Here is a 127,308-nt window from a genome sequence, read left to right as displayed (position 1 = left end):
GTATTCAAGTCCAGCCAAGCAGAATTTGATTTATTTATGTGCTCAATTTATTAACCATCCTAACAGCCAGATAACCAGACAATGGTAGGCCTCTAAGTGAGTCAATGCAGGGTAGTCCTCAACTTACGACCACAATTGAGCCCAAATTTGTTGCTGAGAAATTTGTTGAATGAGTTTTGCCCCTTTTTACAACTTTTCTTGCCACAGTTGTTAAGTGAATCACTGCAGTTGTTAAGTTAGTAACACGACTGTTAAGTGAACCTTGTCTTTGCTTGTCAGAAGGTCACAAATGGTGATCACGTGACTTCGGGACACTGCAACCGTCATAAATGTGAGTCAGTTGCCAAGCATCCAAGTGTAAACCACATGACCACGGGGATACTGCAACGGTCATAAGTGTGAAAAATGGTCATAAGTCAATTTTTTTCAATGCCGTTGTAACTTCAAACGGTCACTAAGTGAACTGTTGTAAGTCAAGAACTACCTGTATTCATTTAAAAAAACTGCCTATTAGTATACCGAATAACCTGGGCAACACAGCTGGGAAATAAGCTATATGCTGTGTAGAAAAAACAGATGCACACATGACACATATGGAATACTTTTTTTTTTTTTATTGAAAAGTTTTACAATACAATTTTCCATTAAAAACCCCCATCCCCCTCTACCCTCCCCTCCCTACCTCCCCCCTACCTCTTCCCTCCCCCCTTACCTCCCCCCTTCCCCCCTCCCTCTTCCCTCCCCTACCTCCCCCCCACCCCCCTCCCCCCCCGGACTTCCCAGAGCTAAATACAAGGTATATATATATAAAAGCAATCATAAGCAACCATATACTAACAACCATAAATTCTAAAATCCATCACTCTCTAACTTATATAAGAACAAACAAAACTTAACATTATTAAATATATATAAAAAAGAAAATAGGAAAAGAAAAGAAAAAACACGAAAGAAGACTTATTCGAATGCTAGATAAAACTTCTTAACCCTATACTTATTCTGGATAAACTCAATCCACTTTCTCCATTCCATAATATAACGTTCTTGCGAGTGATCTTTCAAATAAGCCGATATCTTCGCCATCTCTGCCAGGTCGGAAACCTTTGAAGTCCATTCTTCTATGGTCGGCAGCTCCTCTTTCTTCCAATATTGTCCTATCAAAAGTCTTGCTGCCGTAACTAAATTCAGCATCAACTTAGAGTCCACCACTGTAGCATCAACAATTATTCCCAACAAAAAAAATTGCGGACAAAACTTTATCCTCCTTTTAAAAATCTTCTGTATATTCCACCAGATTTTAATCCAAAAGGCCTTAACCTTTTTACATGTCCACCATATGTGAAAATATGTTGCATCTTCAACCCCGCACCTCCAACACTTAGGCTGATAATTCGGGTACATACTTGCAAGCTTTTTAGGATCTAAATGCCATCTATAAAACATCTTATAAAAATTCTCTCTTAAATTTTGAGCTTGAGTAAATTTCACATTCCTCACCCAAATCTTCTCCCACATGTCCATTGTAATAACTTCCTGGATATTTTGGGCCCATTTTATCATACAGTCCTTAACAAGCTCTGTTTCTGAATCAATCTCTATCAATGCAAGATATATCCGTTTAATGTGTGCAGGTCCCTGATTTCTAATTTGCTTTATCGAATTTTCATCAATCGTTGCAAATCCAATTTTCTGGTCTTCTTTCCACCTGGCCCGTAACTGAGTATATTGAAACCATGTTTGAACAACCTTCTCTTCTCGCAAGAAGCTATATGATTTCAAGCACCAAACATTCCTTTCCAAACTTAAAATTTCCTTGTAGGTAGTCTCATCGTGTTTGAAACCAGCATGTATATTTTCTATTGCGTGTTTTGGAATTGCCCACAATGGTATCTTACAACTTAGCTTATGTCTATACTTCTTCCAAACTCTCAGCAATGCCTGTCTTAAAATATGCGTCCTAAACACAGTACCTACCTTCTTATCATACAACAAATATGCATGCCAGCCAAACAACAAATCATGGCCCTCAAGATTTAATAACCTCGATTGCGTCAAATTGATCCAATCACTTATTCCTACTAATGCAGCAGCTTCATAATATAATTTAAAATTAGGCAATTTAAGGCCACCTCTCTCACGAATATCCTGCATAATCTTAAGTTTAACTCGTGGCTTTTTCCCTGCCCACACAAATTTATTGATACCACGCTGCCATTCCTCCAAATTAGAATCTTTCTTAAGAATCGGTATCATTTGAAATAAAAATAAAAATTTGGGCAGGACATTCATTTTCACTGCTGCAATCCGTCCCAACAAAGTCAATTGCAATTTTTGCCAACTCTCCAATTCTTTTTGAATTTTCCCCCACAATTTTTCATAATTATTTTTATATAGCTTTGTATTCGAGGGCGACAAAATTACCCCCAAATATTTAACCCTTTTAACAATCTCAAATCCAGTTAATCCTTCCAAGAAGGCCTTCTGTGAAACTGTCATGTTTCTAGCCAAAATTTTAGTTTTCTGTATGTTTACTTTAAATCCAGAAACCTTCCCATATTGTGTTATTATCTCTATCAGGTCCACAACAGAATTCTCTGGCTGGGTCACTGTAACAACCAGATCATCTGCAAATGCTCTCAATCTATAGTCCTGATCTCCAACTTGTATCCCCTTAATTTTTTCCGAATTCCGAATCTTGTTCAATAATATCTCTAAAGTTAATACAAATAACAAGGGCGATAACGGACATCCTTGCCTTGTACCCTTCTCAATATTACATACTGCCGTCAGACTATTGTTAACTATGATTCGGGCAGTTTGCTTTTGATATAATGCCCTAATCGGCTGTAAGAAATTTTCCCCAAAATCCATTTTATCTAACATTCTCAACAGAAATTGCCAATTCAATTGATCAAAAGCCTTTTCAGCATCTAAAAAGATTAGCGCTGCAGAGATCTGGTTGTGCCTTTCCAAAAACTCTAACACATCAACTATATGTCTAACATTATTTTTCATTTGCCTACCACTAATAAACCCCGTTTGATCCCCATGAATCACCTGTTGCAGAACCCTCATCAGTCTGTTAGCCAAAACCTTAGCAAATATCTTATAATCTGTATTTAAAAGCGAAATCGGTCTGTAATTTTTAACTTGAGTAGCATCCTGATCTTCCTTCGGAATCAATGAGATAAAAGCTGTTCTCCAAGACGGTGGCACCTTTCCCCCCCTCTGGATTGTCTGGAACAGTTCCTTTAACGGTTTTATCATCTCAAATTGTAAATTTTTATAAAAGGCCGCAGACAAGCCATCTGTACCGGGCGCCTTATCAACCTTCAAATCCTTAATTGCTGTAAGGATTTCTTCTTCTGTGATCAGTTGGTTAATCCCCTCTCTTTGTGCTTGCGTAAGGACCGGAATATTAGCATTCTCCAAATATTTATCAATGTCTTTTACCTCAATTTCCTCTTTGGTATATAATTTCGAATAAAAATCCACAAAAGCATCCTTAATAAGATTCTGTTGAAACACAACCCTTCCTTTATATTCAATCTTGTCTATATTAGAGGCCCTTTGTTTCTTCCTCAGTCTATAGGCTAACCATCTGCCTGGTTTATTAGCGTTGCAAAAAGTATTATGCCTAGCAAACCGCAGATTGGTTGCCACTTGGTCTGCCATTAATTTATCAAATTGTCCTCTTAACAGCCTAATAGCCTCTTTAATCTTCACGTCCCCTGGATTCAAAATCAAAGCCCTTTCTTTTTCCTTTATTTCATTCTCCAGTTCTTTCCTTCTAGTTTCCACTACACGTCTACGTCTATTATTCATATATATCAACACACCTCTCATATAGGCCTTGCTAGCATCCCAAACCATATCCATAGAGGTACCCTTATTCATATTAATCTCAAAAAAATCCTTCATCCGCTGTTTACATTCTTCCACATTTCTCTGATCTCTAAACAAGTTCTCATTTACGCGCCACGAGCGCCTGTCTCTTTTCTCCTTATCAATCTCCAACCAAACTGGACTGTGGTCTGAAATAGTTCTTGCACATATCTTCACTTTTTTAGTTCTCAAAAAGAAATCATTAGTCAACAAAATAAAATCAATCCTTGAGAAAGATTGGTGTCTGTCAGAGTAAAAAGTATAATCCTTCTCCTGCAGGTGCCTCTCACGCCAGATATCTCGCAATTCCAGATCATCCTTCAATTCAAAAAAAGTTTTAGGCAGTCCGGCGTGACTTGGAATACGCTTAAAAGCTCCAGCTTTATCCAAGTGTACATCCAGAACACCATTCCAATCTCCCATAAAAATAAAAGATTTATAATCCAACTGGGTAAGCTTTGTATGAAGTAAGCTAAAAAAATCAGCTTGTTGTTGGTTAGGTGCATATAGTCCAACTAGAAGCATCTTTTTACCTTCTAACAGCAGCTCAATCATAACATATCTTCCATGCTTATCTGCTTCAATTAAATCTGCTGTTAAGGCACTTTTAACATAAACAACTACTCCATTTTTCTTATTCTCTGCAGAGGCAACAAAATGCGTACCCAGTCTCGAGTTCAGTAAATACTTTTGATCCAAAACTCTAATATGCGTTTCTTGCAAACATATAACATCTATCTTAAATTGCTTTAAATATTGAAAAACTTTCTTCCTCTTCTGCGGTGAATTCAGTCCATTAACATTCCAAGTTAAAAATTTAGTTGCCATGCATATCCTCCAGAAGCTCTTGGACCACAGCTTTGATGGGACTAACTTCTTTAGGCCGTGCCCCTCCCACAGCTTGACTGTATGTACGTTGCGAAGAAACTGAAGACTTTTGCTGATCTTGTTCTATTATTTTCTTTGCTCGTTTTAAAGCAGCACGCGTCACTCTTTGCTCTCTAGGATCATCCAAAGAAGTTGTAACTTGATCTCCTCCCGCACCACTTTCCTCTGTTTCCTCCTCTTGTTGTTCTTCTTCTCCAGATCCTTTTCCAGCTTCCAGGAGCGTTAATGGGGTTGCTTTTAGGACATTATTGTAGAAATCACGCGCTTGCTTCACAGTAATCAACCGGTATCTTTTACCTTCATGCATCACCATCAGCCCCTGAGGAATCTCCCATCTGAACCTTATATCTCTTTGCTTGAGCTCATGCACGAGGAATGTATAATCCTTCCTTCCCCTTAAAATCCTTGGAGGAATTTCTTTTAAAACCAAAACTTCTTGTTCAGCAATCACCACTTTAACATCATAGGCAGCTTGTATAATTTGATCTCTGATCTCTCTTTTTGCAAAATAAACCACCACATCTCTAGGCAACTTCCTCTGTCTGGCAATCCATGAATTCACCCGAAACACTTTATCCATAGCTGCTCTTATTTCAGATGCTGGCAGGTTTAATACTTCTTCAAAAGCCTCAGAGATCAGCTGCTTCAAATCTTCTTTAGTATCCTCTTTTAAACCTCTGATTCTGACAGCAAACTGCATCTGGTAAAATTGGGCTAAGCTTAAGTCCTTCTCCAGTTTGTCTCTTACATTTTCATTCTCTCTTACTTTAACTTCTAATATAGCATTCCTTTGAGCCAAATCATCCATCTTTTCATCTAATTCTTCCACACATTCCGCCACTTTATGCACTGAAGACAAAATGTCTACCTTCATCACGCTGAGCTTCTGTTCCATCCTCTCTTCCATTCTCTCCTCCAGTTTCTCCAATTTCTCCTCCATCTGCGCAAATTTATCAGCCATTGATTGATTAATTGAGTCCAAAAGTTTATCCACAGCATCTCGAAACTCCTTCGCTGTCAGCGCTTCAGAAGGGTGCAACGCCTGTAAAGATGATTGTTGCACTGGCGAGGATCCACCACTCCGAAGAGTTTTAGGGGGAGGTTTCGCCGCCATCTTTTAATCCTCAAATATGACGCACTTTCACTTAGAGTTTAAAAAGTTCAAGTAGTTAGAGAGTATAATAAAATAAGCCTCTTCACCTTTATCTCTTGTATCGCTCTGCCTGCTCCTTTAAATCATAGTCCTGTCTTCAGGCAGGGATGGTTCGCAGACGCCTGGCTCTGCTCCAAAAAGTTCAGAGCAGACACGCCGGCCAGCTGGGAGCAACCCAGGCTTCGGGGGAGTTCAATCCTTCAGCCGCCCAAGCTCCAAGCTCAGGCGGCCTCGGAGAACTCTACCCCTACCTGGGGCCTCACCCCCTCCTCTTCTCCCGAGGAGGGGGCTTCAATTTCGCCCGAACAGCTGTTCGGCGCTGTTACGGGCGAAAAAACAAACAGCTGAGCCGCGGGCAGCCCGGGAAGGCTGTCTTCGGCGCCGCGACGCCACCGGAAGTCCCCTTTTTTTTTTATTTAAAAAGTTTTACAATACATTTTGACTTTAATCCCCCCCTCCCCCACCCCTATCTAGCCCTCCCTATCCCTCTCCCCCATTCCCTCCTCCCCCCCCCCGACTTCCCAGAGGGTATAAAATCGAAAAACAAACATAAGCACCCCTATGTTATCAACAATAAACTATTAATTCTATCTCCCTCTAGCTCATATAAAATGAATACAAACAATATTAATATTACAAATAAAGTAAAAAAGAAAAAGAGAAAACAGAAAAAGAGCTTTACTCAGAATAGATTTTCTTAATCCCAGTCCTTATTCATATTAATTTCAAAAAAAAAGAAAAAAAATTTTCACCTGCTATTTGCATTCTCCCACCTTTATCTAATTTCTAAACAAATTCTCAATTACGCGCCAAAAGCGCCTATCTCTGTTAACCTTAATCTCCAACCAAACTAAACTATGATCAAAAATAGTTCTTGCATGTATCACGCCAAATGTCTCGCAGTTCCAGATCATCCTTGAGTTCAAGTAAAAAGAATATAAAAAGGTTTAGGCAGTCTCTAAGACAACTTGTTGTTAATTAGGAGCTTGCGTACCCATTCTCAGTTCAACACATACTTTTAGTCCATAACCCTAATATACTTTTCTAGCAAGCAAATAACATCAATCTTAAATTGTGTTAAATATTAAAAAGAAAAAACTTTCTTTCTCCTCTATGATAAATTTAATCCATTGAGATTCTAATTTAAAAATTTAATCACCAATCTTGACACCCCAAAGCTTTTGGAGCACGTCTGTCATAACCCCCATAACTTCTTTGGACCGTGCCCCTCCCACAGCTTCACTGTAAGTACGCTTTGGAGATTCCATAACTTTCTGCTGGTCTTGCTCTTGCTCTCGTCTCTCTCTTCTTAGGGCGGCACACGTCATCCTCTGGCCTCCTGCAACAACCGATGAAACTGACTTGATCCCCTCCAACACCATTGTCCTCTGTCTGTCTATCTGCAACATCTTGAAGCTTTCCCACACCGTATCCTTTTGCAGCTTCCAAAAATGATAGGGGGGTTGCTTTTAACACATTGCTATAAAAATCACGTGCCTGGGCCACAGTAACCAGACGATGTCTTTTACCTTCGTGCGTCACCACCAGTCCAACTGGAATCTCCCATCTAAACTTAATATCACATTTAAGTTCCTGTACTAGAAATGCAAAATCTTTCCTTCTTAAAATCTTCGGAGGAATCTCTTTTAAAACCAAAACTTCTTGCTCAGCCACTACCAATTTAGTATCATAGGCAGCTTGAATGACTTCATCTCTAATTACTCTCTTTGTAAAATAGACCACCACATCTCTGGGTAACTTCCTCTGTCTTGCAATCCATGAATTTACACGAAAAATTTTGTCCATATTTCCCTCAATTTCAGATGCTGGCTGGCCCAGTACCGGTTCCAAAGCCTCAGAAATCAGCTGCTTTAAATCTTCTTTACAATTCTCCTTTAAACCCCTGATTCTAATAGCATACTGCATCTGATGATACTGAACAAGGCTCAATTCTCCGTCCATTTTATCCCTTATATTTTCATTTTCTAATACCTTTGCTTCTAATATAGAGTTCTTTTGACTGAGATCCTCCACTTTTACATCCAGCTGTTGCACACATTCAGCTACAGATTCAATCATAGACAACATGTCCACCCTCATTGTTCTAAACTTCTCTTCCATCTTCTTCTCCAATTTCTCCAATTTCTCCTCCATTTTCTCCTCCAGCTTTTTCAACTTTTCATCCATCATGTCAGACATCAATTGTGAATGCTTTCCAAGAGCATCTTGTAAATCCTTAAGCGTCAATGCCGGAGGAGGTGCAGGAGGAAGCAAAGCTTGCAATGAGGTCTGTTGCACCAGGGAAGACCCCGCACTCCGAAGAGCTTTAGAAGTTTTAGCCGCCATCTTCCCCCACTTTCACTTATTGCGCACTTTCACTTTAAAGCTATAAAATCCATTGAGCTAGAGAGTAAAGATAAGAGTCCACATCACCTTGACCTCCTGTACCGCTCTGCCTGCATCTTGATAATCAAAAGTATTTCCTTTTGGCAGGGGTGGTTGCTAACGCCTGGCTCTGCTCCAAAAATCCCGGAGCAGGGGCGCTGTGCAGCTCGGAGCAACCCAGGCTTCGGGGGGGCTCAATCCTTCAGCCGCCCAAACACTCAGCTCAGGCGGCCCCGGAGAGCTCAACCCCTACCTGGGGCCTCACCCCCTCCTCTTCTCCCGAGGAGGGGGCTTCAAATCTATCTAAACAGCTGATCGGCGCTGTTTACGATGGAAAAACACAGCTGCGGAGCGGGCAGCCCAAAAACGGCTGTCTTCAGCGTCGCGTCGCCACCGGAAGCCGACACATATGGAATACTTGAATTTTGTGTGTTGGTCATCCTATTTTGAAATGACTCAATCAATCATCTTCCAGTGCACATGAGACTAGTTCTGAATGCAATACTATAAATTGTGCCTTGAGCTGGATTGGCATCCCTTTAATCAGATAATCAGAAACCAATTTTTTTCAAAATTATAAATTAAGTAATCTTGAATTAAATTAAGACTCATGAAGTCAAGATATTTCAAGCACCCAGGTCTGCTATAATATGGTAATCCAACAAAATCTCAAATTTTAAGGCGACAGATTTTATACTGACATTTTAGCACAATTGCAGGAGTGCTTGCTATCCATATTTCCAGTAATAGTTGCTAAAGACACAGTATGCAAACTTATAGCCATTCTGATATTTTTGGATTATAGTGCCCTTTAACCAGCAACCACTGGGCATGCTGGCTATGGTGGAGGGGAAATGAATCACAGAAATTAAACACACACACACACACACACCTGTTCCCCCTCTCTATACAATTTAGGATTTGCGACTGCACTTTTAAAATAATAGAAATACAAGTGTAATTAGTGTTTTTCAGTCTATTGGGCATTATAAATTATAATCAAAGGATTGTCTTTTTTAATTATATTTTAATTTGAATATTTTTTTTAAAACATCCATACATTTTTAAATGCCCATAATGTTTGTTTAATACAAGCTGTTTCCAAAATTCTTATTTTTTGTATTAATAATGAAATTCCACCATTCCTTGTAAAATAATGATTCACTACTTTGGCTTGGCATACAATTGATTTTATCAGAGATTTTTTTTCAAGTAAAGTTCTTATTCTACCATCTATTCATTGAAATATCTATTTCCATTGTTCGGTAATAACCTAATTGGTGATATATATAATAACTGAGTTATTTTCTAATTTCTTATTCTGGCCATCAAATATGTGTAGCAAACCTAGCTTTGGCAAAAACTTAATCTATTGATTAATTGTGTAAGACATGTACAGTATAAGATAAAAAACACAAGGTGAAAGAATATTCCTTTTGACCAATAACCTTGCTAGCATCTCAATGAAAATTGAAAAAAATACATGTGAAATTGTTATTGAAATCAGATGCTAACAATGTGAAGTTTAAGAAGTATTTCCTATATAGATTCTGATAAAAATTGTTCATGCTGTCAGATTCCTAAATAATACCATCAAATTGTTCCTCTAAGTCCCAGTCTTCTTTTAGCCCTCACCATAATATATTTCAAAAAACTTAAGATTCAAGTTTTGTGGGGGGAAAAATACAATTTTTCAAAAAGAGATAGATACCTCAGATTTCCCTTTTTGTGTGTGTGTGTAATATTCAGTTGATCTGCCACTCAGGAAACTGGGAATTTTTGTTCCAATTGTTGATCATATTTTTTAATTTATAATATATAGTGGAAGTTTTTGTAGAAAACTTTATTTTGTAAAGACCTTTCCTTGTTCAAAATTTCAGTTGTATGTAGTCCTAGTTATATATAGTCCTTTGTTATAATTTGGGTATGTTATCAATAGAAGTGGAGGTGAGATGCCTAGAATAAAATCTGAAAACCTCATCTTGGAAATTCAGCAGATTACATAATTTTGTTAGCGATTTCCATTTTTTAAATTTTGGAAAGATGTTACTCAGATTCTGTAAACGTTAAATTTAGCTGCTATCTTGTATTGAGAAAGCAGTACTTCAAAAGTATACCACGTTAGATTTTGGGAGAGAGAGAGAGAGAGAGAGAAAGAGAGAGAGTTTGTCTAAAAATCTTACAAATTCAGTATTGATATTAACTATGTTAGCAGTTAGTTGACCTTTAGAGTCTTGGATTGAATCTCCCTTTCTAAATTCTAAATATTAACTTTCCATTGTTACCTTTCCAAAATCTTTGCACTTTAAAATTTAAATCAGATTTAAATAAACTTATTAGTGCCTAGAGTAAAATATTGTTTATTAAATGTTTTTTTATATTGTATAGCCTCTAACTTTCTTGTAACTTAACAAAAGATATTGCATAGCTAAATATTCTATTTTTTTATTGTATCCCCAAATCTTGTCTTTCCATGAAATAAATTTACAGGTATCAATTATAAAATAACATGTTGCTGCTTTGGATACTTTGTGCCTTAAAAAATAATCTGAATTTATTCTGCGTTTCTAAAAATAAAATATTTGTTGCTTGTGCCATTGACAGTCTCATCATGTCCATCCCCCTTCACACACATCTTCCATTTTAACAATCCCCAAGTTCTTAATACCCTTGTTCCCCTACATAAGAGCTCCTCCTCCCTTTCAATCTTAGACTAGGGATTGTAGGACCCCACTCGGCCCCTAAGTGGGGAAGAGTTTTGCTGTTTCCTCATCCTCTTCGTGGTTTCTGCAACTGTATCTGAAGATTAATTCCTGTTGCCAGTGTCAGAAGAAGCATTCTTCAGGATTTGTTCATGTCCTACCATAGTAGGACTTACCTCTTCTCGGGTTTCTACATTACAAGTTTGAACAGAAATCTCAATTTTTAACAAATCCCCATTAAACATATTAATACTTTCAGAGATGTGCCCTAAATCTTCTTTTACTGAAATAAAGGACTTTCCCATTTCAACGTCAGATCACGTTTACATCTTTTGATAGTTTGGTAGCGTTGGACTCTTCTTTGGGATGATATCAGTTACACAAGGAGGCCCTGTGTTACTGGTTTCACCCTTACTGGGGTGAATCTTCTATGGACGGTAACCAGATGTTATTAGCGGTAGGCCATACTTTAGTCTCGTGTCCCTCTTTTCCACTAGGAGAGGGTTGCCAATTGTCTATGCTTTGATCCCTTTAGTTTGTTGTAAAGCACCTTCCTAGATGGTTTATGTTTCTTAAATGCTTTAGAACGGAATTCAGTAGTTAATAATAGTTTCTGATGCTTCTGCTTCATAGGGCAAATTGAGGGAGGAGCAAGGCATTCACCCCTCTTCAGTTGAGGCGTTAAAGCAGACATGTCAAACACAAGGCCCGGGGGCCAGATCTGGCCCGCGAAGTGGTTTCATGTGGCCCGCGAAGCCATCCTGGAAACAGTGAGGGAACGGCCCCCACTGCCTTGGCCCTGGCCCAGAGACCCTCCTTTTGCCAGAGACCCTCAGATCTGTCCCACTCCTGCCCAGGCCCCCATAGGCACCCTTGATGCGAATGATGTAGAGCTGGCCAAGCCCACCCAGTAGGCCATACGCACTCTAGCCACACCTACCCAGTAGGCCACGCCCACCCAGGCCATACCCACCCGGCCCCCTGAGGGCAACTGCAATGCTGATGCGGCCCTCAATGAAATTGAGTTTGACACCCCTGCGTTAAAGGCTTTCTGTCTGATGTGACAAACCCTTTGTCGTATCCATTTCTTGATGTTCCCAGTGCTGATTGAGAGCTACCGAACTAGAAATGGCCAAAAGCAGTCGGTAACCGCCACTGTATTTTAGTAGAAAGTCAATCAATTTCCCACCACCCGATCCTCAGAGAAGTTCTAAAGTAAGCAGAAAAGTAAACAAATGACAGGTGGCATAAACAAAAGATAGAAGGGCAAACTGATGGCAGCGAACTCCTTTTCTATAATCAGACCAGCCATACTGATGTTTTATTTCAACTTTGATGTTTATTTTAAAACGGACGCCCAAGGTCTAATCTCCAAGACAAATTTTTGTTAAACTCAATTTCATTCGCTGCTGTCTATAGCCAAACTCATTCACCCTCGTAGAGTTAGTAAATGTTGGGAGGATCTAATACTTAACAGAAGTTAATAGACGTTTTAAGACAAAATACTTAACTGAAGTTACCAATCTCTGTACAAAGTAGGCTTAAACAACGAAACTAGAGACTATTAAAAAAAAAAATCCTCATCTGCAGTCAAGTAGCCACTTAGTTTACAGCTTTGATAGCTTAAACAGATTTAGGCCAATAGAAAGGCAAGAGGCTCCAGACGCATAGTGGATTTCTTTCAACATGCCGCACCACTCTTTCTTCTCATCGTCATACCTGCAGGAACAAAGAGTTATATAAGTGGGGCCCTTTAGCTTTTTTCCAAGCCTGTCTTCTAAAATCGGTGCCCAGTAACTCCCGAGTTTCTTTTTTAGCATCCTTTTCTTACAGTAACGCAGATATTGTAGGATAATTGCTAGTCTAAGAATGTAACAAGCTACCCAAGGAAACAGACATTCCAATATGCCGTCATCCTTCTGAATGCCCGTCTCGGAAAAGGAATATTAACCCTCCTCTGCTTTGGTTTCTGAATCTTGTGTCTATCTAAAATCCCCAAGTGCTTCAATTTGACTGAACTGTCCTCGTCTTGTCTGCCAGCTCTTCACTCATTTCTATCTTCCTGTCCTCAAAGTTTGCTCCCCAAGTTTCTGACTAACAACTACAGTTAGTTCATGTGTTTTCAAATGCTGTCTGTATCCAATGAACATTTTCTACTCTCATGCATCTGTCTGCATGTGCTCCTGATCTCCTTCCTTCCTTCCTCCCCTCCCCTCCCCTCCCCTCCCTTTCCCTTCCCTCTTTCTATCTCTGTCTCACATACACACAAGCTTTCAACCAGGATTTCCTGGACACTGTTATAGCTGTTGCAAGGAGCGCAGAGGCGCCGATGGGAATAGCTCTTGGCCCTGTAGCAATGGGACCTTAATGTGGGGTTAGGAGGGCAGCTGCCCTTAGCCTGCCCTGCCAAGCACACAGCTGTACTTTACACTGTGAAGCTGCGGTGGTGGTGCTTCCCGGGAGAGGAAGCCTCAGCTTAGGTCTCAGCTGGAATCATCTTGCTTCCTCATTCTCACAGATTGCTGGGAGTCAGCATATTCTATTTATTATTATTTTTAATCCCACCTTTGACTACTTTTTAAGTAACTCAAGGTGAGAAAAATGCATAGTACTTCTTCCTGCTCTTGTTTTCTCCATAACAACCCTGTGAGGTCAGTTGGCTGAGCGATTGGCTCATTATTATTATTACTACTGCATTCTTTACTATGTGCATCACGAGAGTTTTAAGAGTCTTTTGTATCCATACATGAAAAGGCTCAGGCATCTGCATTTGAGATCCCTGCTTTCAAAGTCTCCAGTAAGAGCAGGTACACCTTTTTAAGTTTGGTTGGCTCAGGATTGATTTTCAGGAAGGTAGCCTCCCTGTCACGGGCGCCCAAAAACGTTACCTCACAGTGCTGAGGCAGGCATTATTTTAAGGCCTGTTGTGAAAAAGTTGTGGTGGGCAAGTGGGAGTTTCCTGAAATCGGTGATAGGAATTAGAGATGAGCACAGATGTCCTTTTGAATCCAGACCATGCTGTGCCAAAACGAAAACTTGGTGCACTCAGGAAAAATATACAGTAGCTCTCTATGAAAAAAAAATGTTCTGCATGCAGTCCTACCATGTAATTTGATGTTTTTAATACCATACTTTTATGAGAGAATATTAAAATTATGTACTATGTAGAATATGTTCAAGCAAAACCAAAAATAGGCAACATAAAATCAAGTCTTCACTTAATACTTCTAAAGATTTTAGTGGAGTTTTACTCTTATGTTATCCTACATATAACTAATATGAATGACTGGAATCTTTTGAGCTAGCCAATTGAAAATAATATATCTATTTGAAACAAACTTACTTCCAGATGTCATTAATTTCATGAGGAGCAAATTCTTTGGATTCAAGCTGAATCATTGCAAAGCCTCCAATCGCATACAAGGATCCAGACAATTCAACTAAACTAATGGAACTTCTCTCCTGGGGGAATTCTGGCATGACTTCCCACCTGCAATTTAATGAATAAAACATTCAATTTTAGAATATGACATTTGAGTATAGTATGTTTTAAAAAAAAAGAAAAAGAAAAGAGGAGGGGGTTTCTGTAACATGCCCCTGAAGATCATCTGAAGATGTAGTTGGTGCAGAATGCAGTGGATAATTTGAGACATACCACAGTATGTCCTTGTTATATCACCGTTTTACAAATTGTGCTGGTTCCTATTAGATTTGCAAGTGCAACTCAAGGTGCTGTTTATCATTTACAAAGCCCCAAATAACACATACTCACTCAGGTAATTTGCAGACATACCTATTTCCAGTTACTTTTTCCTGTCTCCACTTACTGTTTCATATTGGGTACCCTCCAGGCCCCCCTCTTCAGACAATACCATTTGATGGCATGTGGGGGCACTTGCCTCTCCCTAACCCTCCTGCCAGAGATTTGGATGGCCCCAACCCTGTTAGCATTCAAGAAAACTTTAAAATATGTCTCTCCCCCCCCCCCCCGCGAGGTGTTTAGTCAGGATGGGAGATAGAGCATGTGGCTTTATGCTCTTGATATGCTGGCTTTTGGATTTGGGGTTTTGTTAACTGATATTCATTGCAATATTGTTTAGCCAAGTTATTTGATTATGCTGTACTATTTCCCCTCTTTTTAACAAAAGGAAAAGGTAACAGTTGCAGCATCTTGTAGGCAATGTGGACAAGTAAAAATACCTTTACGTACCTGAATGTATTATTCTACCAGGAGAGATATTTCTAAGCGCTTTAATTAACAGAATACATAACACTGCATTGCACTAAGAACTGTTTGTTTTTTTAAAATGAAATAATTTGTCAGAATGAAACAGTTTTAAGAAGTGGACTGGCTGAATAAAGTTAGATGTACATTAATAAAGAACAAACAGATTCAATTAAAGCATATAGTTCTGCTGAAAAGAGTATGACCATCTATGAAAAATGTTCAGAACCTATGTAACAACGTGCTTTACATGCACATACCCGCATGCATGCTCACGCACGCACGCACACCTTTCCTTAGATCAGATCATACAACATAGGACCGGCTACAATGTTTATAATGCTGTATCCTAGTAATTGATATTTCCAGACCAGTTCACAATACAGATAGTCCTCAGTTTATGACCTTCTCATTCAGCAATAATTCACAATTACAACACTGCTGAACAAGGGGAGTTTACCGCGGGTCTCCAAAAGTTGCTGCCATTGGAATGTCCCCATTGTCACTTGATCATGATTTGTGTGCCTGACAACTAGCTCATACTTACAACTGTCGCAGCATCCTGCAGTCATACAATCATAATGTGGGATCCTCCCTGCCGGCTTCCCACAATTAAACTGGAAGAAGGCTGTGAGTCACTCCCGGTCCTTTTTTGCTCACCTACCCATGATCTGTACTGCTAGATACTAGGACAATATTTCTACCATTTAAAGACGTTGATTGCATTTATAAATAAAGGGGCAAGGATTCTGATAGGCCCCAAAAAATGTACTAAGGGTGGCCCGGAACTGTGCTATTAAACAAGAATAGACAGATTGTAGACTAACTTGTTAGTGGTGAGATCAAGGGCTTCAACCGAAGCCGAGAGGCCTTCTTCAGTAACACCTCCGGCGATGACAATTTTCCCTTTATGGATGGCAACACCAAACATGGAACGGGCCACTTTCATGGGAGGCAGATCACGCCAGTCTCCCCGCTTGGAATTGTATATGAATACTCTGTTTGTGCATTTTCTGTATACAAGAAGAAAATCGAGAGTTTGAAAAACGGGGACAACAGCAAAGATCGAAACACATACTTAAGACAAACTGATTGGGTGCCAGCCAGTTCTGCAGTGATCTGCGAGAAAGTCCTTGAAAAAAATGGGGAAGAAATGCCGCTTGGGGAAACATCAAACAAGAGAGGGTTCAACCTGCAACTGCATAATGGGCAGAGACAGAATCTCAGGAGAGACTCTCCCTAACCTCTCAGGCTGTGAAACAGACATGTCAAACACAAGGCCCGGGGGACGGATCCGGCCTGCAAAGTGGTTTCATGTGGCCTGCGAAGCCATCCTAGAAACAGTGAGGGAACGGCCCCCACTGCCTTGCCACTTGCCCCAGTCCCATCTCCTTCTGCCAGAGACCCTCAGACCTGTCCCACTCCTGCCCAGGCCCCCATAGGCACCCTTGATGCGAACGATGTAGAGCTGGCCACGCCCACCCAGTAGGCCATACGCACTCTAGCCACGCCCACCCAGTAGGCCACGCCCACCCTGGCCATACCCACCCGGCCCCTTGAGGGCAACCGCAATGCTGATGCGGCCCTCAATGAAATTGAGTTTGACACCCCTGCTGTAAAAGGAGACGGGGCAGAAGATCGGGCTTGCAAGAGTCTGTTAAGGTAGCTTTACAATAAAGTAGAAGGAGCTCATCTGGTCATATTTCTTGTCTGATGTACATGGGTGATAGATAAGTCACTGACTCAGCTGGATGGGGACACAGACTACCCCTGCAGGCAGACCATCCCAAATGCCCGATTTTTAACAATGCACTAATGAAAACTGCTCTCAATTGCTTGCTGACCTGCCCGATGCTATTTTTTAAAAAAATCCTTTGATATGCGCTTTGTTCTATACATATGTAATATTCTCTGCTGTACTTTCTTTCGTTGACGGGTAGCCATTAACAAACAGTATATGCCCACTGGGCAATAGATAAACAACTAAAGTTGTTTTGTTTTTCAGGGTTTATAGAGTAATTGCAACACTTGTGATACTGAGTTTTCAGAGTACAGGATAAAAATATAAAAGCTGCTACTGGTCCTGTTAGTTTGGAGAGTATTTGTATCTCTGTAGTCACGGTGTACATTCTGTTGTGCCTTGTTGCTGTTGAACTTTTCAGAGCTCAAAAAGGATTGCTTCCTTTGTGTTCCTACGGGAAATTTGTAGCGTTCTCAATTTTAAAATAATCCCTTTAAAAAGTTTCCTGTAGTTAGGTGGCTGATATCAATGTGGATCACCACTCTGCCTAAATGTTATGGGTAAAAAATAAGGGAACAAAGAAGCTTGTTTAGAGTTCTTTCTTCAAATTTTGTTCTGTTACATGTGATGAATTTCATGTTTTCTATTTACACAAAATGAAACATTTTATGTAGAATTGTTTCATCCTGAGCTTAAAACAAAAAATACCTTCTATTTTATGTGCATGCTTATTAAAGATCAGACAATGCCCTTAGAATTCTAAAGTTAAAAACCAGTTATTTCTGTTGTTATAGCACTTTTTCTTCTTTTGGGTATTTTCCAGTCAAAAATTTTCTGATATAGCTTGATTGCAAATTTCTGGATGTTATTGTTTTATCGCCAAGGCTAGGTAATAAAGATTTCCTATACCATTGCTGTGATGATTTCAGAAAATTAGATGGTCAGGAATAATAAAATAAAATCCTTAAGGTTAGTGGAAACCAACTGTTGAACCTGAATGTGAATGTAAAAACAAACATGAACTGATTCCTGTTTTATATTATTTGTGAGTTATTTCGAATTTTTGTATCACTGGGTTTGTGCCTACGGAATGTCTTATTTTCATTCTTCAAAAATCAATATCGTTCTGCTAGCTTTCATGCCTTATAATGTTACTTGGAAGTACAATTTACCTTTGCCCTTAAACACTTGTTACACTATCCTCTGATTTACTGGATGATAAAACTGGAAATCTAAACACTTGTTAAAATCACTGAATAGTTCTACGCTACAGCAACATCTTCCATCAGAATGTTGCAGGAATGGGGCTTCACACTTCCAAAATCAGCGCTAAATAAAGAGTGGTCGAAACTTCACTCATCTTGGACTGTCACGTCTGGGCCAATACACATACAATATACAGATCAGCCAGCAGCTCTTCAAAGCCTTCTCCTTCCTTGCGATGAATATCTGCATTGATCTTGAAAGCAACTAAGGTTTACCCTGACCTCAGCTGCAAGCCTCAGCTGTTAATAGGATTTTAACCAGAGCAAATAGTTGTGTGGGATAATTTGGGGAGGGGAATACTGGCCACACTCTTGACGCTGTCCAGTACTCACTTATCATCTGTCTTTCCTCCAAGGCAATATATAGCTCCATTGTGTGAAGCAATAGCATGGCCGTACACTTTCAGGGGGAGCTTTTTGACTTCATTCCATTTGACTGACCTGGAAGGGAAAAGGGAAGTCAGTGAGGCTTTTCAATCTAACAGGCAGTCGATTAGAAACCTCGTCAAACAAATCAGCGTTAAGCAACTTACTCTGGATCGTAACATAAGACCGAATCCAGAGACTCCTCAGTTTGGAGATCTTTGCCCGCAATTACATAGATTTTGTTCTCGGATTCTCCCAGCCCAAACAAGCATCTGGCAGAAGGCAGGGGAGGCAGGCCAATCCATTCAGATGTAATGGTATCCAGCTGGATTAACATGTAGAATGAAGATGGTTAGCAAATGTGCCGTGCGTATTAAAAACAGCTCACAGCAGCATTGTATAAACGTTTTAGCACATCCCATCGCTTTTTACTTTCAGATCTGGAAACAAGCACGTTACGTCTTAACCCTGAGACATCTGGCTGCCACCATTTCCCCCATCTCTTTTCCATCCCCCTTCCGTGCATTTGTGGGTCCCAATGCATCCTTTGAAAATCACTCCGCTGAGTCCTTCAAGGCTTTAGGGCAGGGGTAGGCAGGCAACCTCAGCTCTTTTATGACTCATGGACGTCAACTCCCAGAATTCCTATGCTGACTCAGCTATGCTGACTCAGGAATTCTAGGAGTTGACGTCCATGAGTCATAAAAGAGCCGAGGTTCCCTACCCCTGCTTTAGGGCACGGGTGTCCAACCTCGATGACTTTTAAGGCCTGTGAACTGCAACTCCCAAATGGCCGGCTGGGGAATTCTGGGAGTCGAAGTCCACAGGTCTTAAAGTGGCCAAGGGTGGCCACTCCTGTAGATTTTTTTTTTAGGCAGAACCTATGTTGAGTTTTGCTTTTCTTAGGCTTTTCAATTTCCTTAGAATGCGAAGCATTTGCCTCCAAAGCTCAGCCAAAGCACCCCGAAGAGCAAACCGAGTTGAAAGATTTGCCCCTGCAAAAAAGAATGCGGTACTCTTTCGTGGATGGGAGCATATGTGCAAGGAATGACGTCCACTTCTTTAAAAGTGTCAGCAGTTGCTTTAAAGGCAGGCAGGCTTTGCTTTCTGAGTTTAAATCAACCCTTTTTCATTTCTATCAGATCTTATAAGTATAGATTATGAATTGTTACTTGATCCTAACTCATGTGAACGATAGGGCTTGTTAAGACATTGTTGATTATTAGTTAGAAAGAAAAGGGGCAGCGTGCCTAAATGTTCCCATTGACTTCTTCCTGGAAAGGTTTCTTGCCTTACTTACATTCTTTAGATTTTCTTAAAAAAAAAACTTTTTTTAAAAAAAGGGTTGAAGCTGACACGGTCCAAAGTAAAATGTGGTCTCTTACCACAGTGCTTCCCCTAATGTCTCTGGACTTACATTCCTCATTAATGTAAGAAAATAAAAATGGGTGGAGGCTGTTCATCGGCTCATCAAAGAGGCAAAGAAGAGGTGAGGTGGGTGAGGGCACCTTGAGGGCTGCAGAGAGTTGGTGTTTCGTTACACCAATCTGTAGATCCTTCACTACCCCAAAGTGCCCTTTTGCTTACACAACTGTCTGAAAACATATTCCTAAATGTACTGGCAAGCAAACATGGAGGGGTTTTTTTCCCCCCATCAGTTTTTGGGCAATGATGTGTAAGCTTTTGAAAAGGCTTAACACTCCAGTAAAAACAGAAACTCCATAGAACATCTGTCTCTCTTTCCCTGGGGGATATCATTAGATTTGTTTGTCCTGGATGGCCCCAGTCCTCTCTACCAATAAATAAAAGCAAAATTTGTCTATCTCTGCATTAAACTATGACTTAGTAACACTATAGTTCAGGGGTGTGAAACTCAATTTCATTGAGGGCCGCATCAGCATTGCGGTTGCCCTCAGGGGGCCGGGTGGGTATGGCCAGGGTGGGCGTGGCCTACTGGGTGGGCATGGCTAGAGTGTGTATGGCCTACTGGGTGGGCGTGGCCAGCTCTACATCATTCGCATCAAGGGTGCCAATGGGGGCCTGGGCAGGAGTGGAACAGATCTGAGGGTCTCTGGCAGAAGGAGGGTCTCTGGGCCAGGGCCAAGGCAGTGGGGGCCATTCCCTCACTGTTTCCAGGATGGCTTTGCGGGCCACATGAAACCACTTTGCGGGCCGGATCCGGCCCCCCGGGCCTTGTGTTTGACATGTCTGCTATAGTTTAATGCAGAGAGGGGCAAATGTTTGACAATAGTGTAATGGAGTTTATATAGAAGACTAGTGAGATGATTAAATGTAATTTTATGTTCCCAAATACATAAATCTATCTACATGTACTTAGGAGGAATTATTTTTTGTATATCTCTTTCTTATTTTGAAATGAGCAAAGAAATGTGTAAATGGAAGAGCTCCATGTGAGACAAGCAATGAGTAAAAATAAGGAGTCAAGAACATTTTTTCAAAACAACACACACCAAGGACTTCATTAAAGTCTACACAGTCTCATTCAGACATTCATTTGAACAAGGATACAAAAAGATTGTGTCCAGTTCTTATTCACAGTTGACAGAAAAATGAAAGAGCTTGTGTAATGACAACTAGTAGTAGTTTCTTTCAGGCCTTTTGCCAAAGGTACTAACGAGACAGGACTGGGCATGGCCACCAGCTGACTTGATTCAAGTGTTTAAATACCCATCTGATCAGTGATTGTAGAGCAGACATAACATCTCTTATGAAACCAACACAGGTTCATTATCACCCTGCACACAAAGATAATGTTTTAGCAGAAAAATGCACAGAGGAAACTGGATTAGAACACGCTACTGTTCTAAAGATTCTCCAGAAATCACGCTACAACTAATAGGATATAAATTATTGATACCCTTTTGCATGTATGTGAATACATCCCTGAACTGGAAAGAATAAAAAAGAGGCACTAAAGATCTACATAGATGTTAATATTTTTAACACATGGAACTATTGTCTATTTTCTTATCCTGAGTTAAAGAAATAAAGGTATACCTGAAAGAAGTATGACTGGAAAGGCTGTTCCTTGTTCTCTTCATTCACATACAATCCTCCAACCACATAGACCTGCTTTGGCTTTGTGACTATGCTGGAATGATTTCTGGGAATCTGTTCCGAAAGCGCTGCTAAATAACACTCGTTTTCCGTAGGGTCATAAGCTACAGTCGCAGTGTCATTGATCAAAAGAATGAGATCTTTAACAAACATCCCGTGCCTTGGAACATCATTTAGGAAGCCGGGGAGTAAATTTTCATCCCCTATGTCCCCGTTAACCTCTCCTTTGGCTGACTTTCCTGCGTCTTTTGTAGGTTCAGGCAATTTCCCGCCAAAGGCATCTTTAATAATTTTAATTTTTTTTGAAAGGTCTGGGCTGCTTTTAACGATGTCTTCCTTCTCAACGTGGTCCTTGAAGTACTTCTCCTCCATCAGGCGAAAACGGATACAGTCAAAGACTTCTCCGAGACTCTTCACCCGGTTCTCCTTATCTGACTTGACCCATCTCATGACGGCTTCGAAAACGACTTCCTCCTTTTCAACATTCAGACTGTCTGGTGAAATAACTGAAATGAGTTCATGGGGAGCAAGTTGCATGAAGTCCTCCTCTTTGCAAATTTTCACAAAGTGGTCAGACACAAAATCACGGGCAGACAAGGCAAGTCTCGGGCAGTCAAGGAGGAGACCTAACCTAAGTATGGCCAAGCAGTTGCCAACAGCGAGTCTCTTCTGAAGATAAGAAACGCAGACAGTAAAAATAGATGGAATTTGAAAGCGGCTAGCCAAAGCAAAAATCTCTTGCACATTAGACTCATTAAGGTCGATAGTTGCAGAATAAAGGTATTTCACAATCATATCAAGGATAGCCGGGTCAACATTATCCAGCACTACTTCTTTCTTTTTATCTTCACTTTGCTCAGATAAGAAGAACTCGCGGAAATAAGGACTACAAGCCGACAAGATCAGTCTGTGACATGGCAAACTTTTATCCCCTGCTTTTAGGGAGCAGTCAACAAACTTTTTCTCTTCGAAAAGCTCCCTAAGGCCATCTTGAAGAAGAGTGGATTGATAAAGTCGAAGTTCTTCAGTAAGTTCTCTCTGGGAATCCATTTTCTGGAAGGCTTGGCTACCACAGCACAAAAGAAACCCCTCTTGTCGGTACCTAGGTCTGCCTGAAAAAGGCAGATCAATGTAGATTGCCCTGCTTGAAGCTTCTGTAATATAATCTGGCCAACTAAATATAGTACAGAGTTTCACTAGCTGGAATTCAGAATGGATGGTGTTGGAAAATGGAGCGTGCAGCTGTCGTGGGTCGAAAGAAGCAACTGTTCCTTTAGTCACTAGGGAATCAATTTTACTTGTTACGCACGCTGAATGATGGAGGTTACTTGTAAAGTATACTTAGCATTGTGACTTAGCAGTGGTGCAGAATTAGGTTTGAATGAAGTGACTAAGAAATTGGTCTCTATAACATTCGTGTCACTTAATACTTCAGCTCAAGTATGAACCCAAAAAGATGGAAGTTAGCAGGTGATGGCCAATAGCCAGACATGACTGAAACCTCCTATAAAGATTATTATTTCACCGAATGTCTTTAATCTAAATGCCTATAAAAAACAAATTCCTCCAAAAGCTGTGCTAGGGGATAAATTTGGGAAATTATTTTAGCCTATTACTGGAATTATTCACCTCATTGTTTTGTAACATGTGCAGTGATTTAAGATAAAATTAGGGTTGAGTCTCAAATAGCAATCCAGGGAATAGCAGCAGTCTGGGCACGAATGCTCAACCAAACTAAGGATGTGTTTAGTATTATGTATGAATCTAAATAGGCTGAAAAGAGGAAAAGGGCTTAAGCTGAATCAATGAAATCGTAATAAAGCATTAAGTATTTGGGACCTTGAGTACTGTACTGTACTATGGGTAGTCCTTGACTTACGACCCATTTGTTCATGACTATTCAAAATTATAACAGCACCAAACTGGGGGAACTTATGACCGGGCTGAGAAGCTGCAGCCATTGCATCACCCTCACAATCATGTGATTAACACTTGCTACCTTCCCTGCCAGCTTCCCACAAATAGTCAATAGGGAAGCCGGCAAGGAAGCTAACAAGTTGCTTTATATAAGTTGCTCCCAATACTCTTGCTCCTGAATAGCCCCACTGTGGAGTATGATATCTCAGGGATTTCATACTCTGTAGTAGCCCCGCCTACCTGTGCTTTGTAGCACGTGTCTGCCCATAGCTCCTTCACCACCCGTGACCTCCACTGGCCCACCTGTGGTACCTCCCCACCCCTAGGGCTCCTGACTGATGACCTGCATTGTCCTGGGGTCACGATGGCAACTGGAGCTGCTAGCACTAAGCGATACGGTAATGTGACATTGCCATTTATGACCACACTGCTTAGCAGTGGCAATCCCAGTCCCATCTGCTGTTGTAACTTGAGGACTATCTGCATGGTCTTCAATTTTCATTGGATCAGGATGTTAGTCAAAGCTTTTTGTTTGAAACATTGTACTGAATTTCACATATATAATTTTTAGACTTCACTGGCTGTGTTAGTCTAGATCTGAAGATTAAATGTTGCTGACTTTTGCAAGATTTCAGTATTACTAATTAATTCTACCTATGTTGACATTTAGCTAGTCCTCTCAATAGACTATGTATTCAGACTAGCTTTGCAAACAGGTGGCATGTGAATCCACAGCCATTCTCTCTCTTGTTGGGGTTCAGACTAAATTTGTTTCTCCCTATCAGCTTTTGGGGACAGGTTCAGGCCCTCCACCACAACTTCTGCCGTGTTCAGGAAGGATGTCCATAACTGGATGTGGTGGGACCACTGGCTGAAGAGGAAGAGGTTTTGGTAGGAGGAGGAGGAGTTAAAATACATTCCATCTTAGACTCTGTGAGGGGGAGGAAGTGTTTAAAGTCAAGACATTAGCAGTATATATGTCATTTCCCAAAGGAAGGCAGGCAGGCAGATGGAGAGATTACTGTACACAGGTGTTCTTTACCAAAGAAATGTCTTCAATCATTTCTTGGAGATGTTCCGGTTGCTTGTGGCTAACACTCGGTATCAGCCACATATTGATGAAATACCAGATTACCTTGTGCCACCAATAGCTTCTCCCAGTGATCTCACAAAGATGTAGAACAGCAGGGAAAGATTCCCCACGACCTGTGGCACTCCAAACTGGAGCTCCCTAGGCTTTGACCTCTTCCCTTCCAATTCTATCAACTGGAACACACTCTTCAGGAAGGAGAACCACTGCTTAACAGTTAAAGAGTTCGGTTAATTCTTGTCACCCTCTCAGAAGAATACTATGGTGGTGGTATCAAAAGTCATCGAAAGATTAAGTAGCACTGGGAAAGTCACTCTCCCCTTAGTGGTTCTCTTAGTTCAGAAACTAGTCAGCCACTTGGCAGAGAAGATTCCCACCATGGCAGTTAATTCCACAAAGTAAATTACTCCAGAGTAAATCAGAGTTAGCCCCCAATCTATTCATTCCAAACTTTTCATTGTCAGGGAAGAGGCACAGCCTGAGACAAGAAGTAGCAATATATCTCCCCTACTTATGGATTCCAGTGGGAAAGACAAATTCAAAATCAACTTCCCTTGAGTCTAAAGGCCCAGCAAAATTATCTTCATACTCGGGGGGTGTATGAACTGTTTTGCTTCTTCATTTAGGACTGATTGTGAGCCACAGCTGAAAGATACAGAGCAGAACACCATAGCTACCAAAGCAACCACAACATTCAAACTTAGAACATCTTTTCTGAGTTTACACTATGAACTATCAGTTTTATTTACAGTGAGATTTAAATAATACATAATGGCTGTTAATGCAAGCAGTTAAAGTGCTGTATAAAGGTACAAAGCAGAGCTTAAATATCTTATATGTACAAGCAATTATGTTAAAACTATACAAGAACACTATTTTTTTCCTTGCAATCTAAGTAAAAGAGGTAGCTTATAGCTTAACTGATTAAAAAGACTGCAGCATGACTCTTAGAGACAAAGTGTATTTTGTTAATTATTAAATCTTTTTAAAATGAATATCAACCCATTACTTCCCAGAGTCCTTGCAGCGTGAATCCATCTTTTAGTTTTTCTATGGCGAGTCCTAGCTCTTCAGAAAAAACAGGCTCACGGTCTTGTTGCTATTTGAAGGACAACAAGAAAAAAACTGTAAGCAAATTGTGGTTAGTACTGTTAACAAGAAACTAATTCAGTTTTATTGTAACTTTATACCTTGTTTCCATCAGCAAAATAAGCCTATGATAAAAAAAATAAAAATAAGTTATTGTGGTATTCAGCATTATTTTTAACTGAAAGTCAGGCAGTAAAATTAATTCATTGAAAAACTTTCTGTTATACAATGGTATGCAATAAACGTCTATTATTTCAAAGACAGCAAAATCTCATCACCCATGTAATTCAATTAGTATTAAATAAGATAAATTCATTTTCAATTTTAAATCCTGTTTTCCAAGGCATTCCTATTAATATGTATATTATTATATACTAAATATAGAACTTACAGCAAATAAACAATTAGCTTTGAACTGCAACTAAACAACTACGTAATTTATTCCTGGTATTAAAAAAGAGCTGGGATTTCTTGTTTCGTGTACTGTTGCTTGAATAGGCGGCACACAATAGTTATAAATAAGTAAATGAATAAAGGACAACTAACTTTAACTGATAATTTCTTGGGTTACTTGATTAATAGCATAAAATGACAATTGTTAGTGTAATATTACACCCAACAGACACATCTTAGTTTATTAACATTCTGACATGGTCTGTGAGCTCATTACAGTTTACTGACCAGTTTAGTATACATAAGCGTACAGGGAGCTTATTAGTTTTAAGAGACGCTTACCACAAAGGCATCTGTCTGCTCATTTGCCTCAATTTCTACATCCTCCTCTATTTGTTCTACGGTCACATCTTCGAGCTGCTGAGGCTGAATATTGATAAAGAAAGAAAAAAATGAAACAGCAATTTAATATCTTTAATATGTTTAAACAAAAGCAGGATTGATTGAAATTTCAAAAAGTGTACCTTTTCTTCCATTTCATAATCTACTCCAAATATAGGACTGACTGAAAACACTCTATGCAATGAATTTATTTCTTTTGCAGTTTCCTCTAGTTTTTCAGCTGGGTCAATCTTAAATCCAAGCACATATCCTCCAGTCTGTAAAAGAGTAATATGTTAAACAAAACTTACATAATAATTATGCTTGAGCATTGTTATCCAAATTCAGTAAATCAATATATTTTATGGATTCTAAAATGGTTCATTATCATATGAGAAATCAATGGCACGGTATTACTTTACCATAAATCATATTTAAATGTGTAATACAGATAAACTGAACATTTAAGAAAAATAACTAGAAGATGCAATGAGAATTACTTCTTAACCAGAAGTGTAGATACTATCTACAGATAGATAGATAGATAGATAGATAGATAGATAGATAGATAGATAGATAGATAGATAATATAGACGTAGAAATATACAATATACACACAGTATATGTCTGTACATAAAGCTTGTGTATTAAAGTATGTGTATAAAGTATATTATTAGATACATAATATATATGTATCTAATATACATACTGTATATATTATACAATGCATTTTAGTTGGCTTTCCATGTGCTCATTTTCATGTACCATTTTTTGTGAATGAATATAATTTTTAGGATACTGTTACAAAAGCAACTGGACAATTCACGGCTGGAAGCTATTTTTAAATACTAATCTCAGCAGCAGCATGAGAAAAGTAATAAGCAATGACACATGCATTTCCAAAGCCATTTATTCAGTCTTACTCCAACTTCTCAGAAGCAGACAATTTCAAGACTGCACTCACAATTTTTATAGGACTACATTGCTCAAAAATAGTACATGACCAAGCCTGCATGCCATGTTTCATTCAGAGATCTGATTGGTCACCTGCTGCTAATTTATCATGGTCATTATTATGTTTTTTCAATACTTATGCTCATTTATTAAGTATAATAACAGGCTACCATGTTGTGCTAATCAAAGCAACAATTTCTCTAGAACTGAATAACAGAAAGTAAAAAATGTTTATTGTAAATCAAATGGTATATGAACTGAAAGAAATAAATTATACCATTAGTTTCTTACCGCCTGAGAACTTTCAATGACAAGTGCCAAGCCAAATTTTGAATCTCTAATCTTTATAGAACGCTGAATGCAAAGATTATAAAAATACATGTGTTAAAACATTTTTAAAATAGATTCTTAACAAAAGTAACTGAAAATATCAATACAATCTCTTGCAATTAAGCTCTTTGTAATTATGCAAAATATCTGAAAAGAGAAAAACAAAAAACACTAAAAAAGAAATGAAAAAGCAAACTTTTGTGATATTGTGATAAATCAGAATTTAATATTTGTATGGTTACTCCCACAACATCTTTAGCTGGCATGACAATAATTACCTTGGAAACCAAATAAACTTTGGCACATTTAAAAAGAGTGGTATAATTTCCTAATTTAGACCATGACATCCAAAGCAAAGTTTCTAGTTTACACACACCGAATGCCATTCATCATACCAGCTCTAATATGTACTATTGCTTAATTTCCTTTCCCCACTGTTTCACTGTAGTGAAAATACTGCTAACTTGCCTCATAAACATGATAAAGAGATCTTTAGTACTAATTAGACATGAGTGTTAGGCAATTTGCAGGTTGTTTTTTTTTTAATGACCATTGTGGGAGATAGAAGTGTCAGTGGCAATGATGTGTGTGACGTTCCACTACTTATCCACGGTCTCAGCAAAAAAAATAATTAGTCTGAGAAATGAGTAGTCTCCTTCCATGAGATTGGCAGTTAGGGAAGGAAAGCTTAACCATTTCCTTTTCAAATGACACAATCCTAATAATTACAGCCATTTGAAAATAGAGTACTGTATTAACAATGAGATAGCTTCACATATAATTAAACCCTAACAAACCATACATACACGCACTTATGAGCACATATGGGTGATCTGGTAGGGGAGTGAAAGGTTACTGATTTCAATTGCAAGAGCCAAGTATACATTTTGAACAATTAAAATAATATAATATATGATAATTACTAATAAGAGAGATAATTGTAGCTACTTACAATTTGCAGATATGGTATACTGACATTAAAGCTATCATTCATATTAGCGTGCCAAACTACTCTAACATTTGTAATAAAAAATGTACCCAGGTTTCCCTAGAAAAAGAAATAAAGCAAAATAAATCAGGCTCCCTGAATACTTCATATTTCTACATATTTGTGTAAACTCTAAATAGAACAGCACATTTCCTGAAGTAAAACTGACATTTAAATACTTATTTAAATAAGAAACTCACTGGGAATCACCTGTAATAGAAATCGTGCTACAAAGGAGGAAACTCTCTGATATTCCTGCCAAGTTCTCAAAATAATATGCTATTCAGATACAATGACATACAAGTTAAATTTAGCTTGTTCCAGAGGCAACTACTGATATCAAAGTGACAGTATTTAAAAAGAGCTGTTTTGCTCTGTAATGCTGATTTTCTTCCTATTTTAGCTAAATCTTAGATGTTAAAACAACTTTATGTGAGAAAATGTTCCTTTGTGATTTTTTTAAATTATTTCTGAGATGATGATGATGATGATAATAATAATAATAATAATAATAATAACAATAATAATAATTTGGAAGGGACCTTGGAGGTCATCTAGTCCAACCCCCTGCTCAGGCAGGAAACCTTATACCATTTCAGGCAAATGGCTGTCCAGTCTCTTCTTAAAAACTTCCAGTGTTGGAGCATTCACCACCTCTGGAGGCAGGTTGTTCCACTGGTTAATTGTTCTAACTGTCAGGAAGTTTCTCCTTAGTTCTAGGTTGCTTCTCTCCTTGACTAGTTTCCATCGGTTGCTTCTTGTCCTGCCTTCAGGCCCTTTGGAGAATAGCTTGACTCCCTCTTCTTTGGGGCAGCCCCTGAGATATTGGAACGCTGCTATCATGTCACCCCTCACCCTTCGATCCAACTGAACAAGCTGTACCCCTCTATGATTATAATAAAGATCTGATTTGACTCACAGAGTTAGAAACAACTGAAAAACAATTGAGGAACAATTGCCAGAAAACAGCTGCACGGGCAGTTCTTGAGGCCTCTAGGGTGGCCCATGTTACATCGCTATTCCACAAGTTGCACTGGCTGCCAGTTTGCTTTCGAATCCAATTCAAGGTGTTGTTATCACCTTGAAAGCCTTTTGCGGTATGGGTCCAGAGTATCTGAGAAACTGGCTCACCCTTATGGGATTAGCCCACCCCACTTGTGCTGGCAGAAGAGGCATGCATGCACCCCATTAGCCAAGGAGTTTCGCCTGGCAGAGTCCAGATGAAGAGCCTTTTCAGTTGTGGTTCCCACCCTCTGGAACATCTTGTCCCTTGAGGTCAGATCTGCTCCCATCATTTTGGCCTTCCAAAAGGTCTTGAAGACATGCCTATGGCAACTAGCCTGGAGCCCTAATGAGGTGGCATGCTGGTAGCATGTTGGAGGTGGCTAATGGAGTAGAGAAGCCCACCTATTCTCTGTGTGCATTTTGTTCCCTCCCTCTCCAACTTGCTTAGTTTTATTTTAATTTTTAAAATTTAAGATCCTTACTTACTGTTTTAATGTTTTAGTGCATTTTATTCAACATCTGTAAGCCACCTAGAGTTGCCTTTGGAGAGATGGCAGGTATTGCAGCTTGATAAATTGATAAATATATAAATAAATATTTCTGAACCTACTTTTTAAGGAGCTATAATGTTATTATATTACACAAGTTTAACAGACGTCAAAGTTGGGAAATCGTAGTTTTAGTGGTTCCTGCCTCAGGAAATACAGTCTATCTATCTGCAGCAAATAAAGCTTCTTAGTAAATGTAACAATGCTTTCCTATGATAATTATTCTGATTCCTTTCTAATTACTATAACTATGATAATTATTGCAGTTATTATTGTAATGGTTCAAAGACAGAAACACTGAGCTACGGTAGATTTATAGCTGTAAAAGTATACAATTTAGGTTTTCAAGCTATATGGTAATGACACTGCCACCTGACATGACAAGCCATGCCTATTGACATTAACCTGATGTGTCAACTAAATTCAATTAAAACATCATAAAAGTAGTGAAAATATGGACAGGTTACCTTCCTTTTTAAACATGACTTTCCATTTCTCTAACTAATGATAAATAGCATGGAGAGTATGTACAAAAGACCTATTGCATTTTAGAAGAGTTAAAAAAAATCCAGCTCTACTTGCAGCTTTGGCACATACACAAGCATACTTCTTTTTAATGCACTGTTCGTCATAGTTTATGGTTGCACAACTGTATCTAAAGCAAGCTGGCTAGCTCCCTCTCAACTCTGCTTTTACAATATTAACTTACTTTTATTTCTGATTGTATATAAGTTATTTGTCTTGAAACTGCTTTACATAGCTTTCCTCACTTACAAATGCAATGCTTGTTACATTTTGTTCCTAAATTATCTATTGTTTCCTTACTATGGTCATTACTCCCTAAGTTTTAATTGACTTGGATAGTCTTTAAGGGACAATGAAGTATTAATTATGCTGGTCTATGACTGTAATAAAGATCTGATCAGAAATATTAATGCTAAGAACAGTCTACTATTCTACATAATATAATCAAATAGATTGTGTATGAGTCGGGGTAGGCAACCTTGGCTCTTTTATGACTCGTGGACTTCAGCTCCCAGAATTCCTGAGCCAGCATGGCTCAGCTTGGAAACCTCTCCCTTTCCCCTCAGCATGGCTGGCTCAGGAATTCTGGGAGTTGAAGTCCACGAGTCACAAGGTTGCCTACCCCTGGTATGGGTTATACAATCCTTTTGGCACATTAGACATTTTTAAGAAACCACTTTTTTAATATTGTTTTCTCATGCCACCTCATACCTGGTCACTAGATAAGTTCCAAACACCATTTATTTTGTCATACACTTGTTCTTTTGGTAACAATCTTAATTGCTTGTTCTGAATTAATGCAGATCTCAACTTCAGTTCACGGTACATTTTCGATGTTTCGTAAGCTCTAGAAACAATGGAACACATAGTTTTAACATTTTCATTTTTAATTTCACTTTATTTAAAAACATATCCATAAAATAGCCCATTTTGTGTACAATTCTGTCCACAATTTACCGATGAGTAAACTAACCACATTAAGCAGCAGTAAAAAAATATACAGAAAAAAAGTAAGACACATTCATTATATATCAACATCCCTGCAGTCAACCCCAATCTTCTGTAAGTGACCCATACCGTTCTGGATATTTTTTGATAGAAAAGTTGCAGACTCATAGAAATACACGTTTATTCAATGCACAAAATGTAAGCTTATTCTTAGCATCCAAGTATTTCTTAGATTTTTAAGCAAAAACTTAAGTTAGCAGCCCTTGCTGCAAAGTATACTTTACAATCAAACAAGGCAGTGGTCTCAACCTTTTCTTCACCGTGGACCCCATTTAAATACCTTCAGTGGTCACAAACCATGGCCACGCACCATTAAGACTTAACTCAAGATTTAAATCATAACATTTCTTCAAGACTTCACCCGTGACGAAATTGCACCCACCCCAGTGGTCCACGGATCACATTTTGAGAACCACTGAAATAATATATATATATGATGTCTTGAGCAGCGGAAGCATCACATATACAGTCTTTTTGCCAACGGAGCTCCATGAAATCTCCCATACTTTGCCATGGAATCAATTTATTCAAACCAAGCTCTGGAAAAAGCACTTCTAAGATGTTGAGGCATGTAAATTGTTAAGCAGTTTTCTATCTGAAAAAAAAATATTTAGGTTGTGCCACCTCTTTCAAAAACTTAGCACACACTGCATCATCTGGGGCAGCAACATCCAGGAACATTTATTTCAACCTTTTCTTGGTTTGAGCTGGCAGTTGAACATAAAATTCATATTATAAAAAGCAATTTATAATTTGAAATGCTCAAGTGCAAGGAGACTTGCTGCCCCCCAAAAAATAATTTAATTAAAAAGATAAAGATGTGTAACTGAACACCCTTCCTCCCTGGAAAATTGCTTGAACATTCTGTAAGTGTGAACATTACACAATTATTCACACTTAAAGAAATTAACATTTCACTCAGAAGTTGGGAACATACTGAAACATTTTGTATTAAACTCAAGACAGTTGGTATTGCAGGAATTTGAAAACAATATTACTATTTCCCAGTAAAATTGTAGTAGTAGTAGTAGTAGTAGTAGTAATAGTAATAATAATAATAATAATAATAATAATAATAATAATAATAATAATAAGAAGAAGAAGAAGAAGAAGAAGAAGAAGAAGAAGAAGAAGAAGAAGAAGAAGAAGAAGAAGAGGAGGAAGGGACCTTGGAGGTCTTCTAGTCCAACCCCCTGCTCAGGCAGGAAACCCTATACCATTTCAGACAAATGGCTGTCCAGTCTCTTCTTAAAAACCTCCAGTGTTGGAGCATTCACCACTTCTGGAGGCAGGTTGTTCCACAGGTTAATTGTTCTAACTGTCAGGAAGTTTCTCCTTAGTTCTAGGTTGCTTCTCTCTTTGATTCTTTATTTTCTCTCTTTGCTTCTCTCTTTTAGGTCAGTTATTTCCTCATGATGGTATGCATAACTCAAAAACTAAGAGTTGCCTTGCAGTGAGATGGGCAGCAAACAAACAACAACAACAATAACAATATAGTTTAGCTGGGATGCAGGTTAACTTGCTATCATTTAAACTAAAACAAAAAGGATACAAATAGTACTAAGCAATGATATAAATGCCTTTCTTAGAAAACAATAGCTTTTTGTTTCTATCACAGTTGGACCCAAACTTTTTAATAGTCATTAGCAGCTTTTAATATATCCAGAACTACCTCTCTCTCCGTGTCTGTGTATATGAATTCAAATAAAAATCCCTAAAATAAAATAACTTATCATGGACTTTTAAAATGTACAAAATGTTGAGGAGATTGTGGAAAAGGGATGGTAAGACAAGGATTTTGAAATACAGGGTAGAGATCTGCATTTGTAATACTAAATTGTATTATATTTCAAACAAGCAGAGCACAATTTCTGAAACCTAATGTACCACATGGAATTAACTAATTTTGTTAGGGCTGTTTTAGTGAGTCTTTTGTGTTTCTACATAAAACTTAAAAAAACCTTAAATACCTGTGAACAGAAATAACAGAAGCAAAAAGTCTGGGGCTCCCAGGAATCACGTTTGTAAATATGAATTCAAAACGTGTATTGTTGCATTTGGTTAAGATATAAAGTGCTTCTGTCTGTCCTCTTAATTTCTATAAGAGAAAATGTCAGATTTAATATTTTATTGCAGTTTTTAAAAGAAATGAACATTATAGTCGTTTAACATTTCTGAAAAATGTTATACAGAGTTGCACTTGATGAAACTTCAGTTTTTGAGAGATACAAATGTGTGCTATATTTATAATCTGCCTTGTCACAAATGCCTTGAGTAAGTAATATAAACCAGGGCTTTTCAACCAGTGGTACGGCTGGAGTTGCAGGGCTGTCGGGGCTCAGTGGAAGCGCCAGGATCAGCGCCAGGATCCAGCTGGAGCTCAGCGCTGATCCTGGCACTTCTGCTGAGCCAAGAAGAAGCGCCGATCAGCTGGAATGTTGCAGCATCTCCACGGTCCTGATTTACATTCAGATGCTTGGCAACTGATTCATATTTATGACGGTCACAGTGTCCCAGGGTCATGTGAAGTGACCAAAACCTGCTGCAACCACCCAGCAGAGCTGGGGGGAATAAAAACCAAACACCCCCCCACCCCACCCCCGCTGCCAATCCTAAACAGAAATGCTCACAACAATGAAAACCTCGGACAGGAGGAAGAGCGCTGCCGGGCGGGCAGGCAGGTGTCCTGCTCGGCTGTGGCTTGGGGGGCACTTTTTTCAGTGCCACTGTAACTTCGAACAGTCCCTAAGTGAACTGTTGTACTTCATCACTTTTTTCCTTTTTTTTTTTTGGTCATCAAGTTTTCGACACCTTGCTAGCTAGGCGACTGGTGATACTCGGATGTTGCCGTATCCTAAAAGTGCTACAATTGGTGAAAAGGTTGAAAAGCCCTCAGGTTCAGTAAATGTAGAGCACATAAAAGATCATTTCTGTTAAATTACACATTGAATAAAACATGCGATAATTTTAATTATAAACTCATTAAAGCTGACCTATATTAAAATTCCAATTATTCATATCTGCACTAATCGATATCTACCATTGCTCTTTCTCCCCACCTCTCTCTCTTTTTTCTTATGGGCCAAATCTGAAGACCAAACTATATTAACAAAGATGCTGTTATATTAAAGAATGTGCAATAATGTAGAATTAAGAGAACACGTGTTTTAATGTGAGATGATAGATTTATAACTACCTGGATGATATTACAAGATATCGGATAAATATATCTGATTAATATTCTTATTTTGCCATTACATATTTTTATTTTTCAATATTTATTTTCTTGTCTTTTTAAAACTTCTAGTTATTACTGAGAACATGTTAAATAACATTGGAATGAGAATGAAATCTGGACCAGGAGATTAGCATTTGGAGGTTCATCAGATAGTCTTCGGGTTATGATGACAACTGGGACTGGAATTTCTGTTGTTAAGAGATGCAGTCGTAAATCACACTGTCATGTAACCACATTCCATAGCAATAGCAATCCCAGCAGCCCCAGTTACTGTCATAACCCTAGGACTACATGAGGACTTTACATGTTCATGACATGAGAGGTGGGAGTCTCAGGCAAGCAGGCTGAGGAGTAAGACCTATTGGTGTGCGCGTGTTGCAGGCAGGCATTATGGAGCATGTGTAGGGAAGTGTTGCAGGAAGGTGCTAGGGGGTTACAAGAGGGTGGGTGGTTTCCGTAAGCAGTTGTAATGGAGTGTGGTGATGTGAAAATGCTGCAGAAACAGGAGTGTCTGCAACCTCCTGCCAACTTTTCCATTTTGCTTGTGGGACGTGGGCAAGGAAGGTCACAAATGTGACTATGGGATGCCACAATGGTGAACAGGTTGCCAAGCACATGAATCATGATTACATGATGCAAGGATGCTGCTGTGGATAGAACTTTTGAGGGTTGGTTTAAGTCCCCCACGTTCAGAGTCCTTGTAACCCAAGGACTACTTGTATTCCCATCCTTAAACTACCAACTTTGAAGAATGGAAAAAGATAAAATATAGTACACTTTCACAAACAGTACGATTTCAATTTGGGAAACAGATAATCTATGTGCTTCTACTGCTGCAGAAGATGCTTATTCTGTGTCTGGAACATACTTACCAATTTGTAAATGCTAGCTGACATCAAATCAGAAGACATGACCATAATCACACATTGTGGTTTATACACCAAATCTTTCATATCTTTAGCAAAGTCTATATTTTTTGTTATTAATTTCCTGTTTGATATCACTGCCTACATTTTTCTTCTGTGCCCAACTGTATAAGTATTTTTAGCTTAAGTGAAGAACTTAATACAGCTCAAGTGAATTCATTAAAGTCAATGCCATGACGCATACATAAAACTTGGATAACACTAATGTTCTTGGTAATTTTGTAATCTTACCGAGTTAGCAGTTCTTGTTGTTGTATTCACAAAGCAATTGTAGCCAACAGCTAAATAATTAGGGAAAAGAAACACAACATTATTAAAGACGTCATGATCTCCAGATCTCTGTGCAGAACGCAAAAATATCAGTCTGAAAGTTATAATCTGTTTAGCATTATTATTTTTATTTTAATTCCATTTATATCCCACCCTTCTCCGAAGACTCAGGGCGGCTTACAAGCTTAGCAGTAGCCTTCATTCTTTGTATATGCCTGCTTATTAGGGCTTTCACACACACCCCAAGCGGCATTATTACAAAGTCAGCTTACTGCCCCCAACAATCTGGGTCCTCATTTTACCTACCTCGGAAGGATGGAAGGCTGAGTCAACCTTGAGCCTGGTGGGATGCGAACCTGCACTAATTGCAGGCAGCTGGTGTTACTTAAGGAGGCATTAGCCCACTGCTCCACCAAGGCTCTTAGAATAGTGATTTAATAACAGACTGTTAGTATAAAGTAACATTATATAATATATGCACAGCAAATATATAAAGGCACAGGAAGACAAGTGGGAATTCAAAGTGAAGCAAGGCAATTTTCCATTTTTAACAATTCCAGATTAATATATAACATCCAGAGTGCTTTGAAATAATTTACTATTGCTTCATACTTCTCGAGCAATAAAATTTAAGACATTACGAGGATTCTGAATATAATATCAGAGTATGCTGAATAACATTTTTGATTCTATCATTGCTTTCTACAGGACAGACCTCAACACCTTTTTCCAATTCACTTCTTTTACAATGCTCCATGCAGGCCAACAATAGCAGAAAAAGAAAGACGTTTACCACCTGCCACCTGTATCTACTATATCAGTATTTTTGTTAGAGGTATGGTACACTTTAAAATACATAGCACATTTTTGAGGCTTCCACATAACCATCACCCCCTCCTACCCAAGATGCTATTATTTTAAGGAATCTCCTTATTACAATTAATAAAATAGCAGTATCTTTTTTCAGGTCGATGAGAATTTGAAAAGGGTTGGGCTATTTTAATAACAGATATATCAGGCCCAAACCCAGAGATGACACAGGGAAATCCAACTGAATTCAATCTTTTATTTACTTATACCTAATGGACAGAATTTTACCAAACTAACTAGGCATATGCTGAGTGATTCTAGACTATGCCTATCCTGAACCTTTTCCTTCTTCCAGCTTAGAACTGTGCAGTACCGTAACCCTCTGGGAAAGCTCTGTGTTGCCAAAACACTTCCCCACTGCTTTTTCAGGTACACTTTCCATCACATAATAACAGCTAATCCTGTTGTTATATGTTACAGTAGTGATGTTATAAATCATCAGGAATCCTTGGAGATTAGGGTGATAATTTGTCACATTTGACAAATACATCAGAGAGACTTCTTGGCAGACTTTTTAAAAACTGCACACTATTAACAACTGGGGGGAACAGACAAAATATGCACTAAAAAGGGAAATAATACTTACAGAGGTTGACTCTAGGCAACACAAGAGAGTGCCAAATAATCCTTAAGTTTGTTACTAAGAGTCTGCCTAGAAATTAAAAAAAATATTGGAATTTCTACATACGATAACTTTGTTTTTGTAGATGAGAAACAGAAAAAAAGTGCATGACATGGACAAGTTGGACCTGTAATCAAAAATAATGTAAAGCAGCAATGATTTCTGACCAAAGAATCCAGAGAAATCCTGTTGATAAACTTAGCCATTGTTTCTCTTTTTTAACTTATTCCAACTGGAAGTAATCATAATAGGCCACTATAAGATGACTGCTATAAAATGAACTACACTCTTACAGAAAGGATTCACCAGCATGTTCCCAGTTTAATAATAGACTGCAGCTGTGGCATGCACAGGCCTGCTGGATCAGGTCAAGTCCATCTTAGGCAAGTATTTTATTTCTCACAATGAACAGGCAGGTGCTCTGGGATACTTGCAAATAGAAAATGGGACGTACCCTCCCCCTTTAGTCTCTGTACTATAACTGCTTTTTGGAAACATGTTGCCCCAATGTGGAGGTTAACACTGAATCTTCAAGACCTTGGCCAATCTGTCCTCTAGCATCCTTCTGTCCTGTTAGAGTGTTAAAAGTTTTTCTTACTTCTGCAAACTGAGGGTCTCCTGTAGTTGCAAATAGTGTAGATAATGCAATACTGACTAAATAAGCCTCCACACTGAGGGAATGAGTTTGCTCTCAGTATATAGGATTTAATAGAATACAATACAGTTATAGAACAAGATAAATAAATACCAACACCACCAATGTCATCCTTAGAAGCAAACAATCTTTATGGGGGAAATAAACTAAGGAAGCAAACATTAGAGCAGGGGTAGGCAACCTCGGCTCTTTTATGACTCATGGACTTCAACTCCCAGAATTCCTGGCTGACCCAGGAATTCTGGGAGTTGAAGTCCATGAGTCATAAAAGAGCAGAGGTTGCCTACCCCTGCATTAGAGGGTAAGGCGAAAGATTTCAGGAAGCAGATGTTTTGTAGATTTGAAAAAAGAGGGGAAAAAGCCCTAATAGCAAATAGCATGGGGAAAAGGGACGTAACAGTGGGATATAATACTTTAACAAATAAAGACAATTGTGGCAATCAAATCAGTGTTGTACAATGATACTGTCTGTAATAAATTCAGATAATTGTAAATCACAAAATTCACAAGCAAAATAAATTTCATCTACATCCATGGGGGGATACCTTAATTTGGCAGAAGTATACTTGTTAATTAAAAGAGGTTATCATTAATGCAAACATGAAAAAGGAGTTTTAGGAGACAAAATATCTGAAAAAATAGAAAAATAAGCTCTCATTCTTTCAAATTCTATTCTAAATGACCAATTTTGTATTGCATATGTTCAAAATCAACCAACTGGAAAAAGTTTTCTTTCTTTGAAATGTTTATGGAACAAATTTAACCAACTTTTAAAAACTCTTGTTACCTTTCTCTCCATTGTTTCCTTTGGTATCTTCAATAGGCTCCAAACAATCAATTAGGACCTCCCCTGGTCTCATTTTCATTTGCCTAAAACAATATTATATTCTTAAAAATTGCTATAAACAGTTGGCTTGTTTTTAATTACAAAGGCCAGTCATATTAATTGAATATGAATAGCATTCTGAGAGGTAACAATTATGTACAACCTTCCCCCTTGCCTACAATTTCTGTGAAAGGATTTGTAGGTTGCCATCATCATTCTCTCTTTAGCCAAAAAAAACCCCTTCCAAAACTTTTTAAATAAATAAATAGCCCATCTTCACACTTAAGATCTAAAAGGAAAAATAAATTGGGATAAGAAAGAAATGACAGTACTACAGTAATTATTAATTACAACTATCAAGCCTCTCAGTGGCCCTCAATCCTGTTCAGTATCACACTTCAAGTATTGTAAAGCGGGTCCCTCCAAATGGGAATCCACTGATAATATCTCTTTTAAGATATTTTGCTTCTGAATGATTTGATTCAAGAGGCTTTCTCTTGAACCATTACATTTACAGATAATTCTTCTGAAGGCTCAATTAACTTTATATCAACAGGCAAATCAAATATTTATTTTGCCAAATGAAATACATTATCCTCTTTTCCAGGTGTGACTCTTAATTTCCTTCCTTTGTTCAGTTCAAAACAGAAGACAGTTTTCAAATTATGTTATTAAAATGTTTTAATTTTGATTCAATTAAAAATGCTCAATATATGTCCCATTGCACCTCAGGTTACAGGTAACAATCCTTTAAGGTAGCATGATGTCTTCCAAAATAAATAAGATGTGAAGGAGCCACTTTACTGTAGTGGTTAATACACCAGCTTGGGTGACCTTGGGCCAGTCCCCTTCCCTCAGCCCTAAGGATGAGGTAATGGCAAACTACAGGTAGTCCTCAACTTACAAAAATTCATTTAGTGACCATTCATAGTTATAACAGCACTGAAAAAAGTGAGTTATCACCATTTTCATACTTTTGACCATTACAACATGTCCAATGGTTGCGGTGTCCTGGGGTCATGTGATCCCTTTTGTGACCTTTCCAAGAGCAAAGCCAATGGGGGAAGCCCAATTCACTTAACAACCACGTGACTAACTTAACAACTGCAGTGTTTCACTTAACAGCGGTGGCAAGAAAGGTTGTAAAATGGGGCAAACTTCACTTAACAAATGTCGCACTTAGCAATGGAAAGTTTGGGCTCAATTGTGGCCGTAAGTCGAGGACCACCTGCACTTCTAAAATCTAGTCAAGAAAACCGCTGGGCCTAGTCTAGGCAGTTGCTAGGAGTCAACATTGACTCCAAGGCACGCACACCCCAAAAGAGTCATAAGGAAGATTAGATAGTATACTACTATATACCAGGGGTAGGCAACCTTGGCTCTTTTATGACTCGTGGACGTCATAAAAGAGTCAAGGTTACCTACCTCTGGTATATACAGAAGTAGCATAAAAAAAATGTAGCTCAGGATGACAGGATGTTTCTTTACTCTGGGCAAAGTGCCGAGCAAGCTGTGAAACTTCTACAGTATGTATCTTCTGCCACGCTGGCCTGCTGAGGTAGGAAGGCCGTGGGATGGGAGGGAGGGAGCCACGGGTCTCCCACTCTATGAACAAATGAACCTTTATTGTCAAAGTACAACCTCGGAAGCCAATCATGCATCAAGTTTATAAAATTATTTCCCGTTCAAGAGCCTAACAGCCCACGGATAGAAGCTGTTCTTCAGCCTGTTGGTATGGCTGGCTTCAGGAAATAGGATTTTTACTGCCATGGAGTTAAAGAAGTTGTTTCTGGTTTTACCACATCATTACAACAGTAGTGAAAACTTCAACTAAGCAAGTGTGTGTGTGTGTGTGTGTGGGAGGGCAGTTCACCTCAGCAAGGTACTCTGGGGTGAAGAGATTCTATTAATCTAATCTAATCTAATCTAATCTAATCTAATCTAATCTAATCATCTAATCCAGGGGTCTTCAAACTTGGCCCTTTTATGACTTGTGGACTTCAACTCCCAGAATTCCTCAGCCAGGCACACTGGCTGAGGAATTCTGGGAGTTGAAGTCCTCAAGTCATAAAAGGGCCAAGTTTGAAGACCCCTGATCTAATCTATCTGTAACTTATCCCTGGCCTTGGGGTTTTTCCAACAATGAAGCCCCTTTGAAGTAAAATGGCTAATCCAGGGGTAGGCAACCTCGGCTCTTTTATGACTCGTGGACTTCAACTCCCAGAATTCCTGAGTCAGCTATGCTGACTCAGGAATTCTGGGAGTTGAAGTCCACGAGTCATAAAAGAGCCGAGGTTGCCTACCCCTGGGCTAATCTGATCCGGTAGGGAACAAAAAGATAAACAGCCGCCTGTCCCAGGATTGACAGGCACCAATTAAGTGTGTGAAAGTCTCGATTTGGATTTGAAATCCCGTGGATGGGGAGGGTCGAGATCCGTTGTGAGGGCTCGCGGCACTCGCTCCTCGGCTCCAAGGCCGGGAAGCGCCAGTCCTGCGCAAGGCAGACCCTTCCGACCCGCGAGGGAGAGGCGCGCGGCGGGGGGGGGCGGGGGAAACAGCTGCGCTCGCGCGAGAGCACTCACTGCGAAAAGATGTCAAAGCGAACATCTCGGTCCTCCCACAGCGAATCCGCCGTTGCAGCCGCCGCCATGACAACCGTCAAATGGGATCTCCGCGCACCCGAGACTCCAGCTTCGCGACGAGCCTCGACGAAGGACAAACTTGCTCAGCGCGTTTGAGAAACTGCTGGATTTACACTGGCGAACGGCTAGAGGGCGCTCGTTCCGGCCTCAGAAAGTCCTCGGGACGCGTTTTTTTTCCCCGATCTGCTTTTTACAGATACGTTAAAGCAGGGGTAGGCAAACTCGGCTCTTTTATGACTCGTGGACTTCAATTCCCAGAATTCCTGAGCCAGCTGGCTCGGGAATTCTAGGAGTTGAAGTCCACGAGTCATAAAAGAGCCAAGGTTGCCTACCCCTGTGTTAAAGCTACAACAGCCCTGGTCCATTTACCGCTGGCTTGGAAGAATGACAGCTGTAGTTCTAATGCACGGGGGAAAATGTCTCAATAGTCTTGGGAGAGGTTTATTAATGTGAGTGATTTAAATTTATTGGCCGCCCAACTCCAAAGGGACTCTGGCCAAATAGAAGACGGTCCGCTGCCTTGTTATGTCCCGATTCTTAGCTTCCTAATTTTATCAGGCAAACTTCGATTTCAGACAGAGTTCGACAAGTCAGTCCTAGCAGACGCCAGCCTTTATGAATGAATGAACCTTTATTGTCAAAGTACAACCATGTCTACATTGAGATTGGCTGAGCCTCCCTTCGTGCCCCCACACCACCACAACTCACACCGACAACAAACCCTCCATCTTATTTTTACTTATTTTATTATTTTAATTCCATTTATATCCTGCCCTTCTCCGAAGACTCAGGGCGGCTTACAAGCTTAGCAGTAGCCTTCATTCTATGTATATGCCTGCTTATTAGGGCTTTCACACACACCCCCAAGCGGCATTATTACAAAGTCAGCTTAATTGCCCCCAACAATCTGGGTCCTCATTTTACCTACCTCGGAAGGATGGAAGGCTGAGTCAACCTTGAGCCTGGTGGGATGCAAACCTGCACTAATTGCAGGCAGCTGGTGTTACTTAAGGAGGCATTAGCCCACTGCTCCACTAAGGCTCTTAGAATAGTGATTTAATAACAGACTGTTAGTATAAAGTAACATTATATAATATACGCACAGCAAATATATAAAGGCACAGGAAGACAAGTGGGAATTCAAAGTGAAGCAAAGCAATTTTCCAGCATCTGAAATCCAGTTTTGAAAATTCAGAAATAGCATAATTAAAAACAAATGAACAGGATTATGACTAAATTATTTTCATGAAAGAAACTAATACATTTGTAGCTCTCTTACAAAGAATATATATCTTACATGTTAATTATTATTAACATATTTTTAGTATATGTTGATTATCATGATAATGATATGATGCTAATAATCATAAATAGCTTTTCAAAATAGGCACTGTGTAAATATATTCACTAAGGTATTGCAGTTTCTTTTACTTTATTGTCAGTCACAGATTGATTAAAATCAGCTGTTACATTAAATCTTAATACATTGGTGATTGAGTTTGTTTTAGAGCAGATGCTAGCAATTTTCAGTTACTGGGCACCATCATATGATTTTGCATGATGATATTATGGACACCAAATGTAATGATAAGGATATTTTTTTTTGTAAATACTAATTAGTGAACTCTCACAACATTTCAGTGTTCTAGCTTCCAAATATTACAAGATCCATTACAAGGTTCATTGTTCCAGTTGGCTTTCAGACTTGGAAAGCAAAGACTCCCATGGCCAATTACTGGAGTACTTGTATAAAATGTATGATTTATGTGCTAATTTTTCCTCTGATGCAGATCTTAATTTTTGCAAGTGTTTTTGAAAAGGCAATGTGATCTTTTCCCTTAAAGTAGTCCCATTTCCAGTTATTTGAAACTTCTTGAAAAAGACTGAGTACAGGCCCACAGGTTGCTTAAATTTATACCAATACAGATACATATCAGTCCACTGATACCAATGATTTTAGATACTTCTTACTGCACATTCCACAATATTATATTTCAAAAGGATTATCAGATTCCCCAAATCCATTCATGCGTAAGAAGTATATCATCCCATTCTAAATTATTGCGAATCATCAACTGCTTCATCAATAGCATCACCTTCTTTCATTTCCAACTTAGCAGCTGGGCTGATATCCACCGTTCTTCCTTCCAATCATCTGGGTAGTAGAGGATTAAAAGATCCAGCACCATATCAATGATTTTTCCATGACAACTGACAATACATTCAAGGATTTTTCGTCACTTGAATTGTGCTGGGATTCATCTTAGTAACTTCTGTTCGTTCTCTGGCAAGTGAAGTATCTGATTCTATTTCTCACTTCTCCGGGAACATTACAAATCATTTGAACTAGGAATGCAGCAGAGTTCAAATAAACAAGCCACAGTTGTAGAAACTTTTGTCCTACAGGAATGCCAGTTGGAATGACAGAGGTACCTAGGATCCAATGCAAATGCTTTGTTTGCAATTAACAAGGCATGAATGTTGTTTTTGAGGCAAAGAAAATCTGTATAATTCCAATAGATATTTTAACATTGTCTGCAGTGGCTATCAGTTTCTGAAGTAAAAACAAAAACACACAATTTCTTGTAGATTTTAGTAGGAGTATACCAGAATAAGTGGTTTGAGGATAAAATCCTCATATGAATTAAGTACACTGTATAAAGAAAACCCTTGATATTTATGCTTTATACCACTTTTCATATGACTTTTCTGTTCCATTCTGTTTGGTGGGCAATCTTTAGGCACCTGCAAAATAAATGTCACATTACGTTTTTGTTGAGTAAAAGAAAGTCAGTTGTTAATAAATAGGGACAAACATTTAGTTTGTGTTTTCAAATTGTTCATTAGTGCAACTTTAGGCGTTCGAAATTTTATTTCCAAGGTGAAGCATTTTACAAAAAATGTTTGTTTCTTCTTTAGGAGAAATCACACCAGAATCTAAAACTATTCTATACCTGTTAAAATACAATGTCCTTTTCTTCCTCAACACCTTTAAAAACAAATTTATCAGAGACTGAATCATACACTCCCCCCTCCCCCTGTTTTTTCCTGTTAAACTCACTTTCCTAATGAAGAATTCTTGAAACTGGAAAACCTGAAGAAATTTGGAATGCCTCTACAGTTTTTAGATTTTTTTTCTGTCTTATGGTCAACATACTACTACTTTTTATAATGCTTATGACACTTTGGCTACTTGCATGACCTTGAGATTTACAGCGACAGATTAATCCAAGGAAGCACTTGGGGATCTATATGGTCACAGAGGATGGGAAGGAAAATGGGAATCACCCCCAGTTTGATAACTAGAAGGCGAGACGATGATCTAGAAGGCGAGAGGATGAACATTGATTCAAGACACAAAAACAAAAGCCCAAATCCTAAAGATATGCCACTGACACAGTGCAGATAACAACCTGTGTTAAATTAGAACATACTAATTTAATATTTTATGGCTAAGCTTAATTTTTCAGAGTTTTCCACTGAAACTCTGCTCGTAGGTAAAAAATGTGTACAAGATCTCTCATTACCAAATTTCAACTTTTGAAAAACTGAATTCGATCAGAATAGGTTTCTCCAAAGGACAAGAAACATGAATCTTAAGCTGTAAAAACTATAGTTAATTCTTACCTCCAGGGAAAAGGACACATGTCTTTTTACAGTCTTCTTCACTATCAAAGCGATTACCATTTCCATTGCAGCCGCCATACCAAAACTGAGCACAAGAGTCGGCTTGCTTATCATAATACCATTTTATTATATAAACGCGGCATGGTCCTTGATCTAATCTTAACTGACACTGTGGAGGCCTCAGGATATTATCTTTAAAAAATAAAAACAACAAAAGATGTAATTGTTGTGTATTATTGAAGTTATAAGGCTGGAATTTAGAAACCACTAATATTCCCAAATAATTTTATAGCAGTGTTTCTCAACCTTGGCAATGCTTTTTTGTAAAAAAAAAAAAAAAGATGCTGGAACTCACGCATGTCATACAACCCGCCTTGCCTACCCTACAAAGTTTACCTTTGTAGTTGAAAAAAAAAACCTTCAATTTTTAGTGTATCTAAAAGACTACGATTTTGTTCAAGGTAAGTTAATACTATTAATGTTGCCATGCACTGTGTGGCTTTAAATTACAAGAAAGCATTTTATTAATCTTTTGGGACATTTACCACTGGCATACGCATTTAGTTTAATGAGTGGAAATGTCGGCTTTCTATGTGGAATGAAACAGGCCCAATAAAACAAAATTTGGTTGCTTGTAAAAGATTGAATTATTTTTAAGAAGTTGTCCAACAAGGTGGAAAAATTTACATTGGGAGTTTAATATGGATATTGACTTGAAACAAATTAAAACTGAAACTTTGTCAGTGAACAGATTACTTTTAATTTACCTTTAAGTTAAACTCAATTTAATAAATAGATCTGGTTAAACCTATAGGTCTACCTTTACATCTGACCAATACATAATTAATATATATTATTAATAATAATACTCCAGATCACAAGACATTGGCTTTATTCTTATTCTTCCCCTCTGCAATTTGAATATAAAGTACAAAAGACTAAAAAGAGATTTTCGTAGACATCCCAGCCTTTGAATTACCCAAGGAACCAAAACAGCAAAGTTTAATTGTCGGGCAAGCTTCCACGCCAGCCGCCTTTCTTTCCTCTCGCTTTGCCTCTTTTTAACTTCGACCCCACCTTCTGTAAGGGGAGGCAAAAGGCTCGCTCACTCTCTCGGGAAAGATGGCCGCCTTGTTTATGTGTCTCCCACTGCCAGCATCGGCTTCCACACCACATGGTCTGACCCAGCCAATCAAGCCACACTCTGGCTGTGGTGCTCCAATGCTTCATGGCTCCTCCTAGAGGAGGCAGACAGCACCGGAGGGGACCCCACTCGCACCGTACTGCCAGCAGGGCATTTTCAAAAACAAACAAGGATAGGAAGGGAAACAATCGGAAAAGAATGCAACTCTGGAAAATCCATCGAAAAAGATGCTGGAACTCTGTTCTGGTGCATTTTATGATAAAAAAGCCATAGATAGATAGATAGATAGATAGATAGATAGATAGATAGATAGATAGATAGATAGATAGATAGATAGATAGATAGATAGATGGATGGATGTACCATAGGCATGGTACAAAGGCAAACATGAGCACAAATTGCAGAGATGAATGAGATAGGGCCATAGACTTGCATCTGAAATTCTGCAGTTTTGTGGAAAACGATATTTTGTGATGACGTTCAGCACAAAAAAGAAGTAAAAAACTCCTTGAAATGCAAAGAGCTATCATGGTGATTCAGCGAGCTGGAAAGTGCAGAAGTTGAAATCCAAACAGATTTGCAGGTCACCATATTGGGGAAGCCAAGGATTTGAGCATAAAATTACAATTAATTAGGATTTATGTACAGTAGTATGTTGATAATTATAGATTTTTTTTTTGAAACTTTGCAATATGTAAAGACCTGGCTTGACGGTAGATGGCATGGAAGAAACGGATGAATGAGGTGGTGGCAGTGTCTTTTCCGCTGTTAGAGATGGCAGGGATGATGGTGGCAGTGGTGGTGAAGATGTTGTTGGCAATGGCAGTGTCGAAGTAACTAGTGCAGAGAATATTACAAAAGAAAGAAATGAGAAAGGGGAGGGTTTCTTCTACCCGTGGCTCGTATTTCATTAAGAAATTAGCTATGAAATAAGTACCTTTATTGTTAACTGGAGGCAAAACTGGAAGATCACTTTTGTTGGATACCATATCATAGTTCTCAAGAGATATTTTGCGTGATCCTTTTTCCTAAAGTAAATTCAGTTGGTTAATTTTAAAATGTAGGTGGAGTTTCTATCCACAAAGGGCATATTCAATATTAGATAAAAGTTTAACAGGCTTCTTCCATAGCTATTACTTCCATTCTCAAAACCAACCCTTGGCTCTGTGTTTCCAGCTTAAGAAATACTCTATACAATCAGATAATATCGTCATTTCAGAAATCAGATTATTATATTACTAAATATTATTTATATTATTAGAATGGTAAAATCCGTCAACAGCATTATCTAGAAACTATCACAGACACTTATTAGAAATACTCTGATTTAAAAAATGGACTGCCAAGCCATGTTTCTCTAAGAGAGTTTTAAGGAAACCTACTCCGTTGCTGCAATTTGTTGTTTTAAATGAGACATGTCAAACACAAGGCCCGGGGCGGAGCCAGTGTACAATTTCGTGGTGGCCATCTATGCTGAAACGCATTCAGTCTTAGCTCCACAAAGCCATCTGGAAACAGCGAGGGACCAGCCCCTGCCGCGTCAGCCCTGCCCCCTGGGCGCACGCTGGGGAGGTATCACCCTTTGCGAGGAATGAAGAAATGCACCATCGCCTGGAAGTGGCCAGCACATGGCCCTACCTACTTCGGGCAGGCTAGGGGCTGGGCAGCGTTGCGCTTCTCTTCAGATTCATGTCACCCGGCTCAGCCTCTCGGCACTGTGAGGAGAGTGCCCTGCTGCCTGCCAAAACCGGGCAGGCTGGGGGCTGGGCAGCATTGCCCAGGTAACAGACTCTCATGCTGTTTATGGCATCCCCCCCAGAGCCCACCAAGCCGGACATGTGAAGTAGGCGAGGGCCATGTGCTGGCCACTTCCAGGCGATGGTGCATTTCTTTATTCCTCATGAAGGATGACACTTCCCCATCTGCGTTTCTTGCCTGTTTTTCTCCCTCCCTCATCTCAAATATTTTCCCACCACTCGAAGGAAGGAAGGAAGGAAGGAAGGAAGGAAGGAAGGAAGGAAGGAAGGAAGGAAGGAAGGAGAGGGAGGGTCTGAGGGAAGTCCTGCCTTGTCCTTCCTTTCTGCCCTTTCACCATCCCCTTGCCCCCTCCTCCTGGCCTATCCTGGGGGGGGGTCTCCCATCCTATTGCTAAGGCAGCTTTGGATACAAAGCCAGGTCTCCTAACATGGAGAGGGAGTGGGCCTTCCTCTTGACTTTGCCCTCATACCCATCATGAGCAACCTGGCTAAGGAGAGCAAGCACAGCAGCAGCAGCCATGAGGAGGAGGTAAATGCAGCTGGGCACCCCCTTGGGGAAGTGGGGCTGGGCTTAGTGCCACAGGTGCTTGAGGGCTCTGCATTTGACCTCCGTGCCACCCACCCACCCCGGCATGGTCTGAGAGGAACAGTGAGGCTCCTCCAGTGGACCATGCCTAGGCACTTGCCCCTCAGATCTATCCCACTCCTGCCCAGGCCCCCATAGGCACCCTTGACGCGAATGATGTAGAGCTGGCCATGCCCACCCAGTAGGCCCCACACACTCCAGCCATGCCCACCCAGTAGGCTGTGCTCACCCTGGCCACACCCACCCGGCCCTCCAAGGGCAACCGCAATGCTGATGTGGCCCTCAATGAAATTGAGTTTGACACCCCTGTTTTAAATGAAGTGGACTTCAGGCAAGTACCAGAATTAACGGTTGAGAAAACTGGCCAGTTTTTATGGAATTGTCTTTCATTGATGCTTCATATGTACTTGAAGATACTGCTTGTCCATTCTTATTGTTCATGTGTAATAAATGTTGTGAAGTGTGAGAAGATACTGAATGAATCAATGATCCACTGATGCTTCCTCCATTTCCAACTCGGTTGTATATTAAGGCACCATGTTCATCTTCACAAAACTGGTTAACAAGTTTGGACTCTAAAGCTTTAAAATAAGAAGAAAGGGAAAAGTCTAAAGTATGGTAAAATATACAGGTATTGGCTAAGAAATACAAATATTCATAGCATTTTAAATATGAATCAATAATTTTTTTAAAAAAATGTTGGCTGGTTCTTCAATATATACTGTAGATAGCTCTTGAATATTGCTTTCACATCTGGCATCTCAGCATATAGCCTCTTACTAGTGTTGAGTATCAGTTAGGAAAATCCTAGATATTAGCATGTGTAGAAAATGTAGCAAAAATAAACAATTTTGTATTCTCGAGATATTTTATACTACTATTCTTACTATTTCTGATCTTTTCCATGCTGGCTGACACTTTCCTATGCTGGTTGACAAACGTTGTTCTCCAAAATTTCTAGATTGGTCACTCTTGGCTTACAGGATGAAGAGCTGAAAAAGAAGTGCTAACGGTACTTCAGAATGTAAAATATTTTTCCATTGACTGCAAATTCTAAATATCTTGAGTAGGAGGATGCTGAGAGTAGGCATAATGGTTTATAGCAAAGCTATTTCCAGTAGCTTATTTTTCATAGAAGAAAAAGAAGTTGATCATTGAGATTAGGATTAGCTAAAGAACCAGGCAAACCTGCGACCTTTTGGGTCACCCTTTAAGAGAAAAGTAGAGCACTGTGATGTAATGAATGTTGCAGAATGAACATTAAATTTTAGGTTATTTTTTTACCTTAGTTGTGGACAGTCCCATGATCATCTAAAAGTTATATATATCATAAATAGAAAAATAATTGTAGCAGCAATTACAATTAGAAAAATGAACTCAATAATTCAATATTTACCTATTTAAAGAGATAAACAGAATGACCAGGAGCCAGCAAAATAGCATGGGGGTGGGAGCAACTTCTGACTTCCTACTGGCTTCTTGATTGACTTCTATATAGAAAAATGTGACCATTGGAGCAGTGAACTTTGGGAATCATGATTACATGACTGTGGGGATGCTGCAATGGCCACAACCTTGTGAATAAAACTGATCTGAACCCTGTAGAAATTTCAATTCCACAGTACTAATGGGTCCAAGATATTCTACTTCTTCATTAGGTTAGCAGATTTTAGATGCCTTGATTCAAAAATTGTTGTGGTATAATGCACCATTTGGGCTAACCTGAGATTACCAACAGACAAACATAATGGGAGTTTTAGTAGTATATAGATGCTACATATAGGGAAGTTCCAGTCCACTTAGGTTAGGGTTAGGATCTTGGTTCTCCAGCCCAAGATGTAGATCCTTCTAATTTGGAAAAACCTTCTGCTAAGAAATCAATTAGGTCTCTATATGAAATAGTTGTTCTTTCCCAAGGGCTGCTGGTCAAGTAAGAGGATGTAATAAAAAAAATAATAATTAAAAAAAGGTTGTCAGAAAGTTAAGCATATTGTTTCAGCTCTGCCAATCAAACCACTCTAATCCAGACTATGCCAGACCAATAGTAAGACAATTGAATATTTTCATTCCAGCAGAAATGTCCAAGTCAGAGCTTTTATTAGCACATCTCTCTGTCCAGGATCCTGTCTCTGCCTGAGCATCCATTTGGATTGGAATCCCAGACTAACCAATAACATCTTGGTTCATCCACGGCTTTCTTGTGTTGGTTATAAATACAGGTATCAGGCAATTTTTAAAAATACATTTTCTCAAGCTTTGTAATCTTCTTAAAGATAAATTAACCCTGGCCCACACTGAATAAAAATGATTGGAATTGTAAATGTTGCATGTAACTCCTGATCATCTCTAGCAGTATTCATACAGCAAAAGCTACCGTACGTCATTTTATGTTATTCAAATGGTGCTTTGGTAACTCCTATTGGCAATACCCTTAATCTGTGATCATAGACTAGTCTAGAATGATAGGTTAACACGTATAAAATTATAACTTCATAGTTTGGAATGATAAAATTCAAAAATGATACAATTGTTTTCCTAGTTGTATTCTCTATTTGCCCTCTGATTGTTTTGGGGGTCTTGTTAGTGCAAAGACACCCACTGACTGACTCACCAAAACACAGAACCAAGGCCTTTTAGCTTGAATGGTACCAGTGGAATGTGTGTATATCTGATATCAATGAAATCTGTTCATCTTCAGAACCATGTTTAAATGCTCACCTGGAAGAGTATTAAAATCATCAATAAGATACATATGTTCTCTGTCTGGATCAGACGCAATTAGATTCAGCTCACGTAAGAACTCAACTTGTGTTGGGTCTGAAGTATTTACAATTCCAATTGCATACATTTCAATGTTGGCTGCATGAGCTTCTCGGACAGCAATATCCAGTTTAACAGCTTCTCTCTTATCGGCTTGCCCATCAGTTAGGACTATGGCAACTTTCCTTACACCAGTTCGAGCCCCAAAAAAGCCTTCTTGTGTGGCTTTGCGGATGGCAGTTCCTGTGTAAGTGCCTTCTCCCATATATAACATCTTTCTGATAGCTTGTTTCACATCTTGTTGGGCTGTGTACCTATTCAGCCCAAATTCGAGTCGAACTTCCAGGCTGTAGAGGACCAGTCCAATTCTAGTAGCATTTCTCCCTACGGTTACTCTGTCTACTAAAGCAGTAACGAAGTCTTTAATTATTTCAAAATTCTCTGGGCCAACACTTTCGGAACTGTCAATCACAAACACTAGTTCCATAGGTATTTCCTTGCATTTAATGCCACAGCCTGTAAAAGGAAAAAGAAAAAGGCCCAAATTCTGAGTATTTGTTATGATAGATCAAGCTATATTTTTATTTTATTTTATTTTATTTTAATTCCATTTATATCCCGCCCTTCTCCGAAGACTCAGGGCGGCTTTACAAACTTAGCAGTAGCCTTCATTCTATGTATATGCCTGCTTATTAGGGCTTTCACACCCCTCCCAAGCGGCATTATTACAAAGTCAGCTTAATTGCCCCCAACAATCTGGGTCCTCATTTTACCTACCTCGGAAGGATGGAAGGCTGAGTCAACCTTGAGCCTGGTGGGACTCGAACCTGCACTAATTGCAGGCAGCTGATGTTACTTAAGGAGGCATTAGCCCACTGCTCCACCAAGGCTCTCTATATAGTAAGCCTTCCCATGTGTGCTGAACATGAGCATTATTACATTCTTAATTCAAACTATTTATTTATTCATTCATTCATTCATTCATTCATTCATTCATTCATTCATTCAAAACATTTATATAGCTCCCTTCCAATTTTGAACTCTGGGTAGCTTCCAAGCAACAATTAAAACAATATCAATAATAAAACAACACAATGCTATATTAGATCTGTTAAAACCATAAATATTAAAAACCTGGCACCAGAGTTAAACATCCAACATACAGTTAGCCCCAGCCCAAGAACGACATATAACAAGACCAACGTTCAGTTCTTTCTTTGCTTACCCCCAATAGACAGAATCTTGCCAGACTAAACCTTTACTACTTTCACCCTAATGGATCTACCCTGGGAGATTCTCTGTCTCCTATCCAGCTCTGGGCTGGGCTGCCTCTTGTCTCATCCCCCTCCTTGCAATGTGTCTCCTGCCTTTCTGGGAAACTGCTGCTTCACTGTAGTCCATCACCTCACCTCTCCCTTCCATCACAGATACAGTCCCACATTAAATCCTCTCACCCACTCCTCCCTATTCTTGGTGGGGGGGGGGGGAACCAAAGTCTTCAACGATTTTCAGATTCTACAGGAGTACCATGATTGTTGCCATTTTCATTTTACCTTTGAGTAAAGGGCATTCTAATAATTTTCTGATTTGGGGAAAGGAATAAAAACCTGCCCTAGGACATGATGGCAAGGCAGGTTGCAGACTTACCACATATCTCTTTAATTAACTTAATTATATCTTCTCTCTAGGTTAAAAAAGAAACACATATATAGTATTACAGAACAGTGCCATTTTCTGCAATGTATAACATAGCCTTTGGAAAAATACATAAAAATAGTGTTTATTATACTTAGAGTAATGTGATATTTTCATGCAGTGAAAGTCATTTTATCCATCACCAATACTTAAAATACTTGCAAAGTACTCTTAGACACATAAACATTTTTCTTTATGCGGAATAATATAATTCCAAAATGGGGGTGCAACATCTTAAAATTCGTCAAATGAAATATTTCTGTGTGAGAAAATCTCTTATCTTCTTGCTTTTCACCAAACTTATAATAGCCAAGCAACACTGTATTCATAAAAATATTTTACTTCAATTTTCCAGGATTGTCATTATGAGCATTTACATCAAGCATGGGGGATTATTACTGGGTGGGGAAAGCCAATTCTCTGTCTCATATTCAAACAATAAATTCATTCATAAACACAATCCTAATTCAATCCATACATATACATTCTCACTCTTAACAAAAGTTCCAATTAGACCAGAAAAAATCTTTATATTTGTATTTTTGCTTCTGAGCTATGCCACAAACATAAATTTTTATAAATACATGCATTTTGTGTTCTCCTATGCATTAAAAAAATATGCTAGTGTAAGCTGCCAAGAGTCACTCTGGATAGCAAGACAGGAAGCATATAAATAAATTAATTAAATAAATAGTAACATCTTTGATCTGAGCTCCACTTCTAGCAAATTCATCAATTGTCCAGTATACTGTAGCTTTTTTAGCAACAGAGAAGGTTATGGTTAGTGAGGTCAGTCATAAAGAATATGAGACCAGATAAGACCATTACCACAATGCTGTGTGCAGGAAACCTAACATCTGAGGCAAAAAAAGTTATCTTGTAAGAGCAAGAAAAAGAAATTCAGAGTTTAAATCCTGGGGGCTGACTTAGAAATATGACTGACTTCCTAGCTTTTTAATCATTGTTCATAGATCATTGTTCTAAAAGCTTCTTTTGCCTCTGCAATAAAGTTACCTGTCTGAATCTTGTACTTAAATCTTCTGTGGCTAAGCTCATGAGTGTATATTTGTGTTCCTAGAGGGAAATTTCTCTATTGCTCAGGATGAAGGTCTGACAGCACAAATATCAAACTGATTTGCCGTTCCCTTCTTCCACATAATGTTTGGACTGATCTACAGATCACCTGATACTTCCAAGTGATCCCACAGTCTAATGCTGGCCTTATTTAGTTCAGGAGATCAGCCAAGGTTGGCAACAAGCTGCCAGCTGCCGTAATTTGTAACTTGTGAACAAATTGATATATATGCATAATTGTTATTATACAATTTTTCATTCATTTCCAGGCAGAGCATCACCTAGTTGATAATGAACAATGAGAACAAAGTTATCCAAACAACTAATATCTCTTTCCCTAAATCAGAGAGTGGAGCAAAGTGAAATTCCATTTATCTTTAGGAAGAGCTTCTGCATAACTAGTGCCATTACATCTAAAACAAAGCTCTAGGAAACATGCATTCTAGGAGATTCTACAACTTTTTACTTGGCAAACATGCATGTTTGTATGTTTCTCTCTCTCTCTCTCTCTCTCTCTCTCTCTCTCTGTGTGTGTGTGTGTGTGTGTGTGTGTGTGTAGACATACGTATACACACACACTGGAATTTTGAAATAAATTTGGGAGTTTGGCAATAAGAGCTGTGGTGGTGCAATGGTTAGAATGCCGTATTGCAGGCTAATTCTGCCAACTGCAAGCAGTTCGATTCTCACTGACTCAAGGTTGACTCAGCCTTCCATCCCTCTGAGATGGATAAAATGAGGATCCAGATTGTTGGGGACAATATGCTGATTCTCTAAACCGCTCAGAGAGGGCTGTAAGTGCTATTGCTATTGCAGGTCTACTGGTTGTAGAGGAGAAAGAAAGAAGGAAAGCAAGCAAGCAAGCAATAAATAAATAAATAAATAAATAAATATTTACAGTATAATTTTTTACTTTATTTGGCATCTCTTTGTGCTGAAATAATTTGATTTTCTTAGATTTTTTTTCATGTGAATCCCTTTTAGACAAAAATATTAAGATTTAGAAAAACTGTTGTTAAGCTTCTCAGAATCTGTAGAATAAATCACCGGGAATATATTCCAGAAAAATTCTTTAAAAGGGATATCTTCTGCATTTTTTTTCTTTCACTTGCCAGGAAATTACAGATATTTTTTTAAACAATTTAGGTATCATCCACTACTATCCATTTTGTATATACTTGCCAATCAATTAATAATTCATTCCCCACACTTTCATAATTGTTATTAGGGACACATTGAGAACAATACAGTATAGGCCACCTTGAGTTGCCATGTGCGAGTAGCGGCAATATAAATATTCCAAATAAAATAAACTTGGTTCTGAAAAAGATTGCTTACCGTTAGACCTTGTACTCCCTTGGGGCCAGTTCTACCCTGAAAAGACAATACATTTTATTATGATTTCTGATTCATCGTTAAGATCTAATGATATAAAAAGCAATCTAAATCAGTGCACATATAATATTAGGGACATGGCACACCAACCTATGAAAATAGGATCACCAGCTTCCACTCTTTCTATTGGAGGTAGGGAAAATTTGTTCCCCAGCCTGCTTGCTATGTTCTACAACTGGTTTCTTACAAGGGAGGATTGTGACTTGGAAGAATGAGGGCCAGAGGCTATGCTTGTGAAAGATCTGAGAATTTCCACAAACCTTTGCCATGTCTCCAACCTAGGCAAAGGAAAAAATTGGCTGCTAAATGAATGGTTGTAAATCGAGGCCTACCTGTGGTGTATTCTTCTTAATAATTGTTCCGGACTCTTAAAAAGAAGGGTCAGTACCTATTTTGTAATCTTTAAATTATTTGCTTGAAACTAATGCTAACACTTAAGATGTATGCACACGTAGAGTTTTAGTAGCATGCTCTGGAGCATCTGATGGACAGGTTTTTATGTACTTACAGGTTCTCCAGCTACTCCAGGGTCTCCCATAGTGCCTTTTTCGCCTTTTCTTCCTCTTTCCCCTGCAGTTCCACGATCACCCTTGGAATTAGTTATAGAAAATCTGTAAAGCCTCTTATTTAAATGTAATGTATTGAGCAGGAACTTTGGGAATCTGTCCTAATCACACTTGCTGATTGTCATCATAACTCTGAATGTCACTGAATGAGTGGTCATTATCGGGCCACTGGGCAAATGGGTTTACATCCAGGTTGTTTGGTATTGCAACTTTCTTTCTTTCTTTCTTTCTTTCTTTCTTTCTTTCTTTCTTTCTTTCTTTCTTTCTTTCTTTCTTTCTTTTTCTTTCTTTCTTTCTTTCTCTCTCTCTCTCTCTCTCTCTCTCTCTCTCTCTCTCTCTCTCTCTCTCTCTCTCTTTCTTTCTTTCTTTCTTTCTTTCATGAAGTTTCTGTGGAACCCAGAAGCATTATCCTCAATCAAGAAGATGCTTGAGGCCAATATTTTGCCATTTTAAGAGATTCTTTTTTAAGGTTAGATGAGTTATATTGTTTGGAGTTATATTGGCAATCATGAGCATTAGGAAGCTAATCTTGGGCTTACAATTTCCCATTCTGATTGCCACAGTTATTGATAAGCAGAAGGCAATTTCCAGGAAAATATTTACTATATGGGTAGGACACTTTGAGAGCCATTTTTGTATAGTGATTAAGGCATCAGGCTAAAAATTAGGGGAGCATGAGTGCTAGTCCCATCTTAAGCATGAAGCCAGCTGGGTGACCTTGGGCTAATCGCTTTCTCTCAGCCCTAGAATGGAGGCAAAGGCAAACTATTTCTGAAAAACCTTGCCAAGAAAACTGCAGAGACATGTCCAGACAGTCCCTGATAATCGGACACAGCTGAACAGAAAGGGGGAAAAAATGACAGTTTAGGAATTTACATTCCATCTTTATGAGTTCAGTGAACAAGTAAACAAATGGGCCATGTCACCAAATCAGGAATTTATTTCTTTTTCCTTAGAGGATTATTACAAGTATTTAGAAAGTATTATAATAATTGCCTTAGAAAGATGTAACATCTTGTCCATTGTTCCCCATCAGAGATCATCCACCCTGAACCATGCTGCCAAATGATAATCTACTGATGTAATAATGTCAAATAGCATTGTTTCCACTCTTTGCATTAAACTTTTAACATTGATTTTCTTGTCTTTTTAAAAATTTAAACTTTTATATATTGCTTTTATGTTTAATATTTTATTTGTACATTTCCCAGAGTCCCTCTGTGAGGGAGATGGACAATTTCAAAATTAGATAGATAGATAGATAGATGATTTTTTTCATTTCTTGGAAGGTCCTCTTACACAGTGAGAGGCCACTTGAGAGAGCATTAAATGCTTATGTTGCCTCTTAATAATACAGAGTCCATAACTATACAGAGTTAAATAGGATGTTTCTGCTGAATCATAGTCCATACCTTTGATCCAAGAAGTCCTTCTCCTGGAGGCCCACGTGGTCCTGGCATTCCTTGAATTCCCTGTTCACCCTAATTATAATTAATTGACAGAACAGTTGACAATTTTATTGGTTATTAAATACAATCTTATTTTCCATATTTGACTGAAAGTATAAATAAAAATTAGATTTTTCAAAAATTCAGCTTATTCTTGCATACAGAAGCATTTGTTGCTACATTTGCCAAAATATATTCTAATCTGTACTGGTTTGATTCTTCATATGCCCTTATGTTATCTTAGGGACATTGATTTTATAATATACAAATACTAAAGATGATGTAAACTCAATTATAATTGATTTCCTATACAAACACTTTCACCTCAGAATGGAATACGTAAAGAAAAATATATATTTCTATTTCCTCTAGTTTGTGAAGTCTGATTATCCCTCTTTATACCTAAGCATTGAATCCAGTGGTGGGATTCAGCCAGTTCGCACCAGTTCAGCAGAACCGGTAGCTAATTTTTTGTTGCCCAGGCTCAGAATGGACTTCCGGAAACAGCATCTACATAGGGAACCGTTTGTTTACATATTTGAATCCCACCACTGGTTGAATCCAAGAAATCATGATACCTTTGGTCCTTGTATACCTTCACCAGGTGGGCCTAAAGCACCAGGAGGTCCTTGTCGTCCAATGTTTCCCTGAGGAAGAAAAAGTAGTCATTATTAAAGATATCATAAATGCCACCATGTCCCATATTGCTGCTGTCCAAAATCTGTATAAGAACCATGAAGCTCCTTGAAATTCCACTGTTTTCAATATCTTACAAATTAACCCTAACTGTAGTTATGCTAGAATTGTCTCTTGATTTTATATCTTAGGGCTGCTTTGTTTTTCCAAATATACATGACTGCCTTAAAGGACAGTTCTATGTACCGTATGTATATTTGGAAGCAAGTCACACTGGGTAAGTAGACTATGTCAGGAAGTCTAAAAAACATTCCAGAAGATGACAGTAACATACAGTACCATCCTTATATGACTGCCTAAATACAACATAGATGTATCTGTGAAGCCAACAGAGATCAAACACGATTCAAGGAAGATTTTACCTTTTTATTCTAGATCGTTCCAACTAGAAGTAGTTTGTGAACAATTTACTTAGACCTGAAGTTTTTAAAAAAGTGACTTATAATTATAATAATTATAGTGGCATTCCTGCTTGCTATACCCAGCTTAGTAACAGGTGGCCCAGGAAAGATTTATATGGCAAAAGAACATTCTGATCCCAGTCATAGCAAAATGGCCAGCTTGTTCCAAGAACTGGTAGCTCCATTAAAGCAACTAAGTTGAATGATTTGTATCTCACTGAAGAAGTTGAAAAGTTCCAAAAAATCTCATACAGCTCTACTTTATTCTTTATATTTTACCTCAAAATACTTCCCATTTGTCCCTCTGGGAGAAAACTATGATTTCTGAAATTATCTATGATTTTTAAATTTTGCAAGCTGCCTGGACTGACTCATGTGTGAGTTGGGCAGCTATAAAAATTGTTACATAAATAAATAAAAAATAAATCTAAAAGTAAAATTTGATTTTAATAGGGCAATGAATCCTGAAACAAGAATGATTTATATTTGTTTCAATATATCATTATCATTATCATTAGATTTTGGTAAATTTTCATTTTCTTTTGTCTTTTCATTCACACAATATTATATGACGTTAGTTCCTCTTAAATTAATATGAATAGTAAACTAACTACATACAGATAGAGAAGATAATCATTGTTTTCGATGCCTGATGATCCAATGCAAATTCTTATTGTGACTTACTTTTGGTCCTGGAAGGCCTTCTCCTGTTAGACCTGGGGGACCAGGTGGTCCTCTTGTACCTGGATCACCCTAAAAATGTATATTTGTAAACATTTCAAATTATTATTGTTGATTGCAGTTAGTTAGATTTTAGATTAGATTTGGCTTTTTTATCTACCCATCAAGTCCTTTCCAAGGACCTGGGACGGGCAGATGTTTGATAGCATTAAAGATATTGTCACAAGATGTAATTATTATTAGGGTTGGTTGCACATTTGGCCAAATGTTTAGACTGGATTTGGCATTTTATCCCTCAGTTAAGTCCTTCCCAAGGACCTGGGATAAATAGATATTGTTTGATGATTTTAGATGCAATGTATTAATTATATGAATTTACTTCTCAAAGCAGGGAACAACAAAGTATATGTTTCAAATCTATGGCTTGATTTGTGCATTATGCTAAGCTATAGCATAGTTAATTTCATTTTGGCCTAGTGTGATATGTGAACCTAGCTAGTACATACTGTAATTTACAAATTATTATTTATGTTTTTATGGCTTACTGATATAGAGTGAACTAGGTCATTGTAGCATTTTCAATCACCTGTGCTGAAACATTTTAGTTAATATATGTATGGAGCATGCATACATGTGTGTGTGCGTGTGTGTGCGCCCACACACACACACACACACACACACACAGAGAGAGAGAGAGAGAGAGAGAGAGAGAGAGAGAGAGAGAGAGAGAGAGAGAGAGAGATTATGATGGTACATGAATCTATTTGAAAAATCTCTGCTAAAATATGTTATTCTCAATTTTTGGGAAAAAATATTTTCACTACAAGAAAAAGGGTAGGGTAAATGGGAAAAGAAAAAAAAAGCATTACTTCTGACTCTTTTTAGCACAGTAAAATAAGGTAATAGCATACAGCCTCAGCTTTTTACTTTGTATAATAGCAAACCAATCACATTCTCTCTCTCCCTCCTCTCTCTCTCTCTCTCTCTCTCTCTCTCTCTCTCTGTCATTTATCTTATATACGCTTTACTTTATACATACAATTTATTTATCTTCTGCGACACTATTTATTTATCTAATATATAGATATAATCACACTATATAAAGTGCACCTTTGGTCCAGGTAATCCAATCCCATCAGGGCCTAGCTCTCCAGGAGCTCCCGGAAGACCAGGAAGACCCTGGTAAGGGAAGTAAATAGATTTAACCGTTAATGGTTCTGAATTGCATACAGTCCTTATTCTTTCTTACTATGATTCACTGTCCAACATTCTCTTTTTAAGTAACAGAAAATGTTGACTACTTACAGGTGGGCCTGGATATCCATCTCCTTTGGGCCCAAATGGACCAGGAGGTCCTGGGTGTCCACGGTCCCCCTTTTTGCAAAGAAGGACATATTTACATTTTATTATAGCTGCAGTTACACTCCATAAAATAGTTTTCCTTTAAAGGAACTGATTTATCGATATGGTTGTTACCTTAGCCCCAGGAATCCCTATCCCTTGCTCTCCAATTGGTCCAGGTGGTCCAGGTAATCCAAGATCACCCTTCAATTGCAAATAAACAAGAAAAACTGTGATTTTTGTTGTTGTTGTCGTTCCATCTATCAATAGGATTTATGACAAACCTTTTCTCACAAGAGTTCAAGGGATTATACTGTATTTAGTACTACTTCATCCTATTTTCCTCACAATTAAAACCTCGTGAGTAGGTTAGACTGAGAGAAAATGATTGGTTCAAAGTCGCTTGGTCTCCCCACTTGAATCAGAACTTCAACTACTACACCACACTGTCTTTTTTCCACCCTCATCAGGAAAAACAAGAGCAAACACTATTAGGACCTCAAACTTATAGTCCTAATCTGGCTCATAGGCTGGCTCCTCTGGAAATAGGACCTCAAGGGAGGCCATTCGTTTCTCCTTTGAGCAAAATGAATAGTAGAGAAACTGTTCCACGTTTTTCCGCTTTGTCCTGCACTGAGTGTTCTTCTGTGCAGGAGGGAATTCTTCCTGTACGATGCCCTGGACATGCTTATGCTTATGCTGAGGTGGACACTTAATAGACTGATAGACACAGGAGACGCTTTTGTAAAAGAACCACCTCCTTGCTACCAAAGGAGTCTCTAGCCTAATACAGGTAGTCCTCGATTTACAACTGGTTGCTTAGTGACCGCTTAAAGTTATGATCTACCTGAAAAGGGGGACTTATGGTGTGGCTTCAAAGTTCCACCAGTCCCCTCCAATCACTTGACTGCACTTCAGGTGCTTGATAACATGGTAGCATTCCATTTTCACACGGCTGTGTTTTATGGCAATTCGGCTGAAAACCAGCACTTACCATTTTTTAGCAAAACCGTGCCATAGTGAATAATGGGTTTGCTTAATGACTGTGGTGGTCGCCTAAGTACTGCAGCATTTGTTTTATGATTACGTCTGTTTAACAACCACTGCAAAAAGCTTTGTAGAATTGGGCTGATCATGTGATTGACCTGTTTCACTATTTATTATTTATTTATTATTTAAACTTGTATACCGCCCTATTCCCGTAGGACTCAGGGCGGTTTACAGGGAAAAATTAAAAATACATACATACAAAGCTAAAATTGATTAAAACTCAAATTAAATTAAGTCCCTGAATTTAAACTAAAACCCCATTAATAAATAATTAAAACCCCTCAGTCTGGGCCAGACAGCTCAAAAAGCCAAGTTTTCAAATCCCTGCGAAATGAGCGAAGGTCGGGGGCAGTCCTAAGCTCCGTGGGAAGATGGTTCCAAAGGGCCGGCGTGCCCACAGAGAACGCCCTTCCCCTGGGGATAACCCGCCGGCATTCCTTGACCGGCGGTACCCTAAGAAGGCCCTCCCTGTGGGAGCGCACGGGACGATGGGAAGTTGATGCCGGCAGCAGGTGTTCCCTTAGATAATCTATTGATACAATTTATGATTTTAATGGACAGTGTTATGTATGGGGGTTTAGCAACAGTTCGACAATTACCACCAGGTGGCGCTGTACTGTTACCGTATTGGCTGGTTAGCTTTCGGCGGGAGATTCGGATGAATGGATTGGCCGAGAGTGTACCTGGCAAGGTATATAAGGGGTACAGGTAACCCCCTTTGTTCAGTTCTGTGCTACCCACAATAAAGAGCTGATGCTGTACTCTTCTGCCTGCTGTCTGCCATGCGGTCCAGAACTCACTACACAACAGACAGGGTCAGTTACAGTCGGAACTCAAGGGCTACCTGTATAGTGAATTATAAGTTGGTTCTAAGCTGGAAATTGTTCAGTGTTGAAATTCTAGCAGCCCTATCCCTTTCATTTCAATACATCCATCTTAAAGAAGATACTGTAAGAATCTTCATTGGAAAATTACTTTTGGTTCAGCTGGCTTCCAAGAGCTTCCTTTTCATTTTCCGATATTTGTCTAATATGCCAGGAAAGAAGAAAACTGGATCCAGCTGGTGGATTTGTTCCCTGTCCCTCTTTTACAAGAAAAAAACCATAGGAAGAGTTAAAGAGACCAGCCCTGCATAGGCTCAGCTAGGCCACCTTTTGTTTATTAGAATACTTAGGAAATGTCCAAGCAAGTGTGCCAGATATTGTAAAATGAATGAAATACATTTTTACCTTGGGTCCTATAATGGCACGTCCTGGAAGCCCTGGCATTCCCAGACGTCCTGGGGAACCAGGTTCACCCTGCCATAAGAAAGAAAACAACGTTTTCAAAGGAGCATCAGTTAGTGCAGTGTTTCTCATCCCCAGGAACTTCACGAAGTGTGTAATACTATTTTTAGTATTTTGATTGCTATTTCTTAGTATATGATTGTATCTTGATTATTACGAATGTGATGATTACTATATTTTAATACTTGTATACCTATACAACACGCTGTTCAATATAGAAATGGAATTTAATAATAACAACAACAACAACAATAATAATAATAATAATAAAGAAAACAAAGTTTTCAAAGGAGTATTATTTAGAGCAGTATTTCTCAACCTCAGGAACTTTATGAAGTGTGAATTTCAACTCCCGGAATCCTGGCAGTCTAAACATGATAAGGTTCTTGAGGTTAAAAAAACACTCGCATAGTGTATTTAGCAAACTTAAAATTCCAGCTATAAACGAATGGCTTGATATCGGTTTAAACCTTTCCCCTATGTTAAAAAGTTGAATTCTGTGATTGTATGTAGATTATTGCAATTTTTAAATGTTTTAAAAATAACCTCCAATTTTATATCTGAAAAAGCAAAATCAGATATATTTCCTACGTTACTATAATTATGGACATTTTTTTTAAAAAGGAGAACTAACTAATTCTGATTACAAATGAGTTTCTCTGTCCTTTGAGCCTAAATCTTTAACAAAGGCTTCCTAAATCCAGCGTCCTCTAAATGGGCTAATATTAAAATTCTGAGTATCCTAAGCTGATGTGCCAAATTTAACAAAGCTGCTCTGAAGTAGGTTATTCATTTGGCAAACCAGTTCAGGATGAGCATGGAGGAAGGGACTTCCAACGTAGGTGGAGTTCCTTTTGATACTGATTATTTTTATTGTAAGCTGCTTAGTCTAACACAGGGGTGTCAAACTGCCAGCCCGCGGGCCAGTTGCATCATGCGGAGGCCACGCCCACCCACCCCAGAAAAAAGTCACGCTATGTCGCGCCACGCCACGTGACGCGGCGAGTTTGACACCCATGGTCTAACATATGTAAGATGGGCTGCCATATATATCTATTAAATAAATAAACAAGCAATGTGATGGCAAGCTACAGTATATGGCATACATCATGGCTAGTTTGACCATATCAAGTGAAGTCTCAGCCATAAAGTTTGCTGAAAGACCAGATATCGTAATAAGAACAAAAAATAAGGTGATACTTTAGCCCCGGCAGGTCCAGGCACTCCAGTTGGTCCTGACAAACCACGTATTCCTCTTTGACCTTGATCGCCCTAGAAAAAGTTTTAGAAGGAGTTCAGACACCATGTGCTTTAATTTTCTTGAGGAAAGTAAACAGAAAATTATTGCAAATGCAAGAGACATTGGAAAATTCAGCATGTATCTGTACATAAAGACAGACATTTTGCTTTGGTCAGTACAGCTAGAAGTAGACAATTCCTCCTTGAGCATCTTTAACATCTGCTCTAGAGGATCTGGGCTCAGGAAGAAAACGAAGAGAAGAAAGGACACTCTCAATGTTGTGTATGTAAATAGTTAGCAATAAGCCATAGAAGATATTGCAAACACTGTGCAGCTTTGCAAGGTTTAAAGCGGGAAAATAAGGTGCAATCATTGGACGCCACAACCAAGGAGCGGGAAAACAGACAGTTTGTATTGGTTACAGTTCAAACGCTTTCTCTATAAAAGGGTTGCAAGATTTGACATTTGACAGTTGACTTTGTGTATTCAATAAACTCGTTCAGTGTTAACCACTCTGAGTCCTCGTCAATTCGAACCAAACAACTGGCGACGAAGGTGGGATCGACAGAAGACCAGAGATTAGGAAGAATTGTCGTGAAGGCGGCAAAGTCTGAGCGAGTCACAGTCAACCGAGCGGCCGCGGCAGAATAGGAAAAAAATTCTCCGAATGGCGCAAATCGGGTCATTGAAGGAATTTGACCCTAACTTCCCCGAAGATTGGGAAGAATATATTGGTCAGGTCGAAGGATTCCTGTTAGTGAACGGAATCACCGACGACCGAAAAAAAGCGGCGGCACTTTTGACAATTTGCGGCACACCGGTCTACAGAGTCGCTGTCGGGCTGTGCCAGCCACAACCAGTCTCCAGCGTGCCCTATGCCGACCTCCTTGCAAAACTAAAGGTGCACTTTACTCCCCGAAGGTCCGAACTTTTTTGGCGGCGCATCTTCGAGAAGAGAAATCAGAGACCGGGGGAATCCATACAGAAATTCGTCGCTGCCGTTAGGGAAGCCGCAGTTCGTTGCAAATACGATAATTTAGAAATTAGGATTCGGGACAGAGTTGTGCTAGGCTTACGCGATGAACAATTACAAAACAGAATAATCGCCAAACCTACTGGCGATTTACAGGAAGTGCTCGACGAACTCCTAACGTATGAGTCTACCGGGTATCGCGACCCCCCCCGCAGTAGCATGGCGACAGCACCTGAAATTAACCAAGAGGGCTATGTGGACTGCGGGGAGGTGGATCAGCAGTGGGAGGAAGAGATCGCCGAAGTCTCCAGGCGATTTGGGAAGATGGCACCCAGACAACTTAGAAGCGAAGGGCCCGAACCCGGCCGCCGGCAACAACCCGCAACACCGCAGAGACCACCGACCGGGGCACAACGACCGTGGCGGGACACCGCAACCAGACCGCGCGACAACGACACCCAGAACCGATGCGGCAGCTGTGGCGGCAACCATCCCCGCGCTTCCTGCCGATTCCGCACCGCCAAGTGCAGGGCTTGTGGCAAGACCGGCCACATCCAGGCCATCTGCAGAAACCGCGTCCGGGACTCCCGTCTGAATGAAGTCGATGTGTGGCCAGAGGGTAAGGTAACCCCCAATGCTAGTGGCAAGGAGACCCCTAGATCCCGGGCGAAATTTTCAAACCCAGGGGAGGTGGCCCGAGTCAATCGGAAAAGGCAGGGAAGGGGGCACAATTTTCCGGACGGAAAATTAAAAATCACAGTCCTTCTGCAAGGGGTTCCTTGCAGAATGGAAATCGACTCTGGGGCTTCAGTGTCGATAATTTCCACTGAAACCCTGAAAAAAATTGAACAACTAAGTGGAAAAAGAATTCCACTTAGCCCAACAAATATTCAATTAACGGACTTCCAAAAAAGTCCAATAATCGTAAAGGGAAAGACCAGCCTTAGAGTTAATTTTAAGGGATTTAAGGGGGTCTTAGATGTGGTAGTTACGGAGGGGAATAGGACTAGCTTAATAGGGCTTAATTGGTTTCCTGCCCTGGGAATTTGGATAGGGGGAATAAATTCTGTGATTAAAAATAAGACCCTCGAATCCGTCTGCAAAGAATTTGCAGACGTATTCGATGGATCTCTAGGCAAGTACAAAGGGCCCCCCATTAATTTTAACCTAGACCCCTCAGTAAATCCCATCAGGCTAAAGGCCCGGAGGGTACCTTTTGCCTTAAAAGAAAAAATCGAGGCCGAGCTCGACCGGCTTGTAGGCCTCGGAGTTTTAGAACCCGTTGAGGGCGGTTTATGGGAGACGCCGATCGTCACACCCCTCAAACCCAATGGGGATGTGAGGATCTGCGCCGACTATAAAGCGACCCTCAACATTGGAATGAAAAAGCATGCTTACCCGGTCCCGACGGTGAAGCAGGTCCTCGCCACGATCCAGGACGCCGCCATCTTCGCCAAGCTCGACTTGGCGCATGCGTACTTACAGTTGACTGTTTCCAAAGAGGCTGCAGAGGCGCAAACAATTGTTACCCACAAGGGGGCGTTCCGAGTCCACAGACTGCAATTTGGGATTGCAGCTGCTCCAGGCATCTTCCAAGAAGTGATGGAGAGGACCTTAAAGGGCATACCTGGAGTATGCCCTTACTTTGATGATGTCCTAATAGCTGGAAAAGATGAAGGAATGTTAGTAGAGCGGCTGGAACAGGTACTGGGTAGATTTAGAAAGGCTGGATTAAAATTAAAAAAGGAAAAATGTAGCATAGGGGTTAAATCCACTGATTTTTTGGGGTTCAGGATTGACAAAAGCGGGGTCCACCCTACCCCTGAAAAAATTAAAGCAATAAAAGGGGCTCCTGAACCAAGGAACAAGGCTGAGCTACAGGCCTTCCTAGGCTTGGTAAATTTTTATCACACTTTTGTGCCACATAAGGCTGCCATTGCAGAACCACTGCACAGGCTTTTAGATAAGAAGACCCCTTGGCATTGGCAAGACAAGCACAAAGTGAGTTTCCAGACCTTAAAAGATATCCTTTCCAGTAGCTCAACTGTAACCCACTTTATAGAAAATAGACCAATCTACCTGGCGTGCGATGCTTCGCCTTATGGCGTCGGGGCAGTAATCAGCCATTTAGACACCCAGGGAATGCAAAGACCCATTGCTTACTACTCCCGCACACTAACCAAGGCAGAGCGGAACTATGCTCAAATTGACCGGGAAGCTTTAGCCATAGTGGCAGGAGTTAAAAAGTTCCACGACTACCTGTATGGCAGGAACTTTACAATCCTGACAGACCACAAACCCCTGCTGGGACTGTTTACCACAGATAAACAGACTCCCCAAATTATGTCTCCCAGGATGCTGAGATGGTCCATTTTCCTCTCAGCATATTCATTTTCCCTCCAATACCGACCAGGTAAAGACATGGGTCATGCAGACGCTCTTAGCAGATTGCCCCTTAGCACAACAGAGGAGGACCCTGCCCCAGTGGGACAAGTAATGTCCCTACAAGATATTCCTGATCTGCCCCTAACTGCTAAAGACATAGCGGAGGCAACCAATAAGGACCCCATCTTAAGGAGAGTAATGGCCTGGGTCATGAGCGGTTGGCCCAACGCCAACCCAGACGTAAAATACAGTCCATTTTTCCGAAGGAAGGATGAACTATCAGTTCATATGGGTTGCTTACTTTGGGGAACTCGTGTAGTAATCCCAGGAATCCACAAATCAGCTATTCTATTTGAATTGCATGAAGGACACCCTGGAATAGTAAGGATGAAGGCCTTAGCTAGGAGTCACTTGTGGTGGCCAGGATTGGACCAAGACATTGAGGAATGCGTTGCCAATTGCCATCTGTGCCAACGTTCCAGGCCTGAACAACAACACATCCGCACACATAAATGGGAGTTAGCTAGGAATCCTTGGTCCAGGATTCATATTGACTTCGCTGGACCTTTCCAGGGGTTAACGTTCCTTGTAGTGGTCGACAGCTACTCTAGATGGCTAGAAGTAGTACCGGTCAGTTCAGTAACGGCAGGCAGAACAATACAGGCATTAAGGGGCCTCTTTGCCACTCATGGGTTGCCGGATTTAATAGTGTCTGATAACGGGCCACAATTCACATCTATTGAATTTCAGGATTTCCTCAAGGCCAACTCGATTAAGCATAAGACTTCTGCACCCTTCCACCCCTCCACCAACGGATTGGCTGAAAGGAACGTGAGGACCACGAAGGACGCGCTTAAAAGAATTATTCGAGGTGACTGGCATCAGAGACTAGCTGAGTTCTTGTTGGCCCAACACACAACCCCTTGTTCGGCTACAGGGAAAAGTCCAGCTGAAATGAGGTGGGGAAGAAAAATCTTGACCAAGTTGGACAGACTACACCCCGACCGACTCCAACCAAACATTGAATTTGACATTCCTAACAGAACATTTGAAGTGGGGGACTTGATTTGGGCCAGGAACTACGCCCAAGGGGATAAGTGGATTCCTGGGGTGGTAACTGAAATCTTAGGTCCCTTATCATACATCATTGAGGGGGAAGGGAATAGGGTCTGTAAAAGACACATAGACCAGCTGAGGAAAAGATCTAGTGGGTGTGTGCCAGCTGAGGGGGACCAAAGCTCAGTTAGGGCAAACAGTACAGATAACATTTGGCCTGAAAGTGGTGTAGTGGTGGGGCAAGATGACATATTTCCAGATGCCCATCAACAACAATTCAGTCCAATTGATTGGGAAATACCCCTGCGAAGTAGGCCAGTGACAACTGAATCCCAAACACAACCTAATACACAAGGCAGTACATCTGAAGCCAGTAACCCTGAGCCCAGGTCCAGTAGTAACCAGCATAGTAACCAGCAGCCAAGCAGTCAACCAGGAAAAGGGGCCCCTAGCAGCCAAAGTAACAGATACCCTTCTAGAATACATAGGCCACCAAAATACCTAAAGGACTTTGTAAAGAAATGACACCAACTGGGGGGTAAGGGGTGTTGTGTATGTAAATAGTTAGCAATAAGCCATAGAAGATATTGCAAACACTGTGCAGCTTTGCAAGGTTTAAAGCGGGAAAATAAGGTGCAATCATTGGACGCCACAACCAAGGAGCGGGAAAACAGACAGTTTGTATTGGTTACAGTTCAAACGCTTTCTCTATAAAAGGGTTGCAAGATTTGACATTTGACAGTTGACTTTGTGTATTCAATAAACTCGTTCAGTGTTAACCACTCTGAGTCCTCGTCAATTCGAACCAAACACTCAACATCTGACACTGAATTTCCGAACAAAAAAATGCTTGATAAAATCCATTTTCTAAAAATGTGTTTCATGCCTCTAATAACAGGAAAAATATTTTATTTATTTTGGCAGGATAATTCCAGAAACAATGAACAGATAATTCCTTGCCTTTTCACCCTGAATTCCAATTCCAGGAGCACCTTCTGGACCACGTGGGCCAGGTAAACCTGGTTCTCCCTGTAACACAGCATAGTATACGAGCGTTAAATATTTTGGTGTAGTGTAGGTAGGTAGTAAGAGGTTATGTCTCTACGAATAAGGAAGACCCTGAATGGCATCCTACAATACAGTATGTCTTCGAGAAAAGGTACTTATGTGCAATCTCACAATGCTTTTAATTAGGCACTTTTTATTTGCCATCACTATGTATTCTTTAATGGATCCCATATATCATCTTCTACTTGCAACCTTCCTGCTTTTCCCCACCATTTATTCCATTTTTTTAACCTGTTAAAGAAAGATGGATTAGCTAATCACGTCTTTTGACTGATTACATGGCTAAGAGTTTTCTAAAAAGGAAGAGCACAGTCCCAGCCCACTTCTGTAATCTTTGAGTTTTATTGCTTAATCTTCTCTATAAAGTAAGTGTGAGATTATGACAAGATGATGCATGCAGAGGATTGTGCAAGCAATAAATCTTATATATACTACACCGAGCAATGGGACATAGAGATCTATATTATTTGTTCTAAATATTGACTTACTTAGCACGGGGGGGGGCAAGGAAAAGACAAGCGAGGAAACACAAATTGCAATGCAAAGCCTACCCCTTACGTATTTGGGTGCAACCCAACAATGCTACTATAAAGGGTGGAGCTGGTGTTATGAAGTTGTAATGTACATTTACTATAGTCCTTTTCAGGGCTTTTTTCTCTCATAGAACGCTCAGAACGGAGTTCCGGCACCTTTTTTGGATGGAACCTTGTAGCGTAGACAAGGCGGGTTGTACGACAATGTGTGAGTTCCGGCACCTTTTTCTTTTACAAAAAAAGCACTGGTCCTTTTGGCAAATTGGTGGTTAGAATGGACAAGTATATTACCTATTTATTGGAATCCATTTTCATCAGGAAGACAAAATGTACGTAGGAGCAGACAAGCACCTACTTGCAATTCTTTAAACTAAGTGTACTTTCTCCTTTGCCGTTGAGCTGCAGAGGGCAACTGCCTAATTCCAGAAAAATGTGATGAACCAGAGATAAATCTTGGAGAAACTATGCGGTGACAGTTACAAAAATATGTTTTTAAGTCCAAGAAATGAAAAAAACACTGGTAAAAAAAACCCTCTCATTGACTCAGACTTATCTCCCTGAGATGTAAGAGGGATGAAAGGGAAATCAATAAGGTTGGCACTTTCTGCCTATTTTAACAATAGCAATCAAACCTTTTGCCCTGGTGCACCATCTTCTCCTGGAAGCCCAGGTAATCCTGCCAAACCTGAAGTACCTGGCTCCCCCTGTTGTAAGGGAGAAAGGAAAAAGTTGTTAAAAGAAACAGGACATCTGGATTTTATTTAATGCAGAATTGACAAGCATGTAAAAGATTATAGGTGGTCCTTGACTTGTGACCACTCATTTAGTGACCATTCAAAGTTATCACATTACCGGATAGTAGTTATGACCAGTCCTCAATGACCACCTCTGTGGTCACATGATCACGATCTAGGTGCTTGACAACCAGTTTGCACTTACGACCAGTTGCAGTGCCCTGTGATCATGTGATCACCTTTTGAGATCTTCCCTGCTGGCTTCTTTCTGCTCTTAACTGTATAGAGAAAACAATGCTGTGCAGATCATCTCCTTCCAAGTGGGCATATTTTTGGATTGGGACAGATATCTGGATTTCTCAATTGTGTGCATTTTACAGTCAGATACATAATGTATTTTAAGGTTTTATTTATTTACTTATGATATAAATCTAAATGGCTGCGCAGACTAATTAGATAACTATACAATAACCTAATTAAATAACTGTGGGTGGCTAATGTGTAAAAATAGAAACATAAATATAAAAACAAGGGGGTAAAAGATGCCAGGCAATTTATAAACGCTTCCATCAGCAAAGAGCAAAAACACAAACTAGACTCTGCAAACATCCTGACCCTAAAGTCTGAAGCAACACCCAGGTTTCTATAGCTTTCCAAAAAGCCAAGAAAGGTGGGGGAGGGGGGAACATGTTCCACAGGCAGTTGCTCTACCTGAAAAGGTCCTAATTTCCACAGGTCGATATTGATTCATACAGGCAATCTGGAACATGCCCCTCTGCTGGATCTGCAATTACAAGCGCTGGGTGATTGCTCAAGAATCTTGGCCCTATACTATATAGCAGGGCTTTTCAACCTTGTCACCCACTGTACCACTTTTAGAATATGGCAACATCCAAGTACCACCAATCGCCTAGCAAGGTGTCTAAAACTTGATGACCAAAAAAAAGGAAAAAAGTGATGAAGTACAGGTAGTCCTCGACTTACAACAGTTCACTTAGTGACTGTTCAAAGTTACAATGGCACTGAAAAAAGTGCCCCCCAAGCCACAGCCGAACAAGACACCTGCCTGCCCGCCCGGTGGCGCTTTTCCTCCTGTCCAAGGTTTTCATTGTTGTGAGCATTTCTGTTGAGGATTGGCAACGGGGGTGGGGTGGGGGGTGTTTGGTTTTTATTCCTCCTCCCCCTGTCTGCTGGGTGGTTGCAGCAGGTTTTGGTCACTTCACATGACCCTGGGACACTGTGACCGTCATAAATATGAATCAGTTGCCAAGCATCTGAATGTAAATCAGAAGACCCTGGAGATGCTGCAACATTCCAGCTGATCGGCACTTCTTCTGGGCTCAGCAGAAGCACCGGGATCAGCGTTGAGCTCCAACTGGAGCCTGTCACTGATCCTGGCGCTTCCACTGAGCCCTGACAGCCCTAAAGAAGCACTGATCCTGGTGCTTTCGCTGAGCCCTGACAGCCCTGCAGCTCCAGCCATCTCTCGCTCAGGCTTGTGCGGTGCTACCACATTCCCCTCCCCTGCAACCACTTTTCTAGGATGGTCGTGTACCACCTTCCAGGTGCCAATGTACCACAGGTGGTACCCGTACCACTGGTTGAAAAGCCCTGCTATATAGGGCTTTATAGGTAATCATCAGCACTTGAATTGGGCTTGGAAGGCTATTGAAGCAGTGCAGTGCAGCTCACATGGAATAGTAATATGTGTGCAGACCACGATGTACACACAGCCAGTTGTGCGATCTCTTTCTGAACCAGGCTCAGTTTCCAAAAGTTCTTCAAGGGCAGACCCATGCAATGATTCAAATGGGAAGTAACAAAGGAATGGGTGGATATAAGCAGACCCTTCTGATCCAGGAAAGGATGCGACCAGTGCTCAAGATAGATTCCTGCAAAGTCCTTTTGGCCACAGGTGCCCTTGTTCCATAAGCAGAGCCACAATCCCAGGAGGACATCCAAAGTGCACATCAAGTCTGACAGGGGGGAGTGGTGCCTCATCTAGACCAGGGGTCTGCAGCCTTGACAACTTTAAGACTTGTGGACTTCAGCTCCCAGAATTCCTCAGGCAGCTCCCAGAATTCTGGGAGCTGAAGTCCACAAGTCTTAAAAGTTGTCAAGGTTGCGGACCCCTGGTCTAGACTCAACGGTGACAACTCTCCCAACCTAAAACCCACAGTTATTCAGTCTTGAATCAGGGCCAGTTCCTCCATGTCTAGATCTTTACAACCTTTAGGTTGTAAGAAGGAATCTCAATAACATCACTTGAGTGGCCAGAGGCAGGAATGTATAAGTAAGTATCATCAGCATATTGGTAATACTTATCCACGAGAGAGGTTATCCGCATTTTAAATGCTCAATCTTTTAAGAACTACTGTACCTTTGCACCAGGTTCTCCAAGGCCTCGTTCTCCTGGAGCTCCAGTTTCTCCTGGTAAACCCTGATCGCCCTTAAACAACATGTTTTGCAATAGTGTTAGAAACCTCAATGTTAGCAAGACCAGATGCTAATTACCTTAACACTAGGAAAAGGTACTCTGCCACTATTCAACTCCGTGGCCCAAGTTTTCAGATTTTAATGCTTCTCATCCCATTTCCTTCCCACACTGCACAACATGTTCCTAGTGAAATCCAAATGGGTCCTTATTCTTCCTGACTTTAGAAAAGGCATCTCAGTTTGCTTTTGCTTTTGCATTTCTTCTCCTGTTAGCTGCCTTGAGCACTCTTTTGGACTGGAAAGTTGGGATAGCAGTCTATTAGATACGTAAATAATATATTTCCCCCCCAAAAAAATAATCACAGAAATTTGCTTAAACCTGGAAAAATGAAGAGCAAGAACTAGTCTTTCTAAAATTATTTGATCTAAAACATCTAGCCAAGACATTTCTGTTAGGGTTGAACTTACGCACCTTTGGCCCAGGTAACCCCTGCCCAGGTGGCCCTCTGGGTCCTAGTGGTCCTTTAGGGCCCTCTACCCCCTAGGAAATAAATTATATTAACTCTATAGAAACGAATAAAAGTCATTATAATGAAATGAACAGTTTTAAAACCTTGGTTTGTGCCTAACTTACTTTCTCGCCTTGAATCCCAATTCCAGGTAATCCAATAGGTCCAGGCAAACCAGGTGGACCTATTTCACCCTGATAAATAGAGTCTGGTTAGTTACCAATACAACAGGCAGACCCTTGAGCTACCCTACAAGTAACTGCAATCTTCACTGCAAGCAATTTGTATAGTATCAATACAGATAAGCTGTACTATATTTTATTATGATCTAAATAGAGATGAGCGGCAGATGCTCTATTTTTTAAAAGACAAATTAACTCAAAGTTAATACTGTAGGTATGTTTCTTGGGAGCTGAAAGGCATGTGCAATTTTTCTTTCTTCTTCTTCTTCTTCTTCTTCTTCTTCTTCTTCTTCTTCTTCTTCTTCTTCTTCTTCTTCTTCTTCTTCTTCTTCTTCTTCTTCTTCTAAAACTTAACTTTCCTACAGACTAAAAGCTGCTTCGTTTCGATTTACCCTTTACTAGAAGAAAATGCTAAAATAGATTTATTGGATATAAATCTACCAGCTCACTACAGCACTGTTCAACCTTCACTGAAAAAAGCAAACTCTTTATTTTGCTTCATTACACCTTTTGAGCCTATCAGTCAGGGCACTCAAGTTTATTTGGATGGAGTCAATCCCTTGGCATTTTTAGGACTTACCTTCTCACCCTTTATGCCAATGCCTGGTTGGCCCCGAGGTCCTTTGGGACCTTCAAAACCACGATCACCCTGAATGGAGAAAACAAAATCATATGGTAATTATCAGTTAAAAGTGAGATGATGGATAAACAGATAGCTAGATGGGTAGGATTTTACTTTGTCCAAATGGACTATTGGCCTTATAGAAATATAATTTGAAATATTAAGAATGCAAGAAGAAGGTACACCTTTGAAGAAATATTACATTTTCCATTCTGACCTAAAGGAATCAGCAAACAATGGAAGAAATAGGATGGAACAAGCCTAAGGGTAGAGAAATATAATTTGGCTCAGGGATAGGGGCTGTTGTGCTGCAATCTCTCTATTCCCAGGAAAAGAGGATTAATCTAGAGAGCTCCTGAAAATCATCTATTTATGTCACATATAAGAATCCTGCTGCTCTTGTCTGTGTATTCAACAACGTGGGATGTTTGGGCAGTGTAGCCCTAAGTGATGCTTTTGTTCTGCAAAATTTGTATATCCCTGACATAAAGCATAGTCAATGAATTATAGTATGTAAGGCTTGGAATAATCTATTCCAATCATGTGCCCAAAGCAGGAATCCACAACCAGAGCACTCTAGAAATCTAGCCTCAGGTTAAATTCTTTAAGGAAGGAGCCTCCACTACCTCCTGGGTCATTCTGTCACTTTGTTAGATAGTTCTTACCAATTGGAAATGTCTATGCAGATTCTCAATCATCCAGGTCATGACTGTCCCAAAGGTGCTTTTCCCAGCTTCTTGGTTGAGAAGCAAAATGTTTTCAAAGAAAAAAACAACAAGAAAATCCAGTTGCCTTTTGGAAAAAGCATCTTTGGGACTACCAATAGGAAAGTCTTCCTGGTGTCTCATTGACATTGAAACCAACTGATTTTTACGTTTATCTTCTGAGCAACGCTGAACAAGAATGTCCTGGACATTACACCTAGCAATAAGAGACTTCTATGCACTTGAGAAACCTATATGCAGGTCAAGAAGCAACAGTGAGAACTGGACACAGAACCACTGATTGGTTCAAAATTGGGAAAGGAGTCCGGCAAGGCTGTATACTGTCGCCCTGCCTGTTTAACTTATATGCAGAGCACATCATGAGAAGGCCAGGGCTAGATGAATCAAAAGTTGGAATTAAGATTGCCGGGAGAAATATCAACAACCTAAGATATGCAGATGATACCAATCTAATGGCAGAAAGTGAAGAGGAACTAAAGAGCCTCTTGTTGCGGGTGAAGAAGGAGAATGCAAAAGTTGGTTTGAAACTCAACCTTAAGAAAACCAAGTCATGGCATCTGGTCCTCTCAATTCCTGGCAAATAGATGGGGAAGAAATGGAGGTAGTGACAGATTTTATTTTCCTGGGCTCCAAGATCACCGCAGATGGGGACTGCAGCCAAGAAATTAAGAGACGCTTGCTCCTGGGGAGGAAAGCTATGGCAAATCTAGACAGCACACTAAAAAGCAGAGATATCACCCTGCCAACAAAAGTGCATATAGTCAAGGCCATGGTTTTCCGAGTTGCAATGTATGGCTGTGAAAGTTGGACCATAAGAAAGACTGACCACCAAAGGCCTTTGAACTATGGTGCTGGAGAAGACTCCTGCGAGCCCCTTGGACTGCAAGGCGTTCAAACCGGTCAGTCCTAGAGGAGATCAACCCTGACTGCTCTTTAGAAGGCCAGATCCTGAAGTTGAAACTCAAATACTTTGGCCACCTAATGAGAAGGAATGACTCACTGGAGAAGAGCCTAATGCTGGGAAAGATTGAGGGCAAGAGAAGAAGGGGATGACAGAGAATGAGGTGGCTGGATGGAGTTACTGAAGCAGTAGGTGTGAGCTTAAATGGACTCCAGAAGATGGTAGAGGACAGGTCAGACATGACTTTGCAACTAACAACAACAACAATGCACTTCCTATACCTAAATTAGATTTGCTGCTTCAGCTTGATCAAGGAATGTGGTGAACTCAAGTTCTTTGAATGCATATGAATGGGGACTGACTCATATCCATTTCTAGCATGTCATTCTGTGAGTTAGACCATGACAAGGGAGTGGGGGAGGAAGAATTCTGTAATGTTTCTGGGGATTCCTCTCTGTGCTAGTGCTGTGTCACTATGAGAAAAAAATGCAGGGAAGAAAGAATCATGAATATATGTTCATTGGTTTGCATGGTTTATATGCCACCAGTTCCCATAATGGCTTTGGATGGGTATAAAATTACCATAAAATCATTCACATCTGATGTAAAAGATAAAATTATGGGTACATCCAGGTAGTCATATTAGCATGTATTCCTCTGCTTCCTGCATCAGCAGAAACATGGGTGGACGTAAGTTGCGCCACCATAACAGCCAAGTTCTAATCTGCCTGAGTAACAAGGTGAGTGATGCTGTTCTTAAAAATTTCATATCAAGCCCTCCTCACTTTGTTTCCTTTCTAGCTAGTTGGCAAGAAAAAACCCCTAATCTCTCTTCCTAACAAGAGTAAGGCTCCTTACACATGTAAGGCTGTGGGAGGAACAAGTATTGACATACAACTAATTTAGAGAGTTTAGCCATGTCAAAACTTCTCCTGGTTTGGCAAAAAAATTGCTTTCTTAGATGCATTCAGAGGGAGCCCAGCTAGAGTTATTTCAGAATAGCCCATAGAGCATTGAAGCAGTTCTTTTAAATTTAGAAGACTTGTTGTTGTTGTTAGCTGCGAAGTGGTTCTCCGACCCATCGCGACCCTATGGACAACGTTCCTCCAGGCCTTCCTGTGTTCTACCATCTTCTGGAGTCCATTTAAGCTCATGCCTACTGCTTCTGTGACTCCATCCAGCCACCTCATTCTCTGTCCTCCCCTTCTTCTATTGCCCTCAATCTTTCCCAGCATTAGGCTCTTCAACAGTGAGTCCTTCCTTCTCATTAGGTGGCCAAAGTATTTGAGTTTCAACTTCAGGATCTGGCCTTCTAAAGAGCAGTCAGGGTTGATCTCCTCTAGGACTGACCGGTTTGATCGCCTTGCAGTCCAAGGGACTCGCAGGAGTCTTCTCCAGCACCATAGTTCAAAGGCCTCAATTCTTTGGCGCTCAGCCTTTCTTATGGTCCAACTTTCACAGCCATACATTGCAACTCGGAAAACCATGGCCTTGACTATATGCACTTTTGTGCATATAGGGTGATATCTCTGCTTTTTAGTGTGCTGTCTAGATTTGCCATAGCTTTCCTCCCCAGGAGCAAGCGTCTTTTAATTTCTTTGCTGCAGTCCCCATCTGCGGTGATCTTGGAGCCCAGGAAAATAAAATCTGTCACTACCTCCATTTCTTCCCCATCTATTTGCCAGGAATTGAGAGGGACAGATGCCATGATCTTAGTTTTCTTAATGTTAAGTTTCAAGCCAACTTTTGCACTCTCCTTCTTCACCCGCAACAAGAGGCTCTTTAGTTCTTCATCACTTTCTGCCATTAGAGTGGTATCATCTGCATATCTTGGGTTGTTGATATTTCTTCCGGCAATCTTAATTCCAACTTTTGATTCATCTAGCCCTGCCTTTCTCATGATGTGCTCTGCATATAAGTTAAACAGGCAGGGCGACAGTATACAGCCTTGCCGGACTCCTTTCCCAATTTTGAACCAATCAGTGGTTCCGTGTCCAGTTCTCACTGTTGCTTCTTGACCTGCATATAGGTTTCTCAATAGACAAATAAGATGGTCTGGTACGCCCATCTCTTTAAGAACTTGCTACAGTTTGTTATGATCCACACAATCAAAGGCTTTAGCATAGTCAATGAAGCAGAAGTAGATGTTTTTCTGGAACTCCCTAGCTTTCTCCATTATCCAGCGTATGTTGGCAATTTGATCTCTAGTTCCTCTGACTCTTCAAAATCCTGCCTGTACTTCTGGTAGTTCTCGATCCACATACTGCTGGAGTCTAGCTTGTAGGATTTTAAGCATAACTTTACTAGCATGAGAAATGAGTGCAATGGTGTGATAGTTTGAACATTCTTTGGCACTGCCTTTCTTTGGAATTGGAATGTAAACTGATTTTTTCCAATCCTGTGGCCACTGTTGAGTTTTCCAAATTTGCTGGCAAATTGAGTGTAGCACTTTTACTGCATCGTCTTTTAAGATTTTGAATAGCTCAGCTGGAATACTGTCACCTCCACTAGCTTTGTTGTTGCTCAGCTTTTCTAAGGCCCACTTCACTTCACATTCTAGGATGTCTGGCTCGAGGTCAGTGACCACCTCATTGTGATTATCAGGGACGTTAAGCTCATTCTTGTATAGTTCTTCTGTGTAATTTTGCCACCTCTTCTTAATCTCTTCTACCTCTGTTAGGTCCCTGCCATTTTGGTCCTTTATCATGCCCATTTTTGCATGAAACGTTCCCTTCATCTCTCCAATTTTCTTGAAAAGATCTCTGGTCCTCCCTATTCTATTGTTTTCTTCTATTTCTTTGCACTGTTCATTTAACAAGGCATTCTTATCTCTTCTAGCTATTCTCTGGAATTCTGCATTCAATTGAGCGTATCTTTCTTTTTCTACCTTGCCTTTCGCCTCCCTCCTTTCCTCAGCTATTTGCAAAGCTTCCTCAGACAGCCATTTTGCTTTCTTGCATTTCTTTTTCTTTGGGATGGTTTTGGTTGCTACCTGTTGTACAATGTTGTGAACCTCTGTCCATCGTTCTTCAGGCACTCTGTCTATCAGATCTAATTCCTTAAATCTATTTGTCACCTCTACTGTATATTCAACAGGGATATGATTTAATTCATACCTGACTGGCCTAGTGCTTTTCCCTACTTTCTTCAGTTTAAGCCTAAACTTTGCAATGAGAAGTTCATGGTCTGAGCCACAGTCAGCTCCTGGTCTTGTTTTTATTGACTGTATAGAGGTTTTCCATCTTTGGCTGCAGAGCATATAGTCAATCTGATTTCTGTGTTGACCGTCTGGTGATGTCCATGTGTAGAGCCATCTCTTGGGTTGTTGGAAAAGAGTGTTTGCTATGACCATCATATTCACTTGACAAAATTCTATCAGCCTGTGCCCTGCTTCATTTTGTACTCCAAGGCCAAACTTGCCTGTTATTCCGGTTATCTTTTGGCTTCCTACTTTAGCATTCCAATCCCCCATGATGATAAGGACATCATTTTTTGGTGTTAGTTCTATAAGGTGCTGTAGGGCTTCATAGAACCGGTCAATTTCATCCTCTTCAGCACCGGTGGTTGGGGTATAGACTTGGACTACTGTGATATTGAATGGTTTGCCTTGGATTCGAAGTGAGATCATTCTGTCATTTGGGGGATTGTATCCCAGTATTGCTTTTCCTCCTCTTTTATTGACTATGAAGGCTACTCCATTTCTTCTGAAGGATTCTTGCCCACAGTAGTATACCTGATGGTCATCTGAATTAAATTCACCCATTCCTGTCCATTTTAGTTCGCTGATACCTAAGATGTCGATGTTCAGTCTTGTCATCTCTTGTTTGACCACGTCCAGCTTGCCTTGATTCATGGATCTTACATTCCAGGTTCCTATGGAGAAAAAATCTTTACAGCATCGGACTTTCCTTTCACCACCAGACACATCCACAGCTGAGCGTCCTTTCGGCTTTGGTCCAGTCGCTTCATTCTTTCTGGCTCTACTAGTACTAGCCCTCTGCTTTTCCCCAGTAGCATATTGGACGCCTTCCAACCTGAGGGGCTCATCTTCCAGCGTCATATCATTTTGCCTTTTGGTACTGTCCATAGGGTTTTCATGGCAAAGATACTGGAGTGGTTTGCCATTTCCTTCTCCAGTGGATCACGTTTTGTCAGAACTCTCTGCTATGACCTGTCCGTCTTGGGTGGCCCTGCACGGCATAGCTCATAGCTTCATTGAATTATGCAAGCCCCTTCGCCATGACAAGGCAGTAATCCATGAAGGGTATTAGAAGACTACATCAATATTTAAAAGAATAAAAAGCTGGCCGTTGGAGTGACGGTAGCTAGAAAGACATCTAGCCTTCCAACTTTTGCCCTCTTTCCAGCTTTGCTATTTTTACAGCTATTTTAAAATATGGATGTCAACTCCTCGTCTTCGCCGGATCGACAAGCCCACAGGAAAAACCACGACGAAGTACGGATGACTGGAAAGAGTACCTTTAATAGCAGGACCTCTATACCTTAACAAAGTCAGCGTTGAGAGCCACACGCTCTCAACGCACCTTTTATTCTGAACCTGTAACTAGGTAGCAGCCCCACCCCTAGACTCCACCCCTCCCCCGTGCAGACCAGCATCCGCCTGGCCTGCGTAAATACTCCACCCCCCTACTCCTTCAACCCACGCCCAGCTCCCTCCACCGGCACCGTGCTTCCCAGCGTGAAGGTAAGTACAAGCCCATCCCCCCTCCTAACATCCTGAGCGTGCTCCCCTCCACCACTGCATCTCCCCGCGCCACCCCCATGACCCCCTGGCAGCCCCCAAGGTCCGGGTGCAGCTGTTCAGCACCCCGCGTCGCTGCCGGCGTGTCCGCAGTAACAGCCACCGGGTCCGTAAGGCCATCGCCCATAGTCACAACCGCCAGGCCGTCGTCAGCTCCAGAAAGTGTTGTGCTGCTTCCGCGGCCGTCCGTGGCTGTTCTGGACCATCGCTCAGCTGACCGAGCTGCGCGACTATCAGCGGGCATCCCTGGCCGCCCCTCAGTTTCTGCCCGCCTGGCAGCTGACTGTGCCGGCGCGGGCCATCTCCCGGCTGGCTGCCCCGGCGTAGCCTTCCTGCAGCCACTCACGACCGCCCTCAGCCACCTCTCAGATTGCGGCACGCCCGTGGGTCCGGCGTTCGCCCGCCGGACAGCTGGAGGGTGTGGGCGCAGCTGGGCTCTCGGCGTCGCACGGCTACTTGCCCGCCGAACAGCTGGGGAGCTTGGGAGCGGCTGGGCCTTCGGCGTCGTGCGGCTGCTCGCCCGCTGGTCAGCTGGGGAGCTTGGGAGCGGCTGGGCCTTCGGCGTCGTGCGGCTGCTCGTCCGCCGGTCAGCTGGGGAGCTTGGGAGCGGCTGGGCTTTCGGCGACGAACGGCTGCCCGCCCGCCGGTCAGCTGGGGAGCTTGGGAGCGGCTGGGCTTTCGGCGACGAACGGCAGCTCGCCCGCCGGACAGCTGACGAGTGTGGGCATGGCCGCTGCTGTTGCCGAGGGCTGCGAGCCGAATCCCCCTCCCGGCAAGTTTGTTGAACCCGAAGGGCTCGACAATGGATTTATCATCCCTTGGAAAGAGTGGGAAACCCACACTGAAAAGTAGATCAAGCACCAGAACAGCCAAGAGAGTAGAGTGGAATGAGACGTAGGATGGATAAAGGCAGGCTAGTTTTCCTTGGAGCTGAATACCAGTAACTAATTTCTGGGGAACTGAGACCACGGAAGGAAGCCAGTCTGTTTCTCACGTGTCAGTGATCTTTTTCTTCTTTGCTTGCTGCCATGCCGGAATCCCAGGGAATCCCAGATTCCTCAGATGCCAACACTGTGAACACTACTTCTATCAGGTTTAATCCCCCCATTAGGAAACAGGAGCAAGTAGCGACATTTGCTTGAAAGTGCATATATAGGATTCCAAAATCCACTACCTTGTTATCTCTTTCTGGCATCCAGCACGTCCAGGATTCAATTTCACCAGTCTTGGTACCTTTCTTTTTTCCTTTGTTTCCTCCCCACAAATAGTCCGCTTTAACTACTTGCAGAATGCCTTTCCTTCCCATAAAACCTACTGTTTTTCCCACTGACAACTTGGATGTTGTATCTGTGGGGTAGATGGCTGCATTACATTGTACAATTTCCAAATGAAGCACAGTAGGAAGTAAGTTGACAATCTTTGTTGATATTCTATTTCCAAATCATCAATATTTTGATGCGAAGCATTTAGAAGACGTTGAAGATATTAAAGATACAAAGACTTTTGATGTACCTTATGACTAAAACCCACAGCTGGTGAAAGAGGTATATATAGTCTGTTCATTAATTCCAATTTCTTAGCAGAAGTGAATATAAAAACTAGCGACAATCCAAAAGTGTTAATAATTACATTATTGTTATTGCTTTTTATGCTAAATAAATTGACTCCTTTTGGCTTCTTTTGCCAGCCTGGCCCCATTCCCCAAATCAACCCCAGATTATGGGGGTAGACAGGGCTTGTAAAAGCATGGTTGGCTGCCAGAGGAAAAATGACTTTGCAAAAGGCAAATTCTTCCCTTGCTCCCAGTACCATTGGGAGAAATCTTTGTACCATTGTATGAGTTGTAGGACAAAATTAGAACCTAATTTTTCTCTATACATTCAGATGTAGAAATGCCAATTTGAAAAAAAAGAAGGATATTTATTTAAATGTCACAAGATTAAGGAAAAAAACAGAATTGCACCTTTGGTCCTGGAAGCCCTTCTCCTTCTGGTCCTCGCTCTCCCTGAATACCTTGGGGTCCTTGAGATCCCTGTAAAATATTTTTTTAAAAGCAACTCAGAAAATTGTGAAAATCAATAGCAGTTCAACCAAAATATGGATTTTATTCATCTCTGTGGTTGGAATCTAGTTTCAACCTGCCCCAGATTGTAAGCATCAAGAAGAATTCACAAAAAAATGAATTCACAAACTTGCTATGAACTGCACCAACTAGACATATCAAGCTGTGGTAATTCCATTTTTTCCATGACAGCACCCAATAAGTGTCTTAACAAAATGAACCTGAGAGGACCAACCAGCAATAATCCTGCAATATAATAAAAAATGAGCAAAACTTCAGTAATGGAGTCTTATTAGATCACATAAAGGTGTATTTGAGTTTACAACACTTGTAATTTGCAACATTCTTAGAAAAACTTTCCACCTCAGTGTTTATTGAAGAGTTCTAATATGCATTCCCTAGAACCACTGCAAAGGATTATGAAGACCCAAGAGTGGCATATGGTAACCATTCACATGGACTGAGGCCAAATCTTTCTGGTTACAATACGCTATTGCCCTATACCAGGGGTCGGCAACCTTAAACACTCAAAGAGCCACTTGGACCCGTTTCCCAGAAAAAAGAAAACACTGGGAGCCGCAAAACTCGCACAGGGGGGGAGCTTGATTGAAGAGTTTAATTAAAAAGAAATAGAGGCTGTTGTCCATGAGTTCTCTCTGTCTCTCTCTCTCTCTGAATTGTCTTTACAAAGACAGACGCGAGACCGTAGCAAAGGTTCATAAGTTTATTCGGTTCAGCTCCCGGCAGCTGACTGTCAAAACAATCCGGGTTTATATAGGGAACTGTCAGAAAACATAACCAATCAGGTAAAAGTATTTTTCCCGCCGCTCGGGGAACGGCCAATCGCCGAGCGGCACTTTGACAGCTCGGCGGCTGTCAGGGAATTCCTCTCAGCTGAGCGCTTAGCTCAGTTCGGAGGACCCAATTGTGAACTGCGGATTTGACAGTTCCGAGAACTGTCAAATCCGGCGCGTGCGCGTTGGGCCCCCGGCAGCCTTTTGACAGCTGTCATCGGGAATGGCGGCCGGTGGGGCGGTGCGCATGCGTTGTTGCTTTGGGCAGCCATTTGACAGCTGTCAACTGTCAAATGTCCGCCGGGCCGGCTTTTCGCTTGCGGCTTGGAAACCCTTGGTTTCCAGATATGATTCACCCCTTCCCCCCCCCTGAACAGGTAAGTTATTAACAATAATCGAACGTTTTAAACAAGTATTGCTAACAGGGGTTTTGGCAGTTGGTGGGTTTCCCTTCCATTCAAAGTCCGCGAGGTATGCGGGGGGTCTTCTGGTTCGGCTGGACCGTCGGAGGCGGGGAGTGCTTCCTTCGGGATGCGAAGCCGGAGGAGTTAATTCTGGGTTGAATTCGGCAGACGGTTGTTGGTCCTGGGGAGGGAAAAATTCATCGGGTTCGGGGGTGTCGGCTGGCGCAGGCTCACCCAGAGTCGGTTGCAGCGGGGGGTTGGGTGGTGACCGGGGGCGGAGCTGATCTGTGTGTCTGCGTTGTGTAAGTCCAGTCCCAGTGTCCACTGTATATGATAACGGTCCTGTTTGGTCCAGGATAACCCCCTGAACCCACTTATCCCTTCCCCCATAATCTCGAGACCAAACATTTTGACCTTTGGAGAATGTTTTAGGCTGGGCGTTCGGTGTCAATTCGGCTGCCGGTCTGTCGGGGTGGAGTCTGTCAAGCCTTGTCACCAGGCGGCGACCCCATCGAAGTTCGGCCGGACTTTTGCCGGTGGAGGTGCAAGGCGTAGCGTGGTGGGCTAAGAGAAATTGTGCCAAGCGACGGTGCCAGTTCCCCGTGATGATTCTTTTGAGGGCGTCTTTGGTGGTCCTTATCATAACCTCTGCAAGGCCGTTAGACGATGGGTGGAAGGGAGCCCATGTCGAGTGCCTAATACAATTGCTCCTCGTGAAGATCTGAAAGTCATGAGAAGCAAATTGAGGGCCGTTGTCTGATATAATAACGTCGGGGAGACCGTGTGTAGCAAAGATTCCCCTGAGGGCTTGGATGGTTGCGGCAGACGTGCTGTGAACCGGGAGAACCTCCAGCCACTTGGAATAACTGTCTACAACTATGAGGAAGACCTGCCCTTGGAAAGGTCCGGCATAATCAATGTGGATGCGGGACCAGGGGTTTTTTGTGAGTTCCCATTTGTGAATTGGGGCTCTGGGTTGGAGTGGGCAGGATTCTTGGCACAAATAGCAACCAGCGACGTGTTTTTCTATGTCTTGGTCTATTCCCGGCCACCAGACGTAGCTGCGGGCCAGGGCTTTTGTTTTTACGATGCCCGGGTGGCCCTCATGTAAAGTGTACAGGACTTTTGGTCTGTGTTTGAGTGGTATGATTACCCTGCACCCCCAGAGCAAACATCCCAAATGTGACGTTAATTCATTTTGCCTAGAGAAGTATGGCTGAAATTCTGTGCCTGGGCAGGAGGTTTGCCAGCCAGTGTGTACCCAAGCTAACACTCTGCTAAGTGTTTTGTCTCGGGAAGTTGCGGCAGCGATGTCATTCGCTGTTAGTGGGCATTCTTGGAGTTCTTGAATAGCTAGGATGTTGCTCGCTGGGGCCGGGTCTGGTTCTGTGTGGGGGAGGGGCAATCTGCTGAGGCCGTCAGCGTGACACATTTGGTGTCCTGGCTTGTATATTAGCTGGTAGGAATATGCTGCGAGGAATGTTGTCCAGCGCAACATCCTTGGCGACAAGATTTGGGGGGTTTGACGGTCCCAGGTGAATAGTCCTAATAGTGGCTTGTGATCTGTGTAAATCACAAAGGGGCGGCCGTAAAGGTAATCGTGAATTTTTTTTATTCCCGCCACAATTGCCAGGGCTTCTTTATCTATTTGGGCATAGTTCCTTTCCGTTTTGGACAGAGTCCTGGAATAATATGCCACCGGGGCTTGGGTTCCGTTGCTGTCTAAATGGCTTAAGACTGCTCCGATCCCGTATGGGGATGCGTCGCAGGCTAGGCAGAGAGGTTTGTCTTCCTTGTAGTGGGAAATGGTGGTGTTGCTGGAAAGCATTTGCTTGAGTGATTTAAAACTGTTTTTGTGGGCTGTTGTCCACTGCCAGGCTGCCCCTTTATCGAGCAGCCTGTGGAGGGGTTCTGCGATAGTTGCCTTCCCTGGCAGGAAGGCATGACAAAAATTTAAAAGTCCAAGGAAAGCTTGGAGCTCTGTTTTATTTTTTGGGGTAGGGGCGGCTTTGATAGCAAGGATTTTTGAGTTTGTGGGGTGGATTCCCTGCGAGTCAATTTTGTAGCCTAAGAAATCTGCGGATGGGACGCCTATGGAACATTTTTCACGTTTGAGTTTTAGCCCTGCTTTCCTAAATCTCAATAATACTTCTTGTAGCCTGTCTGCTAAGTTGTTTTCTGATTCTCCTGCGATGAGTATGTCATCGAAATAGGGGCAGACGCCTGGGATTCCTTTTAATGTTTTTTCCATGACTTCCTGGAAGATGCCAGGAGCTACTGAGATGCCGAATTGGAGGCGGTTTACTTTGAAAGCGCCGCGGTGTGTGACAATGGTTTGGGCTTCAGCTGTTTGCTGGGTGACCGGTAGCTGAAGGAAGGCATGAGCTAGGTCGAGTTTGGCGAATATTGAGCCGGACCCTATTTCTGACAGCACGTCCCTGACTGCAGGCACTGGGTATGCATGGGGATTTAGTGCGCGGTTTAGAGTTGCTTTATAATCCGCGCATATTCTCATGTCACCATTTGGTTTAACTGGTGTGACTATGGGAGTTTCCCAGGTTCCCCCGTCTGTTGGTTCCAGGACCTCAAGGCTGACTAAGCGGTCTAATTCGGCCTCGATTTTTTGTTTAAGCGCAAAGGGGACCCTTCTTGCCTTGATGCGTATGGGACCTATTTCCGGTTTTAATTTGAGGTCTATAGGGGTGCCTGTATATTTGCCAAGCGTTCCGTCGAAAACGTCCGCAAACGCCTGGCAGACCTGTTCTAATGTTCGGGATTGAATGTGGTTGGTGCCCTCCAGGTGGATGCCCAGAGCCTCGAACCAGTCTAACCCGATGAGGGTGGACCTGGGTGCCTCAGTGATCTGGATCGTTAAATGCCCGAGGAATTTTTTGTATTCTACTTTTACTTGTGCCTGCCCCTTTAACTGGATAGCGGCCCCTTGGAAATCTGCGAGGAGTATTTTTGAGGGCTGCAGGGGAATGCGGCATCTATTTTTAAAACCAATTTTTTTGAGGGTGTCCCAAGACATTATTGAAACAGAGGAACCGGAGTCGACCTCCATTTTGCAGGGCACCCCTTGAATTTTAACCCAAATCTTAATTTTGGGTTGTAACTGATGGACGGGCGAGATTCTTTGTTTGGCTCGAATAGACAAGACTGAGGGCTGGGGAATTCCTTTGGCGGGGGAAGGGACCTTGGTCCTACCTGCCGGAATTTCCTCAAGCTCGTGGAGGGTTTCCCGGTTCAGACTGCGGCACGCGGAGCGAATGTGCCCGGTCTTCCCGCATCCGTGGCACTTGGCGTTTCTGAAACGGCATGTGGCTCTGGCGTGAGCCCCGCCGCAGCTGGCACACTTCGGTTTCGACCCTGTGGCGGTGGGTCTTGGGCCGGGACCGGCTGGCCTGAGTGGCCTGCGGTTCTTTCCGCGGTCGGCGCCCATTTTGCTGAAACGGGACATGATGTCGTCGACGCCGGTGTAGGTCTCTGGTTGCTCGTCATCCGGTTCCCCGGCGTGGTGGACTGAACCGGCCGAGCTGTTCCTGTACACCGGAGAGCCCTCACGGTGGCTGTCTTCGTAGGCCATGATCTCTAACGTGAGTTGAGCGAGGTCCATCGTGGGCCTGGCTACCAACTTCCGCTGGAGCCGCTCGTTAGAGAGACCGGCGATAACCTGGTCTCTGATGCGGTCTTCCAGGTCGGGAAATTGGCACCTGCGGGCAGCGTGACGTACCCCAGCGATGAAGGCTGTGGTGGTTTCGCCCGGTTGCTGGCAGCGGCAGGCGAAATGGAGGCGCCAATATAGCTCGGACCGACGGGGCATGAAATGCTTACTAAGGCGGCCAGTCAGCACGGCGTATGGGACGGTCGCGATGGGGTCTGGGCTACAGAGCCCTACGGCGATGTCGTAGACGGAGGGCCCGCTGAGACACAGGAGGGCTGCAGCTTTGTGGCGGTCCTCCGTTATTTTGTTGACAACGAGGTAGCCTTCAATTTGTCCCCAGTGCGACTCCCATCCCTCGGGATGGCGGACGTCGAATTCTCTGACGTGACCTAAATTTGCCATGGGTCTGGGTCCACAGTACTGTTCAAGCTGCTGAAAGGGTTCCTTTGCCCTCAAAGTGGCTTCAGCAGTGACTTGTCAGCGGGAGGGATCGGAACTCCTTTGCGGTGTGACTCAGCTCAGCAGGCAGCTCTACAGTACCGGGATCCCACCTTCGTCGCCAGGTGAATCGTCTTTACAAAGACAGACGCGAGACCGTAGGCAAAGGTTCATAAGTTTATTCGGTTCAGCTCCCGGCAGCTGACTGTCAAAACAATCCGGGTTTATATAGGGAACTGTCAGAAAACATAACCAATCAGGTAAAAGTATTTTTCCCGCCGCTCGGGGAACGGCCAATCGCCGAGCGGCACTTTGACAGCTCGGCGGCTGTCAGGGAATTCCTCTCAGCTGAGCGCTTAGCTCAGTTCGGAGGACCCAATTGTGAACTGCGGATTTGACAGTTCCGAGAACTGTCAAATCCGGCGCGTGCGCGTTGGGCCCCCGGCAGCCTTTTGACAGCTGTCATCGGGAATGGCGGCCGGCGGGGCGGTGCGCATGCGTTGTTGCTTTGGGCAGCCATTTGACAGCTGTCAACTGTCAAATGTCCGCCGGGCCGGCTTTTCGCTTGCGGCTTGGAAACCCTTGGTTTCCAGATATGATTCACTCTCCCTCTCTTTCTCTCCTTCCCTCCCTCTCTCTCTCCCCCCCTCTCCCCCTCTCTCCAATCTTCTGCTCACCTGGCAAGCTGGCTTCACACTGTTCTCCGACAAGCTGACACACATTCTTATTAGGCTGGCTCTCCTGCCCTTGGTCTGCCAGTCCTCTTCCCCCACTCAGTGTGAGTGAGTGAGTGAGTGTGTGTGTGTTTTCTGCTTTCTGCTGCTTCCTGCAGAAACACAGCAAAGGCAGTAACCCCACCCAATAAGCTTGTCAGCTTGTCGAAGAACAGCATGAGGCCACTCTCTTTTTCACACACACACAGAGAGAGAGAGAGAGAGAGAGAGAGAGAGAGAGAGAGAGAGAGAGAGAGAGAGAGAGAAGAGAAGCACAAGTGCCTCTCTCTGTCTGTCTCTCTCTCTCTGCAAATGGTGGAGAAATGGGAGCCGCAGGAGAAGGCATGCAGCCACGGGTTGCTGACCCATGCCCTATACAAACTGAAAGCATCTTGCTTGAACACATCCAGGCAGATGCACTGTGGGAGTAAAGTTCTCAGTCATTCTTGCCGGTAACTACATATGGCAACAACATAATTTTGTAGCAATAATATAATTTTGTAAAAGTATATGTACATGCTTTTATTTAGTTTAGTTTAGAATAGAATAGAGCTGGAAGGGACCTTGGAGATCTTCTAGTCCAGCCCCCTGCTCAAGCAGGAGAACCTATACCATTTCAGACAGGTGGCTGTCCAGTCTCTTCCTAAAAACCTCCAGTGATGGGAGAGCCCACAATTTCTGAAGGCAAGCTGTTCCACTAGTTAAGTGTCCTCACTATTAGGAAGTTTCTCCTTAATTCCAGGTTGCTTCTCTCTTTGGTCAGTTTCCAACCATTGTTTCTTGTCCTGCCCTCTGGTGCTTTGGAGAATAATCTGACCCCCTCTTCTTTGTGGCAGCCTCTCAAATACAGGAATACTGCTATCATGTTTCCCCTGTTTCTTCTTTTCTTTAGACTAGCCAAACCCAAATCTGCAGCGGTTCTTCATACGTTTTAGTCTCCAGGCCTTTGATCATCTTAGCTGCTCTTCTCGGAACTTTTTCCAAGGTCTCAACATCTTTTTTGTAGTATGGTGACCCAAATTGGTTGCAGTATTCCAGGTGTGGTCTTACTAGGGTTTTAGAAAGCGGTAGTAATACTTCACATAATCTTGATTCTATGCCTCTGTTTATACAACCCAGTATTGTATTAGCTTTTTTGGCTGCTGCTGCACACTGCTGGCTGATAGTCAAGTGATCGTCCACTAGAACTCCAAGGTCCCTCTCACAGTTACTGTTTTTGAGCCAGGCCTTGCCTAATCTGTACTTGTACCTTTCATTTTTCCTGCCCAAATGTAAAACTTTGCTTTTCTCCACATTAAAATTCATTTTGTTGGATAGGGCCCATTGTTCAAGTTTGGCTACTGGTTATAACTTTGTTTGCTTCTAGTTATTCGCAATAACCCTTTTCCAATCATCAGGTACTTTCCCGGTGCTCCAGAATTTTTGAAAGATGTGGTGCAATGGTTCTGAGATAATATCTGCCAGCTCCTTCAGAACTCTGGGATGTAATCTGTCAGGCCCCAGTGATTTATATTTGTCAAGGTCAGATAGGTGTTCTCTTACCATTTTCTTGCATATTTTACTTTTTGTTTCTAGTCTGTCGTTTGCAGTACGTTTTTTTTTGCTATGTTGGGCTATAATTTCTTTTTGTGTGAAGACTGATACAAAGAATGAGTTAAGCACTTCTGCTTTCTCCCTACTGCTGTTACTTCATTGCCATATTCTCTCTTTAGTGGACCTATAGTTTCCTTGACCTTTTTCTTGTTACTAATATGTTGAAAGAAACTTGTTTTATTGTTCTTGATTTCTGTTGTAAGTCTTTGTTCATTCTGAGCTTTTGCTTTCCTGACTTCATCTTTGCACGTTCTGGCTGTCTGCTGATAATCAGCCTTAGTTATGTGTCCCTCTTTCCATTTTTTGTACTTGTCCTTTTTCAGTTTGTCTGAGAGATCTTTGTGCAGCAATGCTGATTTCTTCTTGAATTTCTTGTTTTTCTTTTTCAGTGGTATTGTGCTGCACTGGGCTTTTATGATCATATTTTTCAGGGTTTCCCACACTTCTTGGGTTGTTTTCCCCGTTAGGATTTTTGTCCATGGAATCTTTCCTAGGTTCTCTCTGAGTTTGTTAAAATCAGCTCTTTTGAAGTTTAAGACTCTGGTTGGATTATATTGAATCTCAGCATGACGTGGTCACTTTCATCCAAGGTTTGAGTGATGGGTTCTCATATTTTCCCTTAATTAATGTCAACAGTAAAAAGGAACCCTGAACAAATCAACTCAGAGTTCTCACTCAGGGCGCAAATTATTAGGCTCCATTATCCTACTTTGAATATGTGAAGACCTAGCTCTTTGGAAAAGACTTTAATGCTGGGAAAGGGAGAGAAAAAGAGAAGAAAAGGATAAGCAGAAGGTGCACAGCTTAGTTACAGTAGCAATGAGTACACTCTTGGGAGACCTGAAAGACCAGATTAGGGACAGAGACTGTCATGGAGAAAATGTATCTTTGTGTTAGCTGAAAGTTGACATCAATTTGATGACCCATATTCAATCAATTAGTCAATCAATCAATGATAACATTGCACTACATATTGACCTTTTCCCAACTTTTTTGATTGACAATGCAAAAGGATAGAACAATTGACAATTGTCAATATAAAATTCTGAGAGCTGAAGTCCACACATCTTAAAGTTGGCAAGTTTGAAAAACACTGATATACAGATAGCCCTTGACTTACATTCAACAAAAAAATCATGGTTAAGGAGTACAGTTGTTAAGTGAGGTATCCTATGATTGCACCCAATTTTAATGACCTTTTTTGCCAGGTTTGTTAAGTGAATCACCACACTTTTTAAGGGAGACATCATGTGACCACAATTACCCCATTAACTTTGCTTGTTGGAAGTCAGCAGGGAAGATCACAAATGGCAATCATGTGATTGCAGGATGCGGCAATTGCCATAAGTATCAGCCACTTGCCAAGCGCCTGGATAGCAATCACATGATTGCGAGGACAGTTGTAAGCTGAAGGATCGCTCATAAATAACTTTTTTCAGCATTATCATAAATCTGAATGGTCAGTACATGAAGGGTCATGTGTCAAAGACTACCTGTCTATGAATAGAAAACACTCAACTATGTTCTTCATTTTACACCAGATTTGAGTTTTCCATCTTATTTTCAGAAAAGCAACCCATATTGTTTTCAACCCTTTCCCGAGATTCAATACATACCGGTAAACCTGGTTCCCCAATACCTGGTGGGCCAGGCGGGCCTGGTCTGCCTGTCAAGCCAATGTCTCCCTTCAAAACAGAAATTTTTTATTTGAATTTAAGAAAATATAGTTTATTAGAAAAATATAGCATTCTTATTTTTGCTATAATCTCCCTGGCAGAGTGAGAAGAAACTGGAAAAATATTATCCCAGGACCAATAACCTCATGCATGGCAAGCAAATGATAAATAATTCCTAATTATTTACATTTGTATTACTTGAAAAATCTTTTAGAAACTTCAAATACTTTCGGATATATACTGTATATCCAAAAGTATTCCAGGTTTCTAAAAGTTTTTTCAAGTAATACAAAGACATTTGTACTAGTTGCACTTTTTATTATTTATTGACATTTAGTAATATTATCTATTACTTTAACTGTTTCTCCTCTTTTGTTCCTTTTCCTATGATTGACTGGTATTTTTTACCTTTGCGCCAGGCAAACCGACTCCTGTTTCTCCAGTCAATCCAACAGGGCCTGGGAGGCCTCTTTCACCCTTAAAAGGTAAAAGAAATCAATGCTTTAATTATGTTAAGATTTTAAGGAAGGTAAACTATCTCTTTTTTCCTTTTCAAAGGAAATAATTGTAAAATAAATCATCATGCTTCAATTAATTATAATTATTGTCTGGAATGAAGTGGTGAGAATTAGCTATAGGGCATAAAATATTACAAGAACGGAGAGCATATATAAACTTGAGAGAACGGAATAGAAAATAGAAACTTAACAAAAAATATCACAATTATTGTTCGGTTTTCACAGTTTTCTAAATGCTGTAGTACAGTTCTAGAGCATAAACATATTTTAGATGAACATGTATACATGGTATATCATAGACACGTATATACCAACGATATGTATCATAGAGAAATCATTCACAATCAAGCATTTTAGAACATGAAGAAAATCATTTTAATTTTCATTCTTTTTTAAAATCATAGATTGATGTGAAAATAGGATAGAACGATGTAATGCAATGTGTGAATAGGCTTGGGGGATGAGGGGACAAGATGCTGCTTAGCAAACTATGACAAGAGAGGCAGGAGCCTCCAATGGATTAACAGACAGAGGAAGAAATTTAGGAAGGGCTCGGCCTAATTGTTAAGACAGTTAAAAATGGCAGTGGGAAGTTTCTACCTTGAGATTTGCAGGAGTCTGTTAATGCAGTTTTAAAATTAAGTAGAATGAGCCCATCTAGTCATATTTCCTGTCTGATTTTCCTGTGAGGGCTGACAAATGGCTTTTAAGGATATGCCATGGGGCAGAATTAGATCAATTTGCGATGTCCTATGTTGCAGCTCCTCCTAAATTTCAGCTAAACTAGGCTCGTTTCTAAATTCAGAAATTGCAAAATTCAACATTCATCTTTGGCTCTTCTTACACACGGTTAAAAATGTTCACTTGTGAAGAACATTTTAGGGCACTTATGTATCTGCATAAATATTGGTTTTGTGTAGTGTTTTATTACCATACACAGTGGTTTGGAAGAGAATTTGGCCTACAGGTAGTCCTGGGTTAACAACTGAGACTGGAATTGCCATTGCAACAAGATGTGACTATAAAGTGTAATGTCACACAACCATGCTGCTTAGTGACAGCAATTAAAGGCATTCCTGGTTACTATGATGAAGCAAATCACCACAGGTTGTTAAGCAAGAATGTGACATGGTCAGCATTTGCAACACCTGCTGGCTTCCCCACTGACTGCTCGTGGGAGGTCAGCAAAAAATATAGCAAATACTGTAGTGATCAGATGACCATGGGGATGCTGTGGTGGACAGAATTCTGAGGCACCGTCATAAGTACCACTCACTCAGCTCTGTCACAAGCTTGAACCATCGGTGAATGAGTGGTTGTTAAACAAGGACCACCCAGATACAATAAATAAAATAACAATAAAACAAGAGGGAAATAAGGTCACAGATGAACTTTGCAACAACTATATAATTATAACATTTATATATAAAATAGGAAATGTTTTAAGGCCATTCAGAAGCCAGGCATGTGTTCCATTACCATGAATACTGTATTTTTCAAAGAATTCAAATACGATATCAAAGAGAAAGAAAAGAGTTATGTGAATCCACTTCTTCCTATGCATATAGAGCAATGTGGTACGGAGAGACGCCCTGGAGCTAAATAGCTTTCTTGTACTTTAAAGAAAAAAAATCATAAATCATACAAAGTCTCAACAAGATGTTATTTATGAGCTGTGCTTTTATAGCTCCCTGAGGCTTGAAGCCATACCAAAGCTTCAAATGAACTGAAGTGTCTTAAAGTGGGATTTTGATGATATGGAATATTGTGAACATTTCTGTTTGTGCAGCTTGATCTTCTATTTACAAGCCGCAGTGAAAGATTGGTTTCTTGCTGTTCGATGAACTTCTGCTGTGACTTTAAAGGAACTTTTTTCAGTTTAGCCATGACAGCTAGAATTAATAGCAGATGAAACAGAACAGTATTGTAAAACCTCCATTCAGTGGACTAATTGGGGAAGAGAATATCTGTTATTTTTTTTATCAAATATATTCATGTTAATTAATTGGCAGTGCTAAAGTATAATTCACAAATGACAGACATTACAGTAATTATATAAATGGACACAAATGATATCATGATGTCCTCATTGAAAAAATAAGCAAGTCATATTGTCTGAAACATAAATATATTATAACTAAAAGTAGGGCTTTTTGCTACAGAAATACTACAATTAAATGTAGTATTTCTGAGCAATTATTATATTTCAATAACGTACACAGAGAGAGTAAGCAGTGACCTCTGAAAATGCCAACTGGGAAAACTTTCACAGAATGCAGCAGACAAGTTCTCCACAAATTTGAATCGCATTGTCCCTTTTAAACCTCACTTCTATGTTTAAAATTAAAATTAAGGAGCTTCTGGGTTGTTTTTATTTGTTTATTTATGTACAACATTTATATAGCTGCCTATTTTATAAGAAACTCTGGGTAGCTCCTAGCTCAGGGTGTTTGGTTTTTTTCCCCTTTTTCTAGGAGAGCTTTAATCCAAGTGCTATGAATTAGTCACATGCTTGCCAAGATTATAAATGCCATTGATATATTTTACGATGCTGAAAATCAGCAAATGATGATTAGGATGCTTGCCTTTGATCCTTGCACTCCTTCAGGTCCTTGATCTCCAGGCACTCCTTGGGGCCCCTGTTAAAATATGAAACCATGATAAAGATCTTCAAAGCCTCAAGTTAAGATGATAGATAAATAAGGATATGATCAACTGACTGCAGTAGACAATAATAGTTGAGTAGTAAGATCATTTATCTGTATATCTGAAGATTGGTTACACTCGCACAGAAGCATCAGCAGTGCACATTTCTATCTCAAACAGTCTGTACATTTATAAAAAAAATAGTGTAGTTCTGGGAATAGCTTAATAAAGGCCAGCAGGAGGACATTGTTGGTATCAGCAGTGTTACCTTCCATTCAGTGATTAGGTAAAGGTAAAGGTTCCCCCGCACATGCGTGCTAGTCGTTTCCGACTCTAGGGGCTGGTGCTCATCTCCGTTTCAAAGCCGAAGAGCCAGTGCTTGTCCGAGGACATCTCTGTGGTCATGTGGCCGGCATGACTAGACGCCAAAGGCGCACGGAACGCTGTTACCTTCCCACCATAGTGGTCCCTATTTTTCTACTTGCATTTTTACATGCTTTCGAACTGCTAGGTTGGCAGAAGCTGGGACGAGTAACAGGCGCTCACTCAGTTACACGGCACTCGGGATTTGACCCGCCAAACTGCCGACCTTCTGATTGACAAGCTCAGCGTCTTAACCCACTGAGCCACTGTGTCCCTTTTGCCGTAATTCAGTGATTAGATTCCTGCTAATGGTCTGGATGGATCTTCTGAAATAGGTAGCAAGTTGTGCCTTTCTGGGATAACCATAACTTTTTGTAAGCTTATCAGTAAGATGGGCAACATATAAATTTAATAAATAAAAATAAATTATATTTGAAGAAAACATTTCCTCCTGCAGGTGAGAGGAAAAAAAGGGGGGAAGTCCATGAGAGGCCACTGGGTGGAAGAGGAAGTATGTCCTCCCTCCCCCAGGTCACTTGTCTTTCTGTCCAGTTTTACTTTGTGTGTGTGTGTGTGTGTGTGTGTGTGTCTGTCTGTCTGTCTGTCTGTCTGTCTGTCTGTCTGTCTGTCTGTCTGTCTGTCTATCTATCTATCTATCTATCTATCTATCTATCTATCTATCTTCATCATTCTCACTATCACCATCATCGTATTTGTATAGCCTTCCATTTCCTGTTAAAGTAATTCTGGTCAGTGTACTTATACATCATTATAGTGCAGTTATTTCTAAATTGCTGATTTCCAAACACTTGAGAGGACTTAGATGGAATAAACTCTTCAAATCTTGATATATACCATAATAAATTTAAGGACTGTTTGTTTAAACTGGGAAAGGAAAAAAGATTTGGGGGACGGTCATGCATCTGAATTGTACTTATAGTCCTCAGCTTATATCCATTTGTTAAACGACTGATCCAAGTTACAGTGGTGCTGAAAAAAATAGAGGTATGACCAGTTCTCAAATTTCCAGTGGTCACAGCACCCCTGGGGATGCATGATCCAGTCTAGGTACTTGTATGCCTAGGCTACAATTATGACAGATTACAAATAGATGTTGACTATGATGGGTGTCAACTTATGACTGGTCTCACATATCTCATTAAGCTATACAATGCTCAACAATGTCATGTGTGGACCAGGCTATTATGACTTATTCAACAACCATTGTTAAAACAAATCATGACTGGGTACAATATATGAACTTAGCTAATTGATTGATTGATTAATTGTTTGATTCATTGGTTCATTCATTCATTCATTCCATTCAATTTGTATGGCCATCCATATGTTTTACAGTAAGTGACTCTGGGTGGCTCACAACAGGTAAAATAATTTAATAACAAAGATACAAATATAAGAACTGTCCACAATCAGCTTAAAAAACATAAAATCACAATTCACAGCAGAATTCATTTGATATCAACTCAATACAGACTTTGTAAGAGCTCCCCACCATTGCTGGATCCCAGGCACATGATGCGAGAATTTGTATTATCCCCACTAATCAACTTTATTCTGATAATAATACAACTAAAAATGAATAAATTATGCAGTAACAAACTTCATTATGAAATTACTAGTCCTCAGGTTACAACAGCAATTGGGATCAGGATTAAATCTGGAGAGACAGAGAAGGGTGGCATGCGGCACAATCTTTAAGTAGACTTTCTAGTCTCTATTACCTGCAGACCTCGGGGACCTCTTGGACCACCTGGGCCTTCTGGACCCTACAAGATAAGAGAAGAAATTAGGAAGCTGCCTTTGACCAACTCAAGGCGTAAGTCTAGCCAGGCTCATAGTGTTCACACTGATTGGTGGCAGCTGTCCACAAATTCAGGAAGACATTTTTGCAGGCCTGCTACAGATCGTTAATGTTAAGGCAGCTAATTTAAAAACGAATTGATACTATTACATTCTTTAAACCTATTGAAAATATTCCCACCGCAATAGTCCTCTCTTTGCTAATCATATTTACACAATGATGATCTAGATCAGGGGTGTCAAAGTGTCAGCCCGCGGGCCGGTTGCATCACAGCGAAACCGCACCCACCCCATTGCCGGGATACGTCCAGTGGTGGGATTAAAATATGTGAACAACCAGTTCTCTGTGTGGATGCTGCTTCCAGGAGTCCATTCTGGGCTTGGGCAACAAAAAACTAGCTACTGGTTCTGCCGAACTGGTGCAAACTGGCTGAATCCCACCACTGGATATGTTGCGACATGTCATCTGACGTTGCGAGTTTGACATCCCTGATTTAGATATTTTAGCATCAGGCTACATCTACATCTGGTCTATTGTAGATCATATCTCCTTATCTTCTTTCCAAGTCTTTACCTTACCATTTCTCCCCTCCTCCCCATTAAATCTGTGATAGTTACTTACTCGGTCTCCTTTTATGCCTGGTGTTCCACATTCACCTCTTTCACCCTGAGATTTAAAAAGTGCCATTAATATTATCTCCGCATTAAAAGACAATTCCAAGCAACAACACTGGTCTTTCTTCATTGCAAGATTTCCACTCCCCTTATATGTTCTTTTTGGAAACATGTTTTAAGATTTTACAAAAAAAGGAAAATGTAGGTTATACAATTCATTAATTAATAAGTACTCCATCCTTTCTCTTTAAATTCAGTAACTCACCTTTTGCTTGCATACAACAAACAGAGGATCCAAGAAGTTGAGAAGTCCATACCTTTTCTCCTTTATATCCAGATTTCCCCTAACAGAAAGAAGTGAAATATCTTTTAACTAAATTCGTACAGGCACTTGTTAGCCAAAAGGTGTAGGATTAACACTAGGCATTTAATTTCAAAATGTGCATCTGTCTTGGAGTGAGAAAAAGGAACTAAGAACCAGTGATTGGGTCTTCTTTTACTTGATTTTTTAATTTGAGTTTTATTTGGTGAACTCAATCCAGTGCCTTGGCAATGCACAGTGGTCCTGATTCTCTAGTATCAGACCCCCAGCAAAGCCACTGAAAAGTTTTGCAGAGGGATGACTAATGCTTCAGTCACTGTTTTTGTCTCACTTTTTTTTTTTACAAAGCAGTATCTGAGCTCCTGAATAAAATAAAAGGATATTGTTGCAATTTCTGTCAACAGTATGAAAACCCACTCTAAGGCTGTCATTATAAAAATCCAATTATCATTATGCTAAACCATGCCATCGTCTAGCCATTTCCAACATCCCAGGATTGTCTGGGTAGCTTTTGTGGCTTGGGATTAATGTTACAGTTGCTGCATAATCTAGTCCAGATTGCGGACATGAATTGGAATAGTGGGTTGAAGATTTTATGAGTGAGGCCGATGATGTGGGAGGAGCAGTACTTCACACATTGCTAAATTTGTTTATTTTTTTCTCACATTTTTTTTTGCTTTTTATTAGTGGACCCCATGCAGCCAACAGCCTAAGGCTACTAAATCTGGATTGCAAAAATCTGATTGTCGCTATATAGCAACAAAGACTCACGGAAAATTTTAACTGTTTGCCGATGGCTAGTGGTTATCTGGCATTTTGAAATCCTCATACAGTAAGCCTACCTTAGCCTAATTGTTCATGATCCAAGGGATCAGCTCAATAGTGTTGTAAGATCCTGTCCCCTCCCTGGCAGCCTGTTGCTTAGGCAGAGAATGTCACAAAGAAAGAAAATGAGAGCAAGAATTGTACAAAAAGAAGTGGGTAGCCCCACTCTTTTTGGCTCTCATCTCTGTTTATCACACACTCTCCCTGAATGAGTACAGCTTTGGATAGAAAAAAGACTGCTACCTCCTTCTGTTTGTGTGAATGCAAATTCTGATTATCAGTGTGTGATGGCATACATTTTTAAAGTACCTAGATGTTTCTTTCAAAGCAAATTAATTCATGGCACAAAATACTGATTTTTACCTCTGTCCCATCTCTTCCTGGAATTCCATTTAGGCCTGGCTCCCCCTAGAAGCAATAGGATATTTTAATACAATTCCTCTACAACCTGCTACTTTCACTACTTAGTGAACATTGTAAGTGTTCTGAGAACATTCTAAAAACTCTTAATGGACAATTGTAAATTGGCTGGAGTCTTAACAACACATCACTCATATGCTGAAATGTACGTGTTATGTTTTAACTTCTAATTTCTTCTACAATGGGAGATCTCTTAATTTCAGCCAGATACATTCTAAATCAGCAGTCCTCAACCTTTATGGCTTGGTGGCCCAGCTGGGGGGAGGAGAGGGGAATTGGGCCACGCGAGCAATGGGCCGGTGCGCATGCGCACACAGTGCTTGCGTGAGTGGTGAGCCAGCCCGCATGCAAGTTGAGCTTTGCACGCTTGCGTGCGCAGCCCAATTCTGAATAGGCCATGGGCTGGTAGTGGGCCATGGACTAGGAGTTGGGGACCCTTGTTCTAAATGACTGATTTTTCAAAAATGAACTTTTAAGCATATTTGAAACATCGTAGCACCTTTCCTCCTTTTGCACCGGGTGCTCCATCATCCCCAGGGCGACCTTTTTTACCCTGGAAGCAAAAGATGTAAAAGTGGAAAGTTAATGGAGTTCTTTACTGTACAACTTCCTAGACATTATTATACCTCAACAACTTTCACTTCTTGCTCCCAAGAAAATGAGGAGATGGCTAGGAAGACAAGGAACAAAATTCAAGGAACTTTTGCTTAAAGTACTACCTGAATTTTGTTATTAAAGGCTGTGGCTCATAGTGGTGCTGCAAGAGGAAATATACAGCAGAGGTAGTTCTCTGAATGTACTGTATACTGTGAAAAAACAGAAATTCTCACTTCGTCAAGAGGGAGGGTGGAAGTCGTGTAGAGACTGGGGCGTATCTTTCTGCTCTAAATAGTTAAAAGAAGTGGACTACATATATCATTCTGATAAATATAACCAACAGCATCTTGATTCATTCCCTGCTCAGTGTGTTGAACCACTTATTATACATTCCATTTACTTTCATGCTTTAATTCCATCATATAACATGTTTATTGAACTCATAACGATTTCCACTCCCTATCTGTCAAAAACCATTCCATAATTCAAAAATGACTAATGAGCTAACATAGGGTGGGCCCCCCCCACCCCGGCCTAGCTGCGCTGCACTTCTTATCATACCTTTTTGGCCAGAATTCTACTCAATATAGCCCCCCCCACGTAGCTTTTGCATCCCCTCTTGCTCCCTGTAGTGAGTAGAGAGGGTGGCCTTGACAGCCAGAGGAAAGATCTGTTACAAAGCAACAAACAAATGTGGCTTAAGCTATGATAAAAAATTACAAAAGTGCCTAAAGCGGGCATTCCCTCTAATTCGCATGATTGTGTTGCAATTGTTCTTTGATGAAATTTGTTATGTATTGAACTTTAGGAAGACCTTATCACGTGTATGCTGGAATGCTAACGGTTCTTCAGCAACACAGATGGGACTTTCCAGTCCGGGCTGCAGTCAACTTGGCGGGAAAGATGCGTTCAATCTGATTGGTTGGTAAGTCTATGGGAAACTATATAAAGACTGCATGGATACCCCTACCCCTCAGTACAGTTATAGTTATGAATAAAACAACAGTTTTTCTGTACTCATCTGCCTGGTGTCTTTCCTGCTCGTCCGAACCTGAAACATAAAAGTGGCGACGAGGGTGGGATCCTGCTTCACACAGAGCTGAAGTCACGAGGGGTTAGCTTTACATGCTGGTGGAAAGAGGCATCTTTCCCCCCCTCTCTTTCGGCCGGCTAGTATTAATACGCTAGCGGCCACACGCTCAGAATCACCCATCTGAGCTCGTGAAGCAGGATCCAGAACGCAGGAAGTTGAGAAGATGCCAAAGGTCAGCAAGCTCCGAGAATTCGACATTCGCAATCCCGAAGAGTGGCTGTCGTACCTCGGGCAGATCGAAAATTACCTACGGGCAAATCAAATCGCAGAAGAAGGCCTCAAGGCAGCAACACTGCTCTGCATATGCGGACCTGCAACGTTTGATCTAGCGGAGAGCCTATTTGCCCCTACGCCGATAGAGACAGTATCGTTTCCCGACCTCAAGCAAAAGTTGAATGGACATTTTAAACCAAGAATGTCCAAAATGGCATGGAGATTCAAATTTGATCAGAGAGTGCAACGCCCAGGAGAAACAGCCTTGGAGTTCATCGCAGGCCTGGGCCAGGCCGCGCATCTTTGCAAATTTTCCAACTTGGAAGAACGCCTGAGGGATCGGTTAGTTTGCGGCCTTCATGGTAAAGCCCTCCAACAAACACTATTCGCAAAACCAAATTTAACACTATTGGAGGCACAAGACGAAATAATGGCTGACGAAGCAGCCGGAGGTGCAGTACAAGTAGTGCAAACCACCAAACCTTCCAAAGCAGAAGAGTCAATTCACCACCAGGTCGCAAAATATGGTGGCGAAACCACAGCAGACGAAGAAACAGAGATAGACAAGCTACAGAAGCAAGCAGGAACACAAGAACGCGGACTTCAACAAAAAGAGAACAATTATAAGGCAGTTCTCTTCCCTATAAGGGACGCGGTGACTCAGTGGGTTAGGATGCTGAGCTTGTCGATCAGAAGGTCGGCAGTTTGGCAGGTCAAATCCCGAGTGCCGCATAACAGAGTGAGTGCCTGTTACTTGTCCCAGCTTCTGCCAACCTAGCAGTTCGAAAGCATGTAAAAATGCAAATAGAGAAATAGGGACCACTACGGTGGGAAGGTAACAGTGTTCTGTGCGCTTTTGGTGTCTAGTCATGCCAGCCACATGACCATGGAGATGTCCTCGGACAAGTGCTGGCTCTTTGACTTTGAAACAGAGATGAGCACCGGCCCCTACAGTTGGAAATGACTAGCACGCATGTGTGGGGGAACCTTTACCTTTACCTTACCTCTTCCCTAGATTCATGGGTAGTGGCGGCAACCATGCTCGCGTGAACTGCAGGTTCCGGATGGGCACGTGTTGGGCCTGTGGAAGGACTGGACACATCGCGGTCATTTTCTGAGCTTGTCAAAGAGACGGTCATCACAAGCAGCAGTAGGGGGAGCCGACAAGGAGAGGTACCGGGGCCCAGGGTCCAACCAGCGTGGGGTTTTTTAAAAGCCGGAGGAATATCTGCCGTACAGGGGCTCATCGCCCCTTAAATCCAAGCTTAAACTTTCAATTGAATTACAAGGCATTCCATGTAAAATGGAATTAGACTCTGGCTCAGCAGTCTCGATCATTTCACACGAGACATTTAACTATGTTTGCAGCTGCAGCAATCACTGGGTGAAATTGAGGCCCTCAAGCATTATTCTGACCGACTTTCAGAACACCCATGTTAAAATCAAGGGGGAGGCCACCCTGTCAGTAAAATTAAAAAAGTTTCTTGGGCACCTGGATGTCGTAGTGGTAGAGGGCCAATGAACAAGTCTGATTGGACTTGACTCGTCTGAGGCATTGGGAATCCAGATAACAGGCATCAATAGAACACAAAGTATTGACCTCAGAACTGTGTGAGGAATTTGCAGACGTCTTCGATTCTAAGTTGGGAAAGTACACAGGGCCACCTATTTCGTTTAAATTAGACCCTAACGTAATGCCAATCAGAATAAAGCCAAGAAGAGTTTCGTTTGCGTTAAAACACAAAATTGAAGCAGAAATAGACAAATTAGTAGAACAAGGAGTGTTGCAGCCTGTTGAAGGGGGGGTATGGGAAACCCCTATAGTTACCCCACTTAAGCCAAATAGAGATGTTCGTATTTGCGCGGACTATAAATGCACCCTAAACAAAGCTTTAAACCAGCATGCTTACCCGGTTCCAGTAGTCAGCCGTATTCTCGCCTCTTTACAGGGAGGAGCCATTTTTGCTAACCTCGATTTGGTGCAGGCGTACCAGCAGCTGCCAGTAGACGAGGCCACAGCAAATACGAACTTCTCCATTTGGCTTAAGTGGGGTAACTATAGGGGTTTCCCATTCCCCCCTTCAAACTATAGTCACACACAAAGGAGCTTTTAAAGTCAATGGGTTGCAGTTTGGCATAAGCGTTGCACCTGGCATATTTCAAGAAATCATGGAGCGCACACTCAAGGGCATTCAGGGTGTTTGCCCATACTTTGATGATGTTCTCATTGCAGGAGAATCTGAAGAGGTTTTGGCCAGTAGACTCAGGGCTGTATTGCACAGGCTACACAATGCAGGCCTTAAATTGGAAAGAAATAAATGCAGTATAGGAGTCACTTCAACAGAGTTTTTGGGATTCCGTATAGATGCCAGTGAAATCCACCCTGCGGAATCAAAGGTAAAGGCCATCAAAATGGCTCCTAGTCCCAAGAATAAAGCTGAATTACAAGCATTTTTGGGGTTATTGAATTTTTATCATACATTTCTGCCTCATAAGGCAGCTATAGCAGAGCCCCTCCACAGACTGCTTGACAAGAAGGCTGTCTGGAATTGGACTAATGTACATGAGAGAAGTTTTCAGGACCTTAAGGACCTGTTGTCAGACAAATCTACTGTCACACATTATATAGAATCTAAACCTGTTTGCATTGCTTGTGACGCATCTCCTTATGGAGTGGGAGCTGTTCTAAGCCACTTACAAAAATGGGAAGCAAGTCCCCATAGCATATTATTCTAGAACATTATCTGTTACTGAAAGAAATTATGCACAAACTGATAAGGAAGCTTTAGCTATAGTGGCTGGGGTCAAAAAATCCACGATTATTTATATGGGAGAAAATTCACTGTATTTACTGATCACAAACCTCTTTTAGGCTTATTCACAACAGATAAGCAAACTCCCCACATATTATCACCTAGAATGCTCAGGTGGTCTATATTCTTGTCTGCTTATAATTTCAAGATGATTCACAAACCTGGGAAGGAAATGGGCCATGCAGATGGCCTCAGTAGGCTACCTTTAGCTCTGATAGATCCTGATCCAGCCCCTGCTGCACAAATACTGTCCATACAGGAATTACCTGAATTCCCCCTCAATGCTGGGGACATTGCTGCTGAAACTGCTACAGATAGAATTTTAAGCAGAGTATTGTCATGGGTATTCACGGGATGGCAGGACAGAAGTCCTGGTCCTGAATTCCAAAGTTATTTTATCAGAAGGCATGAGTTATCTGCACACAAGGGATGTTTGTTATGGGGTAATAGAGTCATTATTCCATCAGTCTTGAGAGATAGAGTACTACAGTCCTTACATGAGGGACACCCTGGTATAGTGTGCATGAAAACATTAGCTAGAAGCTACTTGTGGTGGCCTGGTTTAGATAAGGCTGTTGAGGAGCGGGTACACAGTTGCTATATATGCCAAAGATCAAGACCTGAAATCCCTCAGGCACCTGTCCATAGATGGGAGGCAACTCACACACCCTGGTCCAGGATTCATATTGATTATGCTGGGCCTTTTCAGGGACAGTTATTCTTAGTTGTAGTGGATAGCTACTCAAAATGGCTGGAAGTAGTTCCAGTCCCCAATGACTACTGCTAGGACCATCCAGGTACTGAGGAAACTTTTTGCTACACATGGGCTACCTGATGTCATGGTTTCAGATAATGGGGCTCAATTTACTGCTGCTGAGTTTCAGGCTTTCCTCAGAGCAAACATGATCAGACATGCCACATCTGCACCATTTCATCCATCGTCGAATGGACAAGCAGAACGAATGGTGAGAACGACCAAGGACGCACTCAAATGCATCATCACAGGTGACTGGCACCACAGACTAGCAGACTTCCTGCTTTGTCAACACTCCACACCTTGTACAGCCACAGGAAAAAGTCCTGCAGAGCTTCGCTGGGGCAGATGCCTCATCACTAAGCTGGACAGACTTCATCCGGACAGGATGGCATCAGATGCTGCTCAACCCAAACCCCCGAGGGGGCTACAACTGGGTGACTTGGTCTGGGCCAGAAATTATGGGCCGGGACATTTTTTTTAAAAATTCCATTTATATCCCGCCCTTCTCCGAAGACTCAGGGCGGCTTACAAGCTTAGCAGTACCCTTTATTCTATGTATATGCCTGCTTATTAGGGCTTTCACACACACCCCAAGTGGCATTATTACAAAGTCAGCTTAATTGCCCCCAACAATCTGGGTCCCAGGGAAGGTGGTTGACAAAACAGGGCCGCTATCTTACACAGTAGGGGTGGAGGGAGGGCGTCTGGTAAGACGGCATGTGGATGAACTAAGGAAGAGATTTCCAGAACGGTCACTAAGTGAATATGGGGGTACTAGTCCCTCTCGTAGTTATCAAGCTGACACACAGGCTAGCTCTTATTCTCCCTATCAGCGCTTTCAGTACACAGCAGGTTTCGAGTCTGAAGAGGACCAGGACAGCACGGAGGTGCAACATGGAACCCCTGATCAGTCAGTTCAGCCAGACCCTAGTGACCGCTGTGCTAACTCTGCTTCAAGCTTTGACTCTGGGGTGGGCCTACCGGGTGAGGCCAGCCAGAGCAATCTTCCATCCTCAGATTCTCCAGCACAGGAGAGCATGAACTCACCTGGCGTGCCAGATAACTTGGTACACCACAAAGTGGGTGGAGCTCAAAGACGTTTCTCACGGCCTCACAGGCCACCTGCATACCTTGCTGACTATGTTGTCAAATAAGACAAAGTATTGTAATTGGATTACCAGCTTGTGGGCATGCCCATTGTTTTTTGGATTTTGTTAATCAACATGTAATGGCTTGCAATTGCATACTGAAAGGGAATTAACTGAGAGAGAGTCTTTTTCAGTGAGATGTTCTTTTATCTCTTTGTAGTCTACTATGTACTATTAGGTAGTGCGATACTACTGGCAGAACAGTAAAACTGTCTTAGTCTCATTGGATGCAACCTATGCATTGCACGTCCACGAAGGTTGCGTTATGAATATTCTATCTTGAATGGGGTCAAACATTCAATTAAACAATTGGAGGTTGGGAGTGAATTATAATCCTTAAATGTCAAGGGTTATATTGTCTGTTCCTTAAAAGGGGAAGGGGTGTTATGTATTGAGCTTTGGGAAGACCTTATCACGTGTATGCTGGAATGCTAACGGTTCTCCAGCAACACAGGTGGGACTTTTCAGTCCAGGCTGCAGTCAACTTGGCGGGAATGATGGGTTCAATCTGATTGGTTGTTAAGTCTATAGGAAACTATATAAAGACTGCATGGATACCCCTACCCCTCAGTACAGTTATAGTTATGAATAAAACAACAGTTCTTCTGTACTCATCTGCCTGGCGTCTTTCCTGCTCGTCTGAACCCGAAACATAACAAAACTCACTGGTGATTTTTGTTCTCAGAATAAAATGAAGGAAGACTCTCCTGGGTGTCTCACCCCCCTGCTCTCCAAAGACAAGGCAAGATAGAAACGCAATAAAACTCTCCTTGGTCTTGCTGACAATTCCAGTTTAACCTAACGTCTGTTCATCTGAGACTCTCCCACTGAGTTTTGGGAAGCAACTTTATAGCAACTGTCTTGGGTATGCCAACCGAGTTGATATATCTGCACAACTGCATGCAGATACGTTTTTTTTAATTGAAAAGTTTTACAAAATTTAAAAAACATATAAATTGAACCCCCCTCCCCATCACCCCTCCCCCCGCCAGACTTCCCAAAGCAGAATACAGGGTATTGTGTATAACAATCTTATACAAACATATGCTAAATATCTATTAAAGCATTAACAAACCTTCCACTCTTTAACTCCCTTATAACAAAACTATAATAACTATAATAACACATCTTTTTAATTACTAAAAATTATTCATAAGCTATTTGAAACTTTTTAGTCCCATATTTATTTTGAACATAATCAATCCATCTTCTCCATTCTAAAATATATTTTTCCTGTGATTGCTCTTTCAAATATGCTGAAACTTTTGCCATTTCAGCCATGTCCATTACTTTAAATGTCCATTGTTCTATCGTAGGTAAATCTTCTTTCTTCCAATATTGCGCCACTAGAAGTCTGGCTGCCGTTATTAAATGTAACATCAATTTGGTTTCTATAGCAGAACAGTCCAAGATAATACCCAGTAAAAATAACTGTGGAGTAAATCTTATCTTTTTCTTAAAAACTTTCTAAAGAATCCACCATATTTTTATCCAAAAAGCTTTAACATTTTTACATGTCCACCATATATGATTATAAGTTGCCTCTTCACTACCACATCACCAACACTTAGGTGGTTGATTTGGATACATACATGCTATTTTTTTAGGATCTAAATGCCATCTATAAAACATTTTATAAAAATTCTCTCTTAAGTTTTGCGCTTATATAAATTTTACATTTGTAACCCAATTTTTTCCCCAAGTGTCCATCATTATAGGTTCTTGAATATTCTGAGCCCATTTTATCATACAATCCTTAACTAACTCCGTTTCTGAATCAATCTCTATCAATGCGTTATATAGCCTTTTTATATGCGATTGACTTTGATCTCTAATTTGTTTTATAAAATTTTCATCAACTCTTGTTATACCAATTTTCTGATCTTCTTTCCATCTAGCTTGTAATTGTATGAACTGAAACCAAGTCTGTACTATCTTTTCTTTTTTTAATACATTTAAAGGTTTCAGTTGCAAAATATTCCCTTCCATTCTAAGAAGCTCTTTATAAGTAATCACGTCTTGTTTCTGATCCACATTTATATTTCCTATTGCATGTCTGGGTATTCTCCATATAGGTATTCTGTTATTTAATATATATTGATATTTTTTCCAAACTCGTAACAGAGCATTCCTTAAAATATGAGTCTTAAAAACATTGTCCACCTTTTTATCATATAATAAATATGCATGCCATCCATACAATAAATCATACCCCTCAATATTCAATATTCTTTAATCTGTTAAATTAAACCAGTCACTAATTGTTGATAATACAACTGCATCATAATATAATCTCAAATTGGGCATCTTAAGACCTCCTCTTTCATGTACATCTTGCATAATTTTAAACTTTACTCTCAGTCTTTTCCCTGCCCAAATGAATTTATTAATACCTTTTTGCCACTCATTTAAATTTACATCCTTCTTAAGTATTGGTATCATTTGAAACAAAATAAAAATTTTGGTAAAACATTCATCTTCACAGCTGCAATTCTCCCCAACCAAGACAACTGTAATTTTGGTCTATAATTCTTTGGTTGACTAAGATCTTGATCTTCCTTTGGAATCAATGTTATAAAAGCTGTTCTCCATGATGGAGGCACTACTCCCCCAATTTCAATTGCTCTAAATAAATCCTTTAGAGGCTCCACCATTTCTGACTGTAAATTTTTATAATAACTAGCTGTCAGTCCATCTGTTCCTGGCGATTTACCCATTTTCAACTGTTTAATTGCTAAAACAATCTCTTCAGAGGTTATTAACGCTGGCGAAGCCCCTGCACTCCTGGAGACCACAGCTTTCGATGGTTTCAATGACATCTTAAACCAGTAAAAGTCAGGCACTATCAGCTTTTAAGTTGTTATTCTCTGTTTTGATATAATATTAATTCCTTATCGAAGAAAGGGAAAAAAGGGATTCAAATAAAAAAATTAAGATCTTACTATTCTCTTCTTAAAATTCTTATGATTTCTTGTGATTTTCTTATAGTCCTTATAATTTTCAATATCCGAACAATCGCTTTCACTTTAAAAAAAAAAACACCAGCCAAGCACTTTCGATTCTTGTTACAAAGAATCACTCAGGCACCATCTTCCCCTTTCTTTTAAGACGATCGTTGAAACAGAAGAAAGTTGAGATTCCAGAGTTAAAGTCTTATACTTGCTATTTATACAGCTCCCACATCCGCTCTGCCTGCTTCAGTTGCTCAAGATAACAATCAAATCCAGCAGGAGTGGATTCAGCGTCTTGCTCTGCTTGAAAGCAGAGAAGTCCTCCGATCTGGAGTATCTCCGGGCTTTGGGGGAGCTCTCACCCTTCAAGCCCAGAATAAATATTCTAGGGCTCTAGGGGAGCTCTACCCCTACCCAGAATGCTCCCCTTCCCCTCTTTGCCCAAGGGGAAGGGTTTTCAAGCCGCGGAACAGCTGATCGTAGCTGCTCCACGGCTTTAACGAGATCGGGGGGCTGGCGGTCGATTCCGACCGTCCGTGCTGCTGAAGAGCCACCCGGAAGTCCATGCAGATACGTTTTCTGTGATCGTCCTACTGAATCGCAAGCCTGCCCTTTCTCAATGCACATTTCATCAGCATTAATAAAGTGCCACTGTTAAAATTAATCCACATTGTACATAGAATGTAAGCTACAGAACCAGAAAAGTGAGGGGGGGAAAAGATACTTACAGCAGGGCCAGGAAGGCCCTTTTCTCCTTTTTCACAGTCACACACAGGAGGCTGAGGACACTTTGGGGGGCAAAAACAACCAAGCAAATGAAACTTCAGTATAATCGAGACAGGTTGTGTGTTTTGCTTATAACTATTTTTATATTTTCGGTTTTTAATCAATTTATATCCTACACTTGTAATGCCTCCACACCTTTAAGGGAGGGCTGTATTGATTAAAGAATACCAGTAATAAAACTACATAACATTTTCACCAACGTGGATAATTATTTAACTTTCATGTTCATTTATCAGGCAACTAGTTTTAAACACAACCCACCCATTCATTCATCTATGCACAAATATGACTTACCCCTTCTTCTGCCAGGACTTTCTAGAGAGATAGATATAAATGGAAAGAAAATTAGATTTTTACAGATAATAAAGCACAGTTCTTTAAAAAGTGAAAAAGCAAGCTCATGGGAAGATAATCCCAACATAATAGTACTTGTACTATGCCATTTCCTTTGTTTTATTTGATAAAACCTCTGTATAATTAATAGTTACATAACAGAGTGGACAAGGAAAGGTTGCTTAGTTGATTCATAATATACTGAGAACATAAGACAACATGTATTAATATCTATATATTTGAAGTTCCAAAGTGGTAAAGCTTTTTGGAAAAGGTGGGAGATACATTTAGCTCCACCCCCAGCATGGTGAGATTCCTCCTGTCCTCGTCCTCACCACCCTGAAGCCCTACCTACCTATTCTGGAACAGAGGGAAACCTCAGTCCACAAAGGCCCACATGCAAGGGCTTTCCTATCCTGGATATCTACAGGAATGCATTATGGAAGCAGAGATTGGAAAAAAATGTAATGTAGGACACCAACAACATACATAACTCTAGCGTCTTAATAAATCAGCATGGAAGAGCGGAACATGTTGTTAATGGATACATGGTTATATTATTGGCCCATAACATGACCTCATTCTCACAAACAAAACTTTTTCCCCCTCCATGGTTTATTATTATTATTATTTACTCGTATTTATGTTTCCTTTCTTTTGTATAGCTCAAGATGGTGTACATTTTGAGCTATACATCTCCTTCCTCCAATTTCTCCCTCTTCCTTCCTCCTTCGTACATCTCCCTCCTCTTATTTCTCCGACCACAAACCTGTGTGGTGGAATGGGCTGGGTGCAACTGGCTGGCCAAAGTCAGCCAAGGAACTACTGTAGCTGAGGATGGACGAGAGTCATGATCTCTGAGTTCCTAATCCAGCACCCTAATCTCTATACCAGACTGGTTTCTGTCATCTCCTTAAAAGAGTAATCAACCCAGCTCTCAGCTCATCTTTTCCAACTGATTACGCAGCACATATTCAAGTCATTTGACTAAACTCTAATATGCCATTGAACAATTAGCATTTTGACAGCCACTTTGTGAGGAAGGATATAATTCTGGCTTCCTGAAACTAGGGACTTTTGGAGCCCTGTGTTCCAAGTGATATTCCATCACAGAACATTTGCACATAACCCACAGAAAAATTCCATCTGCATAAGGGATCTATCCAGTGTATTGGCCCAACTGAGGTATTTGCCCCTACCATTTCTTTGAGGATTCTTTCCACCACGTCTTTTTCCTGCAGATTGAAGACAAACCTAGAGGCTGGAACGCTGGCCAATAGCCGGAGTTTGGCAGCATTGGCCACCTCCTCGGCTACTCTGGTCATTCCCACAGTGAAGAACACGATACCTTGATGTTTAGCGTCGGCGGTAGCTGAAAAAATATCTGGGTTTCTCGGATGGTCTGCCCCATCAGTCAACAACACAGCAACTTTCACGCTACCGTGAGTTCCCTCAGTCATATAGAGCTGAGTGAGATTTGTAATGGCATAGGTGGTATAGGTCCCGTGGCCAATGTATGTAATGGGAGCAATTCGAGACTTAAATGCCTCGGGGCCCTTCCAGTCTCTAAATGCTTGCTCAATAAGGACAGTGCTGCTATACTGAAGTAAGGCAGTCCTCCAGCTGAGTGCGCGGCCAGAGCTGAGCTGCAGGCCTTTCATTCTGTCTACTGTCTCCAAGACAAACTTTTTCTGCTGCTCATGATTGAAGTTCTTAGCACTCTCTGAACTGTCCAGGAGAAAGGCCATTTCCAAAATGCAGCCTTCATCTAGAAATCCAAAAAGTCAAGAGGAAGAAAATAGCTCAGGTTAGTTACTTGAACGCTAAAGACATGGCCTCTTTTGTATCCTTCAGTCTTCCACAGATGTTTGAAAAACTTACTGAAGTTGTTGAACTCGTTTTCCTCCAACACCCACTAACACAGTTCTGCACAATTCTATACAAATCTACTTGGAAGTCCTGCTGAGTTCAGAGGGGTTTATTCCCAAGTAGGCATGGGCCTTGCCATAGGTCTGTGTCTGGGAGAAAAGATGCATCTGCCCATACCACCTTCAGAGCTATTCTGGTCTAGTAGCTTCCGGATAGATTGTAGGCCCCAGAATTCCCAGCTGGGGTGGCTATTAGGATGGCAAAGGCTTTTCTAGAGTTTTTCAAGAGAAAGCTGAATGCTGGAGAATGAGTTTCTCATAAAGAAACTTTAAACAAGGCGTGCATAATAGGCAAATGTGGGCATAGTTATTTAAATGTCAATATTTTCCAATTATCTCGTTTTTCCAGCTTTTCAGACATACTCAATATTTTTGAGGAAAATATTGAGTATGTCTGAAAAGCTGGAAAAACTAGATATTTTTTTCCCCTGAGATAAGCCACTCGTTTGTATATAACAGAGGTTGACGACCTGTTGGCTCCTGCCTTTGAACCATCCATTTTGCAGCCTCTCCCGGAAACAGAGCTGAATATCTGTGCTTTATCTTTCTGCCTCTGTGGTAAACCTAAAGAAATGAAGTTGTAGCCAGACATATTACTTTGGAAGTGGAAGGTTTATGTGTCTACTTACTTGTTTTTGATCTTCCCCAATCATTTTATCTTTAAGGTAAATTGGACAAAGTTCCCATCACTTCCAGTTAGTTGGGCTAGGTCTGATGGAAGTTATAATGTAACAATCTGGATGGTATCATATAACACAAAACCACACACAAAGGGTGTGATAATGGCAGAGTCATTCTTCACCCTGTGGCCTTCTTCTGTGCCAATGAGCTATTCATTTGGCTATTCATTGAACATCAAAAGATCACTAAATCTACATTCAGAAATAGCCTCTCTGGCAAATCACAGGTGCAAAACACTTGTAGCTGGGTTAAACTTCCTGTTCAAACACCCAACTGCACTCAGACAACCCAGCTTCATCTCCCTTAAGGAGAGTAAGTGGTGCTCGATTGTGATACGTAAGTCCAGCATTCAGACTATTGCACTTGCAGAATACAAAATAAATTTTAGACTCTGACAGATTAAACTATTCAAAAATAATCACCTTGGTCGCTTGAATTGGGATATTTTTCTACTGCATTTGAGACAAATGGTTTGCTCTTCTGCTTTCTGATTCCATTTCTTTTTTCTTCATTGGTGTTTTCTACTAGAAATGCATGAAGATCCAGCAAAAACAAAGGCCACAATAATCTAGAGATCATGATTTGCTGTTTTACTGAAAAGCACAAGGAACAGTGAATTAAATATAGTCCCCATTTAAGCAAAAAGCGTGACATGCAAATAATTCTTTTTGCATGTGCACATGTGCAATCTATAAAGTATTCATTCCGTGTTCTTCCATTAAAGTAGAGGTAATCCTCAACTTATGACCAGTCATTTAACAACTGTTCAAAATTATGATGGGCCTGGAACAAGTACTTTACAACCCATAAAGCCGTTTTGGCCATTTTAAAATGTCGCGCCCATGTAGTCACATGACTGCATTTCAGGCACTTGGCAACTAGCTCACCTTTACAACCAGTTGGAATGTCCCATAGACACGTGACCATGATTTGTAACGCCTCTTTGGATTGGGTTTGCGCTTGTGATTTTAAAATATGCGGACTTCAACCCCCCAGAATTCCCCAGCCAGCACTGAAGATGTTGAAGTCCACACATCTTAAGGTTGCCGAGTTTGAAAAGCGCTGCTCTAAATCAGCCAAAATTCCAAACTGAGCAAGGCTTTAAGTTTGATTTCAGTGAAATAATATTTCAGCTACTTCGGTGTATTGAATTATTTTGATAACTTATATCACACAGCAGAACGAGAACAAGAAAAATGATGAAAAGGGTAACGAGGAGGTCTAGACTAGAAGCGATAAAACATGCAGATAGAATTGTCCTTTACTTTTTGTAGGATGAGTCTGTGCCTTGAGATTGAAACTTGCTATGCCCAGCTACATCCACAAATTAAGATGTAGCAATACGCCTAATTGAAAGAACCATTGCTAAAGAATAAAATTGTCTCCAGGACTATTGTACAACTATTAAATAAAGGTTTTGTTTTCAATTTCTACAGTCTGTAGAGATAAAGAAAAAAGAAATGAGATGAATGAAATATAATCTGCACCATATGCCCTGGGTTCCCTGCAAAAAATAACAGGATTAAAAAAAAATTCAGCATTTAAAATCTCAATTAATGTTAAGAACTAGAACCCATGCTATGGTAAGCTCTGAATGCAAACCATTTTAAGTGGCAGGGTTTTGCCCCAAGAAGCCATTCATCAACACTGTGTTGTGGTGGAAAAGAAATAGCATTCCCACAATTGTCTTCAACTCTTACCCTCAATTACAGATTTGGCCGAATCTCCTGCAGGCTTGTCACAGTTGGCTAATGGCAGTCTTTAACAATGCTGAGAATTTCTCATGGAGCTTGCTGCACTCCTTGTGGGCTGCCACATTCTCTGTGCCAATCCCAGAAGAACATCCATTAAGTAAAAGTTGCCTGAGAAATATCAACAGCCATAAATATTGCTAGATAAGTATAAATCAACAACCTAAATCGAGATAAAGTTGTTTACAAGTTCTCACTAGTCTCAGGATGACTAAGAAGGGCTACACCAATCTAGCATCTGGCTGAAACTTTGGGCAAACTTTTAATTCTTGTCTGTGGACTTACCTCTCTTGGTAAAATGATATGGATGCAGTGGAAGCTGGATAGTGCTTCAGGAAGAATGTGGCTTCTTCTGCCTAGTGTAGTTCCTTTGCTAATTTAGCAGCTAATATCTCTTGTCTGGAACAGTGAAGAGGGGTGGGACTAGGGGAGGGAAAGAGGAGAAGAAGAGGGGAGTGGGACAAAAAACAACAACAGATCGCTGCTCCATTATCTAGGTTCCCCCTCACCACACTCACGATGCCTGAAATCCACACTTCCAGACACATTTATTCACACTTCTATCAGTGCAAAAGCTGAGTACATGTCATACATCTAAAGCTACATTTCATGATGACCAAGTTAGAGAGGAAGCTATATTTCATGATAAATAGTTTGAGAGAACAAGTTTTTTCCTTCCCGTTTTCTTTTACTCTTTCACCTATGATAAGAAACAGTATAGGAAGAGAGCTGTGTTAATCTAGTTTGTTTATTTATTTGAAACATTTGTATAGCCGCCCATCTGAAAGACAAACTCTGGGTGGCTTACAATCCAAGAATAAAACAATATGCACAATAATACAAACGCAGAAACCAGTAAACCAAAAGAGAAAAACCACATTTCTCTGATGCCATTTACTACGTTCTCATCTCACTCACTCAAACCTCACCCTATCATTGCATGGGTAAAGAGCCAGGTCTTCAGTGCCCTCTGGAAGGCTAAAAGGTTGGGGTCCGGTTGAATTTTATTCTATGGCGAGCTTCTTAACCTTTTTTGTACCATGGAGCCCTCTGAAAATCTGATGAAACCTAAGAATCCCAATTATGCTCAAAAACGTATTATAATAGTATATGAAAATAAGATTCTATTTTCCCATCTAAGTTTCCAGACACTCCCCCCCTCCCCGAAATCTGCCTATGGACTGCCAAGGATTCATGGACCACAAGGCTAAAAACCTCTAGCCTACGGTATCCAAAAATCAGAAGGAAGATAATAGCATTGTTTCAGACTTACAAATTTCATTAAAAAAATAAAAGCTTTCATGGGCTATAGTTCCTTCATCAGATGCAATGGATAATTGCAAAAATGAGACCATCCTCCTCCTAATTTTTAGGCAAGGAGTAGAGGAGGGAAATTAAGAATCAGACAGAGGAAGAAAAGAGTTTGGACTGAAGGTTCATTTTTGTAAAATAAATAAACAAGTATTAGGCTGTCCAGATGTGTTGGACTTCAACTACCATCATGCTGTCTCTAGAGAAGATAGAGACAACGGGGAGTTTCGGGAAAAATAAAATAAGCAACAATCATACTGGCAGCAGGTTAGGGGAACTCCGAAGTGATACCATATCTGGGATTTTCTTCAATCGTACAAATACCTAAACTGGATGACCAATGAGTTTATGAAGCAAAATCATAAGCTTCCTCAGCTTTGGGTCCTCCAATATGGTGGACAATTCCATAATTGCCATCAGCATGACTGGCTAGCCAAGGGGTCTTCAAACTTGGCCCTTTTATGACTTGTCGACTTCAACTCCCAGAATTCCTCAGCCAGCGTGCCTGGCAGTTTCATCGTGATGCATTCAGCCCGCGGGCCAGCAGTTTGACATGCCTGTTGCAGAGCCTCTCTTCCTTTGGTGATCTAGGCCTACAGCGTGCCTGGCTGAGGAATTTTGGGAGTTGAAGCCCACAAATCATAAAAGGGCCACGTTTGAAGACCCCTGGGCTAGAGTTTCTGGGAGATGCTCAGGACATCTGAAAGTTGCAGGAGGCCAACTACATCCATTCCAATATGTTATGTGTTCAGCTGCCAACTCATATTTGTAATTGATTGTATTACTTATGATTCATGCTATCATGTATTTTTTAACCTCTTAAAGACTCACAGCTTTTGTATTCCATATTACATTATTTTTGAGCAGTGCTTCCTCAAAGATATTTGGGGGAGGAGCAGTTTTAGAGTAGGCCTAGATCACCAAAGGAAGAGAGGCTCTGCAACAGGCATGTCAAACTGCTGGCCCCCGGGCTGAATGCATCACGATGAAACTGCGCCCACCCCATTGCCGGCAATGGGGGGAAAGTCATGATACATCACGCGACATCATGTGACATCGCGAGTTTGACATGCCTGCTCTATAACCTTTTGCCCCTTTGATGCTTCACTTTGTTGCTCCACTTTTTTTTCTTTGTGGCTGCATTTTGTTGTTCCACTTCCCTTCCAATGGTTAGCCATGGGGGAGTTTCAGGAGGGAGAGATGGAGTGGGCCTGCAGTGTGCTGGTGTGGACAAAGTAGCTAATAATCCTCCAGCCCCAGAGATTTCCCATGTTTCCTTATCATTCATAAAGGAGTGCCTGTCTTTTTTAGAACTCTCCAGGATTACTGCATTTCACAATGTTCTTACAGTATACACCATTTAAGACTAAAGTAAACAAATGTACTACCTATATGTACTCTGCACATACCTCTGCCTTTCCTCAAGCTTGGAGAATCTGTATTTTGTTTTTGTTTTTTTAAAAAATCTCCATCTATTCTTGTGTTTTTTTTCTGACTGCTGGCCTTCTGGCTGCAATAAAGATCTCATTTGATGCATTTTTTTAAGTCAAAATCCTGTCAGTAAGCTCTATGTAGCTCAAGGAAATTTATCAGGTTGATAAGTATTGGATTACACTGGAGACCCACTACATGTTACATATTTTGTGCTTAATAAATATGTTTCTTATGAATTGAGTGGAGCTATAAAAAGATTTGTGGATTAAATATACTAAAAGAATGTGTGAGAGAGAGTGAAAGAGAGAGAGAGAGAGAGAGAGAGAGAGAGAGAAAGAAAGAGAGAGAGAGAAAGAAAGAAAGAAAGACAGAAAGAAAGAAAGAGAAAAGAAGGGAAGAAAAGAAAAGAAAAGAAAAGAAAAGAAAAGAAAAAAGAAAAGAAAAGAAAAGAAAAGAAAAGAAAAGAAAAGAAAAGAAAAGAAAACCAGTTTGGCCAGTTTGGTCTAGCTCTAGTGATTAAGGCACTAAGATAAAAAGCAGGAGACTGTGGGTCCAAGTTCAGCCTTAGCCATGAAAGTCTGACTGACGTTTGACTAGTCACTCTCTCTTAGCCCAACCTACTTTACAGAGTTGTTCCAGGGTAATGCAATACAGCTGATTACCTGTTTATTTATTTTTCTTGACTTGACTTGCATTGCCTGCTGCAAAGTCCCTCAGATTTTTTTTTAAAAGGCAACATAATACACAGTGTACAGAATAGTGCTACTCAACCTTAACAACTTTAGATTGTGTGGACTTCAACTCCCAGAATTCTCTAACCAGCAAACTGGCTGTGGAATTCTGGGATTTGAAGTTGATACAACTTACAGTTGCTAAAGTTGAGAAATACTGGTATACTTCCATTACCACAAAATGTTTGAAAATGTATAAACCAAGAAAGTGTGTGTGTGTGTGTGTGTGCGCGCGCGCATTTGTTTGTTTAGCATTACTAAGTCTAGGTCTTACTTATGATTGTATGTGCGTGCATATCTATTTATTTAGTAGTAAATTCTTAGCTGCAGGCTGATTACATTAATAACTAACACAATTACCTACAGGACACTATTTCATTTTGCCCAGGTGTTTTTCCTCCAGTTGGTTAGTAGATTTCTTAGAAGCTTTAGAGTCAAGTATGAGCTTCTTGTCATCATCCTAAATAAAATTTATGGTATGTGACAGGTTGGCTGCTATATTGGGCACTTCTAGACTTGTAGCAGTTTAAAATTGTAATATAAATCAGAGTTGAAATGCATTTCGGAGTGTTGGGGTAAGCAGAATTGAGATTGTCTATATTCACCCTAGACATTAAGCAGACAGCTTGATTTAAAAAACAACAAGCAAAATTAACAACAGAAATGCAATATTTATTTTGTCACACACAACAGCATAATTAAATATAGTCTTTACCTACTCTAAGGCAGAAGTTCAATTTCTGATCCAGTTGTTCTATCGTAGAATGAGCTGCCTAGTCATACAATAACATGACACAAATAATTCATCCTGGATATTCTTCAGCGTTGAGTTATTTATTTGCTTTTTTTAACAGCCTATTTTTCAGTACAGACAGTCTCAATGTAGCTCACGATGTAAATACAAAGCTGTGCAAATGTAATTAATTCAAATAGTTCAAACATAACAATAAAAAAGAAGGAAAATCACAATTCAAAAGATCTAAGGACTGTGGAAAAAAACAACAAAAAAAACCCCCCTCTTGTTGCACTCTTTGGAATAAAAGGTCCAAAGCTAGCATCACCAACCAGGTCTTGCTTTTAGTTGCAAATGGACAAACCCATGACCCATCATTTCAGAGATATTTTCTTACTCCAACAGAGAAAAAGAACGAACATGGGTGAGCAAAAGACCAATGGGAGCAGGAGTGACTTCCAACTTCTTGCCAGCTTCCCCAATGGCGTTCCTTGTAGGAAGCTAGCAGGGAACACTGGAAATGGTCATGTGATCATGAGTGACAGTGTTCAGTAGCATTGAAGTGGCCATGACTTTGCCAATTTCAAAAAGTTGGTTCAGTTATTGCCCTCAGATGCACTCTTTTGCTCAACAGAAGGTTAGGAACAATGAGACCCAAGAGTTTTAATAGTATATAGATCTGTTTCAAGCAGAGCTATATAAATTTGTCACTGTATGGATCTCTTGAGTCTGAGAGGTCTATCTAATGCAGACATGTCAAACACAAGGCCCGGGGGCCAGATCCGGCCCGCGAAGTGGTTTCATGTGGCCCGCGAAGCCATCCTGGAAACAGTGAGGGAACGGCCCCCACTGCCTTGGTCCTGGCCCAGAGACCCTCCTTCTGCCAGACCCCCAGATCTGTCCCACTCCTGCCCAGGCCCCCATAGGCACCCTTGATAAAAACAATGTAGAGCTGGCCACGCCCACCCAGTAGGCCATACACACTCTAGCCATGCCCACCCAGTAGGCCACGCCCACCCAGGCCACACCCACCCGGCCCCCTGAGGGCAACTGCAATGCTGATGCGGCCCTCAATGAAATTGAGTTTGACACCCCTGATCTAATGGATTCACCTGAATATTTGAAATGATTGGTAAATCATCATGAATATTACTCTCTAACCTGTCTTGTCAGAGATAATGGGTGTCAGAATATTGCAGTATTCAAACATTCCTAATTTATGTTGCCATGCTGGATTATATCTCTGACTTACTAAATGGTAGTTAAGAAAAAAATCCTGCGACTACTCAGCAATAAGAGGGGATCGAGAACAAAATCTTTCTGAGGTAGAAACTGTTTGGTTTTATAGGGTTTTTTTAACTGCAAAAATGTGTTTTCTCAAGGCTAAAGTAATTTTAAAAAATATGCCACTGAACCCGCAAATGACTGGAGGCTCTCTGAGTTAACGTATCCATCCATCCAAGTTGAAAACCATTTTTTTTAAAGATAAGAATGTTAGAAATCTGATGTGTTGATATGTTGTTACATGCAGAGTATTTTCCAATTGTTGAAGGGGCCTAAGGCATCACTCCCATAGAGAAGGAATGACATGATAATTAATGTCTGACAATTATTCAGGTCTATGCAAAAATTTATATCCATAGCATTGAAGATTTGATTTGCCTATAAAAGGTCAAGAAATTATCTATATATTGTCTGAAACGTATCTCCAGATTGAAGCATATCCCCAAACTGAAAATAATTTTAAGTCTTTTAAAGATTTTGACCTCAACACTTTTGATTGAATTATACTAAATTGGAATATATTTTAGATGCCCTTCATAGAGTCTAGCATTTGTGCTCTACACATCATAATTAGGTATATACTTCTGAGAATGTTTTACTTTTGTAAAGCTTCTAAAGCATATTTTTCCCATTTCCATTCACGTTTGTTTAGGGAACAGCAACATCCAAGTTAGATAATGGTAGCTTAGTAATAAATCTCCATCAGAATCAGTTTGGATTCTGGATCCCTATGAATTTGATAGTCTTATGGAGCAAATGATTGAAAGCACCTGAAGCATCAGTAAGAGGGAGACTAAAATATTCCTTACTGCCATCTGGTCATAACTCTTTCTCAGTAACTGATAAGGCTGTAAATATGAAATTAACTGTCTAGTTAGGTGACTTCCTCTAGGTAAAATTGGGGGATGTATAAAAAACCGGTTGCTATCCTAAAGAAAACCAGCAGGTATGATGTTTCAAAAAATTGTCCCATGTTCAAGTTCCTATTCAATTTTGAGTAACTTTATGCCACTTTCTATCGTTAAGGCTGGAGTCCTAAATCGTGTCCTATCATGTCACTAGCATACCTAATAGCCTTATATTCTTCAGGTTCCATACTCTAAATGATTTATTTGCTTTGTGGCTGGACAAACAGCCATAAAAGCCATTGTGTGAATGGCAACTGTGCCCTTGGTGGCCACAGCACTCATAACATGCTTTTAACATGCCAAATGTGGCCATTATCCAGAAAAAGGCAGGACTATTTGTCTAATCTAACTTACTTCATAGGGATAAAAATCTTTTCAGGGAGAAGAATTCCACTCAGAATTCCTGGAAAAAATAAGTGCAATAAGTAAATATATAAATAAGGAAGCCCCCCAAAGAGCTGGCCTCTTGGACATCCTGCTGTAGGCCCATGACATAACTCAGATATCTTCTTGACCTTCAATTCTCCCTTTTCATCTCCCTGGGACCTCAAGAATGAAGGTGGCAACAGTCATTTGGTGTGAATCCCAGAACCAGTTTAAGAAGCTCTACCTGTGGTAAGGTCTGAAAAACATCTGTCTAAGACCTTAGAGAACTGGCACCTTTTAGGGGGAAATAACAGAAGAAAATCACGATATCACAAGAAGGAAAAGGTCAGAGAAGGTTCAGTTGTAAAACAGCACAGCAGTTCCTCGGGCAGACCGAATATGAGCCTCCTAACTTCTGCTTATCAGTGAATTGCTTCCAAAAGCCAGAACTAATATTCTGCTAGCACTAACCCGACTGGCGTTCTGGTGTAGAATGACAACAAGGATGGACTTCTGTAGCATTCAGCTAGGACCAAGTGCCAATGAAGTCAGTGGGACTGACCTCTGCATAGCTATGCCTACGATTATGATACCAAGTTCCTTGAACCTTCCTGTTATGTAGTCACATGTTAATAACGTTCGTAATATATATAAACAGGGCTGAGGTAAAGCCGCGGCAGCTTTTGACAGCTGTCAAAAGCTGCCGGACAGAACTACGCTGGCGCCAACCGACTGACAGCTCTCGGCTGTCAAAATCACCTGGCAACAGCACGCGCTACCGATGACAGCTCCGAGCTGTCAAAACCAGCCGACTCCGATTGGCGGAAGCGAACGGCGCGGGAAACCGGCTCAGCCCTGATTGGCCAAACCTTGACAGCTGCTAGTATAAATAGGAGCAATGTTCTTCTGTTGTTTGCCTCGTTCGTAAATAAAGTTAAGTTGCTTAACTTTGCTGTCTCGCCTGCTTCTTCGCTAAAGCACTGGCGACGAAGGTGGGATGCCTGCTTGCATAGCTGAAGTCACCGCCTAAGGGGAGAAGAGATTTTTCCCCTTAGCCTGAGCTAGTCACTCGCTGAAGTCACTTGGGAGCCTAACTTCCACACAACGCAAGCAGCTGCACCCACGACTAAACAGACAGCATGACGAACCACGGCCACATTTGCGAGTTCAACACTCGCCACCCAGAATGCTGGGAATCTCATCTAGGCCAGGTAGAAGGATACCTGGTGGTGAAGAAGATTACGGACGACCGGGCGAAGGCAGCCGCCCTCCTCTGGCTCAGAGGGCCCGCTGTCTACGATGCCGCTGTGGGACTCTTCAGTCCAGAACCAATCGCCACAATCTCCTATGCTGATCTCACCGAGGGGCTGAGTAGACACTTCATGCCCACGAAGTCAGAGCTCTTCTGGAGGGTAAATTTCGCCCGAAGAATACAGCTCCCTGACGAGCCCGCCAATGACTTTATAACCCGGGTCAGACACGCCGCACGGCGATGTCGGTTCCCGGATTTAGAGGACCGAATCCGGGACCAAATTGTCATTGGGCTTAAAGATGAGCGGCTGAGGAGGAAGCTGATCGCCAAGCCCGCACTGACACTGGCTGAAGTGGCAAGGGAAGTCATCGCCTACGAGGACAGCCACGGTGACAACCAACGTTCCCCTGACAGCGGGCCCAGTGGGTCCGTGCACCAGGAGGACGGCGGTTTCAGCGGTCCAGAAGATGACAACGTCTCCATGGACATCGATGCTGTGCAGCGGCGATTCGAAAGGCTCAGGCTGCAACGCAACAACCGAGGGGGCCCTGCCAACAACCAAAAGAGCGCTAACTACCAGCCAAACAGGGCTAAATGTGCCAGCTGCGGCGGAAGCCACCCGAGAGCAGTGTGCCGGTTCTGCAGTGCCAAGTGCCATGGATGCAGGAAGACAGGTCACCTCAAAGCCGTGTGCCGCAGCCGGAGCCGAGAAAATCTGCATGAACTGGAGGTGACGTCCGCAGGTATGAACCAGCACACACCCAGGGTCAGGCACAAAGTCAAACCCCTAGTACTAAACATAAAGGAAAAGGCAAGGGAACACACAGTCCACAGCACCCTTAAGCCCAAAGTCAAGGTGGACGTCCTGATTCACGGAATTCCCTGTGAAATGGAAGTGGACTCTGGGTCCTCCGTCTCACTTATTTCTTGGCAAACTTACAGGGACATTTGTAACCGCAGCAGAAAACGGCCCGCCCTGCGCCCCACCAAACTCCACCTAGCGGATTTTCAAAAAACGCCCATTAAACTCCGGGGAAAGGCTTCCGTCCCAACGGAGTTTAAGCAATTTAAAGGACCCCTTACTATACTAGTGACCCAGGAAAACAGGACCAGCCTGCTAGGACTGGACTGGTTGGAGGCGCTAGGGATAGCGTTGACAGGCGTCAACGCCACTCAGCTGTCAAACTTAGAATCCGTCTGCCTTCAATTCGCGGACGTCTTTGACAGCTCACTAGGGAAATACACAGGGCCGCCTGTATCATTAAAACTAAACCCGAATATAATGCCTGTCAGAATCAAGGCGAGAAGAGTTCCCTTCGCCTTAAGAGAAAAAATAGAAAATGAACTAGACCGATTAACTAACTTAGGGGTCCTAGAACCAGTAGAAGGGGCTGAATGGGAGACACCCATAGTGACCCCAATTAAGCCCAATGGCCAAATCAGATTATGTGCTGACTATAAAGCGACCCTAAACCGCGCATTAAACGCCCATGCCTACCCGGTCCCGGCTGTCAAAGACATCCTCGCGGCCATTAAGTCAGGCGCCATTTTCGCTAAGTTAGACTTGGCGCAGGCGTATTTACAGCTGCCTGTCACCCCTGACACCGCCTTAGCACAGACAATCGTCACCCACAAAGGAGCGTTTAAAATTAACCGCCTTCAATTCGGCATCTCTGCAGCCCCAGGGATCTTCCAAGAAATCATGGAAAAAACACTTAAAGGGATCCCTGGGGTCTGTCCATATTTCGATGACATCCTAATTGCAGGGAAATCAGAAAATGACTTAGCTGACAAATTAACAAAGGTGCTCCTTAGATTCAGGGAGGCTGGCCTTAAATTAAGACGAGACAAATGCTCCATAGGGGTGCCCTCAACAGAGTTTTTAGGGTTTAAAATTGACGCAAAGGGAATTCACCCCAATGAAACAAAAATTAAAGCCATTAAAACTGCACCAACCCCTAAAAATAAGCAGGAACTGCAAGCCTTCCTAGGTTTAGTTAATTTTTACCATACCTTCCTGCCTCATAAAGCCTCCATCGCTGAACCCCTCCACAGGCTATTAGATAAAGGCAAACCCTGGAATTGGTCACCTCAGCACGATAAAAGTTTTAACCTACTAAAAAATTTACTGACTAGCAATGCTACGGTGGCACTGTTCAACGAACAGCTACCCTTATGTCTGGCTTGCGATGCTTCTCCCTACGGCATTGGAGCAGTCCTAAGCCACTTAACTAAGGAAGGTACGCAAACCCCTGTAGCGTTCTATTCTAGAACGCTGTCAAAACCTGAGCGCAATTACGCTCAAATTGATAAAGAGGCTTTAGCTATAGTTGCTAGCGTAAAAAAGTTTCATGACTACCTATATGGTTGTCCATTTACCATTTTTACGGACCATAAGCCCCTATTAGGAATCTTTACAGTAAACAAACTAACACCCCAAATATTATCTCCCCGCATCCTGAGATGGTCTACCTTTTTGTCAGCCTATTCATTCACCTTAGAATACAGACCAGGGAAAAGCATGGGCCATGCTGACGGGCTTAGCAGACTGCCCCAACCAATAATCGACCCAGACCCAGCACCAGCTGGAAAGATACTGGCTATCTCTGAACTACCTGAATGCCCACTATCTGTCAAGGACATTTCTGCAGCCACTGCTGCAGACAAAACACTGGGCAGAGTCTTAGGCTATGTCACGTCTGGCTGGCAATCCACACCCCCAGACCCAGCATTCCAACCTTATATTTTAAAACAAAAAGAATTATCCACCCATCAAGGATGTTTATTATGGGGCAGCAGGGTAATCATACCTGAAAAGCACAGACTAAAGGTGTTAGAAAGCCTCCATGAAGGTCACCCAGGGATCGTCAAAATGAAGGCTCTGGCCAGAAGCTACGTCTGGTGGCCAGGATTAGACAAGCAGATAGAAGCACATGTAGCCGGCTGCTATCCCTGCCAACTTGTCAGAGCAGCCCAGCCCCAAGCTCCCATACACAGATGGGAAACTACCAAGACACCCTGGTCACGCATCCACATAGACTTTGCAGGTCCATTCCAAGGACAAACATTCCTAATAGTCGTGGATAGCTATTCCAGATGGCTTGAGGTGGCCCCAGTAACAAGCACAACTTCTGCAGCCACAATACAGGTTTTAAGGGGGTTGTTTGCCACACATGGGCTTCCGGATGTAATAGTCTCCGATAACGGCCCCCAATTTACTTCCTACAAATTCCAGAGCTTCACAACGGCGAACTCTATTAGGCACACCACCACGGCTCCGTTTCACCCATCCGCTAACGGCTTGGCAGAGGTGATGGTGAAGTCGACCAAAGAGGCACTGCGGAAAATCATCACCGGCAACTGGCACCGCAGACTTGCTCAATTCCTTTTGGCACAACACACCACCCCCTGCACAACTACAGGGAAGTCTCCAGCAGAACTCCACTGGGGCAAGAGACTAACTACCAGATTGGACCGTTTACATCCCGACAGATCCCCTCTAGACACAGAGCTTCCCCTCCAGTACAGAACTCTCAGCACAGGGCAAGCTGTCTGGGCCAGAAACTATGGAGGGGGCAATAAATGGACACAGGGGGTTGTCATTGAACAAACAGGTCCCCTATCATACGTCATAGACACGGGAAACAACTCCCACATCCACAGACACATCGACCAACTACGGCGTCGCAGCCCACAAAATATGGGGGGAAGGGGGAATGACGAAATGCATGCAGAACCCCTGCCGCAAACATTATCACACCAAAAC

General features: G+C 41.1%; 3 protein-coding genes across 3 annotated transcripts; all 3 read right to left on the bottom strand.

Annotated features, from left to right (window-relative positions):
• Positions 1-12,332: 12,332 nt before the first annotated feature.
• KLHL41 (kelch like family member 41) lies at positions 12,333-23,181 on the bottom strand. Its single transcript, XM_083348861.1, has 6 exons — positions 21,629-23,181; positions 18,778-18,935; positions 18,578-18,685; positions 16,066-16,251; positions 14,357-14,503; positions 12,333-12,732 (listed from the first exon to the last, which is right to left on the bottom strand). Exons 1-6 carry the CDS (start codon positions 22,736-22,738, stop codon positions 12,621-12,623), a joined length of 1,821 nt encoding a protein of 606 aa, XP_083204987.1. The 5' UTR covers positions 22,739-23,181; the 3' UTR covers positions 12,333-12,620.
• Positions 23,182-24,200: 1,019 nt separating this feature from the next.
• BBS5 (Bardet-Biedl syndrome 5) lies at positions 24,201-42,017 on the bottom strand. The gene is made up of 12 exons (XM_083348862.1): positions 41,906-42,017; positions 39,285-39,367; positions 37,807-37,872; positions 36,312-36,361; positions 33,887-34,014; positions 31,620-31,755; positions 28,795-28,890; positions 27,804-27,866; positions 26,702-26,836; positions 26,520-26,603; positions 25,886-25,909; positions 24,201-25,794 (listed from the first exon to the last, which is right to left on the bottom strand). Exons 1-12 carry the CDS (start codon positions 41,971-41,973, stop codon positions 25,693-25,695), a joined length of 1,035 nt encoding a protein of 344 aa, XP_083204988.1. The 5' UTR covers positions 41,974-42,017; the 3' UTR covers positions 24,201-25,692.
• Positions 42,018-44,702: 2,685 nt separating this feature from the next.
• On the bottom strand, positions 44,703-114,351 carry LOC310643327 (uncharacterized protein; the record flags this gene model as incomplete). Its single annotated transcript, XM_083367635.1, has 36 exons — positions 44,703-44,710; positions 45,593-45,784; positions 47,439-47,573; positions 47,674-47,764; positions 49,419-49,660; positions 51,798-52,355; positions 53,487-53,523; positions 55,947-55,982; positions 56,512-56,592; positions 57,982-58,050; positions 58,596-58,664; positions 59,799-59,867; positions 60,906-60,974; positions 61,101-61,169; positions 61,272-61,340; positions 63,416-63,484; positions 64,673-64,744; positions 70,087-70,155; positions 71,360-71,431; positions 73,842-73,910; positions 74,370-74,438; positions 74,532-74,600; positions 75,169-75,237; positions 83,562-83,630; positions 92,883-92,951; positions 93,351-93,419; positions 96,046-96,099; positions 98,212-98,256; positions 98,913-98,957; positions 99,223-99,249; positions 100,416-100,460; positions 100,972-101,025; positions 110,773-110,832; positions 111,125-111,145; positions 112,363-112,931; positions 114,195-114,351. 36 exons carry the CDS (start codon positions 114,349-114,351, stop codon positions 44,703-44,705), a joined length of 3,636 nt encoding a protein of 1,211 aa, XP_083223761.1.
• Positions 114,352-127,308: the final 12,957 nt, after the last annotated feature.

This window comes from Vipera ursinii (genome assembly GCF_947247035.1).
Source record: "Vipera ursinii genome assembly, chromosome: 1".
Lineage (NCBI taxonomy): Eukaryota > Metazoa > Chordata > Lepidosauria > Squamata > Viperidae > Vipera > Vipera ursinii.
This window is presented reverse-complemented; position numbering and strand designations above follow the sequence as displayed.

What these genes read in the sequence shown, in the direction of transcription:
- KLHL41 (XM_083348861.1), bottom strand. Translation starts at nt 22,738, where the DNA reads ATGGATTCCCAGAGAGAACTTACTGAAGAACTTCGACTTTATCAATCC. An exon ending in GTCTTATGTTACGATCCAGA is followed by an intron (nt 18,686 to 18,777) that starts GTAAGTTGCTTA and finishes TTTCCCTTCCAG; the next exon opens with GTCAGTCAAATGGAATGAAG. An exon ending in GAAATTAATGACATCTGGAA is followed by an intron (nt 12,733 to 14,356) that starts GTAAGTTTGTTT and finishes TTGTTCCTGCAG; the next exon opens with GTATGACGATGAGAAGAAAG.
- BBS5 (XM_083348862.1), bottom strand. Translation starts at nt 41,973, where the DNA reads ATGGCGGCGGCTGCAACGGCGGATTCGCTGTGGGAGGACCGAGATGTT. An exon ending in AGGAAACAATGGAGAGAAAG is followed by an intron (nt 37,873 to 39,284) that starts GTAACAAGAGTT and finishes TTTAATTTCTAG; the next exon opens with GCAGACTCTTAGTAACAAAC. An exon ending in TCATTGAAAGTTCTCAGGCG is followed by an intron (nt 26,837 to 27,803) that starts GTAAGAAACTAA and finishes ACTCTTTTACAG; the next exon opens with ACTGGAGGATATGTGCTTGG.